Consider the following 144,179-nt stretch of genomic DNA (forward strand, 5'->3'; position numbering starts at 1 on the left):
CGACCACCACCCCACAGGCTACGTCCACCCTGACCCTCGAGAGCCCAGCTTAGGAGCAGACTCTTGAGGAGGGTCCTCCGACTTGCCCACTTCCCTCTGCATTGGGTGTACCAGAGTGAAGTGCCAAGCATCAAAATGGAAGGATTACGAAGTGCGATTATGTTATGCTTTCTGATGGCAACTCATCAGTCTGGAAATGTCTGAGCCCCTGCACACACTGCATTGCTCCAGGCTAGATATGGTCCTGATATTCTGTCAAGGGGGTTTCATGTGAAACACAAGAAGCTGCCTCTGGCACAATGCTATGCTTTATTGAAGAGAATGGCATTGATAGTTAAGGACAGCAATGAGCAATCACTGATAAAACCCTCCCCCTAGCTTCAATGGAAATGGAGAAATCAGAGGTAATAACAGGAGAGTGTACACAGACTCATGTTTGCTTTACCTTCTAGGGTTACCTGGTGAAAGATTCAGCAACTCAGCTGCTTTTAGCTGTTACTTGTGCTCTCAGAGAAATGTGCTGAATACTGACTCAGAAATACTGATAGACATTCTTTCCTGCCAGGCATTTTTTGGAGAATTGCAAAATTTTCAGCCTGTCTCTTAAACCTGATCACGTTGATGCTTGTCATGACCCTGATGAGATGCTTCAATTGTCCTTAAGAGGGAAAGATGATGGACACCATTATAAAAGCAAATGGAATTTGGGACCTGATCAAGAGTCATGGAAAGCAACAGGAGATTGTTCTGCTGCTTGTAAGCACTATGACAATCGATGGTGTCCCTCACCTGATTAACATTTGGAGCAACTCAATTACTAACATATTAATTGAGTTTGAAAATGCCTGAGGAAAAGCCAGCAGCTCTCAAGTAAGGGAGCAAGAAAACCTTGCAGGAGGCACAAGCCAAAGACAGCAAGAAGCAGAGAAAGTCACGGAAGGAGGGTTAACCCATCCAAATCTACAGAATGACGAAGCAGGTTCACTCTTGCCAGCATCTCCCTCAGGGCCTTGAACTCCTTTGTGAGTGATATTTCCGAGCACATTGTGGATGAGATTTCCTGCCTTAGCACACCGTCAGCTCTTGGGTGACCTAGACATCTCTGTGCCTCAGGGAGCTGGCCAAGCACAGCATGATAGCGGGGACAAAGGCAGTGACCAAGTACACCAGCTCCAAGTAAAACTCCATAAGTATACTGAAAAAGGCACATAGACAATAGTAAGCTAATCACAGCAGCTACCTCTGTGGAGAGCTTTTAAGACACTCATTGCTGTTGGAATTGCTGCTCAGAAGTAACCTTATAAGAACATAAGAACTAGGAGCAGGAGTAGGCAATTCAGCCCCTCGAGTCTGCCCCGCCATTCATTACGATCATGGCTGATCTAATTTCAGCCTCAACTCCAATTTCCCGCCCTCTTCCCCATAACCTTTCAACCCATTACTAATTAAAAATCTGTCTATCTCCTCCTTAAATTTATTCAGTGTCCCGGCATCCACTGCACTCTGAGGTAGTGAATTCCACAGATTCACGACCCTTTGAGAAAAGTAATTCTTATGTTAGCTGGCTGGATGGACCCATGCACCGATTGTCAATGACTGGGAGATGCTGCAATTGGTGCTTCTCAAAGAAAGCAAAATGGGAAATTGTTGTTTGTAATAATTTCTGGGGTAGAAAAGGCATCAAAACCTAACATACTCTTAGGGGGATGAGTCAATACCAAGTGTATCCAAGATCCTAGATCACATGTAAGACAATGACACAAACTCAATCCTTATCCCTCTCTCAGTTTATCTTTTTTGGAAATTGAACCCAATTAAGTGCCACGGCATTCTGTGTCCTTGGCAAGTTAATCAGATTTGGAAATGTGCATCAGACCCCTGTATTTGTGGAACACTCCTGTTCTACCTTGATCAGCTAGATGCTGCATCTCAGTAACGTGAGGAATGAGGTGATAAAGGATTGCAAATCATCATGGGGTTTGAGCGGTCCAGCGCATAAGCAAAATACTGTGGACGCTGGAAATCTGAGATAAGAGCAGAGCATCGAGTTGGAAATGCTCAGCAGGGCATGCGGCACTGTGGAGAGAGAAACAGGACAAACATCTCGGGGTCGATGGCTTTTCCTCAAAATCTCAGTCCTGACGCCAGGTTGTCATCCTGAAAGGTTAGCAGGTTAGGCTGCGCTGAGGTCTGTGTGTGTGCACCACAGGCAGTTTGTATTAGGCTGCAGCATCTTAGGGTAAGATACAACAACCTGTGCAATGAGTGTGGCTTTGTGAAGGTTTTTCAATTTGGACCATGTTGCCTATTTGCACTGATAGGAAAAGTCGTTATGGGAGAATGCTGAGTAAATTCAAGTAGAAGTAAATATGGTATGGGGCCATGCCAGCAGAGTTCAACAGATCCTTACATTCACTGCATACATTTCCATGGCAACTGTGTTGAACTTTAAAGTGTCATTCATCACAAAACATGTTAGAAAGAAAAGAAAAAACTTGCATTTATATAGCATCTTTCATAACCTCAGGACATCACACAACACTTTATAGACAATGAAGTACTTTAGTTACTCACTGTTGTAATACGGCAGCAGCTGTTTATTCACACGGCAACACAGCAAGCTCCCAGAAACAGTTACGTGATGATGACCAGAGAATCTGTTTCCGGTGACGTTGATTGAGGGATAGATATGGGCCAGGAGCACCGGGGATAATCACTTGCTTTTCTTTGAAATGGTGCTGTGGGATTTTTTTACATCAACCTGAGAGAGCCTCGGTCTAATGTCTCATCTGAAAGATGCCCCCTCTGACGGTGCACTATGCCCCCAGCACTGTGCTGGAGTGTCAGCCTTGAATTTCTTATGCCTGGAGTGGGACTATAATCCACAAGCTTCTGACCTAGAGGTGAAAGTGCTACCACTAATGCCACTGCTGATATTCTAAATCCTATTCTATCTGTGTTCTGTAGCATCTTAAAGATTCAAACAACACTTTCATAATGCAAAATCTAGACACTAATTCTTGTAAACTTTCAAATTAGTCATCTAAATGAATAAATGAGCAAGTTATGTAGAGAGATTAGAGAAACTGGGATTATTCTCCTTAGAGCAGACAAGGTTAAGAGGAAATTGAATAGAGATGTTCCAAATTAAGAGGAGTTTTGATGCAGTAAATTAAAGAGAAAGTGTTTCCAGTGACAGAGGAGTTGGTAACCTGGGGACACAGATTTAAGATAATTAGCAAAAGAACCAAGGAAGGATGTGGAGAATTTTTTACACAGTGAATTGTTGTGATCTGGAATGCACTGCCTGAAACGATGGTGAAAACCGAATCAATCGAATCGTTCTGAGGGGAATAGGTGTATGTATGTATGTATGTATGTGTACATACATGTTATATATATGTGTATCTATGTATATATAAAATTTGACAGCTCTTTTAAAGTGCTAGTACAGGCAGGGTGGGCCAAATGGGCTCCTTCTGTGCTGTATCATTCAATGATTCTATTCTATAAGTTAAACACAACAATTTATCACATGCTATTCATTGGCTTATAACATGAGTCCTACTTTAAATTTCAAGAGCTCACACCTGCAACAAATTTACATTTTATCGAAATGAAAGGTATCCTTGAAGAAAATAGCACTGAAAAATGGAGCCATATGTAAAAATGGCTCCCGATTCAACTGAATAAAGACACACTCAGGAGTTTTCCTGGGCTTGGAGGAGGCAGTGGGAGGCTGAAAAATCAGGAGGGAGGTTGGGAAATGGTGCACCCCTTGCTGTCCCGCTGCTGTGGCATTTTTCCAGTGATGAGTAAGGTGGAGGATGGCCCTCCCGTCCAGAGGTCAGTTGAGCCATTTAAGTGGCCAGTTAAGAGCCTCTTCCTGCTTCCACCAGCATTTTACCAGCACGGCAGAGCCCTCTGACACACGGGGAGAGCGGCTGGTGAACATTGGTGGGCTCTCTCCGAGTTCAGGGTGGGTGGGGTGGTCCCTCCTGATTGGGCACTCTGGCACATGGAGGGCCCCACTGGCAGCAATGGCCACTGCTGCCCAATCCCCCCCCAACCCACCTTCACCAGCTACCACCCCCCCCACCCCTTGCCCACCACCCCCACCTTGCCAGGGCCTACCTGACTGGCCCTGGTGATCCCCGACCCCACATACCTTCCTATGAGGGTGGCGTCATGCTGCTCCTCCAGGCTGCGAGCTGTCCCAGCAATGGCCACTGCTCCCAGTGCTCAGCTGGAACCGAAGAGCTGCTGGCTCTCTGATTTCCCTTGGAGGCGAGTTCTTGCCCCTTAAAAGTGATGAAAACTCTGCAGGCAGCTCATTAGCCGCCTTATAGGCGTAATATCCATTGGGACTCCCCAAGATGTCCAAGGCGAAATCCTGGCCAGCATGTGCAGAGAGAGAGAGTAAAGACAGGGAAATTGGGAAGAGAGAGAATAATGACAGGGGCAGAGTTGCATGGACAGGAGGAGATGGAAGTTATGATGAAGCAATGGTTGCTGGTGTGGAAGGTCTGGGGAGTGGGGGAGTGGGGGGGATGATAAAATCATTGGCATTGGGTCCCAAGAGAGCATGAATGTGGGCAGTATCAGTAGATAGAAGGAGAGAAAGTAGAGGACAACGTGTGTAGAGTGAGTAATTTGGAACTGCATCCCATAGAGGAAGAACAGCTGACTGTCTGCTTGAGAGATCTGGGGAAGGGCAGACACAAAGCCACATCGTTTAAAAAAAAAAAATTCTTTCATGGGATGCAAAGTCCAGTAGACCAGCATTTGTCGCCTACTCTTAACTCGCCTTGAACTCAATGGCTTACTCAGCCGTTTCAAAGGGCAGTTAGGAGTCAACCACATTACTGTGGGTCTGTAGTCACATGTAGGCCAGACTGGGTAAGGACAGTAGATTTCCTTTCCTAAGTGAGCCAAGTGGTTTTCGCAACAATCATTGATAGTTTTATAATCGCTCTTGTGGAAAAGTAGCTTTATAATTCCAGATTTGATTAACTCATTTTAAATTCCACGAGCTGTCATGGGATTTAAACTCATGTCCCCAGAGCATTAACCTAGACCTCTAGGTTACAAGTCTAGTGATATTACCACTTCACCACCATCACCCCATTACACTCTGTGATACAGTAGAGCAGGATAACCATCCATTATACCAGCACATCATTTCTCGAAATGCTTGTAATGTGGGGGATTTATTTTAAATAAAAAGGCAATAAATGTAAGCTTAATTTATGGAGCAAAAGCTTGTGGAAAGTTAAATGGCACCTCTCCAGAAGGAAAAGAGTAAAAAGCACAATTGTCTCATTTAGCTAAGAAGCAGAAAGGAAGCAAACTATTACAATGTTTAAATAAAGGTCATATTAAATGCTGGGTTTCCTGCACCTATGGTCATGTGTGCAAAATGCTACAAATGCTGAAATTAAAACAGAAAACTCTGAAAATACTCAGCAGGTCAGGCAGCAGGTGGAATTTAATGCCCTCCCCCCCCGAGGTGAGTTTGGAGGGGGAAAATTGTCACAGAGTACATAAAATTAGAGCAATGAGCACATGGCTCAAAGAATAGAGGCAGAAAAGGGCTCTGGTTCGTGGGGCACTGGCACCAGTACTGGGGAAAGTGGGGCTGTACTGTTGGGACTGTCTACACCTGAACCGTGATAGGACTGGTGTTCTAGCGAACTGCAAAACTAGTGAAATAGAGAGGGTTTGAAACAAAATAGTGGGGGCAAGGGATAAAATTTGGGAAAATGTGGTAAATCCAAGAGTAGAGAAAAGGCAAGAGAGAAAGGTATTAATGTGGGAAATGATAAACAGACCATGACAGGAAAGGACAGAGAGTACAGGGAGTATAAATCTCAGAGTAGATCAGTAGATAAGGCTAGAGGTTACAAAAATAATAAAAAGACAAAATTAAAGGCTCTGTATCTGAATGCACATAGCATTCAAAACAAAACAGATGAACCGATAGCGCAAATAGAAATAAATAAGTACCACCTGGTAGCCAATACAGAGACATAGCCCAAAAACAAAAATACCTGGGAAAACTCAGCAGGCCTGACAGCATCGGCGGAGAGGAGCACAGTTAACGTTTCGAGTCTGTATGACTCTTCATCAGAACCAGGTGTTTTTGTTTTTGTTCTAGATTTCCAGCATGTGCAGTATTTTGCTTTTTATCACAGAGACATAGCTGCGGGGTGACATAGATTGGGACCTGAATATTTGAAGGGTATGAGACATTTAGGAAGGACAGGGAGCTAGGAAATGGTGGCAGGGTGGCTCTGTTAATTAATGATGATCTTAGCACATTAGAGGGGGATGACTTAAGTTCAGAAAACCAGGATGTAGAACGGTTTGGGTAGAGATGAAAAATGATAAAGGCAAGAAGTCACTTGTGGGATTGGGGTACAGGCCCCCTAACAGTAACCATACAGTAGGATGGGGTATAAAGGAGGAAATAATGGGAGCTTGTCAGAAAGATACGGCGATAATCATGGGGGATTTTAACCTGTATATAGACTGGGAAAATCAGATGGGCAAAAGTAGCCTAGATGAGGAATTCATAGAATGTTTTCAGCATAGTTTCTTAGAACAGTACATTCTGACCAGAGAGCAGGCTGTACTGGACCTGATGTTGGATTAATGATGACCTCATAGTGAAGGCACCCCTAGGTAGTAGTGATCATAATATGATTGAATTTTACATTAAGATTGAGGGAGAGAAGAGTGGGTCCAATTTCAATAGCATTTCAAACTTAAATATGGTCAATTATGAGGACATGAAAGCACAACTAGGTAAAGCGCGCTGGCTAATTAGGCTAAGGGATAGATTAATAGAGATGCAGTGGCAGACATTTAAGGGGATATTTCAGAATACACAGAATAAATACATTCCAATGAGAAAGAAAAATTCCAAGGGAGGACCCACCATTCGTGGTTAACTAAAAAAATTAAAGATAGTATCAAATTTAAAGAAAAAGCATATAATTGTGCAAAGATTGGACAGAATATAAAAAACAGCAAAGAATGACCAAAAGATTGATAAGGAAGGAAAAATTAGAGTATGAGAGAAAGTTAGCTAGAAATATAAAGACAGATAGTAAGAGTTTCCATAGATATTTAAAAAAGAAAAGAGTTAACAAAGTGAGTGTTTGTCCTATTGAAAGCGAGTCTGGGGAATTAATAATGGAAAATAAGGGGATGGAAGATGGTCCTGGTATTTGCATCTGTCTTCACTATAAAGGATAGAAGTAACATCCCAGAATAGCTGTAAATCAGGGGCCTGAGTTATACCCTTGGCGGGCACACGTGATTGGTGGGCCTGGGACCGGTCAGGAAACAGTCCCCAGCCTGCGATTGGCCCCCCGACCATGATTTCATGTTAGCTGCCCAATGAAGACCCACCCAGCGTGAAATGCCTCTTCCCAATGGTCGGCAAGGGCCAGGCAGGGGTGGTGTCCTGTTGGGCGGTGTATCCAATGGCAACCTGGTGTGCGGTTTAAAAACAGCACAGGCAGCTCCTTGAAGGCTGCCAGGGGAAGAATCATATCTTCTGTGTGCTGAAGACTGAAGCTATGGCCTCAACTGCGGTTGGAGACACCAGGCATGAGGGCAGGTCGGGTGGGCACTTGGCCTCTGGTTTTCAGACGAGTGCCTCACGGTCCTCTGGAGGAGGTGGCTGCCAAGAGGGACACCCAGAGATAGAAGGAGGAGGCCCTGCGAGGTGTTCCTCAGGCGGGGTTGGCCAGTCTGTAATGGCGCTGCGGGTAGAGAGGGGACTAATCGATGCCCCTCTGTCCTTTCAGGAGAAAATGGGCCATAAAAACATTGAGAGGTCACAGGCAGGCAGAGCTCCTGAACCCCCTAATCCTTACAAGGTTTGAGCAGGACATCTCGGAGCTGGAGAGGTGCCACGCACCTTGTTCAGCCGGTCATGGAGATGCTGGTGTGTCAGACGAAGGTAAGAGTGCAGTGCACAGAGGTGAAGGTTTTGGATGGGGCAAACATTCTTCTGTAGTATCTTCATTGATGGGAGCCTCAAAACTGGATTCCCCATTGATCATTGAAAGATGATGGCACCATGATGCAGATCTCCATTGTCTCACCAGGGTGCCTGGCATGCAAGGTGACAGTGTGATGACTTAAACTAATGATATGTCATTGTTTTCCCTTAGATTCACTAACAGGCACTCAATCACAGGACCCCGAAGAGCCACCCCTGGTGCCAGAGGACCACCGGGCTTCAGCTGCACCTGCGTCGCACACTGCTGTCTGGACCAGGCACCAGCACAGATACCAGCGCCTTGGTGGGCATTAGATCTTCAGTTAGAATGTCGGAGCACAGTGGTGAGAGCACTTCACATTTACTTGTGGTGCAGGCAGAGGCAGAGATTGCCCAGGGCACTGGCAGCCGGAGGACTGCTGGAGACTAGTACGATGCTGAGTTGAAGGCAGATGATAGGTCTCTGGAGTTGTTCATTAGGTGGCAGATGCTGGGTGTCCAGCGGGTTGTGCGCGAGGATCTGGCAGAGATCCATGAAGGTATGCGTGCCATGGTCTCTGTTGTGGAGGAGTCCATATGGACCATAAGCACTGCATTGACCCTCATGGCCGAATGCACTGCCTCCTTCATTGAGAGAGTGGCGACTCTCATGGAGAGGCAGCTCCAGGGATAAAATCAGGGGCTCCTGGTGTCAAGAAGCTATAATAATGTCTAAAATGTTATTGGAAATTATTTTAAAATAGAGTTCTAGTGGTGTCTCTGTGTTAATTGGATTAAAGTCAGCTGGTCTAGAGGCTTTGATATATAGAAGAGAAGTAGGTTTGAAATGGTAATTAGGTAAACATAGGGAAGTTACAAGGTGAAGTGTAAAGGGGGCAATTTGCATTTTTAAATAAATCATTTAAAAGAATGGGTGAAATATTACACCTAGCCAGAAGGAGCCAAACAATGTGTTTACTTTTTCCAAAGCTACTAATAAAATTGTTGTTATGAAAGAGTTTTATTGTTAGAAGAGGTAAAGTTAAAAAGACAAAGTGATACAATGAAAATCTGCATTCAAAGAGGAAAATATGTATAAAGGAAGAGAAGGCTTTTGGTAAAAAGGAGAGGGATTCTAAGATCTAAAGCTTCCAGCCTGTAAGCCTCAAGTCACTGTCTGCAAGAACCCAGGGTTGAAAGAAACTCATTTTGAATTTGACTGTCCTGAGTGTGCTTTGCCAGAGGTCTGTTTAAATCTATATGTTTTCCTGTTGCCTTAATGGAAGTGCAACAAGGAGTCAGATGAATTAGGGGATTTTTTTAGAAGTTATTATTGTAATAATTTCTAGACACCATATATATGTGCTTTCAATTTTTTAATTGATGAATGTTTAATTTGGTTTTATAAAAACCTCTTGAGACTTGGCGGTCTTATTACTACTGAATTCAAAGACTGCATTTTGAAAAATACAAATTGCAAAATGGATTATGACAGTTGTTCCAAGTTTCCCTCTGGGATTTGGACAGCTCAGCATTTACCATTGGCTGTGTCATAATAACTGGGGGCTCTTTGCGGGATATATTTGAAATTCCTTGACTGTTTTGGAATTGGTGAATCTTAAGGTTATGAGCACGGGAAGCACTTTGAATTCAGGAGCTGGTGTGAGGTTTTTTTGATGCGGTGAGACTGCAAATATGGCTGTATCCATGGCTAAATCTTTTTTGGAAGTAGAACATATAACGCTGATTGGTTTACAGAAAGCATCCAAGAATAAGTTGACAGAGTTGGTGGTGCAGGGGTGAGGAAATCAGACACAGTTGACGTGATAGCACAGCACTTAAAATTGGAAGGAATACCTGAGAGACAGGATTCTCCAAGGGGTGGTTCATTGGAATGGGCTCAAATTCAGCTGCAAATGAAAACAATTGAATTGGAAGAAAAGGAAAGAGACAGGGCATTCCAAAGGGAACAGACAGAAAGGCCAGGAGAGAGAAAGGAAACAAGAAAGGGGATTAGAAATTGTGAAGATGGAAAAGGAGGAAAGAGAAAAAGAGAGAGAGGGAATTCCAACTGAAAATACTAGAAATTAAGAAAGAGACACCAGGAGGTGAGGAAGGACTTATCTCCAGATCAGAAACCAATGGGGAAATGTTTAAATTTGTACAAGCTCTTCCAATGTTTGAGGAAAAAGATGTTGAAGTATTCTTTATTTCATCTGAGAAGGTGGCTAAACAGATGAAATGGCCACAGGAGAACTGGACATTGCTGTTGCAATCCATGTTGGTGGGGAGCCTTTGCTGTCTGAAGAGGTATCAGTGAATTATGATGTGGTTAAAAAAAAGGGTATTTTGGGTGCCTATGAGTTGGTTCCTGAAGCATACAGGCATAAATTTAGGAATATGAGAAAACAGCCTGGGCAAACTTATATTGAGTTTGAGAGAGTAAAACAAAGTAATTTTGACAGGTGGGTACAGGCATTAAAAATAGAGACAACACATGCAGCTCTTAGAGAAGTAATTCTTTTGGAAGAATTCAAAGAGTCGATTCCTTCAGTCGTGAGAACTCATGTGGATGAACAGAGGGTTCAATCTGTAAGGCAAGTAGCAGAGATAGCTGATGATTATGAGCTAGTTTGCAGAGCTAAACCTTTCTTTCGCCACCCGTTGAAATCAGAAAAGGATAGACAACGAGAAGGTGAAAGGAAGGTGGGTAGTCAGGGGAGAGAAGGAGTAATTGGAAATTCCCAAGAAGTTATTTCTCAGAATAAAAAGAAAGGTGGTGAGAGTAGAAATGACATTCGAAAGTTGAATGTCATTGTGTGTCACTAAGTCAGTGTGCTGGAAATTTTAGGGAAAATCTGTTGGAATCATTGGGGTGCAGAAAAGTGCTGGAAGTAAAAGTACTGTGGGTTCTGAGGTCCAGGCACAGGAAAAACCAATAGTTTGCATACAGATACAACAAGGAGAATCAGTGATAGGCAAAGAAGTGGAAATGTGTTCATAATTTACCCAAGAGAATTCTGAGGAGCAGGTTGCAGAAATGTTTAAAGATTTTGTGTGTGAAGGGAAAGTCTTTCCATGTGTACAGGGTGGAGCAGGTAAAGATGCTAAAATTTTAAGAGACACAGGGGTGAGTCAATGCTTCATGTTGTGGGATAGTGATATTTGTTGTGCAGAGGGAGTATTGCAGGAGCAGGTGATAATAAGTGGGGTTCATGGAGATGCTAAACCTACCCCCTTGTGGAAGATAAATTTAAAGAGTAAATGGAAGACAGGTGAGGTGACAGTTGGAACGGTGGAAAAATTGCCCATTGCAGGGGTTCAATTTATTTTGGGTAATGATGTACCTGGGTCACAGATTTTGGCGATGCCTATGGTAGTTGAGAAGCCTGTAGAAGTGTTTTCAACAGAGGTGTTGCAAAAGGAGCATCCTGGATTGTTTCCAGATTGCGTGATAATGAGGTCACAGACACATAGGTTGAAATAAGAAAAACAAGAACAGGCAGTTCAAAGGCAGGAAGAAGGTATTGAAATATAATTAGCAGATATTGTGTTTGATAACATGGTTCATGAAGACACGGCAGAGGAAAAGGCAGGTGTTTAGCTCGAGGCAGTTAATTGAGTTACAGCAGAAGGATTTGCAATTAAAACAGTTATATCAGGCAGCTTACTGAAACAGAGGCAAAATGTATTCCAGAATGTTATTAATTTAAGGGTAACATTTTAATGAGAAAGTAGAGGCCAGATCATGTCTCAGCAAATGAAAACTGGAGGGAGGTACATTGGATTGTTATTCCATTTTTATTGGCCAGGATTGCATAGGGTGGTAGTCAATTTCTGTAGAACATGTCACACATGTGAGGTGATAGGGAAACCACAAGCAGTGATGAAGTCGCCATTCTTAATCCCAATACTAGCATCTGAAGAACCTTTTACTAGGGTCATGATTGATTGTGTAGGACCCCTCCCTAAGACTAAAAGTGGAAATCAGTACTTATTGACAATAATGGATGCGTCTACCAGGTTTTCTGAAGCGATACCTTTAAGAAACATTACAACTAAGAAGATTGTGGAAGAGTTAACAAATTTTTTTCCAAGATATGGTTTGCCTAAGGAAATACAATCAGATCAGGGGTCAAATTTCACGTCACAGCTGTTTAAGGAAGTAATGAACAGTTTGGGGATAAAACAGTTTAAGTCAACAGCTTATCATTCAGAGGCACAAGGGGCTTTGGAAAGATGGCGTCAAACTTTAAAAACTATGATGAGAGCATACTGTCAGGATTATGCACAGGATTGGGCTAGGGGAATTCCATTCTTTTTATTTCCTATGAGAGACATGGCATCTGATGAGGCAGCGATGACTGGGGAGATGCCAGCTGTGGCACTGGCCACTCCCTCCCAGGCGGGGCCAGCACAGGCTCCACTGGCCAGAGGACGACCACCAAGGTCATCAAGGCCAACAAGACAGCAGAGTCAGCAGCTGCCTCCAATGTGGGTGCCAGCGAGGGGAGGTGGGGGTGCTGGTGGAGGCACCAAGACGTAGCATTCGCAAACATAAGTTTAAGGTACCATGAGCACAAGAGGGACTGGTCACGGGTGATCTTCTGTTCAGTAATGTTTTGTTTATATGTTTACTGGTCTTGGAATGAACGCCAAAGATGGCAACGTTAATTTGTTTTGACTGTGATAATTACATCAATTCTGTTTTTGTCAGAATGGCCTGAGTATGCGTCACCTTTTTAATTTTTTGGTGCAGGGTACGCCAATAAGTAATGCTGGATGTGAGTGGCTCTAAACTTTACTGCACAGGCACTGAGAGGACTTTAGGTTCAAAGGGTCATTGCAGACATCCGGGATGGAGGTGAGAGCCCTGGCATGAGGTGGAAGCAGATCTTTGGCAGCCTAGCTGAAGGAGCGTTGGATCAAGGCATCCCTGGTGTCCCTGCCTCCCTGAAGGATACAGATGTCTGCCTCCACGCCCTCAGCGTTCTCCTCACCGTGTTCCTCTTCTGACTCACCACTGGATTCATCCTCTGTGGCCTGTGGAACTGCGTCAAGATCCTCTTCCTCCAGTGGGTCCCCCTTTGCCAGAGCCAGATTATGGAGAGCGCAGCATGCAACCACTAACAGTGACAGCCGCTCTGGGGGTTATTGTGGTGCTCCCCCAATAGTCTAGGCATCGGAAACGCACCTTCAGAAGACCTATGGTCCTCTCTATCACCACCCTTGTGGAGGCATGACTCCTATAGTAACGCTGCTCTGCCACTGTTCCTGGGTGGCGGAGAGACATCATAAGCCACCTTTTCAATGGATCACCCTTGTCACCGAGCGGCCATCCATCCAGTCGGGCTGGAACACTGAATAACTTTGGCGCCTGGGAGGGTCTCAGGATGTAAGGGTCGTGGGAGCTGCCAGTGCACCTTGCACAGACTTGCAGAATCTGCTTCCTGTGGTCACACACTATCTGGGCGTTCATCGAGTGGAATCCCTTCCTGTTGACTAAGACATCCGGCTGACCCGCTGGCACCTTGATGGCCACATGTGTGCAGTCGATTGCACCCCGGACACAGGGGAACCCAGCAATCGCTGCAAAGCCTCTGGCTCCCTCTGCCTGGCTGGCCTCGTCCGTATGGAAATGAATAAATGTCATTACCCAGCTGCACAGAGCTTCTGTCACCAGCTTAACGCAACTGTGGACAGCTGATTGGGACACTCCACACAGATACCCCACTGACCCCCGGAAAGAGCCAGAGGCATAGAAGTTAAGGGCCACTGTGACCTTCAGAGCCACTGGCATGGGGTGTCCACCCACACAGTTGGAGGTGATCTCAGGCCCAATCATCTCTCAAATGGAGGTCACGGTCTCTCTGGAGAGGCGGAGCCTCCTTTGGCATTGCACCTCAGACATATTGAGGTAGCTGCATTGCCGCCTTTAAACCCTGGCAGCAGGATAGTGGCGTCTTCTGTGGCCCCTTCCACCTTGGACTACCTGCTGGCCCTGCGCCCCTTGTGCCTGCACTTCTCCCCCCACAGGTCGCTCTCCTGGATGCTGCATCGGGACACAGCTGGCCTCCTGCCCCTCTCTTGCCCCTCAGAGGAGTTGCCTGCAGCGGAGACCACAATCCCCATTACCAGGGTTACAGAAAACTGTCTGATACCTGGAAGGGTCCACATGGTCAACATCATCCAGGGTCCTTGGAGACACCAATGAGTCCTGAAAGGAAGCCTAGAAATGCTAAGAATGAAGCTCAGAACAGAGATGAAGCTGTCAAGTTCAAATAAGCAACCAGCAGCAATCTATCTCCTAAACTCCTCACTCCTCACACTGCCAGTGCTGCTGACCCTTTTTATCCTGCCCTTGAATGAGGTTTTGCAAAATGGGCTGCCCACCTGCCCATTTTTCCTGTGCAACGAATGCAAAATCGCACGGGTAATGTCAAATTGGGATCAATTGTGTTTTTAATGGTCTTTTAATTGATGGCGAGCACAGCTCCAGCACTCCTGCACGCCCGCCGACCTGAAGGGTGCATGTGTGTGGGATGACGTCGGGAGCAGGCTCGAGGGGCCGAGTGGCCTACTCCTGCTCCTAATTCAAATGTTCAATGAGTGGGGAACCTGTAAAGCAAAACCCCATCAGGGTTGCTTGTGGGCTTTTTGGGGTGGGGGGGAGGGGCGGGGTGGTGTCCCATGTTCTCAGACACTCCTGATCAAGGGACCTGACATTGGGAAGGGAGGGGGTCGCTAAAAGCCAGCCCCCTGCCCTTGCTGCTGACAGCCCAGCACCTCCCCGCGACCCCCCCATCCCATCCTCAATCACCTGTGTCCTGGGTTTCTCGCTGATCCTGGGCCTCTGGTGGGTGCACATCCAGCAGCTCCCACCGCTCCCTTTGGCAAAGCCTGCAACGGACAGCTGCTCACAGCTGATTGGCCGGTAGCTCTCAGGGCCAGGGCTCCCCCTCTACACCACCCCCCCCCCCCACCCCCGCACCAATGTCCTTAATCTCAGAGAAGGCCCACCCCCATAGAAATATGCTATGTTCTAAAGAAGGGAAAGGAATAGTCCCTGAGGAAAGAGAACCATCAGCTCTGCACCCTAAAGGAAAAAGGGGCAGTTAAGAAATGGACCACTTTGAAGGATGTCGAGTATTCAATGGGGAGAGAGGAGTTAAATCCAACACTTCATATTAAGCCAAGAAATGTAGGAACATAGGACGTAGGAGCAGGAGTAGGCCATTCAGCCCTTCGAGCCTGCTAGTCCATTCAATAAGATCGTGGCTGATCTGGTTGTGTCTCAATTTCACTTTGCCGTATTCCATCCATAATCCTTGGCTCCCTTGTCTCTCCAAAAGCTATCTAACTCTGCCTTGAATAAATTCAATGACCCATCTTCCACTGCTTTCTGGGGAAACTAACCCCACAGACTAACTACCCCTTGAGAGAAAAGAAAAATTCTCCTCATCTCCGTCTTAAACAGTAGACCTCTTATTCTTAAACTGTGTCCCCTGGTTCTAGTCTCTCCCACAAGTGGAAACATCCCTCCCGGTATCTAACCTATCAAATCCCCTCAGGATCTTATATGTCTCTATAAGATCACCTCTCATTCTTCTAAACTCCAATGGATATAGGCCCAAATGTAGGACATAAAATGAATGAAATGTGAGTGAAAAGGAGATGCCGGGAAGAGTGTCCTTACCCAAGTTTGGCTCCATCTGCCAGGCTGGTTCATCAAGAGAAAATGAAATTTGAGATGTTCTCAGTGTGGCTGGATGTTGCAAATGGAGAGTAGGGTACCTGTGATCTTCAATGGCTCAAATGACCTTTTCCTATTTTTGATTTTTCTTATGAATATCTCACTAAATTACCGTGTCACTTTCAGGAAAGATGTTTATTTTAACTTCAGCCATGATGTATGAAAATTGCATTGTGCCATTTGTCCCCTTGAGGCTACCACACACACATATACCAGCAGAGGGAGTTGAGTAGGAAGAGAATGGTAGATAAAGGATCCATGTTTGACAGCTCGCGATGTTCTAATTCTCAATGTCTCTGTCTGAATATTATAACTGTTTCTGTCCCAAGAACTTCGCAATGCCTAGCTACCATCTTGCTGAACAAGTTCAAATGTATGTCGGTGGCATTTTTCAGCAGGTTCACAGAGCTTTTACCCAGTTCATGAACTGAGCAACACAATACACTTGTCTGGAACTGGATGTGAATGACCAGATCATATTGCTTATACAATATGGGCCCTACTAATATGGTTCTTCCTCATATTTCTTTCACAACAACAACTTGCATTTATACAGCCCCTTTAACATTGGAAAATACACCGAGGCGCTTCACAAGAACGTAATCAGGCAACAATTGATGCCACAACAAAGAGGGAGACGTTAGGAAGGCTGATTAAAGGAAGTTTGATTAAAGAGGTCGGCTTTAAGGAGGACAGAGTGGTGGAGAGGCAGAAAGGTTTAGGGAGTGGTTTTAAGTCTAGAAACGGCTGAGGACTAAACAGTGATTTTGTCACTGAGCTCCCAGCAGGGAAGCTTGCCTCTGCAGTGAAATCCGGATACATGAACATTCTGGTTACTTTGGGAAAATCCTGGGCAGCAGCATGGACTCCCCAATAGTGCTGGCAAGATTCACCATCGGGTGTGTAGGCTCAGATGGTTACCTCAGTGCTTTCATGTAACATTGCTCTGTCTGCTATTGTAACAGAGATGTTCACTTGTGTGTAATCATAAGATCATAAGAAATAGGAGTGGGAGGAGGCCAATTGGCCCATCGAGCCTGCTCCACCATTCAATAAGATCATGGCTGATCTGAATGTGACCTTAACTCCACTTCCTGCCTGCCCCCCCACAATCTTTGACTCCCTTGTCAATCAAAAATCTGTCAAACTCAGCCTTGAATGTATTCAGTGACCCAACTTCCACTGCTTTCTGAGGTAGAAAATTCCAAAGATTAATGACTAAGGAAAGAAATTCCTCCTCCTCATCTCAGTCTTAAAATTGGGGTCCACTTGTTTTTAAACTGTGCCCCCTAGTTCTAGATTCATCCACGAGGAGAAAGATCCTCTCAGCGTCTACCTCTCAGAATCTTATATATTTCAATAAGATTACGTCTCATTCTGCAAAACTCCAAAGATTAAAGGTCAAGCCTGCTCCACCTTTCATAAGACTACCCCTTCACCCCAAGACTGAACCTTCTCTGAGCTGTTTCCAATGCAAGCGTATCCCTTCTTAAGTAAGGGCACCAAAACACAGTACTCCAGGGGCAGATTTATCCGGTTGGTGAGCGGGGTTGGGGCCTGCTCGCCGAAGTGTAAAATGAGGCGGGGATACATCGGGCGTGCGTCCCGACATCACCCCGCGTCATTTAGATTTTCAGCTCGGCCTACTAAGGCCATTAAAAAGTGAATTAACCTGATGGATGGACCTGCCCGTCCAACCTTAAGGCTGGCGGGCAGGCCAGGAGCCCAGGCCGGGCCTTGGAAAAAGCATCAAACCTCATCCACAGGCAGGATGAGGTTTCATGAGGGTTTTAAAATTTTTATTAAATGTTTAAATAAAATCCGCCCCCTGCCCGCACTGTGAGCTCATAGCACTTCCTGGTGGACATCATGCTGGGCGGGCCTTAATTGGCCCACCCACGTAAAATGGAGGCGCGCCCCCCGACTCGGGGCACCAATCAGAAGCCCACCCACCGCACTTAAGAATGTTAATTCTTTAAATTTACACCATACCTTTTGGAAATCGAAATACACATCTACAGGTTCCCCTTTATCCCCCCGCTTGTTACATCCTCAAAGAACTCTAATAAGCATGCTAAGTGTTTGTGCACTTATATCACGACCATTTCAAAACTTCAAAGAAGGATGTTTAAAGGAGCTTTAAAGGAAATTGTTGCCCCTGGGGTCTCACCAATGCCCTGTACAATAGCAACAAGATTTCCCTACTTTTATACTCTACCCCCTGTGCAATAAAGGCCAACATTCCATTTGCTTTCCCAATTATTTACTGTAGCTGCATGCTAGCTTTTTTGTGATTCATGTATAAGGACACCCAGATCCCTCTGTCCTGTGGTATTCTGCAGTCTCTCTCCATTTTAATTCTGATTTTCTATACCTTCCTGCCAAAGTGGATGAGTTTGCATTTTCCCACATCATACTCTGTCTGCCAAATTTTTACCCACTCACTTAACCTACCTATATCCCTATGAGATCCCTATGTGTCCCCCTCACAACTTGCTTCCCAACCTATCTTTATATCATCAGCAAATTTGACTACAATAAAGCCGGCCCCTTAATCCAAGTCATTTCCCGACCTGAAAATGACCCAGTTATCCCGAATCTCTGTTTTTTCTATCTATACTAATCCTCTATCCATGCCAATATATCACCCCTAACACCATGAGCTCTTGTCTTGTGCAGTGACCTTTTATGTGACACCGTATCGAATGCCTTTTGGAAATCGAAATACACATCTACAGGTTCCCCTTTATCCCCCCCGCTTGTTACATCCTCAAAGAACTCTAATAAGCATGCTAAGTGTTTGTGCACTTATATCACGACCATTTCAAAACTTTAAAGCATTCTAGATTGCTTTATTTGTTTGTCTTTCCAATTTATTTGCTTCTCCATGTCTTTCATTGCCAAATATTCCATATCTGCGTAACGTCCATCCCAAAGGAACAGGATAATCCAGGAACACCTTTTAAAATGGTAGATATCACTGTGTTATATTGTGTTAAGACATCTTTGAGAGGCTGCAGAGGAGGTTTACCAGAATGGATCCAGTGGTGAGGGGTTTTGGCTATAAAGTTAGATTGGAGAAGTGGAGGTTGTTCTCCTTGGAGCAGAGAAGATGGGGGGCGGGTGGTGATCTGATAGCGCGTTAAGCCACTGCTGCTGGTATTCAATCAGGAGGGGCAGGGGGCTCGCTCGCCATGTGGGGGGGCGGGGGGGGGGGCACGAGATGCAGATCTATGCGGGTTGCTTGCGGCCTCCTGGGGGTGTGTGGCCTCCTGGGGGTGGGAGGCCCCCTCTTCAAATGTACTCCATTCCTGATCGAGGGGTGGGACACCTGGAAGGGGCATATAAGTCGTCTGTTCTTGGAATGGGGTACTTATCTAGTTTTGCTGCCTTATTTGCAGTCAATTTATAGTCTCCACAGATGCGTATGGTGTGGTCAGACATAGCCACTGGAAGTATGGGTGCGCCGCACTCTGAGAATTGGACAGGTTGGATGAAGCTCAGCTTTTCTAACTGGCACAGCTCTGCATCCACCTTTTCCTTCAATGTATAAACACAGGGCTGGCCTTAACAAAACCTGGTGTTGGCTGAGGATCAACATGTATTTTGGCATGCATACCTTTTAACTTCCCTTATTCATCCTGAGAACCCATATTGTATTTCCTTAGAGGTTCTGGGATTCCATCTGATTTTAGGTAAATATCTCAGGCCAGTCGAGTTTGATCTTCTGTAGCCAACCCTGACCTAAAAGACTGGGTCCCTCTCCTTTCACAGTTGAGCTGTCTGTTGCTTGTAAGAGAGCGGGACAGTGGCAATGCTCTTTACTTGAATAGATTCTCTGGTGTCAGTTCTTAATTTAGCGGTTGTCCGCTCCAAGTTTATTGGCTGTCTTCCTTCATTAAGGTACCTGAAAGTTTGCTCTCCTACCACCATAGTTGAGGCATCAGTGTCCACTTCCATTGTCAGTGGCTTCTCATTCACTCGTACTGTCACTGAAATAGGTTCAGTCTTCACTGCAGTCACATTGTATAAGGAGTAAATGTCAGGAGCAGCAGCTTCAGCCTTTGCTGTATCCGTCACTTCTATCATGTTTATTTGCTGTTTTGCAGGCTGCTTCAACTTTGTCCAGCATTGACTAACCACGTGACCCTTCTTATGACAATAATGACATTCTGCCTCTCTGAATTTACAGGTATCTGCTCCGTGGTCACCTCCACATCTACAGCAATTTTGTCTTGAAACCGATGATGAAGTGTTTCTGACAGGCTTCTTAATGTTTCTCACAGTGGCCATTGAATCACACTTTAATTCTGCAGGTCTGGTTTTCGCACCACGTTCAGAGGTGGATTCCTGCCCAATATGAAGTACGGAGCCATTATCCATGTGTTGCAAAGCCTGCGAGTCTCTCACAGCACTTTCCATGGTGAGGGAGATTTCTAGAGCATGGTTAAAATTGATATTAACCTCAGCAAGCAATCGGCACTGAATGGCGTCATCCTTGACTCCACATACCAGTCGATCCAGCAACATATTGTTTAAAATGTCTCCGAAGTCGCAGTATTCTGTTAACTGCTTGAGGTTCGCCACATAGGTTGTGATGGACTCTCCCGGAGCCTGAACTTTTGAATTAAATTTAAAGTGTTGCATTATCACAGACGGCTTCGGCTGGAAGTGTGTTTTCACTAGGTCCACTAACTCACTGTATGACTTGGAATCATGCTCGGGGCTGTCAGGTTGTGAATCAGGTTGTATGTTTTATTGCCAGGATATTTTAAGAGGATCGCTTTTCACTTTTCTGCAGCAGTGATTTCATTTTGCTGCAAAGTAAAATCTGAGATGCTCAACATACCGGCTCCAATCTTCAAAATTAGCATCATATTGGGTCAATTCTTCCAAACCGCGGCATGGCTGGTGAATAGTTTTTTAAAAAATGTGATTTACTCAGAGTAACAGGGCGGGGTGCAGAGCTGAAGTTGATTTTTCCCTCGTCGCCAAATGTGATGACTCGATGGAGCAGACTGGTTTCATCAAGAAACAGTTAAAACTTTATTACAGAGACATTTTCAGCGCTTGCACACTCGGCCAGATCTCTCATTGGATAAGGTCCGCCCCTCGGATTGCCCGCGCTAAGAGCTCACTGGTCGGAGCCCCCGTAGTACATCACATGACCCGTGATTGGCAGGAGGGAGTGGCTATATATCCAGTGACCACAACTGGTAACTTGGTGCGGTTCAGTGTTTTTACCAATTCCAAGGCAGCGTTCGTTCTATTCGAGCCAGATTCACTGCCTAATTTTACGCTTGTGCATTTGACAATTGTAAAATTCAGCTCAGCAGCAAACACACTTTATCAGCTGTTTATAAACTATTTATGAAGTGTGGCTGACCTGTGCATGTGTCACATTCACACATTTCCTGATTTGGCTTTCACACGCTCTCACACTGTAACTCAGGCAGTATGTATGCACACGCAATCATTTTCAGTTAAATGTTTTGAAATGTGTTTTGTGTGGTGGGAAGTTTCCTGAATCCTGCCAAAACGCTCTACATTGTTTTTGATGAAAAAATTCACAGGCCTGCAGTAATGCTGAAAGCGAATATTTAAGGGTTATGTTTGCAGTGTGTCAAGGAGAGTCCTGCGGGAATGTCAAGTTATACTGGTTGCATTTGCCTGGCTACAGTTGCCGGTCAATTTGCTGCTGCAGATTCCTTGAAAAGGGAGTTCTTACTTTTTCATCCTTGGTAGCTTTTTTTTAGTCCAGAATCCACCAGAGTTTTGATAGAGGAGATGATGAGGGCCTGTTTTGATTGGCAGGTGAGTCAATGAACCAGAGGAGACAGGTTTAAAGTCATTTCCCAAAGAACCAGGAACATGGTGAGGAGGAAGTATTTTAAACTGCCATTTGTTACGACTTGGAATGCACTGGGAAAGGGCTGGGGGTGGGGGTGGGGGATGTTGGGGGCAGGTTCAACTGGACAAAAATTTTAAAAAGGAGAGATTTGCAGGGGAGAGCAGGGGAGTGGGATTAATCAAATAGCTTTTCAAAGTGCAAACACAGAAACAATGCACCAAATGGCTCCCCCTCTGTAAAGATTGATTCCATGAACTGTCATCTGCATACTGTTTCTGGGGTTGGATACTAAGCCATCACATGCGTGGTTCCCTGCACACTCCATTCCTCTCTCTGGTGCTGCTTCCTCTCATGAGGGCCAAGCAGGGGAGAACAATGGAATTCATACCGGGGCAAAGAAGCCAATAGAGAAGATTGCCAAGCTTTGGGTTTCTTAAAGACAGTGCAGAGAAAGGTGACTCTGGCTGGGAAATATACACCATGAATAACATTTTTAAAGTATTTTTTAAACTAACCTTGTCAATAATTTAGAATGGTAATATATGCAATAAATATTCCTTATGTTTTGATACAATGGCTGGGATTTTACAGCCCTGCCGTGGTGTGTCTCCCTCTGGTGGATGCGCGAGCCATTTAAATCTCCATCCAGTTTGGCAGGACCGTAATATCCCGCCGGGCGGGAGGGCCATAAAATTCTGGCCAATGTGTTTCCACTTGTGAGGGTGTCCAAAACTAGAGATCATCGACTTAAGACAATTCACAATTGAATCCACCAGGGAATTCGGGAGAAACGTCTCGACCTTGTGAACTCACGGATTACTGTTTGTCAAAGAGGGGAGCTAACAAAATTACTAACTGCACACACGGTACCTGTGATGCGCTAATTCTGCCCGCGTGAAATAAGCATTGGAACTCAGGCAGGTTTGCATGTGTGGAATAAAGAGGCAACTGCAATAGGGAGTTTTACACAAAGTGTGGGAAGAGGGGGGAATTTGATACCGCAAGGAGTAGTTGAAGTGAATAGCGTTGATCATTTAAGGGGCGCCAGACAAGTGCGTAAAGGAGAAAGGGTTAGAAGGTTATACTGTGTCATGACCAGGTGAGGATGGGTGCAAGGGCTCCTCCCCTTTTTTATCCCCACTCCTCGACAGATTGTAACAGGATTTTTTTTTAAATTTATATCGATGGATGTGCCAATTCAGTGCATGTACTTAACCGTTTACATGCTCATTGCAAAGAACTCAGTCCGAAGGCTTGAGTTTAAAGGCAAAAGGGTTTTAGTTTTTATTGTGCTAAAAGCCCACCCAGGTAAAGATATAAAAATATTCATGATGGTAAGCACATGTCCTGACTGTCGCAACATTATAAGTTATGCAGTAGAGGAGGTTAAATTTTTGGCCAAGTTAAGATTCAACAATAAAAGCAAATAAATGGAGTGCAATGATTATGGATCCTTTGCTGTACTTTGTGGCTGAGGCAGTTCTTTAAATTTGGTAGTTTTTTTACCCCCTAGAAATGCTGCTTTGGAATTTGAAGTCTTCTTCAGAATTTCTCTGCATGTTGTCCTCAGGATGATATAAGCAGGCAGAGCTCACTTTAGCTGAAAGAAAGGGGGAAGCACACAGCTGTACTGCTGTCTTCAGGGGCAGGAATTTTACCTCCTCGGGAGGGTGAGGCGGGCAGGCCTGGGAGCGGCCATGAAACTGACCACCGCCCGCGATCGGGCCCCGACTGTGACGTCACACTGGCTGGCTCATTAACGGCCGGCCAGCATGAATCGCGCGCTGCAACGCTCAGCACTGCCCGGGGTGGGGGGCAAGGGGAGGGCGAGGGTGGAAGTTTGTACATGTGTGGGCTAGTGCGCGCTGACATCTCCCTGAAGGCACAGAGCTGCCTCAGCGAGCTGACGGTTTACAACAGTGTAAGTAAAGATTTAAAAAATTAGGTGAACATGCCCCCTGATGTGATCTGTCACATGAGCAAGGACACGTTATAAACAGGATTTAAGCATTTTTATTTTATTTTTCATTCCTGTTGGAAACCTCATCCCGCCCGTGGATGAGGTTTCATGAAAAACCTGAAGGCCGCTTGGCCTTTTCACCCGTCCACCCACCGAACAGCTGGACGGGCAGCACCAAATCCAATTTAATTCATTGATTAAGGGCCTTAATAGGCCTCTTAATTGTCAGCAGGCAGGCTGCCACCTCTCGCGTGCGCCCACCGAGTGAAATATCGCAAGAGTGCACGATGTCGTTGGGACGCTCGCCTGACACTATCGCGCACTATTTTACACTCATTCAGGTTGGGCATGCGCCCCCCAATGAGAGAAAAAATCTGCCCCAGATGTTTCTTTTCTAGACTGTGCCAAAAGCAACCAGAGCATTGGAACAAAAGACATTTCAAAATTCCAATCACTTGACCTCTCTCTCCATCATGATTTCAGTGTTCCACAGAAGGCAATTGATTAGCTCATGTTGGAAAGACCTTGGATATTGTGTTATGGTCCAGGTGATTAATTTTTTAATGTCCAAGCCATCATTTCTTCCCTGTGATAAGCTAGGAAAAACATATTGACGCCCCCAATGTAGCCATTGTCTCTGTAGACTTTCTGTCTCTGCCTGATGGAATGGAATGGGGCTTTTATGGTAATGAAAATGGTGACATCTATTTTAAGTTTCAGTCTATATTTGAAGTAATCCTTGACATCAGCAGTTGTGAAATTCCACAGGAGGTTTGCCTGGGCATGACCTAATTGTAGTCCACATTGGAAACTCCCAGGCTTGACCAACTTGCAGTTGCAGGTGTGTCAGATGACCTGTGGCAGCCATCTTAAGTCAATGTCTTTGTTTTAATAGTTGAAACTGTCTTTTAAAAATGTTCAATATGTGAGTCCTTCAGATGAAATTGAAATGTACTATTTAACATTAATATACCTCTGAAAGAGCTGATAGGTCTGAAGGGGGGTAGGAGAAGGCTCATGTGGCGCATAAACCCTAGCATAGATCTCTTGGGCTGAATAGCTGCACACATGATATAACTCAATGTAATTTTTCAGTAGCAGGATATCAAAGGCCCTGTGATTTAATTCTACATAAGCCACCTAGGCATAAGTTATGGAATAACAAATAAAAACAGAAAGTGCTGGAAAAACTCGGCAGGCCTGGCAGCATCTGTCGAGCGAGAAACAGAGTTAACACCTCTGGTCGAAGGTGACTGTTCGGAACCATTAGTGAATAACATCTGGATAGCAGTTAGTGGGCTGTTCCTCCATTTCAACATCTGATATGAGTATTTTAAAAATTATACTTCAACCACTGTGCGTGAAGATCTGTGTCTGAGTTCAGTGAAATCTCAGTGTTTTTACCACAATTAAAGGTGTATTTTCCTCCAGTCATGAGTTTTACTGAGGAAGTAGAGGTGAGTGTAAATTGATGTACTTGCTGCTTTCTGTTCATGTCTCCTTGACAGACCCATGATCTGAGTGAATTCTCAGAATATCATGAGCTTTGTGAGTTTTTGGCGTGGTTCCCAGTTTTGTCCAGGGGATGAGAAAAGGCTGAGAAGTTCAGGTTGGGAGAGAGGCAGCTCTTCCCCATGGTCCATGCCAGTCTCATTCTTGCCTCCAGCTTGTTGTGTTCATCAAGAGGGTCAGGTGACCTCAAGGCCATCTCCCGGAGTCTGGACTGGCAGTAGTGCCACAAGAGCACGAGAGGCCTAATGACCTCATGCGGGTGCTCAATGTCGGTGTATGCATCTCAATTCACACGACATCTCCTATCCACCACATCACCAACCTCTCAGACAGATCAATACACCGAGCGGCATTCCTCAGCACTTGAGACTCTTGCCTAACTTCCAGATCTCCACCTCTATCCTGCACACTCATCAATGCAGACAGTCTCAAATCCACCTCTCAAAGCCTCCACCTACCTCCAGCTATTCAACTATGGCATGCACATCAGCTAAACACAGTGCGACACAATCGCTGACATTCTGCACTCTCTCTCTAGCAGGACAAGGCGGCACACAATCAAAAGCATCAGGGCAGGACCCGCTTGGGACAATGACGCTTGCATCTGCTGAGCCCGACAGAGGAGATGGTTCACCACATTATGGGGCTACCTGCATTGGGGCCCAGAACATCCAAAGTCAAGCATGAGCCCCTTCCTGCTTTATGCCCCTTTGGGGCATGCAACACTCCCTCATCCCGCTATCTGGAATCATGGGAAAACTGTTGATGGTGTGCCAATGGACCTCTTGCTTTATAACCCAATCCTCTTCCCTCACCCCAACTTTCCCCTTTCAGACACCCAAGAACTGCCACCTGACTAGCCGCAGGAGCCCAAGGGAAAACAGGGAGATCAACAGCACAGCTTTGGTGAAGAGGTGATCTGAACCTCCTCAAGGGCAATTAGCAATGGGCAATAAACGCTGGCCTAGCCAGCAACACCCACATCCCGTAAATGAATTTTTAAAAATGACACCTGCAGCCACCTGCTCAGACACCGGCACTGCATATACCTTGGAGATTAGTATACAGAACCACAGAACCACAGAATCTTTACAGTGCAGAAGGAGGCCATTCAGTGCATTGAGTTTGCGCTGGTTCTCTGAAGGTGCATTCCACCTAGTCCCATTCCCCTGCCTTATCCCCATAACCTTGCACATAATTTATTTTTGGATAGCAATCCAATTCCATTCAGGATACCTCGATCAAACCTGCCTCCACCACCCTTACAGGAAGTTTGTTCCAGACTCCAACCACCCTCTGGGTGAAAAAATCTTCCCTCACATCACATTTGCTCCTTTTGCCAGTTATATTGAATCTTTGCCTCTAGTTCTTGATGCTCTCTTGAGTGGGAACAGTTTCTCACTATTTACCCTGTCTATACCCCTCAGGATCTTAAATGCCTCTATCAAGTCTCCTCTCAGCCTTCTTTTCTCCAAGGAAAACAGTCCCAACCTCTCCAATCTATTCTCATAGCTACAGTTCTTTATCTTTATCTAATCATTCTTGTGAAACTCCTCTGTGAAACTCTCTTCAATGTCTTCACATCCTTCCTCAATTATGGCGCCCAGAACTGGACCCAGTACTTCAAATGAGGCTTAACTAGTGCCTTTTACAAGTTCAACACGATCTCCTTACTCTTGTACTCAATGTCCCTACTAATAAAGCCTAAGACACTATATGCTTTATTAACTGCTCTCTCAACAGCCTGCCCTGCCATCTTCAATGATCTATGTACATATACACTGAGGTCCTGCTGTTCCTACACGTCCTTTAGCATCTCTCCCTTTGTTTTATACTGTCTCACCATATTCTTCCTGCCAAAATGGATCACCTCACACTTCTTTGCATTGAACTTCATCTGCCACTTGTCTGCCCAATCCACCAACATGTCTATGTCCTTTTGAAGTTCAAGACTATCCTCATCACAGTTGACAACATTTCCAATCTTTGTATCATCTGCAAATTTTGAAATCATGCCCTGAACACCACAGTCTAGGTCATTAATATATCAGGAACAGCAAGGGTTGGAACACTGACCCCTGGGGAACTCCACTACAAACCTTCCTCCAATCTGAAAAAAAGACTTTTATCACTACTCTCTGTTTCCTGTCAGTCAGCCAATTTCTTATACCTTTTATTCCATGATCTAGAATTTTGCTCACAAGTCTGTTGTGTGGCACTGTATCAAATGCCTTTTGAAAATCCATATACACCACATTAACAGCGTTTCCCTTATCAACCTCCTCTGATATCTCCTCAAGAAACTCCAGCAAGTTAGTTAAACATGATTTTCCCTTAATGAATCCAAGCTGGTTTTCCTTAATTATCCTGCACTTGTTTAAGGGTCTATTGATTTTATCCTGAGCTACAGTTTCCAGAGGTTTCTCTGCCACTGAGGTCAAACTGACAGCTTTATCTTTGCACCCCTTTTTGAACAAGGGTGTAACATTCGCAATTCTTCAGTCCTTTGGCACCTCCCCTGTGTATACAACGGGGGTCAGCAGTGTTGAGACATCTGGGCATGACTGGACTGCAGCCAGTCCAGGGGCTAAAGGATATTTGATATACCAGCTCTCTGGAGGGTGAGGTTGCAGATGGGTTCTGCTGCAAGGAGGACCTCAATAGAGCGGAATACAGGAGTGGCATCCTGCCACTGCCGAAGAGTATGGAGATGTCTGACTCCAAGTTGGCCAAGGACATGGCGCAGCATTTGCCCACTCTGCAGCCTTTGCTCCATTTCCCTGAGGCGTTGCAGATGCAGAGGCAGTGTCACTGCTGACCTCATGCCTCTTGCAGCCCTTGTGTGGGGAGCTCACCTACCCTGCTGTTGCAACACTCTCCGAAATGCACCAAAACACTTACAGAAACACTCCGAAGCGCTTCCAGATACTTTCCATTAAAAAAAGGTTCAACAAATTTTACTTACCAGCAATCAGAGTGCCTGATTTTTTTAAAAAACGCTATGCAAGACCCATCTTGCTGCTTCACAGTTACACCATAAGACCATAAGACCATAAGATGTAGGAGCAGAAATTAGGCCATTCGGCCCATTGAGTCTGCTCCGCCATTCAATCATGGCTGATAAGTTTCTCAACCCCATTCTCCTGCCTTCTGCCCGTAACCTTTGATCCCCTTACCAATCAAGAACCTATCTATCTCGGTCTTAAATACACTCAATGACCTGGCCTCCACAGCCTTCTGTGGCAATGAATTCCATAGATTCACCACTCTCTGGCTAAAGAAGTTTCTCCTCATCTCTGTTCTAAAAGGTCTTCCCTTTACTCTGAGGCTGTGCCCTCGGGTCCTAGTCTCTCATACTAATCGAAACATCTTCCCCACGTCCACTCTATCCAGGCCTTTCAGTATTCTGTAAGTTTCAATCAGATCCCCCCTCATCCTTCTAAACTCCATCGAGTATAGACCCAGAGACCTCAAACGTTCCTCATATGTTAAGCCTTTCATTCCCGGGATCATTCTCGTGAACCTCCTCTGGACCCTCTCCAGGGTCAGCACATCCTTCCTGAGATACGGAGCCCAAAATTGCTCACAATATTCTAAATGTGGTCTGACCAGAGCCTTATAAAGCCTGCAGCACATCCCTGCTTTTATATTCTAGTCCTCTCGAAATAAATGCCAACATTGCATTTGTCTTCCTAACTACCAACTCAACCTGCAAGTTAACCTTAAGAGAATCCTGGACTAGGACTCCCAAGTCCCTTTGCACTCCAGATTTCTGAATTCTCTCCCCATTTAGAAAATAGTCTATGCCTCTATTCTTCCTACCAAAGTGCATGACCTCACACTTCCACACGTTGTATTCCATTTGCCACTTCTTTGCCCATTCTCCTAACCTATCCAAATCCTTCTACAGCCTCCCCGCCTCCTCAATACTACCTGTCCCTCCACCTATCTTTGCAAACTTAGCCAGGATGCCCTCAGTTCCTTTAGCTAGATCATTAATGTATAAAGTGAAAAGTTGTGGTCCCAACACTGACCCCTGCGGAACTCCACAAGTCACCGGCCAACATCCTGAGAAGGACCCCCTTACCCCCACTCTCTGCCTCCTGCCAGACAGCCAATCTTCTATCCATGCTAGTACCTTGCCTCTAACACCATGGGCTCTTATCTTACTGAGCAGCCTCCTGTGCGGCACCTTGTCAAAGGCCTTCTGGAAGTCCAAGTAGATAACATCCATTGGCTCTCCTTTGTCTAACCTACTCGTTACCTCCTCAAAGAATTCTAACAGATTTGTCAGGCATGACCTCCCCTTGATGAAACCATGCTGACTTTGCCCTATTTTACCATGCACTTCCAAGTATTCTGAAATCCTTAATAATGGACTCTAAAATCTTACCAACGACCGAGGTCAGGCTAATTGGATTGTAATTTCTTTCTTTAAGAGCGGACAATGCAGATATTTCTGGGTCCTGCGTTGTCCAATTTTGGTGCGTGTGCCCATATCACGGCAGGACACCACCTGTCCCGTGCAGGTAGAGACCTGAGGCGCTCCAGGTGTTGATAGCTATGTAAATGAATTTCTCACCCTTAATATCTTCTGCACCCATACAGCAAATCGATGCCATTCAGTGCATCTCAACGATAAGGCAGGCAGCGTGATGCCAATCTCTGAAAGCTAATGGCAAAGTGACCCCATTCAGACAGCAACTTTTGGATATTTGTGTTTAACCCGTACATCCACCCCACACCTGAAGATCCTGTATGATTTTAGTAAAACTGTTAACCGATTGGGTTTATGAGTATGTGCAGTCAATAGGGCACTTTGCAATCTCAACAAATTAAGGCGAGTTTGAAGTATAGATTCAAAGTTTGTGAAATGATCATTCCAAAACTTGGTTATTATAATACCCATGTTCATGTGACTGACATGATCTAAAGAAAAGCAGATTATACTAATGTAGACACATACCCTGCAGAGTAGCACTCATGTTATTGCTGGTCTTAATCAGGTTGCTGGAACTCTTAGGTATAAAATAGGGAATAACATATGGATGGTTTCTTTTAGTTGCTGTATATAGTTACATCTCAAACAAGCGAAGGGAGAATAATTTTGGCCGATATTTTTGGTTGAATTCCCAAGCTGAAAACATAATCTGATTCCATTTTAAAAAACTGCTGCAGGTTGTGACTAATAAAAAGCAACACTTCCCCCACCACCCCCTCCCCCTTCAAGTATTCTGTATTGAAATGATGCATATTGCATTTTCATAATGTTCCCTCTATAACTTTTGTCGTGATGTGGAGGTGTAACTGGTTGTGATCGTTTCACTGAAGCTCCATATTGGAAGTAAGCTCGATTTGGCACTTACTGCTCGTATAGGATGTGGGTGGGATTTTGACCCTGACATGACCCTGGCTGAGGTTCCTGAGTTGGAGGTGGGGGCCTGTTTTTAGGCATTCGGGATGGCCCCGGCATGCTCACAAACAGGGGTCTGCCAGCGGCTCTGAGGGACACGCAGATGGTGCTGCGGTGTTGTTGCTGGGGCTCATGAACCCTGAAGACTGCAATAAAGCTGTTGGCTCAGGTTTCAGCTGAGACAGGGGTTCTCAGCAGGTAACTGTGATGGGGGTGTGTGGTGGAATAGAGGGAAAGGGGGGCCATTGTAAGGCCCTCTTCCTTCTCACCAGGGATACCTGGACCACCGAGCTGCCATCTTAGGTTTGACTAGCAAACTTCAAGTGGTGGAACCAGAGGCGGACTGAAGATGAATGGTCTGGGAACTTGGGGGTCACATCCCCAACCACCAACATCCCCACTGGCGTTTACACTCAGAGCGTGGACAAGGAGTGGCTAGAAGTGGTTGTGGCAGTGATCCAGGTGGGATTGGCGGTAGATCCCCTTTTCCTGCTTCTCCATCACTTGGAAGGTGACAGAGGAAAATCCAGTCCATTCACATTCTGAAATGTGTCAATCAATGGCAGCTATTCAACCTCAACTTGCCAACCTCCATCTGCACATTTCAAAAAGTAAAGGAAGGAGTAGTAAGTTAAAATGATTCAAGGAGGGTTCATGTGAGGATCTTTCATTGGTCCATATTTTATATAGGAACGTATGTGGCATTTTAATTGTGCCACTTGGCCACTAGGAGATTCAGAGGGATTTCTGTCTCCCTTAAGCCGCCAGCAATGCTTTCAGCTAATGCACTGTCATACTGAAAACAAACATGGGTATTCAAATGATAAAGCAGCTCCTCTGTTGTGGGCAGCCTTATTGCAACAACAGCTTGCATTTGTATAGAAAAACATCTGATGGTGCTTCATGAAAGTGCTATGAGAGAAATGGATGCCAAGCGAAAGAAGGAGATATTCGGAAGGGCTTGGTCAAAGAGGGGGACTTTGAAGAGGATGTTAAAGGAGATGAAGGTGGCGATGAGGTGAAGGGGTTTAGGGAGGCAATTTCAGAGTGGGGCCCAGGCAGCAGAAGACACCGTTGCCAAGAGTGGGGTTAAAGAGACGGGGCCCAGTTGGAGGGCGGTTCACGGGGTGGGCTATATGAGATAAGGAGGTTAAGGAAGAAATTGCACTTAATTTTAACACCATTTCACATCCTTAAGATGTCCTAAAGTCTTTACAGCCAATGACACACTGGGGTTAATTTCTGGAGGGGTAGAATTGAAAAGCAGAGAAATTATGTTAAATTTGTATAGAATCTTGGCTAGGCACACTTAAAATGTCATGCACAGTTCTGGTCTTCATATTATGAAAAGGATATTGAGGCACTAGAAGGGGTGCGGAGAAGATTTACAAGAATGGTACGAAAACTGAGAGGTTTTACCGACCAGGCAAGATAGGAACTGCTGTGGTTCTTTCCTCTAGAAGAGAGAAAGGCTGAGGTGTGATCTGATCATCGCCATTAAGACTATGAAAGCGTAGACATAGAGAAGATGTTTCCACTTGTGAAGGAGACCAAAATTAGGTACAACTAACCAATCCAATTGGGGTTTTAGAAGTAATTTTTTTAATCAGAGAAGGTTAGAATATGAAACCACATGGAATAGTTGAGGTGAATAGCACAGATGCATCAAAAGGCAAGCCAGAAAAACACATAAAGGAGAAAGGAATAGAAGGGGTTAGATGAAGAGGAGTGAAGCATAAACACCAGCATTGACCAGTTGGGTTGAATGGCCTGTTTCTGTCATCTACATTCTATATTTCTATGTTGCCCCATTTTACATTGTTTAGCTTTAATGTCAGTCAGTTAATTGGGTCTGTAATCTCTTTTAATGTCATGAGTTTTGTTTTAAAGTCACTTTGCGCTGGTCTTCGTAGGGGTGTGTGACCCGGTCGGCGCCATTTTGGAGCTGCTCCTCCTACTTCCTGACCCTCCTGGTCACAGCGGACCATTCCTCCCGCTGAACCCCCTGCTCCCCAACTCCCTCTTCTGAACGGGGCTGTGAGTGAAGGTCCTGGAGGTGAGAGGCGGGAAAGGCAGTTTCAGCTTACAGGGAGTTCAGCAAGTCGGAGTTGTTCCTCCTGTACAGAGCACCCGCTCACAGCGAGGGTTCAGGAGAGGGAAGCAGCAAGTGGGGGAGTTGGGAGCAGGAGATGTCAGCGAGATAAAGGATCGCCAAGAGAGAGGGCCATGGAGCGGGGGAAGCCTCGAGCCCGAAGGATCAGCGGCGAGAGGGAGGGCCAGGAGTGGGAGAGACTGTAAGCCCAGAGGGTCACAATGAGATGGTGGGCCAGGGAGTGGGAGAGGCCACGAGCCCGAAGGGTCAGTAGCGAGAGGGAGGGTCAGGGAGCAGGAGAGGCTGCGAGTCTCGAGGGTTACAGTGAGAGGGAGGGCAGAGGTCCCAAGCCGAATGGTCACAGCGGGAAGGCAGGTCAGGGAGCAGGATATGTGGCGAGCAGGAGATAAGTAGGAAGTTAGCACATTTCTTTTGTATAACATTTTAATTTTTGTTCTGATGAGAAAAGTCCTACAGAATCTAACTCCAGCTTTTACAATGGTTGTCAGGGGAAAATCTGATTCACTTAAGGTTGTTTCACTTAAAGTTGCACTTTTCAGGAACATAACTACAACTTTGTGAGGACTTACTATAAGGAATGCTTTGTACTCAGCAAGATCCCCCAATCAGCAATGAGACGAGTGACTAGATAGTTTGTGTTAATGGTGTTAAAAGTACTTTGCCAGGACAGGCATCGGGAGGAATGTGGCGACAATGGATCTAAACATGAGGATGTGAATTTTATGTTTGAGGAGTTCAGGGACCAGGGGGAAACACATGCAGTGAGAATAAATGTCATTGGTGTACTTGGTGTGAGATGTAGGTAGCAGCATTTTGGAAGTGCTGAAGTTGATGGACAGTGGAGGGTGGGAGAGTGGCTGAAAGAGTTTTGGATTAGCCAAATTTGTAGGTGAGAAGGGCATGGATGAAGATTTCAGTGGGAGATGGGATGAAGCAGAGACGGAGGCAGGTGATGCTAGTAGGTAACCTTAGGGGTGGAGAGAATATGGAGTAGGAAGCTCATTTCAAGTAGGATGCCGAGGTTCTGAGCAGCCTGGTTACGAATGCAACATTAGCTGTAACCTGTTACATTCGTTACTTAAACCACTTCCCTTTCTTTCCTGTTTCCCAATTGGAACTGTGGGGGAAAGCAATGCGTTTTAAAAATAGGGTTTTCATCGGCTGAAAATCAATGTTAACAACTAGGCTTGCAGTCAATCGTTAGTGTTGGGCTGTGAATGTTTCTTTGCTGCCATTGTTTAAAAAGTGCTGCTTAAATCTATATTTCTTAACTCTAGCATAATCACTTCAAATGTGTTGAATGCAACTCTCAGGTTAATCTTTGATGTGAAAATGATATTGAAGCAGAAGGGAATCAAAAACAGAAAGGCAGTTGGAAGGTGAAGGTCACATGATGACCCATCAGCGAAGAGAAGGAATAACAAATATCCTGATTTGCAAGAAGGGGCCATTCACATTCTAAAAGGGTAATCCATTTGTTGTACAGGAGCGGCTTTAATGCAGAGTTACAGTGATTCAAATAGGAGCACTTCAAGATGCTTTACTATATGTGGGGATTTGTTAAAAACAGATTGATACTAAATTGAACCCACAGTTCTATGTATGCAGGCAGGGCTAATTTGGCAGAGCAGTTGCCTGCTTAACTTACTTATAAAGCTGGTGGGAATCTGGTTGCATTTCTAAAGGTGTCAGGCTGTGGAGTTTCTGGGGCCAGCGTTAAATTCAACTGTGGCTGAAGTGTCACCATATCCAGTAAGTAATTGATGGCTTCTCCAAAGAGTCAGCAGCCAGTTGTTTGAAGATGTTGTAAATAGCACCATGTACTGGTCTTGCCAGAACCAGGATTTATAAATAGCCAATTGCCCGCTCATTCTACACCATCACAGTTCATCATTTCATCAACAGCATGGCAGCTCTGCATTTTGAGATAACAGAAGACATCAGAAGGGTGGAGGAGATCCAAGCATCAGTGGAACTGATGGAAAATGCAGCGTGAATATAAATGTGTCTTTGCAAGTTTGATTTAAGCGCTCCCACATCTTTATAATTATTACCAGCAGTGATCAGTAAAACTAAATTCCACTGTAATGTTATGGACCTGAGTTTGGCGTTCCCTCATTCCAACACAATGAACTTACATTGCCTGTATATCACACACTACATTCACACTGGTGTCATCCTACCAACATGGAAGGGATGAGTTGATGCGATTTATACGAGGCTGTGCTAAATGGGATTAGCATCATGGAGTAGCAGAATAAACGCTACATGCTGTTCCATTAATTTGTACACATCTCATATTGGGATGTAATTTACCGTAACTTGATGCCTATGAGTTTGTACAGTCTGAAGCACCAGTACAGATCTGCCTCCTGTCTAAATTATTATTTTTTAAATATATTAATTTTCTGAGCCAGCTGCCCCCAAAATTGGTTACTTTCCATCTCTTGTATAATAGATGTTGGCTGCCATTTTAGTACATCAGGGAATGCAGTTCTACATTCCAAATAACCATCTGAGGTTTTCATATTTCCAGTTTGGTTAAAGGATGCTTTTACCGCATTGCATTAATGTCGGTGGCATAGTCCAGAACTTTGTAAATGATGTTGCTCCTAATCGATTGGGATGTAATTGTTGTGTGATGTGATGTTTCAACATTAAAGACAGAGAGTGGGATTTTCCGGCCCCACCAGCCGCTGGACCGGGAATCCCCGTCCCAAAGTCAACGGACCTATTGCTGGTCCGTCAAATTTCCTGCCCAGCTCGCGGCAATTCTCGCGGTGGGTGGGACCGGAAAATCCCACCCCCTAGTTACAATTGCCCACAATGTGGTCTCTGTGAGGGCCATTCCTCATTGCCCACAGAGAGCTTCAGATATTGGAGCCACCCCATGCCTACCAGGCACTTCTGACCTCACATTTCCTGATATATCACTGGGAGCCGGCAATGCACCTACAGTACCTGAATGCATCGTTACCCAATAATTTGATTTGAACCTGGGCAGGGATTCAAGGATACGGAGGGCAAAGCGTGTGGTCATCTGTCCATCCCCACCCCATTACGTGAGGTGCAGGTGAGTAAAGCCCCTCCCTGCCCCCCGCCTCGTTGACTCCATCCCTAAGGAGGCAGGGATGACGTGGCAGCATTGCACAGGAAGTCAGATGGTCAGTGGCCGTAATGAGTAGCCAAGGAAAGGGTCCAAAGCAAGAGGCAGGGTGGGGCTACGGGATGATCAGGGGAGCAGCCCAGGGAAAAAGAGGACTAAGGTTTCCTTGTGAAACCAGACGGGACACATAAGCTCCTTCCTGCCTGCAAGGAACTGCATCAAAATTAAAACTTAGCTGGGCCTCTTCAGGCCCAATCAGTCCTTCCTACTATTGCTGGCAGCTCTGAGAATGTGCTGGCCATGGTCCACAGGCAGTTAAAATCTTGCGCACATCAGAATTACATCATCATACTGCAATTTAGCCTTTGTAATTAGGCCCCCATTTGACTGGGATGTTAGAGATGCTTGAAACCAAAAACAAAGTCACCAGTTGAAATGGTATGTGGCAAAATTTCTTCACATCGACACTACAGTTACAGCATAAATTCACCCTTTATCATGATATATTGTGTTAATTTTACACCCAAGAAATAGGAGAAACACAAACCAATATCTACCCCGCTGTGCCTTATAATGTACGATCTGTTTGAAAGTAGGGTGCCAGGATTATAATATTGACGTTTCAACTTTGCCTTGCCCTCCAATACATGAAGGTTTTCACCTTCCTTCTAGACCTTCTCAGTTGCCAGTCACTTAACCCTCTCCACCCTCACCTCCTTTCATAGCGATACTCTAATCCACCCAGTTCAAAGTAATGCCCCACCCTGTCCATCCCCACCGATTGTTTCTCCCTCTCCAATCATGTCAAAAGGATTGTTGGATACGCGGACTGACTGAGCTGTAACCCAATGTCTCGTTGCACTCTCAGTGTAATTATTTCCTTTCACATGTCATATTCAGAACTACCTTGGTGTCGTAAATATTTACCCAGGAGTTTGATCAGCTTTTACTAGTTTCCAAGGTTGGCTTATTGACTAATGAAGAACTAATGCAGCCATCAAAGGTAAGAGATGGAATTGTTTATTGGATTGTGAGAGACATGAAGAAACTAAGAGAACCAATTCTCCTCGATGTATTAGGACAGGGACGAGGTACTTCAAGTTGTTTTCTGTTTCCAGTGACGTCCACCCTGCTTTGATTTTGGAGCAGGCTGGGAGGAGGTAATCATGCTCCCATCTGATACAGGCCGCAGCCTGTCTACAACATGGAAAACAAGCTCCTGCGCCGCATCTAGGGCCATGATGTAATTTTGGTGTTCTGCTGGGTGGCGTGTGCTCTGCTCAGTGGAACCCACCATTGAGACCTGAGTTCTCAGTCCTGAAAACCTGGAAAAAGGTTGTGGCTCTGATATTGGTGAGCCTTGCAAAGAAAGGTTCCTTCTTTACTGCTCTTTCTTGCAAGCCCCTCCCTTGCACCTGACACTTTAACGTCCAACTGGCTCATGTCTATAGAGGAGCCACCAAATATCCCACTCCCACAGTGGGTGAGCTGTCTGCCAGTGTTTGTACAGTGCAAGAAGCTCACCAAAATGACTCTGAGGCTTGACCGTTGGTCAAGATGCAGCTTTAGCAATGTCCAATAGAATCAGGCACATGTAGATTTATTCTGATGTCTTTGAAAATATGTGTGAAGATTCATTGGTGCAGATATTTTTGGGTTAATGCAGAATGTTGAGGCACACCTCATTTGCATTAAGCTCCAATCTGACTTAAGCATTTACAGCCCTTGTAACCCATTTAACTAGAAAAAATACTGTCAGTATTTCAACTGCTAACAACTGTTACTAACTGACCCCAAAGATTAGCTGTGTAGTGTTAAATGTCACTTTAACATTATTGACCATAAGTTGAATGGCTTGGAAAACAACAGGAATATTAATTATCAAAAAATTCTAACATAAAATATAAATAAAGGTTTATTGTATTGATGATATAATTTAAATGCCTCACCAGGAAAAATGCTTGGCAGAACATTATGTAGTGATGAAGACAAATTACATGCACTGGATCTTATTCTTTATGAATAGTTTAACAGGACTGTAATAACACCCTCTTGTGGGCATCTGTGTATGTATGTATATATAGTCAAACTGGAATAAACCAGTTTTCAGGTGTGCAATTTGAACTCCAAGTGCTGCACACTGTCTCTTTTCTGTCCTGCAAAGATATCACAGTCTGGCAACAAGGTGGGATAGTGGATGTCCCTAGCTGAAGAAGGCTTCCACCAAACCAGTAGAGGAATTGTGAAGGTTTTTTTTCAGCTGAGAAGTAGTTTTAAAAATCCAGTCTTAGAGAGAAGGCTCTCTGTGCATGTGGGGTGGACTGATCTCCGAAGATAGCTGCATCAATATTTAATCCATTATTGTTAGGCGACTGGGAGAGTATAGTCGTGACCAAGAGTCTTTTGGTGGATACATTGAGCGGCTAGCGATATATTTCATTGCTAATAATATTCCCGATAATTTGGCTGTTAATCTGGCAGTGGGAGAAAGGAAAAGAGCAATATTTCTGACAGAAGCAGGCCCAAGACTGTATGAAATGCTCAAGAATTTGCACACCCTTGCTAAGCCAAATGACACACTGCTGTTGGACACTTTGTGTAAACTTGAGCAGCACGACAGTCCCAAGCCATTGCAGATTGCAGGAAGCTATAGTTTTGGAACAGGAATCAGATTCCCATTGCGGACATTGGAGACATTATCGTGGCTTTGAAAAAACCGTCCATCCATTGTAATTTTGGAGAATTTCGGAGGAGAGTATTGCGGGACAGGCTTGTGTGCAGTTTAAAAAATGAATGTATTCATAATAAGTTACTGACATCGCCAAAGTTAACTTTTGGCATAGTTTGCCAAACAGCATTGTCCATGGACATAGTGGAACATGACTCGAGAGAAGTCTGAGTTAACAGCTGCAAACTCATCAAGTCATTACAACTCATCTGTGTTGTTGAAGTAAATAAGCTACAGCAGAGTAAGCAGGAGGCCTTAATGGCAGCAGTTAGTAGTAGCAGGGATATTAAAAAGTCCTGTTACCAGTGCTCAAACCAACACTGGGCACAGAATTGTTCATTCCTGAAGACAAGAGTGCTACAGCTGCATGAAGAAGAGTCACTTTGCCAAGGCATGTTGAGAGATTGTAACGGAGAAACCACTGGCTGGAGGAAACAGCAGTCACTGCATACAGTTGTTGAGCAGCACCAGGCTGATGAGGGGTCAGCTGAAACCTATTTGACCCGAAGGATGAGGGTGTCCAGTGGAAATTCGCAGGGCATCTTAGTCCAACTGACATTGGATAGAGCTCCGGTAAACGTGGAGGTCACATGGGTACGTCAGTCAGCATGACTCCTAAATCGTCATATCATCAAAAGTTGAGTCAGCCTCATCTGGAGGAATCATACATCGAATTGCATAGTTATGGAGGAGGGAAAATCCCCATAATAGAAAGTGTGTCAGTTCCAGTCACGTACAATGTGCAAAATTGCCCATCATAGTAGTGAAGGATGAAAAACCAGCCTCGTTAGGAAGAAACTGGTCAACAGTACATAAATTGAATTGGAACGAGTTTTTCTCACACACAGTCAAAACTCACAACGCAAGACGACGTGTTGTTAAGTGCCCTCAGGTGTAGTGAAGCAGCAAACCGATTCGAGGATATAAAGCCAGTGCTCGGGTCCAGAGGAACGTAAGACCAGTTTATTGCAGGGCCTCTTCCTGTAAAAGAGATAGTAGAGCACAAACTAAAAAGACCTGAGAAGGAGAACATTATTTTTAAAGTAAAACAGAGTAATTGGACCACTCTCATAGTACTGCCAAAGTCAGTTGATTGTGTAAGAATATATGGAGTTTATAAGGTAACTGTAAATCAGGTACCAGAATATAAACCCCCGAGACTTTGCCAAACGTGAAGGATCTCTTCACATTGTTTTCAGCAGACTAGATTTTTTTCAAAGTTAGATCTGACAAATGCCTTTCTGTAACTTGAGTTAGATGATGAGTCTAAGTCATATTTGACTATTAACAACACACGTGGGTCTATTTCAGTTTCATAGGCTGCCATTTGGTGTTTCTCCAGCCCCTGGTATTCTCCAAAGGGTGATGAATGAAATTTTGCCAGGAATTGCGTGAGTAACGTGCTATTTAGATGACATATTTATTTCAGCTCCTAACAGGCAGACTCATGATGACAGCCTGAAAAAAGTGTTCCAATGTTTGGAAAAGCATGGAGTTCAGGCAAGAGTTCACAAATGTGAAATGTTTCAAAACTCTGTAAAGTATTTGGGTCACATGGGTCACACATGCTACATGACTGATTTCACAACCTTGCATTATCACAATGGGGTGCCTGTCAGTTCACAGTTTGATTGACAGCTCCAAGTGGTCATAAACTCTTTGAACTGGGACCATGGATACAAATGCTTGCTTTCATAAGGGATTAAAGGAAGTTAAATGTAGTGAATGTCTCTTTTTATCAATGACTTTTTTTTTAAAATAGTAAACTCATCAATAGACACCTATGAATTTTATTCAATCTCAGCTTGTGTCCGGAGGTCTGCTTATTGTGGATTCTGGGTGAGTTGATATGGTAGGTGTAAGGGCAAAGAGTGGTGGGTGGGTGATATGGGTTGGCATGACTTGGTGCTAAGTTTGCATAGGGGCTATAAAGGGCCATGGGGTGGGTAGAGGGGCATGAGTTGGCATACAGACTATAAAGGGCCATGGGGGATGATGAAGGGGCACAGAGTGGCATAGAGGCTATAAAGAGCCATGTAGGTGAGTGGAGGGACATAGGTTTGCATACAGAGTATGTGGGTTCATGTGGAGTGATTGGAGGGGCATACATTGGCATGCAGGGTATGGGGCCAAAGGAAGTGGGTGGAGGAGCATACATCGGCATGGAGGGTATGAGGGGCTATGGGGGCATGAGATAGCATGGGTTAGCATGGATGTAGGACGGGAAGTGTGTGTGTTTGGGTGGGGGGCGGGGTGTGAGGGGTTATGAGGGGCGAGCGCTGGAGGACTGTTTTCTTAGTTTTATTCATTTTTTGATATCTCCGCCAAAGTGCTGGAACACTGAGGCAGGCCTCCTGACCAACCCACCTCTGCACCCGCAGCCTCCAAACTCTTTCCGGTGACGCTCGCCATAACTCTCATTTTCACCTGTCCCCTCCCCATCGCCCCCCCGCCCCCAGCCATCAGCCCCCACACCCCCACCCCTCCCACCGGACTGAAAACCGCAACCTCCGGGGCAGTTTTTCCTCCGGTCAGGTTTATGGAGCCGGGAATTGTCCCCAACCTTGCGCACCCGACCCGGAAGCAAAAATTCAGGCCATATTCTCAGGCCCCAGCAGTTTGACCCTATACAGCATAACTCCAGTGCATCATCCCACTGAGTTCGGAAGTTGCACAGGGCACACGTAAAATCTACCTGTAAATGACTTACATGTTTCAAGATGGTGAACACCATTACCTGCGCAATATGATCACTTAAGATGCGAAGGCTGGGATGGAAGCTCTGCGACCGTGCAGGCATAGAACGCGGAGATGAAAAGATGAAAAATTGAGCCAGGAAGTTTAACACAAAGTGCAAGTCTGACTGGAATCAACATTGAGGCTATCAGTCTGAGACTGTGAGCTGCAGTGTGAATGTCGCATTAGTCAGCAATAAAACTGTCAGGCCAGGTACTTGTGGTTCTCATAGGAGTCCCACCAACCATGTCAGCTGTCAACACTTACTTAGGCATTACTGTAATACAGGTAGATAGTAATTAAACTAAACCACCCTATAAAACCGTTGACTGAATTCTCCTTGTCATCTTGCAAACGACATCTTGGCTTCTAAACCTTTTGCATTCTTGGATTATTAAATCCAAATTATATCATTTTTAATCATTAGATACTTTAAATACTTTGGCCATATTAATGCTTAGTCAATTGAGTTATAATAAAACGCAGAGTTTTTGAACTCCACCCCGCCCCCACCCTCCACAACCTCTTTTCTTAAAACTGATATATATTGGAAATTGAAACAAAGACAGGAAGGCTAATGAGAATTATAGAATCGTGGTATGGTCACAGCACAGAAGGAGGCCATTCGGCCCATTATGTCTCTGCTGGCTCTCTGCCCAGTCCCACTCCACACTTGTTCCCCAAAACCCAACAATTTTTTTGTTTCCGATTGTTATCCCATTCTCCTTTTGAAAGCCTCGCTTGAATCTGCCTCCACCACCCCCTCAGGCAATGTGGCCGGGACACTCGGGTCCTGCCATCGAAGGTGGGACAGAAAATCTGTGGAGGCAGCCAAAAGTCTGTTGCTTTTTAGTGGAAGTTATTGGTGTCTTATTGATGAGGTGAAGGGGGGTGGGGGGGGGATGAATTTACGTTGGGTCAGCATTTTCTCTTTTTATTTCAGCTTTCCAGCATCTGCAGCATTTTGCTTTTGTGTTGTATTGTATTAAAATTGGGCCTTTCAGAAATTGTGCATCTAGAAGACCTGTGTCCCTGTGACTTTCCTTGTAATTCAATTGATTATTCCAAAGAAAAACCTGGTTATTTCTTAAATTTCGTGTCTGTGTGTGGCTGTTTCACTTTGTTGGCTGGTAATGTTTGAGTATCCAGTAATTTAGCCATTACCAAGTGATATTGGGTTCCATTGATGGGGAATCTCTCTTTTCTAATCAGCGTGATTAAGGTTTTAGCTCCTGCGAAAAGCTAAACCAAAATATCACTAAACCCAAAACTGCACAAATATCTTCTCAGATTGACAAGACGTAGGTGAGAGGTGAAGACTCAGTGTGCAGGTTTCACTGAAAGAGTGGGCACTGGCTGTGTGCAGTCAATGCAATTCAAGCGTAGAGAAATCCAGTAAAGGGAAGCTGTGTTAACACCATCTTCAGGAGGTAGTTTTAAAGCATGTTAGCTTCACACCTGATGCAGTATACCCAGAACAGGTGGAAGGTGAACTCCGCCACGTTCCCCATTGCGGATTTGAAACAAATTTGCATTGCGACAACACCGATAATAAATCTTCAAAGATGTCATTTAAAGTGCTCTCCAGCTATGTCCCAGGTGTATTCGACTTGCTAACCAGCTGCATAAATTACAGTAGATGGGGTTGCCTCTTTTACTAAGCACAGTCACAAGTTCAATTTGTATCACCAAACCTTTAATTATTAAAGTTGCACACACTTGTTACTTCGTTCACAGAATCACAGAATTGTTACAGCACACAGGGAGACCACTCAGCCCATTGTGTCCACACTGTCTCTCTGAATAAACGATGCTACTAGTGCCTGCCTTCTCCCCGTAGCCCTGCACATTTTCTCTTTGCAGATAATAATCCAATTTCTTCTTGAATGCCCCAACCACACTCTCAGGCAGTGCATTCCAGATCTTAACCACTCAATGTGTGAAAAAATTTCTCCTCCTTTCTCCATTGCTTCTTTTGTCAAGTACCTTAAATCTGTGCCCTCTGGTTCTCAATCCTTCTGTCAATGGGAACAGCTTTACCCTATCTACTCTGTCCAGTTCCCTCATGATTTTGAATACCTCCATCAAATCTCCTCTCAGCCTTCTCTTCTCAAAGCAAAACTGTTTCAACTTCTTCAATCTATCTACGTTACTGAAGTTCCTTATCCTTGGAATCATTCTTGTGAATCATTTCTACACTCTCTCTAATGCCTTCATATCTTTTCTAAAGCACGGCACCCAGAACCGGACTCTATACTCCCATTGAGGCCAAACCAGTGTCTTATACAAGTTTAATATAACTTTCTTACCCTTGTTCTCTATGCCCCTATTTCTAAAGCCTAGGATACTGTATGCTTTATTCTCAACCTGTCCTGCAATCTTCAATGACTTATGCACATATACACTCAGGTCTGTCTACTCTTGCACCCCTTTAGAATTGTACCCTTTATTTTCTATTGTCTCTCCATGTACTTCCTATCCGAATGAATCTCTTCACACTTCTCTGCATTGAACTTCATCTGCCACTTGTCCGCCCATTCCACCTACTTGTCTAGGTCCTTTTAAAGTTCTACACCACCCTCCTCACAGTTCACAATGCTTCCAAGCTTCATATCTTCTGCAAATGTTGAAACTGTGCCTTGTACATCAAGGTCTAGGTCATTAATATATATCAGGAAGAGCGTTTCAAAATCATTTCAATGATGGTGAAAATATTAATTATTCACAACTCACAAGGAAAGGAAAAGTACAACAGAGATGTGAAATTAATTACCAGGAAACCACAAAACAAAGGAATAAAAAAAATAGTTAAAGAATCAATGAGGTTCTGGAGAAGGGAGGGGATGAGGGACATGATGGCGAGATAAGAAGATGGATTGAGAAATAACAGAGAGGAATGGACTTGTTCGGTCAAATCGTTTCTTTGTCAGTCTCAAAATGTGCTATGCTCTTATGAAACATGCTAGCCTTTTCACAGTGCTATTTTTGGAAATAGGTTTTATGGCACAGACTGAGAGTCACTTCTGTAAAACTCATTAGTTTCGCAGGGAGAAAATACGCAAATTATTCACAAATGGGCCACCTGCCGTGATCCTTGCTGGCAAGCACAACTTAAAAGCTCCCCAAAAACAGAGGATGGGCAGCCAGCAATTGAAGAACTATTGACAGTGAAAAATGTTGGACGCAAATATTTCTTGTGTGGCAGTGGGAGCTGAAAGGGACAATTTCAAACAGGCTTTAGCATCTGCGGCAGTAACCCGTGCCTAAACAAATCAACCTCGCACTGTCAAAACTCATACCATGATATTTTATCCAGTGGCACTGAGCAATTATGGGATCATAGAGCCATAATTCATTAACTGTCAAAGTGAACAGCTCTCTTGCAAGTTGTTTCTTTGGAGTTAAATTTGTCCTGACTTGCTTGTGCATCTGAACCGCTGGGGTGGAAACCAGTTCAGGAATAAAAGATTCATCAGTGGAAAATTGTAGAAGAACCAGAATGGTGTACATTCCAGGGGCTTTTGCCAAGTTTATGATTACATAGGTTGGGTGTTTTGAAACTTTTAAGAAATCTTTATAATATACATAAATATATAAATGGCAATGTTCCACGTTGAAGGACAACTGAGTGGAAAGGATCATTCTGTGGGAGTTTTCTTTCTCGAGCCACAAACTTTGTTTTCCCTGATGCAATGTTATTCCCCCACCATCGATTAGTATTACATGACAGTGTTTGCTTAAGACACAGTAAACACTGCAGCTATCTCTCTCTGGTGGAGCATTGGCATTTCAACTCTTCCCAACCTGTACCACGGGATTCGCTTTCCACTGCTTTACAAGTGAACTATTTCTGCTGTCAGGAAGGAGAAGGCACAATTTAAATTATAATGTGGCAGAAATCAATCGAATACCTGGGACTGAAATACAACCTAGACATCATTTTTTTTTTTTGTTCTGCTGTCTCCCTTGCCTCACTGAATTCCAATTAGCCGGAACCACTGCTTATAATATGAGATATGGCACAGTTAGCTACAATTTTTAATTCTGCACATTTACTGCATGAAATTCTGATGTGGTTGTCAGGGAAAGGTCAGGATGAGAATCTGGCTGCATGGTCTGGATTAGACATCTCCTTATGGGTCTGCGTTTTGTCTCGTTCTACCAGGGGGCTAGGATAATGTTTACCAGCTCTTTGCAGTCGATTGGTGAGTGAGGTTTCCCACACCCCTCCTACCCCTCCATATGCAATCCCACAAATCAGAGGGTCAATATAAGGTCTTTAGTTATCTGGGATAGGTTTGCCTCTGTGGTTGCTGGAGAGGGAAAATAACTACTTGTTAACCCCCTACAAACACACTAGAAGTACTGAGTAAAGGGAAGATTAAGGTGAACAGATGAAAGGGAAACAGGAAAGAGGACTAGAAAAGAGGAGAAGGACCCAAAGCCACTGGACCATCCCCACTGACCCTCTCAACAGATTCATGTTGCAGCTTTTATCCAGGCTTATAGGTTTCGCTGTAAGGTGATGCCTGAGTTACCTGGCCAATGATTGAATACCTTACACCTGGGGTTTGTCAGATGTTGACACAGGAGCAGCCAGATTCTGCTCGATTTATTTTCTTCCTTGACAACCGCAAAGTGCTCCACCTAGTGGTTGAGCCTAAAACAAATAAAAAAGATGACTCAACATAGGGAAGAAGGCAAGAGAACACGAGTGATTGACAGAGCAGGAGTTCAGATTTAAACCTGTAGACTGCAAACAATCCATTCAATAGCATGAACTACCAGGCCATATTCTAAACTCGGTAATGTGACCCTCTAAATATTTCTACACTTGAGTAGACCTGAAGTTGTAATATCCCCGGTGTTGGGTTCTATACGTGTAGTTAATTCGGATACTGGCACCGACAGTTTTGCAAAGCTCAGAGAGAGAGAAGCGGTTGTACCTTTGGATTTATCACTCCAGAGCGTAAAACAGAAACAGCCACTGTCGGCTGCACTGCTTTTCCTACATCTGAATCTAGAAAGCAAGCAAAAGCTGCCCCAACTGCTTCACACAAACTGACACAATCCCAATGAAACTGACAATCCAGAAATCTGAGCCTTGTGGATTTTAGTGTCAGCCCACGACATGTGGAAACAGGTTATTAGCCTGAAAGGGCAGCGGGACAGCCACTGATGTACCTCTCACAAAGTTCTTTCATTAATACTGGAAGCGGAAAAATATATACGCAAGCCTGAAAGGGATTACTGTGTTAAAGGGACATGATTTGTTGTCTAATGGGGCTCTGTGGACATGCTGCCTCCTTGGAAATATTTGGCAGGTTATTTAGTGCATTTCCCAGTATTCAGGGAATACATTGGAAATGAACATTGCATTTGTTAATTGAAAGAAAAGATAGTTATTGTTATATTTTAGGACCGTTTCCTCTCGGTAGAAGCAGATAATTTATTACCGGGAGGAAGTTCTTCGAGCCACCCATTTAACTAACTCTCCTGCCTTCTTGTGTGATATCACCGATCCACTGTACCACCACTGGCATTGTCTTCCACATTACCCAAAACTAGCAAGGCTAGCCAATCTTTGGTTTAATGATACCAGCAGAAAGAAACACTCTGAAACAAGTTGCAATTAAATTCAGTCCATTCATTTCTCTATTAGTATAATGTGGTTTTAAGTTGACTTGACTTGGTTGAAAGAATTGTGGGAACACCTCGGCCTGTTCCTAGGTGTAAGAAGTTTCTCCTGAAACTTATTGGATTTAATCGTGACTACCTTATATAAGTTTATTTTACTTATGTTTACTCCTAGGTTTGGACTGTCCCGTAACTGGAAACATCATCTGTACGTTTAACCTACTGAACCCCTTCATAATTTTAAAGATCTCTAGCAGGTCACTTCTCAGGCTTCACTAGAGAAAAGAGTGACATCCTGTTCAGTCTTTGCTGGGAGTTGTAACCCCTCAGTTCTTGCATCATGCCTGTAATTATTTTTTCCATTTTATCAGGGTGCTTCCATATCCTTCTTGCATGATGGAGATGAAAACTGTGCATGACACAGGTGTGATCTACCCAATTTTCTTTCTAAGTTTAACATGCCTTTGCTGCTTTTGAATCCTAGCACTCTGGTAATGCAAACAGGTTGAGTATCAAGCTGTAAATCCTTCCAACACACGCTGATGGCGGGGGTAAGAGTGGGAGAGATTTCTGATCGGCCATGTGATGGAAAGGCAGTTGGAGCCTCTGCCAATAGCTCCAGACTACAGCATGCATGTAAAAGTGTGTGTTGCCATAGCAACTCGGCCTCCCTGAATAAGCTGTAACACACCAGCACCAGTTTAGTAAATGTAGTAATTATGGTTTTATTAAGAGTGATGTACCTTTAAGAATAATACGTGTTAGAAAAGATCACATGATCTGTAGTAGCCAATAGGAGAGTAGCACGGGCTACCTCAGCGGTCAGTGTAGAGATAGAGTTGGAGTTGAAAGCACACGCGTAGTTGCAGCTGAGTATATTGTAAATAAACTTAATGTTTCCACTTAGAAAGTTGTCTGCAGATCAACTTGATCACTAATAGTACAACTCGGCCAGCTTACAACAGTCATGAACCCCAGAACTTTGTTTACACTGTTGATGGCTTTGTTGACCTGTGTTGCTTTTTTGAAGCTTTGTGAATCTGCACCCCTCGATCTCTTGCTGTGTTGGAAGTGCATCCCAGCAAGAATCAACTTCAAGAATGAAGGAGGACAAAGTTAAGGAAGGTGAAAATAGCATATCATCTGTTAAAACATCAAAATGACTTGTTATCTTTTTCCCAGAGTAGCTGATATATGTAAACAGAATTATAGAAAATGCTGGTGACAAATGAAATGTGTTGACAGTGTTACGATTGTAATGGCTGATAAACTCCATTTTCGAATGCTATTTGTGCACTTCAATTTTAAAAACAGTTAAACTCGTTTTCAACAGGTAAGTCACAAGGTGGCACCATGCAAGTAAATACATGAGAAGATAGCGACAAGAGCAGGCCATTTAGCCCCTTCAGCCTGTTTTACCATATGAGACCATGACTGAGTTGTATTCTCACTCCATCCACCTGTCTTGGACTCCATATCCTTCAGTAGATTTGGCTGGGCAAGATCTACCTAACTCAGGTTTAGAATGACTAATTGTGTGAGCACTCAATGTTTCGCGTGGGAGGGTGCCCCCATATACCTTCGGTCAACCTTTACGTGAAGAAGTGTTTCCTAAACAGGGAACAAATTCTTTTGCAACTGCAAATAATAGTCAGGTGTTTTGCGTGACAGTGAGCAGTTCCACAGGTGACAAAGTGACGAAAGTGAAGCCCGCAATATGAAGAGGAGTGCTCAGCTGGTGAGCGCGATGCCCAGTTTTCTAAGGAGCTGAGTGAACCCAGGCAGACTGCAGGTTCAATCACTGCTCTGTGCTGAATTAACCGATTCCCACCAGGGAGCAGTTGGACTGCTACAGTTGTTTTCAGAGAAGCAGCGCTACTAGGGTGAAAAATTGGCCAGAGTGTCCACTACTCTGCCAGTTAGTGATGGGCAGGATTTACGCAGGAATTACAGCATTTACTTAGCAACACAAAGGACAGAATTTTACATTTGGCGTGCGGAGGCGGGCCCGACACAGTCACATGAGGGGGCATGTTTCATTAAATTTTTAATGTTTTTAATAATGTCTTTAAAAAGTGCTTCAATCTCCCTGGGGCAGCGCCGAGCCTCAGGGAGGGTGAAGCGCTCTTCCACGTGCATGCGCAAAAGAATGCTGGACCCGACTCTCCCTCCTTCCCCTGGCCGCACAGGTAGCGCTCAGTGCTACCGCTCGCCATCCACGCTGGGCGGGCCTTCATTGGCCGGCCCGTGTGAAATCACGGTGCAGAGCTGATCACGGGTGGTGGGCGGCTCTGTGACCACCCGACGCATGGAAAATCCTGGCCAGAGTCTATTTAAAAAGAGTCTGAGTGAACTGCAGCAAACAGAACTCATGACTAAAACTGAAGCAACTTCTCCCGATAAAAGCAGGGTAATTTCTCCAGCGAAATGCAGTGAGTGGAGGATAGTAAAATAATACATGTTTTGGGAGGAATTTTATGGCCCTGTCTCAAGCGAGCTGTTCAAAAGTTCATCGGCTTTGGCGAGACTGGAAAACCCCACCAGTGGAAGGGGCTGTAAAATTCCCCCCATGTGTGTAAAATTAATCCTGGCGGGAATAATGGGCTGAATTTTCAATGGCCTGTGGAGGCAAATGTGGAGGTTTGTGGCAGTGGGGTGGTGGTGGTGGTGGTGGTGTGGGGGCCTGGAGGGGGATGGGCGGTGCAAAATGGGAGGGAAATGGGTAATCAATTAATTCCCTTGAGGCTGATTGGACGTTGGAGCCAGGGGGCTTCAACTGGGCCAGTGCTGCTCCAAAAATTGTCTCATACTCCAAGGCTGCCCATTACTATGGGGCCTTTCCACCTCATGTACATCAGGCCCAACTCTTCTGTTCATCTTCTTTAGCTTTTTTGTGGCCAGCAACTGGAAATAGAAGCACCCTTGAGCATCCCTTCGTTCTTCAACAGCGCCCACCTCTGATGGTGTGGCTGTTGATTTTTGACTGCTGGATACCCTCCAGACTTTGGGAGCCCACCCGCTGTCCTTAATTGGATGGGTCACCCAGAGGCAGCCACTTAATTGGCCACCTCCTCCAAAATCAACCCCACTCCCCCTCTCCCCACCTCCCCCCCGCCCCGAGTTCTGCCGCTAGCATTTGTGGGTTCTCGACGTGCATTTCACCTCAATGGCAGAGCCGGGTCCTGGGAACGAAAATCCCGCCCGTGGTGCCAATAAATTCAACCAGGGCCATTGTCATGGTGGCTGCAGCCGCTGCCATGCTTGTGGGTATGGGTGTCAGGTGAGGGCTCACCAGTGACGTTCCCCCATATTCAGATAAAGTCCCAACACTCACAGCCACGGCGAATACATGAAGAACCTCTGCTGTAGTACTGGGAGTACTAGTACTAGTACTGGGAGTACTAGTACTAGTACTGGGAGTACTAGTACTAGTACTGGGAGTACTAGTACTAGTACTGGGAGTACTAGTACTAGTACTGGGAGTACGGGGAGGAAGTTGGTGCTCATGTACGATTCAGGACAGGGGACAAAGGTAGACATTGGGGAGGGGAGGGGGGGGTGGGTGGGGGCAGGGGTAGGGGTGGGGGAGGAGGGGGGGATGCGGAGCGGTGGAGAAAATTAGTCAGAGTGAAAGAAGAACGAACCTGCAGATTAGATCAGTTTATTCTTGTGTCCCGGCCAAATATTTCCCGAATGCAAAGTGTGGTGAAGCCTGTAGACAATTAACACGAGTTGGTACAGGATGGGATAACTATCAAATACCTTTATGAGCTTTTTAAGGAGTTTTGACGATGTGGTGGGGTGAAGGAGAGGCAGGGGCAGGACCACACATCTCACCTGCAAATCACTCGCCACGTCTCTTGTCTTCATCTAAATTGCCCTCCATGGGAATGAGGTCAGAAGTTCACCAGCAGGCAGGCAAGGCAAGGCTTCTGGCAGCCTGGGCTAGTTAAAGCATTTACTGTACGCGTTTCTGAGTGAAATGACTGCAGTGTCTTCAGCCACTGCCTCTATTCCTGGCGTGTTTGTATTTTTCTTTTCCCTGACGCTGTTTCCAGCCAACGCCCCGCGAAAGTTCTGCAAGCCTGCTCGATCAGAGGCTTTTGAATTAATTGATCTGAAGTTAGCGGGGAGAAACGGACAGGATGAGTGCTCACATCAAGAAACCTCCTTGGCAAATAAACTCGTTTAGATGTACTAAAGTCAGTCCCCAGCCAATCGTGTTAAGTATGTAAGAAAATAGATGATTTCACCACCTACAGCTTGGGCATCTGAAAGGGGAAAGACGTGATCTCACTCTGTGTGCTAAAATCCTCTTTTATAAATGAGCTTGTCCTGCCACCATGCCTGGTAATAAATGATCTCACCAGACGTGCTCCTGTAATAAACTGGGCCAATAAGAGTGTGGGGGATAAAATAATGCCTGCAGTGAGCACCTCCACCCAGGAGTCCTGACTGCCGAAAACATAAATTGTAGCCCGCTAAATCTCTCTGGATGCGGCAGCCTTGCCCACACACCCCACCGTGATGAGCGTCTGCAGTAACGAGGCCTATCCAGCAGGACCCAGCCCTGCACTGTGGACTGATCTGTCTTTCCGCTGTTCGGGAAAAAAAGGTTTCCATCTGGACTCCTACTCTCCACGGCCCCTGCAGACTGACAACAGATGTCCACCATAAATTCTGCTGACCCTCGGAGACACTTTCAACATTCTCCAAGTCCATTTTTCTTGCAGCAGTCTGACCCATTCCACAGTGAGCTCCACTGGTCAACACCTGACATAACTCTGAGAGCTGTAATGTTGCAACTTAATAGGTCTTTTGTATGTCTCATAGCCTGAACCACGAGGAGACGAAGATGAATTAAATTCTAATTGGGAAAAGTAATGGCTTCAGTAGTCCCCTCACAACTCGTTCTAGTGTCCCCATGGGAGTACTATTAACGTAGTTACAATCCAACTCCTGTTGCATGTTCTGGATACTAAATGCTGACCTGTCATCATAAAATAATGTTCAGAAACTCTTCTGAACAATAGGACAGGGTATCTCGCAGTGCGGTCAAATGTGGCTAACTTGTTAAAGCTTCTCCTAGATGAATTAAATCTGGTTGATGAGTTCCAAAATTACTTCAAAACACAAGGGCTGTTTTAATTTGTTTTAGCGTACTTACTCAAAATGTGTAATGTTATTGAATCGAGGGTTTTTTTTTACAGTTGTAAATCTGCTTTGTGAAATTTAAGTGCAGTTTAGGAATGAACCAAAGGAGGAGAAATGTTATAATAAACTGTACATCGCATAATTGATGCAATAGCATTTGTGTCTTCATACTGAGTACAAATGTGTAACCAAGAGAAGTCAAACTGAGCTATTAACAGGTGGAACCAACACCACCACCATCCAAATGTGGCATTGGTCTCCTGGTTTTCATTTTCCCAGATTTTCATTTTGTCCAAGAATGGCAGTGAACTGCCAAACATTGTCTGAAAGCCGGTTATAATTGAAGCATTTGCAAGATGTCAGCAGAAAGGAAAACTTGTCTAAAGAGGGGATGTGAAAAGGACCTTATACAATACAAACTTTCATGGAGCTAAAAGTCCAACAGGGGTGGTGAGTGCTGTGGTGCCCTGCTAGTGCTTACCAAGTCAAGTTAAAATTAATGATGGGAATTGTTTTAACGTGCCCCAAGCGCACTACTGCATCATTGAAGAGGTACACAATAAAGCACATCGTGCCGGGCATGTACCTTTATGCCACCAACCATGTCTGCAGGCTGAGGCACACCTACAGGCTGATGGTCAAGAAGGAACCACCTCCGCCGACTCCAAGTCCCTCACTGCGCCAGCTGCTGCAAGAGAACCTTCAGCTAACCTCTACCATAGGGATGGCACTGCCAGTATCAGCAAGGTCACCAGCGCCTTCAGATTTGTGGCTTTCTTGCCTAATGTGGGGATTGTCTGCAGTAACTGCAAATAAAGCAAGTGCAAGGCCGTGCACCGATTAGCGAGGCAAGCCTTTCATCTTTGACCCTAATTTATTGCCCCAGCAGAATCTCACTGTACTGCTGAATTTCCCAGAGTAGAGCAGGCTATTAACGGTCTTCTGGCAGAAGATTCTTCATTCTCCCCTGTCACCATCACGTGTTCCTGCTCACACAGGTACTATGTGATTCACCCAGTGCAACTCCCTCCAGCTCACTAATCCTGGCACACTGTGCAGAACAATGTGGGGAGAACGCCAAGGCGCTGTGAAGTGTCATTCTTATTCTCCAGGTAGCATCCTCGATTATTCAACGGTCACCGAACCGTAGGCGATGCCATGATTTTGATACGGGGCAGGGTGAGGAAGAGGACCCCAATCCTACCTCAGCCATAATGGGGATTGAACCCCTTACTGTTGGTGTTATTTTGAGCCACCTAAGCTAACCGGCCCCTGCTTTTCTGGCTATGGGACTACAAAACCAGAAAAGGGACAACTCTTAAAAACTGCGACTCACCTTGAACCAAAGCTTATGTCACTAGACTCAGCTTTTGTGTATACCTGTGTGGTAGAGAGGGAAACAAAGTGTGTGTGAAGATACAAACTAAACAAAAGCAAGTAAGGAAGAGAACAAAGAGAGACATAAGAGCCCATGTTGGGATGGCACTTTCCATCATCCTCATTAATCCAATGTTGTACATAGTGACTAGTTAGGTACCATAGTGACCAGTACTTGGGCTAGTGCAGTTTTCAATGGTTATCAATGATCTGGAGGGAGGTTTGGTTACAGATTGTTTCCCAAATGGGTACAGCTGGTAAATCGTAGTGAACAAGTGGACCGTTGGTAGAAGTATCGGAACAGGCTTAGGGGTTGGACAAATAGTGGCCAATGCCAATTATCTGAGTGAATTGAAATGTCCAGAGAAGTGAAACAAACAGTAAGAATGCAAAATAAATGAGCTTAGCTGACAGGAAATGGCATGGGAGAAGAAAAAGGGCCGGAAATTTTTGCTCGGTGGACAGGCGTGTTCCCGACCCGCTCGAGCATGAAATGACCCATGTTGATGTCAGCCGAGGGTGGCGATGTCAACACGCAGTCGCGTGATAGTTCAGTCGGGTGGCGTGTGCCGGGTCCAGCAGCGCGCCCGCCGACAATTAAAAGGCCATTAAGTAATCAATTAAATTAAAATTTCCACTGCCTGTCTAACCTAACGGTTGGCGGGGCAGGCGACAAGGCCAAGCAGCCTTTGCAATTTTTTGGAAACCACATCAACGGGCGGGATGAGGTTTCCAAAAGCAAATAAAAATAAAATAAAAGTTTTGCAATTGAATTAATAACATGAACCTGCTCATGTGACAGAGTCGCATGAGGGAGAATGTTTTATTACATTTTTATTTCTAAAATTGTTTTATATATCCCTCCGTCTCCCTGTGGCAGCTCCGTGCCTCAGGGGGATTATGAAGGGCTCACTCGCGCATGCACAAAGTTCGCTCTTGGGCCACTTGCCCTCCTTCCCCCCCCCTCGGTACACACACAGCGCTTAGCGCTGCCGCTCGCGTTTCACACTGGGCGGGCCCTGATTGGCCCATGGGCGTGAAATCGCGGCGCAGTACCGATTGCGGGCGGCGGTCAGTTTCCTGACCACTCCCGCTGAGCCTGCCCGACAAGGGCAAAATGTTACCCATGGGGCTTTTCAGTGGAGAACGTCTAAAACTGTCAGCACAATATGCATCGGTGATTAAAATATAGTCAACCCTATAGCTTTGTGGACAGAGCAGAACTCCCAGGAAGTCCCTCATCTTAGTTCTTGTTTACAGTTCCGGGTGCCATTGTACTTTTAATCTGCCTCCAGGTTAAGTATGGTTTTTGGAAGTGTAACACACTGTGGGGGTCCTGTCCATGAAGGAAGCACAACTAACTTGATAGAATTAGCCACCTGAGCTATGACAAGAGACAAAGAAGTAGGAGCAGGAGTGCGTCATTTGGCCCAGAACTAGGCTGCTCACATTGGAAACATGGGGAGAAAGTATAGAGTGGGGTGGGGGCGTGGGGCATGGGGACGTGGGGGGGTGGGGGCGTGGGGGCGTGGGGCGTGTGCTGCTTGGCACCCAGAAGAAAAGTCAATGAAATAAAACGAGGGAAGTGGGAAGAAGTCCCGCCCTCGAGAGCTGCTGGCCAATCAGATTTGCCGGCAGCTGCAGCAGCCCCAGGATTCAGTAGGAGATGTTGCTGGGACAGCATGCAGACCACGGGATAACAACATGGATCCTGGAGGTAGGTAAGTCTGGGATTCTGGATGGGATAGAGTTAGGGAGACTAGGGGTGGTGGAGGGATGGGTTTTAGTGGCCAGGCAGCAAACAACAAAGGTGTGGGGAAGATCTTGCAGGAGGGGTGGAGGGAAATGCCCCCGCTACATACAGAGCGCCTCCAAAGGATGTACCCCCACTCCCTTCCTGCCTTTTAACCAGTTTTGTTAAAAAACTGGCCTGCCCACTCCCATTATGCTGACCGCATGATGACATGGGCAGTGTAATAGCTCTTAGACAGCACCTTCCATACCCATGTCCACCTAGAAAGGCAAGGGCAGCAGACACATGGGAACACCATCCCCTGGAAGTTCCCCACCAAGCCACACACCATCCTGACTTGGAACTATATCGCCGTTCCTTCACTGTCGCTGGGTCAAAATCCTGGAACTACCTCCCTAACAGCACTGTGGGTGTACCTACACCACATGGACTACAGCGGTTCAAGAAGGCAGCTCACCACCACCTTCTCAAGGGCAATTAGGGATGGTGTGGTAACCTGAGGTGCAATACACCTTTAAGAGAATGTGAGCAGTTTGACCACATGACAGTGTTACCCAATTGCTGCATAGTGCAGGCTATAATGTTTATCAGTAGTTTAGAATAGGGGCTGGTTGGAGAAGCACACATTGTGTTAGTGCTCTGTGACTTGTATTAATAAACAGTATGTGCTTCATCTTACATTGGTCTCTGTGTCTGCAGTATCTTGTTTACCAACTCACTCACCATTAGATAGGCGTGCAACCATGTTCACTGCGCAAAGCGACCCGACAGAAGGAACACATCAGGAGTGTGATGGAATACTCCCCATTTGACTGGATGAGTGCAGCTCCTACAACACCCAAGAAGCAGGACAAAGCAGCCCACTTGATTGGCACCACATCCACAAACATTCACTCATTCCACCACCGACACACAGTAGCAGCAGTGTGTACCATCTACAAGATGCACTGCAGGAATTCACCAAAGCTCATGAGGCAGCACTTTCCAAACCCATGACTACGACCATCTAGAAAGGCAAGGGCATCAGATAGATGGGAACACCACCACCTGGAAGTTCCCCTCCAAGTCACTCACCATCTTGACTTGGAAATATATCATTGTTCCTTCATTGTCGCTGGGTCAAATTCCTGGAGCTCCCTTCCTAACAGCACTGTGGGTGTACCTACACCACATGGACTGCAGTGGTTCAAGGAGGCAACTCACCACCACCTTCTCAAGGGCAACTAGGGATGGGCAATAAATGCTGGCCCAGCCAGCGAAGCTCACACCCCTTGAATGAATAAAAATAAACTGGCGATGAGGCAAAACACAATCAGTCAACAATACCAAAGGAAGCCACGGAAATTCAACTGAAGCCGTACCTTGCAAGGCAATTGCAAGTACAACCTTTATAATAGTCATCAAAGTTATCTGCCTCCAGTATGCCACAGTTTGGCCATATTGAACCATTTGATCAGACCACCGATAACTTGTCACATTATATTGAAAACCTCATGTTCTTTTTTATGGCCAACAACATATCGGGGAGGAAAAGAGGCGAGCGATCCTCTTATCGACATGTGGCAGTAAAACATACGGCCTAATTCATAGTCTAACGGCACCCAACGCCACAGATTAAAAGAGCTTTGATGAGTTGATAAATCTTGTGAAAAGCCACTTTCAGTCGAAACCCTCGGTAACAATGCAGCATTTTAAATTTAATTTGAGGTGTCGCACCCCTGAAGAGACAGCCACTTGCTATGTAGCAGCCTTAAAACAACTGACAGAGCACTGAGAGTTCAGGACGTCGATGAACGACATGTTAAGGGACCGATTAGTATGTGGGATTAACGAAGACGCCATTCAAAGAAGGTTGTTGTCAGAAACAAATTCAGACTTCAGCAAGGCGCTGGAGTTGGCGCTCGCAATGGAGACGCAGTCAGGGACTCAGGAGTAATCGTGGGAGCACAAAATGGTGCTGTCCTTCATGTCAGAAGGAAAGCACCTGTTAGAAATGGGGCAGAAGCACTGGGCTCCGCGGAAAGGCAGGAAACAGCCAACATTAACAGACCAGCAAAACACAATGATTTAACAGAGAAAACCCACAATAATAATGGCAGAAATCCAATCAGACAGCCTGCAAGGGAACGACAATTTAAAAGAATCGAGTGTTTCTACTGCCATCGCAATGGGCACATTATGCGACATTGTAAAGGCAGATTAAGACAGAACTTTAAGCAGAAAGGTAGAAATCATGAAATTCACCTAATAGAGGAACCAGAAAAAACAGAGTCAGATATTTACTCACTAAACTTAAAAATGGGTAAAACAGAGCCAATCTACGTGACAGTGGAAATCAACGGGACACCCACCCGAATGGAGGTGGATACAGGGGCATCCACGGGAGTTACAGGGGAACACTCATTCAAATATCTGAATGGAGGAGACCACTCATTAAACCTGGAAAATTCAGATGCTAAATTAAAGAAGTATACTGGTGAGGACATAGGAGTAAGAGGAATGTGCAAGACTCCTTCAGATCCCAGTTTGTACCACTAAAAAGGTACGAGGAACAACAGAAAGAATTCAGCATATCTCTGGCCGAGATGAAGAATAAATTAGCTGAGGAAACAAAACAATGCTTAATCCTCTAGGAAACAACTAACGAATGTAAAAAAGAAATACAAGAGCTGAAGAATCAGCTACGTGGAAGCCAAGAAGCTGAAAAATAGAGACCCCTGAGTTTTCAGATGAGCTGACAGATGAGGAAATGCTGGAAGAGTCAACCACCCAGTTCACTCAAACTGAGCCTAGTCTGGCCAATCGGGAAATTGTAAAGAAAGCCAAGATTAAAGTCAGCGCTGCCAAGAAGGAAACCCATTAAAAGTAGACACGTAGGAAGAAAAAGAGGAATTACTAACAAGGCCCCGGAATTTTTTTTTATACAACAGGAAGCTGATCATACCGTGTTGAATTTAGTCTTGCCTTCGTATTGTTGAACTTGGGGAGGGGCAGCAGGAGTGCATGTGATTGGGCCCGAAAGAGGGTGAAAGCATTCCCATTGGAGTTTACACCACATGCGGAAGGAACTCCACTTGGTTTGGAAGTGCCTGTGGAGAGAGTCGAAGAGACAAACTTGCAGGTTCCTACTAGAGAGCTAAGTGGACAGATGACCCCTGAGAGGGAGGCCTCGGATAAACCATCCAAAGTCATAGAATTACGACGGTCGACATGGTTGAAGAAGCCTCTAGAGAGATTTGTAAATAGTTTATTTATGTAAACAGTTGATATATTGTAAGGATTGTAAATTGTGCTTTTGAGTAAAGGGGGATGGATGTGGTAATCTGAGGTGCAATACACCTTTAAGAGAATGTGAGCAGTTTGGCCACGTGACAGTGTTACCCAACTGCTGCATAGAGCAGGCTACAATGTTAATCAGTAGTTTAGAATAGGCTCTGGTTGGAGAAGCACACATTGTGTTAGTGCCATGTGACTTGTGTTAATAAACAGTATGTGCTTCATCTTACACTGGTCTCTGTGTCTGCAGTATCTTGTTTACCAACTCACTCACCATTAGATAGGCGTGCAACCATGTTCACTGCACAAAGCGACCTGACAGAAGGAACATAACAGGTGGGCAATAAATGTTGGCCTAGCTATCGAGGCCCAGATCCCATGAATGAATATATGAAAAAAAATTCTGCTTAATTGGCTTCTTAACAAACCCAATTGTCCGTTCATTTTTATTAAAATAGCAGGTAGGTTGCCAACTTCTGCATCCACCTGCCTAACATTTCATGGAGAATGGGTTGGGGGTGGGTGGAAAGACCTTCAACACACTTTACATGTGGGCGGGGGTGCAAAATCCAGCCCATGACCTTATTGAGGTATTGGAAGATCTTTAAGAGAATAGGTAAGTTGGCTCCCAGAAAGATATTCGATATTAACATAAATTCTCAGACAAGGGAACATGAGGCAGGATTTTCTGGCTGGCGGGGGGCCAGAGCGGGAGTGGGCATGGATGGACGCAGATCCGATCACCGCCCGCGATCGGGTCCGCGCCGCCATTTTACGCAGACGGGACAATTAAGGCCCGCCCAGCGTGGATCGCGGCTCCCGAGGACAGCGGGAGTAGGCGGGCGGTGGCGGGACTGCAGTGACCACTGGGTCCAATGGTGACCCGGCCGCCTGTTTAAAAAGCTGCTGCAGCCTTTCCAAGGCTGTGAATCCCGGTCAGTGGAAGCTCAGATCGCAGGGGGCAGGGGGGCAGGAGGGGGGGGGGGGCAGGCCAGGCAGGAGGGGGGGGCGGGGGTGCAGGAGGGGGGGGCAGGGGGCAGGAGGGTGGGGCAGGGGGCAGGAGGGTGGGGCAGGGGGTTGCTGTGCCCCTTGTTTTTCTGATGATTGCCTTGCTGCCCTCGAGGAGGTGGCAGCACGGGGTGAGGTGCTGGTTCCCCAGGACGGGAGGAGGAGGCCCCCCCCACATGACCAAACCTGCCTGGGAGGAGGTGGTGGGGGTGGTGAGCTCCCGCGATGTGGTGCGATGCACCTGGATCCAGTGTCGCAAGCGTTTCAATGACCTGTTGCGCTCAGGAAGGATGAGGACCACGTTGGCATTGGTCACTTAACCCAGCAGGTCGGCTTTCCCCCCTGGTGACACACCCCCCCCCAAGTCTGAGTGTAGTGACTGCATTGGATCATTGAGGGGATGTGTCCTTCGCTGGGTGGGCAGATATTGCCCATGCCGAGGTCACCCTGAGAGGGTGGTGAAGAGATGGGTTCTGCACCCACAGCATGTGGTACACTGAGACCCACATGACTGTTTTGGGGGCAGCCTGGAGGAGCTGCCCCTGGGCACAGGGCTGGAACTCCAGGACATGTCAAAGTCAGGGTGATGAGATGCTGGGAGGGGAGCTTCAAGGTGGCGTTGGCACCGATCGATCTGCTGCCCTCTGCGCTCCATGTGCTTGTGCCTCCTGGCTATGGAAGGTTAGACTGTGTGGTGCCTAATGTGATGTAGGCAGCATTTGGCCAAGGGGAGGAGGGGGCGAAAGGCCGAGTATCTTTGTGTGAGTGTTGGGCAGCAGCGGGGTGAGGAGGCACTGGAGCCCTGCAATGTCCCACTCTGGTTGGGGTGGGCCGTGCGTGAAGAGAGTCCAGGTACAATTTGCACCAATCAATGCTCTTCTTTCCTTTCCAGGAGAAGAATGAACATAATGCCCCCGAGCGGGTGAGGACTGGCGGAGGGCCAGCCCAGGTGGCGATTCTCAGCCGCTTCGAGCAGGAGGCCCTAGATCTGGAGAGGCGCCATGTGCCCAGGTCCACTGGTGTCGGTGAGGCTGGGGTGCCACGGGCAGGTATGTTTGCCCAGCAGTGAGGTCACCATTGTTCTCCCAACAGCCATGGCAGTGCTGAATGTTCAGTGATTGAAGTTTGCAACATGGCTTGACCATTGCTTATGGAAGGATGAGCGCATAATGTTCCGGGGGACAGGGATACACATTGACATTGTCTCCACGGTAACTGATCCAATGTCCTTGTTCTTCCTTTCAGCATCAGCGGAGCAGGGCCGGGAGGAGGAGCAGCAGAGGCCCCTCTCACACCTGAGGGCCCTGAAGTCTCGGACTCACCAGCGTCACACCATCTCTGCCAGGCAGGCACCAGCTCAGATACTAGCACCTCGGTGGGAATTAGAACATCGGCTAGTGTCCCGGGCACAGCGGTGAGGGCACTACACAGTCGCTGGAGGAGTTGGCAGAGACAGAGAGTGCCCATGGCGCCAGCAGTCTGAGGACTGCAGGGGACCAGGCACATGCTCAGTCGGTGCCTGATGATGAGCCTCTGGAGTCGTCCGCGATGCAGCAGCTGCAGGAAATGCGGCCGGGTGTGCGGGAGCATCTGGGGGAGATACATGAGGCTATGCTTGGCTTGGTGTCCGTGGTGGAGGAGTCTACGATCGCAATGCAATGAGTCTCATGTCCAAGCGCCATGCGTCCTCCATGGAGAGAGTGGTGCCTTTCGTGGAGAGACTCCTCCAGGAGACCCATCAGGGCTTCCTGGGGATGTGCTCTGACCAGCAAGTACCTCACATCGGCATTGACCTCAGCTGGTCAGTGCCAGTGTGGGGGATGGTCTGGGTACCAACTTTCCCAGCTCGGTGCCCATCCATCCACGGTGAGCAAGGGAGTCTGAACTGACCTCACGTCAGTGCAGCAGCTGCCTGTCGTCTCTGCGGGCACCTCTCAGGGCGCTCTGGATGAGGGTGGCAGCTCCTCCGCCCCTCTGCCAGTGACCGTGGCATCCGGTGAGGCTGCGACGACTGGGGAGGTGCCAGCTGTGGAACTGGCAGCTCCCTCCCAGGCGGGGCCAGCACAGGCTCCACGGGCCAGAGGACGGCCGCCAACGTCATCGAGGCCAACAGGACAGCAGAGTCAGCAACTGTCTCAGATACCACTCCCAGCAAGGGGGCAGCACCAAGACATAGCACCCGGAAACGTAAACATAAGGCACTTTAGGCACAGCACGGGTTTCTCACTGGTGCTTTTGTGTTGGCTCAAGATGAGGTCTTTATGATTTGCTTTGAATTGGAACAACATTGTCATTTTGTTTGATAAAGTTGCTTTGTTTGTGATATTAAATTGAGACATGTGACCATGGCTGAGGGTGTCTTTTTCCTTCTGCATGTGGATGGTTTCCAAAACTGTAATGAGTGATTTGTTGGACATTCAGCTTTATTAACAAGGCCCTTAGTGACTGTTCCTAACCTGGCAGATTTTTCACTCAGGTATCAAGTATGGAGCCTACAGCCCAGGTTTGTCCTGGTGATCTATCTGTGCTGTGCTAGCTGAAGGTTTATTGGATTAAAGCCTCCCGGGTATCCCTGCCTCCCTGGAGAATGCCCAGGTCAGCATCTACCCCCTCAGCATTTCCCTGTGTGTGCTCATCCTCGGACTCACTGCTGGACTCATCGTGTGCAGTCGCAGACACTGCGTCGACATCTTCATCGTCCACTCGTCCCCCCTTTCCAGCGCAAGATTGTGAAGCAGCAACCACTATCACCAACACACGATCTGGGGGGTACTGGAGTGCGCCCCCTGAGCGGTCCAGGCATCGGAAGCGTATCTTGAGAAAACCGATGGTTCTCTCCACCACAGCCCTTGTGGTGCCGTGGCTCCTATTGTACCGCTGCTCAGCTTCTGTTCTTGGATGGCGGAGAGGCGTCATGAGCCACCTTCTGAGGGGATAGCCCTTGTCACCCAGCAGCCATCCATCCAGCCGGGCTGGAGCACTGAAGAGCCCTGGCAACTGGGAGTGTCTGAGGATGTAGGCATCGTGGGAGCTGCCTGGGTACCTTGCACAGACTTGTAGAATCAGCATCCTGTGATCACACACTATCTGCACGTTCATGGAGTGGAAGCCCTTCCTGTTGACGAAGGCACCGGGCTCACCTGCTGGCGCCTTGATGGCCACATGTGTACAGTCTATAGCATCCTGGACACGGGGTAAGCCAGCAATGGCTGCGAAGCCTCTGGCTCGCTGTGCCTGACTTGTCTGGTCCCAGAGGTAGTGGATGAAGATCAATGCCTGTCTGAACAGAGCGTCTGTAACCTGCTTGACACAAGTGTGGACTGATGATTGGGAGACACCGCAAAGATCACCCACCAAGCCCTGGAAGGAACCAGGAGCATAGAAGTTGAGGGCAGCTGTGACCTTTAGATCCGCTGGCATGGGGTGTCCACCCACACAGTTAGCGGAGATCTCAGGGCCAATCATCTGACAGATATCGTTGACTGTCTCTCTTGAGAGACGGAGCCTCCTTTAGCTCTGCACCTCAGACATATTGAGGTAGCTGCTTCACCGCCTGTAAACCCTGGCAGCAGGATAATGGCGTCTTCTGCGGCCCCTTCCACCTTGGTCTACCTCTTGGCCCTGTGCCCCTTGTGCCTGCGCCTCTCCTCCCAAAGGTGTCTCCCCTGGAGGCTGAGTGTGCGCTCCTGGCCTCCTCCCCCTTCTAGCCCTCCCTTCCTCCTCAGAGGAAGTGCCTCCAGTGGAGAGTTCAGCTCCCGTTCCTGGGCTTAGGGAAGGCTTCCTGAAACCTGTAGGTCCTAAGAAGATTCCTCACTGCAGAGAGCTGACCTGAAGGCTATGAGTCCAGACAAAGCAGCTGGGATGTGTTTTGAAGTATTGCAGATCACACTGATAAGTTTAAGTAACTTGGGGAAACAATATTTGACAGAGCACACTCGTGACCCCACTGAGCCCTCTTATCCCACCCGTGGGTGAGGTTTGTACAAATGTCTCCTACCCGCCTGCCCATTGCGCCCATGCGACAACCCAAAGATCGCACGGGCCCCAAAAAATCGGCGTCGATTGCTGCCTCAAGGGCCTTCAGTGGCCCCTTAATTAATGGCGGGCGCACATCGGAGAGCATCGCGCACCCTCCCAACGAAATATCACGATGGCGCGCGGTGACGTCGGGACACTCGCCTGACATCACCCATACATGCAGGGCCCGCTCCCGCACGCCAACGGGAAAACTCTGTCCATGGATTCACATTTCGACTTGGAAAAGTGAACAAAAAGTTTAGATATATCAAGGAGAGGCTGGTAAAAGGTGGAAAAGCACACAAACAGCTGATGGAAGGAAAGGCTGTGATCAGTTTTGAGATGGCAATGAATAAGATTTTAGTGTCAGTGGTAAGTTGAGGTAAGGGGTCTGCTAGCTTTGGGGTGGGCCTGATAGATTATTTCTGGACTTGCTTCATGATGTGTTTCAAAGAAAACTGAAGCCATAACCAGCAGAAGGGTTAAGTCAAATTACTTTAAGAAGATGCTGAAATGGTCGTGGCTGGGGAGGATGGAGGGAAGACAAATGGATCTACCTGGTTTTCTCCCCCACTTAATTCCAACCCAAATCCAAACTGTACAGCATGGATGAGTTATCTGCCCAAATTGTCTTCAGTGTGCCTGGGATAGTCCCTGGGCTTTGCAGGTAGTCCTCCCGCTATGCCTTCCTTAGGCCCAATGGAGCTCCCGCCAACTGAGAACGGGTGTAAGCTCTGCTGTCCATTATACAATGATCTAAAATACTGCGATTGATTATTTTTGAAGAAAAAACTGGCATTTGTATAGCACCTCTCACAACCATAGGATTCCCAACTTGTTTCACAGCCAGTGAAGTACTTTTGAAGTGTAGTTGCTGTTGTAACATAGGAAACGTGGCAGTTAACTTGCACAAAGTGAGCTCACACAAACAGCAATGCGATAATGACCAGACAACCTGTTTTTGTGATGTTAACTGAAGGATAGATATTGGTCAGGACACCGAGGATAACTTCCCTGCTCTTCTTCAAAATAGCGCATTGGAATGTCCACCTATGAAGGCAGATAGCGCCCCAGTTTAACAATCATCTGAAAGACAGCACCCCCTACAATGCACCCCTCCCTCAGTACTGCACTGCAGAATCAGCCTTAATTTCTGTGCCCACAGTTTGAGACATTCTTCTGACTCAGATGAGCACTACCAACTAAGCCACGGCTAAGATATTTAATGAAGATCTACTCTGGTATTCATTTGGGTGAAGAAAGAAGAAAACTTGACTCAAGTCTTTATCCCCATAAGGGCTACTTGTCCCCATCTTGCAAAGGCATAATAGGTTACTCTGATTTTCTGTAAAATGCTGAGGTGATCGTTTTTGAAATGTCCTTAAAGGTGTGGAACCACCTTAAAAATATGATAATGACCCCGCACCCATGATTTGGTGATAGGGATGTACAATACTGGTCATGGGTCTCATGGGATATTGGGCTCAAAATGTCCAGCGATATGTCATGGATGAACATGGACCCCTGGAGTTTGGGTTATTGGGGGGTTTTAAGGAATTAAGGAGGAATCTCCCAAAGGTTTTCCTGCAATTGGGAATAGGCTTTAGTTTCTGGTCAAGTGATGTGCAGTTTAATGGACTGAGTGAGTCTGGGCCTGATGCCCATTTTCGACTTTCTTTTCACACATTTGTTAATGAAGATGTCCAGGTGGCCCTCTCCAAAGGAGTGAAAGGCCTACCAATTTCTGGTTCATCTTCCCATTTGAGTTTGTTCCCTTGGATTATAAGCCACCTCCTGCAAGCAGAGATGTTGGCCTGGATTTTAACTCCCAACGTGTGTTGATAAACCTGGCTTGGGTCAGTTACAATAGAACGGAGAGACTTACCCAGTCCTTTCCTACCCTGACCTGACTGGACGCAACTTTGAAATACAGGTGACAAGGGCACTTGCCACAAGCCGGGAGGGGTCTGCTTTAAATGTGCAGGATGGGCTCCGATGATTTCTTTGAGACTCGGCCTACAATTTTGGCATGAGACTTGAGCAGAGGGGGAGAAGTGATGCTCCCTCGTCAGGCCAAATTTGCCAGGAGCCGGATTGGGGGCTTGAAGAGGCCCCAGCAAAACAAGTTCCGTAACATATTTTTGAGTCTCCTTAAGGAGATCACGGGTCCCCCTTTGTCCCAGGCCCCCCCCTGGCCCTGATCCATATTCTTCTCCTGAAGGTGGGGCGTTTCTCACTTGGGCCCACAGCGGCATCTTCTTGCTGGATTTGGTCATCAGCTTGAGCCTGAATAAAGGAAAGGAGGCCCATGGGGTGGGGTCAAAGCCTCTCCCGATTTCGGCGTGTAAGTTTGTCCCTTGCCATGGGTGCCCAGCCACCCCCACCCCCTCCAACGCGTGCACCAACCCCGGGAATTGACATTAAGGCTGTAATCTTCAAATTTTGTAAATTGCAAAAGCACAGCCTGCAGCTAATCCTGAATGCCAATAAATGACCGTGCATCACCAGGGTAATGAACACAAGTGTTGCTGACGGCCTGGATTTTCTGACATACATGTCACGCTGTTGTCTTCCAAGGAGGTTATCCATGGGTGCTCGAGAACCAATGCTCCTCACACCCATCTCAGCCCCACTAATGAATTCACCAAACGTTTGGTGCGATTTGGATAAGAAATCCCGCCGCCATATTTGCTTTTTCTTCACCAAGTTCTGAAGAGTCATACAGACTCTAAACATTAACTCTGTTCCTCTCCCCACAGACGCTCCCAGGCCAGCTGAGTTTTTCCAGCATGTCCTGTTTTTATTTTGCTTTTTCTTCCTTTGGCTTTGGCCTGTCACTCCTCCCCGTCTTGCAACCTTAGGAAAGAGCAGCAAATAAATATCAATTACTTGCAGCCTTCAGGAAAGCTGAAATATGTTTTGTTCCCATATGTGACCTCTTACTGGTAAGTGGCCGCAACTCTTTAGTTGTGAATTCCTGCCTAAGCTCCCTCTGCCTCTGCTTTCATTGTGTCAGCATCACAGACTGATATCCATGGGCAAAATACTTCGCCCATCGGGCGGGCATGCGCCCAATGTGAATGAGCGTAAAATGATGCACGATGATGCCGGGCGAGAGTCCCGACGTCATCGCACACTCGCACAATATTTCGCGAGGCGAGTGCACACGGGAGTTGGCAGTGCGTCGGCCAACAATTAAGCAGCCTATTCAGGCCATTAAAGTCATAATGGAAAGAAACTTTTCGCTGCCCGGCCAACCTTCCGGCTGGCGGTCAGGCGAATCGGCCGGCCGGTCTTTGGTATTTTGGCGAAACCTCATCCACGGGCGGGATGATTTAAAAAAAATAAATTTTCAAACTAATCTCTAACATGTCCCTGCTCATCTGACAGAGTCACACGAGGGAACATGTTATTCACATTTTTAAATTCTTTATTTTTTATTTTCAAAATTCTTCAGCTCCCTGAGGCAGCTCTGTGCCCCAGCGCGCTGTTACTGCGCACACTCCCATGCTCGCTCTCCTCCACCCTCCACCCTCCACTCCAACAGCACTGAGCGCTGCAGTGTGCAATTCACACTGGCTGGCGTTTAATTGGCCAGTCAGCGAGAAATCGCGGACAGGGCCCGATCGTGGGCAGTGTTCCTTTTCACGGCCTCTCCCTTGCCCCCACTGAACCCGCCCGACGACTGGAAAACCCTATTTCCTTTGGCAGCTTGTTCCATTATGGGATTGCCCTTGGGAAGAAAGATTGTTGATACACTGGGCTGCATTTTATGTGCCCCCGCTGGGCGTGTTACTGGTGGGGGGCTCTTTGCGGCACAGGAGGGGGCGGCCCACCTAAGATGGAAGCCCCCCTTTTTTCCTAACCCCGTCCCCGCAGCCTTAAGCCAACCAACCCCCTTCCCACCCCATTGGCCCCGCCTCTCTCCTTGACCCATTGAAACCCTCCCTGCCCAAGACCCCAAACTTAGCGGCTTCAGGGATCCACGGGCCTTCTTACCCCCACTTCTTGAAGTCCTGGCAGTGGCCATAATGTGCTCTTGGTGCTGCCAGGACTGATAGAGCTGCTGGCCAATCTGATTGGCGGGCAGCTCCAGAGGGCTGGGCCTCCTGCCCAGTGAATGGCGGGAAGTCCCACTTGGCCTTTGTTAACGCCCAGTGCGTTAGAGCTGCGATGTGGGTGGACGTGGGGCAGGCCTGCTCCAGGCCTACTTTGCTTCTGGTGGGGGGTGTGAGCTGTCCATTCCCCCCCGCCCCACCACCCCCTCCCCCCCCCACCCCCCCACCGCATTAATCACCCCACTGCCTTGGGAACAAATGTTCTTTGGAGTTTGTGTGGGTGGCGACCTCATGTTTTGTCCCTGCCAGAGGGCACCAGGTAACTTTCTGCCAATTGCCACCGGTCCATCCTATATTTTATAGAACACGGTCAGTTAATCTTTCTCACTCCTTTGCTGTAGTGATTCCCATTCCAGGTCTTTGATCGAGGGTGTCCAAATCAGCCAAGGAGCTTGTCTTTCACAGGTACCGAGAACTTGTCTCTATTTTCTGATATTTGTGGGCGCAAAGATCCCTGGAAAACTTTTCCGTAGATGCCTGAAGTTGCAGGCATTCCAACCAGGAACAGCAATGCTCACAGTGAGCACAAAAAAACCCACGCGGAACAGAGAGTTAAAAGCTTCAATTGTAATAAAAATCGGGAGTTATGGAATGTGCTACCAACTCACGATAATCCCTTGACACTTTCATTGAAGGTTAAGATCTACCCCATTTTATTTTTGCTTGAGGATGCACTGATTGCCCCTTCTTCCTTTGTTAAGTGGAAAATGCTTCCACACAGTCACTTTTTCTAACCTGTATTTTGTTCCGAGTAGATGTGTTTTCCTTTGAGATTTGAGAGCACTGGCGATACATGGACTCATTTTACAAAATATGGAGGAGAATCTTCGGCCTGCTCAACGAGGAGTAAAATGATGTCGGGCGTGCGTCCTGACCTCACCACGCATCATTCAGATTTTCAGTTCGGCAGCTGCGTGCCCACCGAACTGTCCAAGGCCTATTAAGGCCAATTAACCATCAATTAAAACAATAAACTGAGCTGCCCGTCTAACCTTAAGGTTGGCGGGTGGGGGGGGCAGGCGAAGAGCCCAGGCGGCCTTTGCATTTTTCATGGAACCTCATCCACGGGCGGGGTGAGGTTTCATGAAGGCTTTTAGAGGTTTGAAAAATTTTGAAATAAAATTCATAGACATGTCCCAGCTCATGTGACAGTTTCACATGAGGGGACGTGTCCTGAAAATATTTTTTCCCTTTATTAAATTTTTTTAAACTTAAGCTAATCTCCCTGAGGCACGCGTGAAAGAGCACAGACCCCGACTCAGGTAACCACCCCCCCCGCCCACACAGGGAGTGCTCAGCGCTTCCGGGCACACGTCATGCTGGCCGGGCCTTAATTGGCCCACCCACATAAAATAGTGGTGCCCAGCCGATCGCGGGCAGTGATCAGCTGCACGCCCGCCCGCTCCCGCACAACTCCCGCCCCCGATGGGGAGAAAATCCTTCCCAGGATATTTTCAATAGAAAGCCGTGATCAGTTTTTCCTGGGCTAGTTTTGACCTCCCATGGAGGGAGGTGCGGGGTCGAAGGGGAATTACCCAGTTTTCCACCCACCCCCCCCACCCCAGGAAATTTGCCTGAGCATTTACTTGTTTTTATGTCTCTCCCCAGAGATCGCATGGAGTGCATACACTAGAATAGACAAGGTACCGCAATTGTGTGGGACAGGCTGGATGAACCAGAGGCTATTTTCCTGTCTGTCATTTTTTTGCGTAAATTTATGTTTTGATCCTTATAACAAATTGTCACATTTATGTTTACGATGGTATTTTCTGACCCAATCAGATGGTTCCTCAAAGAAGAAATTGTGTGATTATGACAGGTGTCAGGTAGAAACTACACTTGAGAACCAAGCTGAATATAAAAGATTCGGAGGGGAGGTGAAGAAGTAAATAAGAGAAGCAAAGAGGGAGTATGAAAAGAGACTGGCAACTAACATAAAAGGGAATCCCAAAGTCTTCTATAGGCATATAAATACTGCAAGGGTGGTAAAAGGAAAAGTAGGGTTGATGAAGGATCAAAAGGGATTTACACTTGGAGGCAGGGGGCATAACTGGGGTATTAAATGAATACTTTGTATCTGCCTTTACCAAGGAAGAAGATGCTACCCAGGCTATAGTAAAAGAGGAGGTGATTTAGACACCAGATGAATCTAAAGTTGAAAAAGGAGAGGTATTGGATAAGTTATCTGTACTTAAAGTTGATAAGGCGCTGGGACAAGATGAGATGCATCCAAGGATACTGCAAGAAATGAGAGTGGAAATTGTGGAGACGCTGGCCATAATTTTTCAGTCTTTATACACACGGTGGGATGCCAAAGGACTGTGGAATTGCAAATGTTGTTCAAGGGTTCAATGATAAGCCCAGCAATTACAGGCCAGTCAGTTTAACTTTGGTGGTAAAGAAACTTCTAGAAACAATAATTAGGGACAAAGTGAATTGTCTTATGGACAAATGCAGGTTAATTAAGGAAAATGAGTATGGATTTCTTAAGGGAAAATCATGTTTAACTACCTTGCTGGAGTTTTTTGAAGAAGTAACAGAGAGGGTTGATGAGGGCAATGCTGTTGATGTGGTGTACAAAGACTTACAAAAGGTGTTTGATACAGTGCCGCACAACAGACTTGTAAGCAAATGTATAGCTCTTGGAATAAAAGGGACAGTAGCAACATGGATACGGAATTGGCTGAGTGACAGGAAACAGAGGGTAGTGGTTAATGGATGTTTATCAGGCTGGAGGAAGATTTGATGTGGAGTTCCCCGGGGTCAGTGTTAGGTCACTTGCTTTTCCTGATATATGTTAATGACATAGAACTTGGTGCACAGGGCACAATTTCAAAGCTGGTGGATGATACAAAGCTCAGGAGCATTGTGATCTGTGAGGAGGATAGTGTAGAACTTCAAAAGGACATAGAGTTTCCTTTCCTCGGACTGCTGTTCTCATCGCATCCTGAGATCCACACTCAGTGCCATGCGCTGCCATATGAACACACTTGACCTCTCCCTCCAGCAGCACCGACCCTATTTCAAAGCTGCCTGTGCCCCCAGTTTCATTTTATTCTTCGTCTCATCCGACGTCTCAACAAGAAACTTTGTCTCTTTCTTTCAGGTGCAAAGGAACGCAAACTCCAACAACTCATCGACACCAACGCCCATCCAGGACCCTCCACCCCTGCCTGTCCCTCTGTCCCCACCCCGTCTTCCAATCCCAGCCCCGGCCGTGTATTCACTATATCCCCTGACCTTCCCCTCTCCGACGCTGAACGTTCAGTGCTCAGCAAAAGACTCAGTTTCATACCCTTACTCCCTCATCTCAATGAATTTCGGGCTCGGCACGATGCTGAACTCTTCTTCCGCCGCCTTCGTCTCCGTGCTCACTTCTTTGGGCAGGAGTCCTCTCCCCGTTCAACGGATCCTTTTACCCACCTCCAATATTCTCCCTCCACCTGGACCCCTCCCTCTGGATTCTTACCTTCTCTTGATCATTTCATTGAGAACTGTCGGCATGACATTAGTCGTCTCAATTTCTCTGCTCCTCTCACCCATTCTAACCTGTCTCTTTCTGAACTTACTGCACTCCGTTCTCTCAGGTCCAACCCCAACATTGTCATCAAACCCGCTGACAAGGGTGGTGCTGTTGTTGTCTGGTGCACTGACCTCTACCTCGCAGAGGCTGAGCGTCAACTCACAGACACTTCCTCCTACCTCCCCCTGGACCATGACCCCACCACTGAACATCAAGCCATTGTTTCCAGGACTGTTACTGACCTCATCTCCTCTGGAGATCTTCCTTCCACAGCTTCCAACCTGATAGTCTCCCAACCTCGGACAGCCCGGTTCTACCTCCTACCCAAAATTCACAAACAGGACTGTCCCGGCAGACCGATCGTGTCAGCCTGTTCCTGCCCCACGGAACTCATTTCTTGCTATCTTGACTCCATTCTCTGTCCCCTTGTCCAGTCCCTTCCAACCTGCATTCGCGATTCCTCTGACACCCTACATTATATCAACAGTTTCCAGGTCTCTGGCCCCAACTGCCTCCTCTTCACCATGGACATCCAATCCCTCTACACCTCCATCCCCCACCGGGATGGTCTGAGGGCTCTCCACTTCTTCCTCGAACAGAGGCCCGAACAATCCCCATCCACCACCACTCTCCTCCGTCTGGCTGAACTTGTTCTCTCACTGAACAATTTCCCCTCAAACTCCTTTCACTTCCTCCAAATAAAAGGTGTGGCTATGGGTACCCGCATGGGCCCCAGTTATGCCTGTCTCTTTATGGGGTATGTGGAACATTCCTTGTTCCAGTCCTACTCCGGCCCCCTCCCACAACTCTTTCTCCGGTACATCGATGATTACTTCGGTGCTGCTTCACGCTCTCATCTGGACCTGGAAAAATTTATTAATTTTGCTTCCAATTTCCACCCCTCCATCATTTTCACATGGTCCATCTCTGACACTTCCCTTTCCTTCCTTGACCTCTCTGTCTCAATTTCTGGTGATAGATTGTCCACCAATATCCATTACAAGCCTACCGACTCCCACAGCTACCTCGACTACAGATCCTCACATCCCGCTTCCTGTAAGGACTCCATCCCATTCTCTCAGTTCCTTCGCCTCCGTCGCATCTGTTCTGATGATGCCACTTTCAAAAACAGTTCCTCTGACATGACCTCCCTGTCGCTTGCCATTTCAACACTCCACCCTGCTCTCATGCCCACATGTCCGTCCTTGACCTGCTGCAATGTTCCAGTGAAGCTCAACGCAAACTGGAGGAACAGCACCTCATCTTCCGACTAGGCACTTTACAGCCCTCCGGACTGAATATTGAGTTCAACAACTTCAGATCATGAACTCTCTCCTCCATCCCCACCCGCTTTCCGATCCCCCTTTTTCTAATAATTTATATAGATTTTTCTTTTCCCACCTATTTCCATTATTTTTAAATGTATTTCCATCCATTGTTTTATCTCCACCTTTTAGCCTATTTCTATCCCTTCACCCCACCCCCACTAGGGCTATCTGTACCTTGCTTGTCCTGCTTTCTACCCTTAATTAGCACATTCCTTAGATAATATCACCACCTTCAACACCTCTTTGACCTTATGTCTGTGACATCTTTTGGTTATCTCCACCTATCACTGGCCCTCTATCCAGCTCTACCTGTCCCACCCCCCCTTAAACCAGCTTATATTTCACCTCTCTTCTATTTTTCCTTAGTTCTGTTGAAGAGTCATGCAGACTCGAAACGTTAACTGTGTTCCTCTCCGCAGACGCTGTCAGACCTGCTGAGTTTTTCCTGGTATTTTTATTTTTGTTTTTATTTTAGGGTTTCCTTTGCTTTATTAATAGGGACATAGGCCGGAGTTTTCTCATCGGTGAGTGTCCTGACATCACCGTGCACCATCGCGATATTTAGGTGGGTGGGTGCACAATGTTCTCCAATCCACGCCTGTCATTAATTAATCGCCCACTTAAGACCCTTGAGGCAGCAACTGCCTGTTATTTCTCGGGGTCCGTGCGATCTTCAGGATGTCGCACGGGTACAATGGGCAGGCGGGTAGGCCACATTTGTATAAACCTCATCCATGGGCGGGATAAGAAGGGGGAGTGGGGTCACGAGTGGTATTTGTCAGACATTTAATTGTGAAAGTTACTGACACTTGCCTGCGTGAGCAGAAATACTTCAAAACTCTTCACAGCTGCTTGGACAGGGGTAACAGCCTTCAGGGCAGGACTCCAGAGTAAGGATCATTTCTGGGGCCTGCAGGTTTCAGGAAGCCTTCCCTTAGCCTGGAAGCTCTTCTGAGGGGGAAGGGAGGGCCAGAACGGGGAGGAGGCCAGGAGTCCACATTCAGCCTCCAGGGGAGCCACCTTTGGGAGGACAGGAGCAGGCACAAGGGGCACAGGGCCAAGAGGTAGTCAAAGGGGGAAGGGGCCGCAGAAGACGCCACTATCCTGCTGTCAGGGTTTACAGGCGGCGGAGCAGCTACCTCAATATGTCTGAGGTGCAGTGCCGAAGGAGGCTCCGTCTCTCAAGGGAGACAGTCAAATATATCTGTCAGATGATTGGGGCTGAGATCTCCGCTAACTGTGCGGGTGGACACCCCATGCCAGTGGCTCTGAAGGTCACAGCTTCTCTCAACTTGTATATCTCCGGCTGTTTCCAGGGCTCGGTGGGTGATATTTGCAGAGTCTCGCAATCAGCTGTCCACACTTGTGTCAAGCAGGTTACAGACGCTCTGCTCAGGCGTGCATTGATCTTCATCCACTTCCGCTGGGACCAGGCCAGCAATTGCTGGTTTCCCCCGCGTCCAGGATGCTATAGACTGTACACATGTGGCCATCAAGGCGCCAGCAGGTGAGCCCGGTGCCTTAGCCAACAGGAAGGGCTTCCACTCCATGAACGTGCAGATAGTGTGTGACCACAGGATGCTGATTCTACAAGTCTGTGCAAGGTACCCAGGCAGCTCCCGCAACACCTACATCCTCAGACACTCCCAGGTGCCGGGGCTCTTCAGTGCTCCAGCCCGGCTGGATGGATGGCTGATGGGTGACAAGGGCTATCCCCTCAGAAGGTGGCTCATGACGCCTCTCCACCATCCAATAACAGAAGCTGAGCAGCGGTACAATAGGATCCACGGCTCCACAAGGGCTGTGGTGGAGGGAGGTTGGGGGGGTGGTGGTGGGCTGGAGGCTTTAGGGGAAAGGCTGACGGCTGCATTAAGTGACCTCTGCCAACATGGTACTCACCCTTCCCAAGTGCAGGAGGTCATTGAATCACTTGCGGCATTGGACCCACGTGTGTCACACCACATCCTGGGAGCTGATTATCTTGGCCACCTCCTCCCAGGCACATTTGTTCAGGTGGGGGGGGCCTCCGCCTCCCGTCCCTCGGAATCAGGACCTCTCGCCGCACTACCACCTCCTCCAGGAGGGCACTAGGCACTCACCCGAAAACCGAGGGGCACACTGCCCTGCTGCCCTAGCCTCCGGACTGGCCTGTCCCACTGCCCTACCCTCCGGCCTGGCCTGTCCCACTGCCCTATCCTCCGGCCTGGCCTGTCCCACTGCCCTACCCTCCAGCCTGGCCTGTCCCACTGCCCTACCCTCCGGCCTGGCCTGTCCCCCTGCCCTACCCTCCAGCCTGGCCTGACCCACTGGCCTACCCTCCGGCTTGGCCTGTCCCACTGCCCTACCCTCCGGCCTGTTTGCTCACCAGGAGCCCTCTGGTGAGCCCTTCTACTTGCCATTGTGAGCGGCCTTTCTAAGGCTGCCAGTGCTTCATTTAAACAGGCAGCCGGGTCACCATTGGACCCAGTGGTCATTGCACTCCCGCTACCAGCCCACCCACTCCCACTCTCCTCAGGAGTCGCACATTACGCTGGGCGGGTCTTAATTGTCTCCCCCCCTCGTAAAATGGTGGCGCGGACCCGAATGGGGGGTCCGGCAATCGGATCCGTGCCCACCTGAGCCCACCCCCAGCTGGCCCACCCGACACGGTGAAAATCCTCCCCATAGAGCACCTGAGCAAGGAGGTTATGTGTAATTTGTATAAGACACTAGTTCGGCCTCAGCTGGTGTATTGCATCCAGTTCTGGATACCGCACTTCATGAAGGATGTGAAGGCACTGGTGAGAATGCTGAAAAGATTCAGGAGAATGGTTCCAGGGCTGAGGAACTTCAGCTATGAAGTTAGATTGGAGAATTTAGCGCTGTTTTCCTAAGAGAAAAGAAGGCTGAGAGGAGATTTGATAGAGGTATTCAAAATCATGAGGGGTCTGGACAGGGTAGATAGGGAGAAACTGTTCCCACTCATGAAAGGATCGAGAATGAGGGGGGAACAGACTTGAAGTAATTAGTAAAAGATGAAATAGTGATATGAGGAAAATCTTTTTCACGCAGCAAGTGGCTGGGGTTTGGAATGGTCTGCCTGTGGTCTGCCTGTGGTGGAGGCAGGTTCAACTGAAGCTTTCAAAAGACTGTTATCTGAAAAGGAAGAATGTGTAGGTTTACGGGGAGAAGGGGGGAGAATGGAACTAGGTGAGTCGCTCATTCGCAGAGCGGGTGCTGACACGATGGGCCAAACGATTCTGTCATTCTGTGACTTTGTTTGCAATGTTTATTCATGTTCATTTTACTTTTGTTGTATTAGAATACTGTGTTAGATTTGTTACATGTTACCCCTCCATTTTCAGTCTATATAAAAGGCAGAGAGAGGACAAATGGAGCGTAACTAAGGAATAGATTTAAAATTAAAATAGAGAAATGCACGTGAAAAATAAAAGTCTGAAAAATGCCAGACTAGAAATTTGTAGACAAGTTTATTTCAAAGGGATGGATTGAGCACTCTTAAAAAAATATCAAATAGTACTATTCCTCGGTTCAAACCCTAAAAAATATTGATCAGAAAATCTAACAGAATTTGTAACTCACGACCATGTTGCAAAAAGCCACATAATCAGTGCATTATTTTTAAAACTATTCAAGCCATTTCTTTTTGTTTTTAAAACTACAGTTTAATAATGTTAGACATTGCAGATTAGGAAAGAATGCAAACTACTGTGGTTTCAGCTCTGGAAATGCAATTGATAACCCGCCAAAATAATTTATTTTTTCCTTTTATAAGTATTAATAGCTTTATTGTAAAACATTTCGGGATTATCTCCAAAGTTTAAATTCCACAGATATCCATCATTTCAGAATCCAGATTAATGCAAAGCTTGATGCAAAGGTAAATATTTAACCCGGAACTTTTGTTTTTTGTTAAAACTTAGTGCATCAGTGAATTGGGATTTATTTTATAATGCCGACCAGGACAGGAATTGATAGAGCAAATCTTGTATGTTCTGCGAGGACATATCAGCAAATAGTGACATCAAATAGGATATCTGTTTGAAGCTTTTCACTTAAAAGCAATAAACGCAGGACATTTCAGGATTTGGCCCATTATGTAGGCTACCCAAGAGCAGAAAATTCTCTTAACTAAGTTATTGCTTCAATTTTACCACAATGAGCAAGGGTTCAGGCCTTGTAGTTCCATGCCCTTGGGCAGCCGACTTGCTTGCCAAATTAACAGGGAAAAGTAGTTTGTCAAACCCATTAGTAGGCCTTCAGTACCTGTTGGCATAATTTACTGGTACGGTGTTTGCTTTGGATTGGTCATTTAACCAACTGTTTGTAATTGTAGCTCTTCTGGGACAACTTAGCATGCAAGTGCAAGTATTTTTCTTGAAACCTGCCTCCATTTATTACCCGCATCCACTTTTTTTCTGGATTTACATTCTTTTCTCTTCTTGGCTATAGACACAGTTTATAACCAAACATTATGTTCATTTATGTCAGACTGCGTTCCTCTATAACTACACTTCCCTCCACCCGCTTTCTTTATTAAGGCTTTATTGGGTCTGCCCAGGTCAATGCCAAATTTGTCCACTTAACAGTTAAACATGACTATAAAGAATAACTGGAGTTAAGTCAACTAGTAAAAGAATAACCCAGTTCCTTTCCCCCTCAATTATATGTGATCAGTTTCTAATGTATTATATTGCAAACATCCTGTTTTATATTGTATTAAACCTATAATGCACATTAGTAAAATCACCCCATTGCTTCAAACTACCTGTTTGCTTCAACAAAGGGATAATGCACCTAAGAAATTCATTCTGATATTGGGTTGCACATGAAGTACCCACCACTCTTTCAGATGACGGACTATGTGACCTGTATTCCTAAAATCTTCTGCTTTTATTTCAGATTTTTGCATTTATTTTTCTATTTATCTGCTGTCTCCCATTGAGCCCATTGGGCTGTACACTGAAATTCAGATATAACTCAAGGGCTTTTTTTTCTCTCTAAAGAGACCTTTTGTTTGCTGAGCTTTTAAGTCGTATGTTGGTATTTAATATTGCTATTGCTGTAACAAACTGGGTATGATCACTATAAGAAGTTAACCATTCTGTCTGAATACTGCACTAATAATAGTTCTAGCAAAACAAGATCTAGCGTTTTAAGCCAAAGAGACAGGCTTTGAATGCCAAGAGCCAAATCCCTGTGGTGAAACAGGACCCCTTCCCTTTCCCTAGCTCAAAGGCAGCAATTTACAACATATACAACTTCAAAAAAGTGCCTTATCTCTACAGGCATCACACATAAATTATCCCACAAGAAATGACAGTTAAATGTTCAGTGTAATTAGGGTAATAATTACTAAGTTTGTATTCAGCGTGCTTAACAGCTGAATCTATTTTATCAGTAGTACTTTGACAGTTGCATGATGTGAAATGTTCCCTATTTAGCAGGCTAACTTCAGATTTACTGGATGCATTTGCATGCATTGCTTATTTTTCCTGAGCTTGACAAACAATTATGAAGTACCCAGCGATGCATATTGTATTGAGGAAAAGCATGAAGTGAATCTGTGATTCTCTGAAGGAACTGCTACCCCTTTTGTTGCAGTTTGCACATTTGCTTTTTAATTTCAGCCTGGATCATACAGCCCAAAGCAAAATATTGCGATCATCAATTCAGATCCATCACAATTAGATACCAATTTATTAAAGTTGCCCACTCAAACTGGAGCAGGCTTTTAGCTATTGAACTTATTAAATTGACTCTCTCGTGACTATTAACTGGTGCTTGCACACTATTTGTCCTGTGTTTGGAAAAGGCAGTTCATGTGTATAAATGTATCCAGATATATGATTGTGCAAATAAAGAGAAAGAAAAAGATTTGTATTTATATGTGCTTTGACACCCCATGAAGTAGTTTTGAAGTGTGGTGTTGTAACATTGGAAATAATCATCATTTTTATATTTAGAATTAAACAAATGATCAATGACCTCAAAACTTTTCAGCATTTGGGCATCTCAGCAGAAATTGCATTCTCTCTGTTATAGTAGAAAGGAGAAATAGGACTATGATTAAGGCTTTGACCTAGTAAGATGGTGGGTATGGATCTAGTGAAAATAGCATAAAGCTAATGATGTCTGAATGACCAGCCAGAAAGCATGTTTCCATATCCAGACCCTGAAGATGACATTATAAACTTGTAGTGACTATAGCTTTAAGGAATGTAGTGACTGTAGCTTTAAGACTGTTGTACAGTATCATGTGACAGTGTGAACGAATCAGCTCTAAGTGTGGGGAACCTTAGAGTGGGAGCTCTTCCAGTTGTGGAGCTTGATGGAAGCATGTAACTGCTGCTGCAGCCTGTAAATAAAGTTCAATGTTTCTAATGAGAAGTCTATCTGGAAAATCAAGTCTATAACAAAATTACAAGGAAACCACTTTAACTGTTAGTCAAAATGGAAATTTGATTTCCGATTTCACATCTGAAAGATGATTTGTACGGGTATTGACAAGTCTTTGGTGATTCACTTTTAAAAGTGATTTACGGAAGACACTGAAGCAATGAAACTCCTATAATTGGATTGTGGAACAGTTGGCAATGGACACTCCTATACAGCAGAACAACTAGGCTCCTTTACTGGAATGGAGCACTCTCAAATATCAATCATATTATACCAAGAAAATGACAAGGTTTCATTTTAACACATTTTTGATATGAAAAGGTCTCCTGCATTTTTAAACCTGTGGTATGAAGGATATAGAATCATTTTGTACTTGCACCTTATGGCTACTGCTAACAGTAACTGCTCACCTATCCTGCCCTTGGATGTGATGGCTGCCATCTCTCAGGAAGGAAAGTTAGAAAAACTGAAACTGCACATAAAATATGATTGAGAGATAAGATTTTACAATTTAAGCAATCATTGGCTTTTGTCCTTTGTGTGTGCACCAATCTGTACATTATGACAGAATTCACATCCCAGAAGGAAGGAAAAACCAGTTCAGACCAGCACTCTTATTTCCCAGTTTGTACTGGTGTTCCATTTTAAGGTACACAAGACCAGTTCAGACCAGTATTCTTATTTCCCAGTTTTCAATGCTTTTTTTTCCTTCTGGGGTGTTATTTATTAATGATTCCTTGTCATAAGCTTCCTCCCCATTCTTTTAATTCCTAACCAAATGCTCTTCCATGACTTAAGTAAGGATGGATGATGATCTTTCCATTTTTGATCAAACAATTTGAGGGAAATGTGCAAAATGGAGGATGAGTGCTCTCTGGCGAGCATAATATTAGTCAACCTTGATGTTTTTCTGCAGTAAGAACTGGCACAAAACTTTAATTGAGGGTTTCTTGTGTTGTTTGCCACAGAACAATGCATAGAAGTTTAATCAGGAGCTCCTTTGAAGTTCATAAAAGATGCATTAGGTAGTACCAACAATGGGTTTCTCTACCTCATTCAGTAACTTGGATGAATGCTGAAAATTCTATAGTACAATTTGATGATAAATGGGAAAGTTTAGTGTCTTGACTGACATTCCCCCCTCACCCCGTGCCCTGTCAGTCAGTTCTCTGAATGTTCATTTCATGGCCATTTCATGGATTTTTATGTCTACAAAATGGCTGTCACATTTGAGTAGATATGAATTCCAGAACTTCTTGAGATATTCTTCCATAGTTTTTTGTTCTAATTTCTCACAATATTTTCACTTACCTGGGACCCTGTTAAACTTGCTGAGGATGGATTCATTTTTTAGCCAAACTGGAAAGCAGCGACAATCTTGGCTCAGTGTCAGCACTCTCGTCCCTGAATCAGAGATTCCGAGGACAAGACCTGCTCCAGAGGCCTGACTATGTAACCTGGGCTGACGCCTCAGTGCAGTGCTAAGCGAGAATGCACTATTAACAATGCTGGCTTACGAGTGAGATGTTGAAATGATGTCCCGTCTGTCCTTGCAAATAGAAGATCCCATGGCACTAAATTAAATAGAATTGGGGTGTTCTCATTGGTGCCTTAGCTGGTCAACATTTGTCCCTCAACCAATATCTCTGAGATCTGGTCATTATCTCATTGCAGTTCCTGGAGTTGTTTGCCCACATTACAACAGCGCCTACATGTCAGAAATTTGGTTGTAAGTTTGGGAGGCCTGTAATTATGAAAGCGGCGAAATAAATCCAAATTCATTCTCACTTTACACCAACCTGGTAGGTCAAAGAAAACTCCAGAAAGTTGCTGAGGGGTCAAAGAATATTCCAAGGCTACGACAGCTGATTTGATTCAACCGAATTCACCTATTTGCTTGAATGATATTCTCTCAAATTTCTCCTAAATCCTAAAAGACTTGGCAGGAGCTGGGCTCTGATTAGGTAAGATACTTCTTTAGTAAGTACTCCATCAAAATAATTCCTACCATTTACCTTGGAAGTCCCAACAACTCTGTGTTTGGTAAATGCTCTGAGCTCATGAATAGAACTGTTGCTTCTTATGATGGATGGGGAATTAACAGTAGCACTGCTGCTGGAGTTGGCGCTTTGACAAACAGGCAGAGAGCAGGCAGAGTCATGCAGAGTGGCAAACTCCCCTTGTTCCCGCAGGAGAGCCATTTCAGTGTCCTCTAGAGAGCTACAAGATCTATTTGTGGAGCGTGCATCACTGGCAGGATATAATTTAGTTGGTGGTGGGGGGGGTGTGGTTGCCATGAAAGCCTTCCGTTGCTCTGTTAACCCGCGGCAAAAAACTTCAGCCGTGTCTAAAATCCTAGGATAAAAAAAATGAATCTCTCCTACTTCAGAAACATATGCAGGAAAGCACAGTCCTATCCAGAAACTTCTGAAGCATATGAATATTCATTGACTGATGCATCTTATTATGAACTGTTACTTTCAAAGTGCTGTGTCAGCTATGGGCTGAGTTGGTAGCAGGTACCTCGAGTCAGCAGGTTGTGGGTTTAAGTCCCACTTCAGTGACTGGGGCACATAAACTAGGCTGACACTTCAGTACAGCACTGAAGGAGAGATGGGACATTGATTGAGGCCCTTTCTGCACCCCCAGCGGAATGTAAAAGATTCCATGGCACTATTCAAAGAGCGTGGGCGTCCTACCTTGTGTCTTGGTCATCATTTAACCCCCAACTGGTACCACGATAAAATAAACAGATTATCTAGTCATTTTCACATTGCTGTTTGTGGGAGTTTGCTGTGTAAAAACTGGCTGCCCTGTTTCTTACATTACAACAGTGATTAAAATGCTTAACTATCTGTAAAGCACTTTGGGACTTCTGAGATTGTGAAACTCACTATAGAAATGCAAGTTTTTTTTTACGCAATATAGAAAATACCCTTTCTCGTGGTAGCGTTTTTTCTCAAATCCTATTCGACATCACTTTTGATTTAAGTAATCATCTTATCAGGCATTAGTAAAGTTTTGGATAGTACATTCCTGTAGCTTGGACTCAAGAGGGGTTAGCAGACATGGTATGATTATTAAGTTAAATGTTTATAAGGAAGGTGTTCAAGGAACTTTGTTCATTGCTTAGATGAATGTAAAGTCTCCTGAGGTTGTGAATTTTACAGTAATAAATTAGTTGAGATGTGCAGTTTGTGGGTCTTCAAAAGTATAAGTATTTAATATAGATTTGGTGGGCATAGATACTGATATTTTAATTAGGAATTCTGTAGAGGAAGCCACTAATTATTAATGAATGCTGCGCACCTCAACTATATACTGAAATTTCAGCAATACTGGAAACGCAATACATTTCTGATTTTGCTTTTTCCAAAAAAATGTCACCATTTTGAATTTCATAGCACTGCATAACAAACTCTGGTAGTTGGCACTTTTAGGGACTTCATCAGGAATCATATGGGAATTATTCTAATGCTGACCAAATGCTATGGACTACAATTAGAGTGCTTCAGTCACATTTTCACAGCTAGTTCATTCAACCTGGCAGATGTTCTAATGTCGTACACAATGTAATGCTTTGCATTAGCCGGCAATTATGTTCTCTTTGTTACAATGGAAATAGGACTGTGGTTGAGGCTTTGAACCAGTAAGGTAGTGGGTAGGAATCTGGTAGAAATAGCAAAAACCTGACGATAAAAATGCTGGAAAGTTGGTGGAACTTTCCTGTGAGTGACATAAAAATGATGCACCTTAAATGTCATATTGATGCAAGTAAAAGTCAGAGCTGGATAAGGAATAAAGGTAAAAATGGTCAGGGGACCATTATAAAACAAATGTTTAAAAAGACTGTTAGAAATAAAAGAGAAGAATAAATAGCAGAAACAGTAGCAGCAGTGTGTACAATCTACTAGATGCACTGCAGGAACTCACCTAGGCTCCTTAAACAGCACCTTCCAAATCCACAACCACTGCCATCTAGAAGGACAACGGCAGCAGGCACATGGGAACACCACCACCTGGAAGTTCCCCTCCAAACCATTCACTATCCTGACTTGGAAATATATTGCCGTTCCTTCACTGTCGCTGGGTCAAAATCCTGGAACACCCTCCCTAACAGCACTGTGGGTGTACCTACACCACATGGACTGCAAGAAGGCAGCTCACCACCATCTTCTCAGGGACAATTAGGGATGGGAAATAAATGCTGGCCTAGCCAGCGATGCTCACATCGCACAAACAAATAAAATGAAATAAAATTGCTATGCAGTAACGTGCACAGTGTCTGAACTAAAAAAAAGGGAACTGAAGGCAATAATTCTTACTTGAGGAACAAGGTATAGTAGAGACAACTGAGGCATAAGAACAGATTGACAATTAAATATTGCAGGTTCTCACAAATTTCGAAAAGATAGGGAAATAAGAAGCAGAGATGGGATAGCTGTATTAATTAGAGATGATACAATGGAAGTAGAGATAAGAGACATAACTGACAGTAAGATATGAACATAATCCATATGGAGATAATAGATCAGAAGGGATCGGTGATAATGTTAGGTTAATTGTGTTAAGAATAAACAGGTGGAGGGTATTCATTTATTAAGTATCTTGAGAACATATAAAAAGGGACTGCTGGGATACTGGAGTGTTGGTAGGTATGAGGCAGAGATACATAATGCTGCATTCTGTGAATAAACCTACTATCAAGAGAAGGACCTGTGCCTACTTTCATACTTCACCGTCTGGCTTGGATCCATTCAACAATTGGTCCTGCTAATTGGGGTACTAAATAGATCTTCTAATAGTGAAAGGGAGGTGGAGGAAGAAATATGAAATATGTAGACAAATCTATGAAATGAATAAAAGACAGAATATATTCAACATAAGATTCTTGGTTTTTAAGTAAGTGCACCCTTCTGACGCTTGTTTCTCCTATTTTGCCATTTTATTTATGTATTGGATTGAAGCAAGTCGTGTGATATTAAGAAGCAAGTGGCACCATCAGTAGCCTTTTCAAAATCCCTGACAGATAAATATAATTTCCTTCAGCACAGTGTTGTTAATCTCTTTCTCCAGTGACTTTTCTTTGAAATAGTTTTTTATCAATGAAGTGCCACTGAGAAATTGGGCCACAGGAGTGACAGAGTGACTGAGTGACAGAGTGACAGAGTGACTTAGTGACGGAGTGACGGAGTGGTGGAACTCCATTCATTTCAATGTGGCCATTAACCCAGGATGCTTCAGAGCTGGTTTCAATAATGGGCTGAGATTTGCTCAGAATAATGTTGTGTGAATGACGATCAGTGAAATAATAAGAGATCAGCCACTCCATGATCAGTTTCATAACAGAAAGTCGTCTAGTGCTTAACTTTCTTCTGAGTTTCGTGAAGTTGAAGCATTGACCCATTAAACTCACCATTGCAAGCTTTATCCAGTAATTAACCGAGCAAGTGTATTGATAATTGTTAATGACAACCAATCAATCTCTCTTGACCAAAAGGTAGACAATTATAAGTGTGGAGTCTCATTCTTTCAGGTAGTAAATTGTTGGAGATTTTAAAATTCTCAAATGATAAATTTTTGACCTAATTTTCTCACTTTTCCTGTCTTTATTCTGTCTTATCCTGACCTTTCTTTCCCTCTCTTTATATCTTTTTCTGTGCCGGATTTGACATTGAATTCAAGCACTCTAATGCACCCTCCTTCTCAGTCCTTCCTGTAGTCCCTTTTCAATCCTTTAAAGCTCCTTGGTTAAGAAGATAGGCTATTGATCTCATCGGTCACTGAGGTCCTGGATGCCATGTTGCTCTTGCTTGCTGTTATCAGCTCGCATTTCCAGCAAGATATAGGGCAAAAAACTTTTAAGATGAAGGGTGCAAAAACAGGTCTAACTAATGGAGCATGCCGCGAGGTGGCTCGGACCAAAAGGTGCTCGCTATCATCAATATTACCACTTTACTCAACAGAAACCCGAGCATAGCAGCATGTCAACTAAATAATGGACAATCTACAACTCTTAGCTAAAAGAAAAGGCTGTGGAATGAGACTGTGGGACATTGAATGCATTTCTCCGAAATCCATTCCCTTCCATTTTAGCAGAAGCATTAACCTATTCTAGATAAACCAAAGAGTACTACTTCTAGTGAAGCAACAGAAAGAAGGGGTTTCAAATAAATGTGTTAAACCATGGTGCCGCAATATCCTACAGCAGAAACTTTGAGGTTTATAAGTTGACACTTAAACTTCCAAATATTAATCAATTGGCTGGTGGGACTAAAGGACAGCATTTACCTGGAGGAAATATGTGTTAACTATCACTGTTAGACTAGGCAAAAAGAAACCGGTAAGACACAGACAGTATGTCGCAAATAAAAGGTCTTACTTAAGAGAGTTTACTCAAGAGATGTGGCGCCGTGTAACTCATAAAACTCTAGGAAGTTTAATAAGTACCAGCTAGTAAAAGCAGAACATGGAATCATCAGGATACATCCAAGACTTTGAGTAACAGAATATTTATTGAGTAAATTGATCCACATTAAAAGAAGAGGCTATAGATATTTCCAATAACGTTTAATAACCAGCTGGTAACAAGCAAATAAGTGAGGAACAAGTAATGACCACACACCCCAGGAGAAGTAACACGATCTTCGAAATGGGCATTTTATAGTGTTCGGCAAGTGATTAAATGGAATAGAGGGATTCACACTGAAATTACAGGCAATCATGTGAACACATCTTTTATTAATATGATGAATGAAGCAGCTGAAGTCTCTGTTCAAAACCTTTAGCACCAAGGCTTGATGCAATGGAGGCATTCAAAAACAGATTGAGCCGGATAGAAAAGAATTAGAATGAAGTAAATGAAATAATTGTTTTTGTTTTGTCATGGAGATGCCGCCATCTTTCATTTTCTCAAAGAGCTGAAGGTAAGTCAGCTGCCACTAGGGTGAGATACTGGCAGTTTCTGGTATTGAGACAGTCATACTTTGGCAAGGTCATTGCAGTCAAAACAAGAGAGGAACAATTAAGAGAAAATTGAGGGGAAATGAAATAGAAATTAAATTGTATCCTCAGAAGCAGAAATTATGATGAACTTTTATAAAACACTGGTTTGGAGTCAACTGGAGTAATGTGTTCGATTCTGAGCACCACACATTAAGAAGGATGCGAAGGCTTTAGCGAGGGCGAGGAAAAATCCACAAGAATGGCTCCAGGGACAAGGGACTTCCATGGTAGATTGGGGAAGCTGGGCTGTTCTCCTCAGAGAAGAAAAGGTTGAGTGGAGATTTGATGGAAGCGTTCAAAATCATGAGGGAGCTACACAGAGTAGATAGAGAGAAACTGTTCCCATTGGCAGAAGGGTTGAGAACTGGAAAACACTGACTTAAGATGATTGGCAGAAGAGCCAAAAGTGACATGACAAAAATCTGCTTTAAGCAGCAAGTGGCAAAGATGTGGGATGCCTTGGTGGAGGGAGTTTGAATCATGGCTTTCAAAAAGGAATTGGATTAGAAAAATGCAGGACTATATGGGAAAGAGCAGGATGGTGGGACTAGTTAAATTGCTCTTGCAGTGAGCTGGCACTGAATTGATGGGTTGAATGGCCTTGTTCTGTGCTGTAACCATTCTATGATGCTATTCTGTAGATTCCAGTGGGCTGTCCCAATCTCCTGCTGTAACGTTTGGCAAAATAATGGCCTATAGTTATAGTCTGTCAGTTGTGGTTCAATTGGTAGCGCCCTCATCTCTCAGTCAGGAGGTTGTAAGTTCAAGTCTCGCTCCAGAGCCTTGAGCACAAAATTCTGGGCAGACACTCCAGTGGTGACTGTTGGAGGTAATTTCTTTCACATGAGATGTGAAATAGAGACCCTCCCTGCCCCCTCAGCTTGACATTAAAGATCCCAATGCACTATTTTGAAGAAGATTAGTGGAATTATCCCGTGTCCTGGCCAATGGTTATCCCTTAATCAACATGACTAAAAACAACAGATTATCTGGTCATTATCACATTGCAGCTTGCGTGAACTTATTGCATGTAAATTGCTGCATTTCCTACATTTCAACATTGACTACACGTCAATAGTCCTTAATTGATTGTAAAGTGCTTTGGGATATTTTGAGGTTGTGAAAGTTGCTATATAAATGCAGACCTTTCTTATTCTTCGGCATTTGCCATAATAATGGCGGTAAAGCTATCAGCTTTCGTGCCACTATACCCCTGAAGCTGACAGGAGCTTCTTCAAAATCTGCACATGCACAGTTAAACGTAGGAAGGCTGACGTTTTTACCAGTAATTCTAGGCTTCCACATGTTTTATGTCCCAGCAGACTGCAATCAATTAGAAATCACTGAACTGATGAGAGCTTCAGCTTTTACACAATTGATCTTGATTTAAAAACGTCTGGAAAAGTCACATCTTGTTGAATGAGGTGGAACTGGGGTTTTAGCAATATACAAAGTTCATAATTACAACTAAACAGCCTCTCTGGCCCTGAAATGCTAATTTTATATGGAGTGTCAAATTGTTTGATTGTAGTAAAATTCCACATATTTTTAAAACAATTTTTTAAAGGTTTGTTTAAGATATTGAGCTTCAATCATAATCCCATAAGTATGTCTTCATCTTTATTTTGCTGTCTGTATAAAGATACTGAAGGGCAAAAGATGATTAATGCTTTTAACATCCTGCTTGTTGCCTGTGAGAAAATCTGATTGGCTGCTTACCCTGTTGCTAGGCATTAGATTCAGGTTAAGGTCAGAAAAGGTGAAATCCACACCAGTGGGTTGGTAAATCTTTATGGTTAGGTCTTTTAGTTCAGCGTTGTGAATCATTACTTCATTGCTGACTGAAAAATCTCTTGCCTTTGGCTTTTTGCACTAGTCCCCTAGGATTTCTGATAAACTGATGACAAAAAGTCGAGAGGGCATCTCTAATGTTCTTCCCCCACTCCATGATGCTGCTGTATTCTAAGGCTGTGTTTACACCACAGATATAGGTCTGAGACACATTGGCTGAGTTGGATAGCATCTTCAACCCTCTCTGCTTCCTCCTAATTCTTCCCTTATGCACATCCTCAAGTTCCTTTGCTCCATCATTGGTGACCATACTTTCAGCTGCCTATGCCCTAAGCTCTGGAATTTCCTCCCTTAGTCTCTCCACTTCTCTCCTGCTTTAAGTTTACTCCTGAAAACCTCCCTCTTAGTCCAAGCCTATGGTCACTTGTCCTAACATTTTTTTTTCTGTGGTTCATTGTCAAATTTTATTTGATAACGTTCTTGGCCTTGGGACTATATTTAACTATATTAAAGTGCAATACAAATGCAAATTGTTGTTGTACTGTCCAGCTCCTGGTTGAATTCTCACAGCTGGGAGAGCATCTGTCTGTCCTATTGGTACATGTGCACAGAGCACCGTTCCAACCAGCTAGAAACATCTTAACACCATGTAAATGGGTTTCTGTTCAAGTGGCAGTGGTGGAGTGGGAGTAACTGTGCTCCCTGTACAGAGTTGGTCCCCAGAATGTTCTGAGAGGATGGCCAAGCGTATCCGCTTCTCAAAGTATTCGAAATGAAACTGTGTGCTTTCTTTAATCCAGGTTTGCAATTTCTTTCCTGTTCAGCTCCAGTTCAGTGCTGAGGGAATGCTGCTCTGCCGGAGGTGTTGTCCTTTGAATGAGACAATGCGGCCATGTCTGCACTCGAAGGTGGATGTAAAAGGCCCCATGGCACTATTTCAAAGAAGAGCAGGGGAGATATCCCCGGTGTCCTGACCAATATTTATCTCTCAATCAACATCAGTAAAAACAGATTACCTGATCATTATCACATTACTGTTTGTGGGAGTTTGCTGTGCGCACATTAATGGCTACATTCCTTACCTTGTTCATCCTTCAAGATGAGGATGACCATGTTTATTATCTGGGTGTTTGATAGGGTTCCGGGGGCTAAGTAGGCGACTACAAAGGCTGATCCCAGAAGGTTCTGCTGCAAATTGGACAGGATGCCGCAGACGGTTGAGTTTTGGACGAGTTGCTGGCTCAGGATTTCCTCTGCTTGTGTTTTCTCTCTGCCTCTGATAAGCGCTTGCTTCTGAAGGAAGCCACAGCGTTTTTTTATTTGGTTGCACAAGGTGCAGTGATCCTGGACGAGCTTCTCCCAGGACTCGAAATCGATATCAAAACTCCTAAGTGAAGCCTTCAGAGCCTCAGGTAGCATTTCCTTTGATCGTCATCAGCACGGACCCCAGACTCAAACTCTCCATAGAAGATTCACTGTGGTAAGTGAGTGCCGGGCATTCCGGCTCATGATCAGCCCAACTCAGTTGTGCCTGTCTCGATATGGTATGGGTGCTTGGCAGGCCTGCTCGGGTGAGCACCTCAGTGTCTGGTATTTTGTTCTGCCACCTGATCTTCAGAAGCTTCCGAAGGCAAGTGAAAAGTGAATGTGGTTGAGCTTCTTGGCATGGCAGTGGTACACAGTCTGAGTCTCGCATGTGTACAGCTGAGTGGGCAGGACTATTGCCCTATAGACTTTCCGACTGGTAGGTAGACTTACTCCTCTTCATCCCCAGACTGATGTTCATAGTCTGCCAAGGGCCACACTTGCTTCGGCAATTCCTGCATGTGTCTCATCCTCAGAAGAGGCAGCCTGAGAGAATGTGTTGCCGAGATAAGTGAACTTATTCACTGCTGACAGGTTCTGGTCATGGACTGAAACCTTGGGCTCAAGATAGGGCCATCCTGGAGCAGGCTGGTACATTACTTCAGTTTTCTTCACACTGATTGTAAGGCTGAAGTTGTTGCATGCATTGGAGAACAAGTCCATGTTACATTGCATGTCCAGCTCCGACCCAGCAGCTGGTGCACAGTGATTGGCAAACAGGAAATGGCGACAAAATCAGAGAAGACTCCAGGCATTTCCTATATTAGAGCATTGCCTACATTTCAGAAAGTACTTCATTGGCTGTAACCTGTTTTGAGACATCCAGTGGTCGTGAAAGGTGTCATATAAATGTGAGTCTTTCTATTTTCTTTCACGTACTGTCAAACTCAAAGCTTCCTCTGATAGAGTTCACTGCAGTCTGGTCAGCAACCAACGTCAGAGTTCCGACGAAAGTTAATTAGTCTGAAAGATTGGCGGTGATTTTAACCCCCAAGAATGGGTGACTAAGGGTTAGGTGAGAAGTTAAAATTTTAAATTTTAAATCCCCAACCCATTCTGCCTCAAACCCTCCAGCTCTGGGTTTAATGGAGGTGGGATGCAGAGCGGGTGATCAATCTTCTCTCAAAGAGACAGGTCACTCAGTAAAGGCTTTTAAAGAAACTGTGTGCCTCTATTGTAACAAGAATTTTATTGCTAATCTATTATTTCATACATATATTCATGCATAGGGCCCTGTCTTCTGCAGGCAAAAGGAACATATCCAGGCATTGTGCCTTTTTTGATTTGAACATAAGAGTGGGGACAATTGCTCCCTGGTGCATTCTCCATGACAACACCTCAACCAATCAGAGTCGACTTGCCAACTAATCACCACCCTTTTCTCATGCAGCATAAATTGTTGCTTCCTTTGAAATTTGGCATTCTAGCATCTGTCCTGATGAGTGGAAGATGAAAAGCTCCGTGTCTCTTTTTTTCAGCAAAAGTCCATTTTTGCTCAGTTTTCCAGGCCTCTGCAAACCCTGCAAATAAAAGGAGGCGAGATGTCTTGGATCCACAAAGTAAGTGCCTTTAAAGCACTCCTTTTGGGTGAGAAGGAGAATAAGTGTTCAAACAAACGTACCTGCTTTTGGTTCCACAATCGCTGACTCCCTCTCTCGGGCACAGTTATCTCAACCCCGCCTGCATTCTCTCCCCCTTCCCATAATACTGCTCCCCTGACCATGATCTGCTTACAATGGCCGCCAAACCTTAGACCATAATCTGTCCCCACCTCAGCTAAGGCTTTCCAACCTGACAACGTATTAACCAGGCTGGCTGGCGGGCAGGGAATCTGCAGACACAGTGGGAAAAAAAATGTCTCAAAGTTTATATCCGGAGGACATCAGGTTTTCCCATGCCTCCGGGTTTCCTGTGCTGAACCTTGCCACCACCCTCCTCTGAATGTACCTCGCCATCAATGTTGGGACCATTAATACAAGAACAAAAGCAATAGGAGCAGGAGTAGACTATATGGCCCATCGAGCCTGCTCTGCCATTCAATATGATCATGGCTGATCTTTGGCCTCAACTCCATTTTCCCATCCACTCCACAAACCCCTTGATTCCCCAAGAATCTGTCTATCCCAGCCTTAAATGTATTGAGCAATGGAGAATTCACAACCCTCTGGGGTAGAGAATCCCAAAGATTCCACAGCCCTTTGAGTAAAGTAATTTCTCCTCATCCCAGTCCTAAATGATCGGCCCCTTATCCTGAGGATGTTCCCCTATGTTTTAGATTCTCCGACCAGCGGAAACAATTTCTCAGCGCCCACCCTGTCAAACCCTCCTAAATATTTTCCTCTCTCCCTGTCAGATGCTACATGACATGCTGAGGGAGTTTGATTATTCCGTTCTTTCAGGTTTCTGGCATCTGTAGTATTTTGCTTTTGTTCCCGAGTTGTATTTTCCCTTTTACGTTGTTATCAAAATGTTCTCCAGTGGGAAAAATGACAATATTACTGCACTCCAAAGGTACCTGGTGTTGTTCACTGCAGGTGTATTTGTGCTGCGTTACTGACTTTACACAATTTACTTTTGATTTCTATTAGCTGCAATCAATGGTCCTAATATTCGCTGGCTTAGCAAAATATTTTTACAATAATATTTTACTTTGTGGATCCAAGACATCTCACCTCCTTTTATTTGCAGGGTTTGCAGAGGCCTGGAAAACTGAGCAAAAATGGAGTTTTGCTGAAAAAAAGGGACACAAAGCTTTTCATCTTCCACTCATCAGGACAGATGCTAGAATGCCAAATTTCAAAGGGAGCAACAATTTATACTGCATGAGAAAAGGGTGGTGATTAGTTGGCAAGTCGACTCGGTTGAGGTGTTGTCATGGAGAATGCACCAGGGAGCAATTGTCCCCACTCTTATGTTCAATTCAAAAAAGGCACAATGCCTGGATATGTTCCTTTTGCCTGCAGAAGACAGAGGATCTCCTGACAAGGTAGAATTCATTTAATTACAGCAAACACCACTTTCCCTGTTTTAATATACCTTTAAAGGATTGCAGCATGGTATCACTAGAAAGGAAGCGTGTCATGCAATCCAGTTTAGTTTCACTTTTGTTTTTGGGCAGAGCGCACACACACACACACACACACACACACACACAGCTCTGCAGCTCTGATGTTTTCAGGCTTTATACCTTTGTATAAATGTTCCCACGTGCCTAGTCTTAATAAATGAACCCACAGTGTCTTTACCCAATCCCTTATAAGTGATTTATATTATTATAAAAAACATGACAGGCTACTTACCCAACAGTATAGGAAGAGTGGGGATGAAATCTATCTAGGTTGATCATGTAAAATGAGCAATAGTGAATCCACAGCTATTTTACACCCCTCCAATTTATTTATAACCAGCGGAGTCAATGAAAAAGATAGTTAGGCAGGCTCCAAAACAGACAGACGATTTGCTATTCCTCGTTTTGCAGCCCTGCCCAAGCCAAGTTTTACCTTGTGTTCCTGCCAGTCTTTCAATGGTATCACACTCCATGATTGTTAGGAGACATTCTGTTACTGAGATTGCTTTTTGTAAAAAGAAACAGCTGGTGAGACACAAACTCACTCACTGACATGTCCTGCAGTGACAACTGTAGTGGTTCCTTTCACAACAAAACTTCTATTGTTATGCAATTGTCCATAAAACAGTCACCAATAAACTGAGGTGTGAAATACCTTTTTGCTCCTGAGCTTGGCGTAAGGTTTGAAAATACCGTCTGCAATTTAGATTAAATCCAAGCGACTAATTACCTCAAATTATACTCATCATGATCATAGAATTTAAATGTTTCCAAATAACAGAAAAGCAATTGCAAATACAGACCACCCACTATGCTGACTTGATTGCATGCGCCAGTGAGGCTAGGCTGAAGAAATAAGCGGCTTTCTCAGGCCGTAGAATGTTAGATAGGATGAACCATGGCATGAAAACCGTCAGTCGATCAGCATCTGTATCATTGTGAGATAACAGACACCTTCATCCATTAAATTTCGATGCAAGAAAAACAATTAATGTGAGTGGGCATAAGAATTAAGGGGATGGAAACTAGTTACAGTGACCACCTAGCTATAAAATAAGCTACAGTTAAGTACTTGTATTGTTAAAGTTAGTAAATTATTTAATCATTGGGGATTTGCAAGATGATAAGTGAGATAAAAACAGATATGATATGTGGAGGATCAGTAATTTTAAAGAAAATGTGACTGATTACACAGTTAGACATGGGAAGGATGTATCCTCTTGTGGGGGAGTCTAGAACTAGGGGGGTCACTGTTTAAAAATAAGGGGTTGTCCATTTAAGACAGAGATGAGGAGAATTCTTTTCTCTCACAGGGTGGTGAGTCTTTGGAACTCTCTTCCTCAAAAGGCTGTGGAGGCAGAGTCTTTGAGTATTTTTAGGGTAGAAGTAGATAGATTCTTGATAAGCAATGGGGTAAAAGGTTATTGGGGATAGGCGGGAATGTAGGTTACAATCCTATCAGCCATGGTCTTATTAAATGGCGGAGCGGGCTTGAGGGGTCAAGTGGCCTACTCCTGCTCCCTATATTCGTACAATTAGTGACACCACTGTGAAGATCCTGGATTGCTCTTTTGGCTCAGTTGGCAACATGGTCAACTTTGATTTATTAGTCTGCAGGCTCAAATTCCACACCAGCATTTGAAAGCAGCATTGATGCTGATGCTTCATTGCCATGGGTTAATGTCTCATTTGAAAAACAGCACCTCCAACAGAGCAGCACACACTTAGTACTACACTGAAGTGACAGCCTAGATTACACCTGGAGTGGGACTTGAACTCATAACATTCTGACTCAGAGGGGAGAACACTCCCACTGAGCCACAACCAGTAATTATTACCAGCAGTGCTAATGACAACCCATGGCAGACTGTCAATATGCTGTAACTCCGCCAGTCCCACACATTCCACATTCCTACCAGCCCCCGATAACCTTTAACCCCCTTGCTTATGGAGAATCAATCTACCTCTGCCTTGAAAATATTGAAAGACTCTGCTTCCACAACTTTTGAGGAAGAGAGTTTCAAAGACTCGTGACCCTCTGAGAGAAAATATTCTCCTCATCTCTGTCTTAAATGGGCGACCCCTTATTTTTAAAGTGGCCCCTACTTCTAGATTCTCCCACAAGAGGAAACATCCTTCCCATGTCTAATTGTATAATCAGTCACATTTTCTTTAAAATTACTGATCCTCTATATATCATATCTGTTTTTTTCTCACTTATCCTTATACAAATTCCCAATGATTAAATAATTTACTAACTTTAGCAATCTATTGCTTGGAAACACTAATTGTCCAGAAAAGTTTTGCACAGACCAAGTAACTGGCCGCATCATTTTAATACAGTACTTTGGAAGCAGAAACATGGAAGTACAGTTTTTGAATAAGCGAAACAATTTTTATTGCCGCTTTATGTTTTACCGCTGTTTTATTCTCAGGCGGTTTTTTTTATTTTAATTCATTCAAGGGATGTGGGCGTCGCTGGCTAGGCCAACATTTATTGCCCATCCCTAATTGCCCTTGAGAAGGTGTTGGTGAGCGGCCAAATATTTATATCTATGGTGTTTTCCGGTTCACACACTTGTGGTTATGCTTCTAACATCATTCTATGATCCAAAAAAATTCTGAAATCAGGAATTACTTGGTCCCAAGCATTCTGGGCTGGAGGTAACAATTTTACTTTGTTTCCATTGTGAGGGTGTAAAACCTGGGCACATCTGTGTTTCCTTTATGTGTGACTACAAGTCTAATTGCACATTATACATGTATGGCCAGATTTAGCATTGCCAGTGAGCCTGCACTCTAACCTCAGGTATTTTGATGCCAATTCTAGGTGACTAGGGTGTTTTTTGTCATCCGGATCCTTTGGTTGGGGTGTTATTCCTGTTTCCCCTCCGTCTGTTCTAGGAGTAACAGGTGTCATAACAAAATGAGGATCTGACCTCTCCACGCCTTTTTAGCACAGATTGTGAGTTTTTATTTCTTTTCCAGTAAAAAAAAGTTATTCCTTATAAAAATTCCCAGACTTTTGCCTGCACCATTCTGCACTGCCAGAAATTTCCCCACCATCAATTTTCTCACAGAATCTTGCCCAATGTTATTTCTCTCCCTCATAATGCGTAAGAAGACATTTTATTCCCCTCCCAGCTAGCAGGAGGAGGAACGTTTGAGATGAGTTCACATCACAATGATAATAAACGGACCATTGTGGTGGCAGGGGGGAGATTATGATTACCATGACCTGCACTTAGGGCAGATGTGAAGTTTAACCCTTCTGGAGATTGTAGCAAGCCGGAGACTGAACTGGCACATGGTGATATAAAGGAAAGGGAATATAGGAAAGAAATCAGAAAAGTTGAAAGAATTTTATAGACAACTTGCGAAAAACAACAAAATTGGTTACTTAAATCACAATTAAGCAAACCAAGGGCTAATTGAAATATATTGATGAATGCCAGAAAACTTGGCAGAGTTTAATGGCAGCTCATAAAAAGCAAGAATAAGTGCAGATCCCCATTCGTTGCTTAAATTACTGAGATTTAATTAGTCGGTTTAATTAACATCTCCAGAGCATGAAGTGATTACTGTGCTCCTTAAGAACTGAGTGACGCCTTCTCAAAGAGTGAGAGTATTCATGAATTCAGATCAATTTGTTTTGAAGGTAATGATATTATTGTCTCACCGACATCGCCCGAAAACACAGGGTTTCTACACGCACCCTGATGTCACCCAGGTCTACTTCACCATCAGCTCTCTCGACCCCTCTACTGTCTCCTAGTTGTCAGATAATTCTCCCAAGTGTTCAGACATTCATCAATATATTTCTGTGAGCCTTTGATTTACTTAATTGTGATTTAAGTAACCAATTTTGCTGCTTTTCGCAAATTGTTTATGCAATTCTTTCAACTTTTCTGATTTCTTTCCTACATTCCCCTTCCTTTATATCACCATGTGCCAGTTCAGTCTCTGGCTGCTTATCTGACACTCAGTGTTGGATGAGCAAAGATTTCCTCCGATTAAATTTTTGGGAAGACTGAAGCCAATTGCCTTCGATGCCCACCACAACTCTGCTCTCTCGCCATTGGTTTCATCACTCTCCCTAGCAACTGTCTGAGGCTGAACCAGATTGGTCACAACCATGGTGTCATATTTGACTCTGAGGTGAGCTTTTGGCCACATGACCTCACCATCACTAAGACCGCCTATTTCTACCTCTGTACCATCACTTGTCTCTGCCCATGCCTCAACTCTTCTGCTCCTGAAACCCTCATGTTCATCTTTGTTACCTCCAGACTTGACTATTCCAACACACTCCTGCCTGGCCTCCACATTCCACCCTCTGTAACCTTGAAGCCATCCAAAACTCAACTGCTCGAGTCCTAATTCACACCAAACGTCATTCATCCATCACCCACTGTGTTTGCTGACCTATGCAGAGCGGCCGACCTTGCTGGGAGTGGGCACGGAGCTGTGGCAGGCAGTCGGGAGCTGAGGAATGCCTGCAAATAAAGACCAGGGATTGCAAAGGGGTGCCCTGAGGTTGTGAATGGTTTTGTACAAATGTACATATAAATATTTTTTCTCAGTTATACTTTAGGAAAGTGCCAACAGATGTTTACTGAGTTTAATTGCTTAGGGAAAACTTACCAATGCAAAGATATGTCTTCAGCACTTAGCATTTTCGCAGGTGGCTTATCCATAGCTGCCGCATATCTTTGTATGCATTTTATCTGTCCATATTTGATTTGAACACTGCTCTTCAGAGCCCCTATACATGAAGGCTGCCAGCAAAGCCATGCGGTAACACTTAATAGATAAGGGTTGGGATTCATTGTGTGACAAATCGCTGTTTCCGCCAAACCAAAGCTAATGCTCTTAGTTGTGTTGCTCTGATTAAAATAATTTTGGATGAAGGTCCTACAGCCTGTTTGATTTTACTTTTGCAGAATACTCTGTTCACTTCCCATTACAACTGGCCGTTTTTTAACAAATGTCCAGTGTCCTGGCTGTAACTACTCTTCTTGACAACTCTCACCAGCATTTGACCATCATCGGTAAATAAACAGTGTCCTAAATCTGCTTCTCTTATCTCCTGAGTCTGTGCCCTCTTTCTCTGCTGCCTTGGTGTAACTGAATTGGAGTATATTGGGGACCTCCATGAGGTATTCTGAGATGCACCTGTTTGATGCTGAAGGCCTCTATCTTATCAAGTCATTTCTCATGGGCACTGGAGATCAACTTCATTACTCTCCACTTCACTAACCAATATGTAGATCTTAAAATTCTTCTACGTTTTTTTTCCAGATGCCTCCATTGCCTCACCCCCTAGTCTTCGACAGCACTCCTCCAATTCTGGTCCCTTACGTATCTGCAGTTTTCATTGCTGTGCCTTCAGCTGCCTATGCCCCAAACTATGGAATTTCTTCCCAAAACCTCTTCCGCACTGTATCCCCCTCTCCTCCTTCAAGCTGCTCCTTCCACAGGCACACTGTCAGCAGGACATACTATTCACTATGGGATGTGGAGGTCGCTGGCAAGGCCAAGAAAAACTGCTTCATCTTAATCAAGGCCTGAATCTTCCAAGGAGTGGCAGTCACCATCAGATTGCCACTCGGCTCCTACCTTTCTGTGCCAAGCCAGAGCTCCACATTTCTGGCTTGGACTTTCTATCCCAGCTTCTCCAGAAATGGAGTGTAGCTGAGATGGAACCGCTTGAACCCCTAAATGCCCTGGCCCCTCCCTCTTTCTGTAGTCTCTTCTAGCCCCACACTCCTCCGAGGCATCTGAGCTCCTCAAATTTTGGCCTCTTGAGCATCCCCGATTTTAATCACTCCGTTTTGGCGGCCATGTCTTGAGCAGCCTAGGCCCTAAGCTCTGCAATACTGCCTCCATAAACCTTTCCCCCTCTCCGTCTTGCTTTTCTCCTTTAAGACGCCTCTTAAAGTCTATCTCTTTGACCAAGCTTTGGTTATCTGCCCTAACATGTGGCTCAGTGTTATATTTTATATTACTCTGTGAAGCGACTCGGGGTGCTTTATTTTGTCAAAGGCGCTATTTAAATACAAGTTGTTGTTGTTGTTACCTTGTGTTTTAGGCAATAATGAATGGGAAAGCCTGGCTGTACCCATGGTTTAGTTATGTCAAAATAATCGCTAACCTGGTGAAATCACTGATATTAGCAAAGATGTTCATTAATTATTGCTATCAGACCATTATTGGGAATGTTGCGCTGATCAAAGTGAAGGATGTCAATGCTGCAGAATATAACCCATTTTCCTTGTGGGGTCTCCTGGCCTGGATATTCCTCAGCTGGCCATGGCCTGCTCTGGAAACTCCAGGCTTTGTTGTCTGACACACGGGAACAGCAGTGGTTGAAAAACCCACGTTAAACATGCTTTATTGTGATAGTCCTTTGGGGGCATGCCAGGTGGACACGCCATTTGCCGCAGCTCATGCCTGCAGCATGTCTGGTGTGAAAACTGGCCATTTGAATTGGGTATCCAGGAATGCTAGGCAGGGCAAGCATGTAGATCAAGGGAAGGACATTGTCATTTAAAAATAAGTGTATTTAAACCATTTCTTAATCATCTTCAGTAACTTTTTGATTCCCTTTCTCCCAGCAACCTACAAACCTTTATGCCAATTGTAGGTAATTATTTTATTCCCTAGACATATGAAGAAAGAAGCTTGAATCATAGAATACCACAGCTCAGAAAGAGACCATTCGGTCCACTGTGCTTGTGCTGGCTCTTTGAAAGAGCTGCTCAACGCTTCCCACTTCCCTGCCCTTTGCCCTGCAAAGTTTTCCCCTTCAAGCATATATCCAATTCCCCTTTGCAAGTTATTATTGAATCTGCTCTCACTGTCCTTGAAGGCAGTATAGTCCATGTCATAACAACACACTGCTCCGGACAATGTATCAATCATCTTGCCTGGAAGGAGCCAGAAGCACCAATGTTGAGAAAGCCCTGGCTGCCTTTGACAGTGCTAAGCGTAATAAGGTTATCTGCAGGTTTTCTTGACACAGTGAGCCTTGCCTCTATTATCACTGGTGACCTGTGCCTAGACTTGGAGATATAGTTGGTGGGTTACTGAATGTTGCCGGTCCACCTCTGGTGACCTCTGACATCCTTCGGTCCCCATGCTAATATACGCTGTGGAGACTTGTACACAAACTACAACAGGCACTGGCCAAGTACCATGGGTGGTGCATTCGCAAAATCCTCCAAATCCAGTGGCAAGAAAGGCTGTCTAACAGCAGCCTCTCCAAAGCCAAAGTGACCAACATCGAGGCACTAATCACTCAGGACCAGCTCCGCTGGGAAGTACAAGCCTGACACCGGACTCCCAACGCAACTGTTCCACTTGGAACTCGGTCCTGGCAGCACTCCCAGGAGGTTAGCGGAAACACTTTAGGTCTGTGCTCAAAGCATCCCTGAAGATGTCAAACATCTCTGTCTACTCATGTGAGATGCTGGCTTGTGGCCAACCAAAATGGAGGAGGTTTATATGGAAAGACAGCAAACACATCAAAAGACTTCATCGGGAATGTGCAGAGGTGAATTCAAGGCATCAGAGGGGGTGCACAAACCTTCAAATACCCCATCTACCCAACCCTTCCAGCACAACCTGCCCTACATGTGGCAGATCTACAGATCGCGCATTGGACTTATCAGCCATCTCAAAACCCATTGAAGTGGAGGGGAAGCAAGTCGCCCTCGATCCCAAGGGACTGCCTAAGGAACCTTGGATCTCACACCTCATCCTTTTCCAGTAAATTCCGTGACAGGGGAACACTGGGGCCAATTTCTGTGGCAGCAAAACGAAAAGAACAGTAAGTTTTTAAGACGGGCCCTGAAGAAGAGTCATACGGACTCGAAACGTTAACTCTGCCTTTCTCTCCACAGATGCTGTCAGACCTGCTGAGTTTTTCCGGAATTTTCTGTTTTTGTTTGAGTAAGTTTTTAAGAGAGTGGTTCCCAACGTGCTAGCCTTATACCTCCAATTGATATGGACAATATTAGCATGCTGAATGTGCGGTGTGTGAAAGCTGAAATCTGGCATTACTAAAGAAGGCCTTGCATGTTTCCAACAGGCAGCCTGGACCAGGCATTGATGCAAAGCGCTGCATGGGTAGAAACTGATTGATTTGGGTAATTTGCTATTTTCTGCTCCCATGCCTCAAATGCACAATTCCAACAAGTGTAAGGATTTACATTGAAATTAATTTCCAGTGTTGTATAACCATTGGTATTATTAGATCAGGGAGAATGACTAGGACCACCAACTTTCACTAAGTATTTTTTTTACAAAAATACTTTCCGTCTTTATAAAAAACCCTTTCTTTGAAGTGATGATGAGCAGAATTGATGCCTCTCTCCACAGGCATGATGTTCCACCTTATTCAATTCTAGATAATCAGGCAGTGAAGGATAGAACTGGGCCTAATCCTTATGGCATTATAAGCTTTTATTCACAGAAACACAAATAACAAGCATTACACTTCCAAAGCCAACAACCACAGTTTCAGCATGCTCCTATTTATAAGAGCAAATGTGAATCCCCACTTATACTGACCGCCTGAATAGATTTAAATAATCAATTAACCGGAACTTCCAGTTGCCCCACCTGACCTCCCTCCTGGAATTTCCCGGAGTGTCACCAGCATTGATTTCTCACATCGGGCAACTTGCCTGTGGAGGGGGTGACAGATATCAACAGTTCTTCCGGAGATGTAGGCGAAGCCTGAGGCCCAATTTCAGGACAAGTTCAGGGCTTCCTTTTCAGATGTGGGCGCAGACCAATTTATACACCAATGTTCTCACTAGCCATACTGAAATGTGGTATACTGTGGCAGCCAATCACTGTCCTGCTGTGGACCTTCTCCTGACCCCACTGCACCTCATCTAAACAATGGGCTCGCCCTTGTTCCCACCTCTGGGGTCTATCGAAAGGATAACTTTCTACTCTCTTTCTGCCAATTGTGAGAAAGATCTTCAGCAGTAGCCTGTTAATTCCTAGTGGAATTAGGTCACAGTACATAAATCATAATTCAGTGATAATTAGCAATCTTACAGAAGGAAGGTTGGTGTGGGTTTTGCAATTTGGTAGTTTGCACTGACCTTAAGGAAGGTAACTTGGGTTGACCTGATTTTTCACCAGATACAATTGTTGTACCACATTCCAGGGTAGGAGTTAGTGTTTGGCGATCGTACAGCACAAGCATTAGCCAAACGGCACACCGTATCCACACTGTGCCCAATCTGTTTTCGATGGAATTCAGGCATGGTGTTAAACAGGCTGCTGATTTGTTAATGCCAAAGACCAGTTTTATGTCTTGCTGTGGATTTTTATACTTTACTAAATGTAGCAATGTTACTAACATTGGGTGGGAATTTCCGCCATTGTCACTGATATCTAATGGTGGGATCTCAGTGTATCAGCAGCTTTACTATATTGAGAGCCTGTGGAATTTGGACAAATGTAATCCTTTAAAGGGAAGTACTTTCATCCCTCGTGGGATGTGGACATCGCTAGCATCACTAATTACCCTTGAACTGAGTGTCTTACTAGGTCATTTCAGAATCAGCCACATTGCTGTGGATTTGGGGTCATGTGGAGGACGGGACAGGCAAGGATGGCAGATTTCCTCCCTTCTAGGAGGGAAATTACTATTACTGAAACTAGCTTTCAATTCCAGATTTATTAATTGAATTGAAGTTCCATCAGCTGTCACGTTGGGGTTTGAACCCATGAGCAGAAGATTGCGCTCGTTGGACAGGCGTAAGCCCAACCCGAACAAACGTAAAATGACGTGCGATGTTGTTGGGCTAGCGTCCCAACGTCATCGCGCACTCGTGCGATATTTCAGTCGGCGGACGCATACAGGAGTCGGCAACGCGCCCGCTGACAATTGAGGGGCCTATAAAGGCCTTTAATCAATTAATTGACTCGAATTTTTCGCTGCCAATCCAACTGTTCGATTGGTGGGCGGGCGAAAAGGCCAAGCAGCCTTTGCACTTTTGGCGAAACCTCATTCACAGGCAGGATGAGGTTTCAACCAGTGATTTAAAAAAAAAATTTAACTCTTTTAACACTCATATTTAACATATCCCTGTTCATGGCCAGAAACGTACCTGTGCCGGGTGGGCTGGGCGCAGAGCTGATCGCTGCCCGTGATTGGCTGCACGCCGCCATTTTATGTGGGCAGGCCAATGAAGGCCTACCCAGCATGACGCATGGTCAGTCGCGCTCAGTGCTACCTGTGCGGGTGGGGGGAGGAGGGAGAGTTGGGGCCTGCGTGCGAAAGAGCACAGAAATCTCCCTGAGGCTCGGAGCTGCCTCAGGGAGATTAAGTACATAATAAAAGTTTATAAATAATGAAGTTAAAAATTATTTAGACATCTCCCCTCATGTGAAGATGTCACATGAGCTGGGACATGTTTATGAATTGTGCAAAAGTTAATTAATAATTTTACAAAACATTCAGGAAGCCTCATCCCGCCCCTGGATGAGGTTTCCTGAAAAATGCGAAGGCCGCTTGGGCTCTTCGCCTGCCCTCCAACTAAGTTACTTCTCCATTGGCCTTAATAGGCCTTTGACAGTTCGGCGGGCGCACACCGGAGGCGGCTGCGCACCCGCCGAACAAAATATCTGAATGACGCGCGATGACGTCAGGATGCACATCATCTCGTGCCATTTTGCGCATTGGTGTGTCGGGCCCACACCCTGCACGCTGACTGCAATATTCAGGCCCATGTGACAAAGTCACAAGAGGGGACATGTTTTCATTATTTTTAAGATCTTTATTTTTAGTGATAAAAACCTTCAGCTCCCCGAGGCAGCTCTCTGCCTCAGGGAGCTTTTACTATGCGCGCTCGTGTGCATGCGCGAACTTCAGCGCTGGCGCCCCTCCCGCCCTCACCCCGGGCAGCGCTGCAGTGCATGTTTCACGCTGGCTGGCCGTTAATTGGCTGGCCAGCATGAAATGGCGGCCGGGGGCCAATCGCGGTCGGCGGTCTGTTTCCCAACCACTCCCGCTCGCCCCACTGAGCCCGCCCAGAAACTCTGGCCCATGTCCCCATGGGTCTCTGGACTACTGCTCCAGTGAAATTACCACACTATCACTGGCTTCCCATAACCATGGTTATATTTATATTCATCAAAATATTTCAGTGAAATGTCTAACACAAGACAGATTGCCATCTAAATTAGAATACCAGAGGCTAAAGGCATGGCAAAATTCTAATATTAATAGCGGAAGTATAGACACAGAACTAGTCTGAGCTGTACCTCCATATTTAGCTGCCTGTCTTTTGATGAGGAAGGATTTGAATGCAGAAATAATGCAAAGATTTTTAATTGAGGAAGTATTGATTAAAATGTATATGACATTGCCCACTCACTAATTTATATTTTACTTATCAGAAAATATTACTGGTTAAATTATTACTGAACTAGGGTAGGGAACATGCCTCAGAAAATGAGGGTGAGGTGTTAGAATTCTCCCACTTGATTGTGTTCCCTGTGAGAGAGATTTTCTCACTGAATGTGGAATCATGAAATTATCTTGTGATGTTTTCAATCTTTTTTACATATCTACGAACATGTGAATTAGGAGCAGGAGTAGGCCATTCGGCCCCTTGAACTTGCTCTGCCATTCACTAAGATCATGGCTGATCTGATTGTAACCTCAACCCCACATTCCCACATCCCCCAATAACCTTTCACTCCCCTTGCTTATCAAGAATCTCTCTAGCTCTGCCTTAAAAATATCCAAAGACTCTGCTTCCACCAACTTTTGAGAAAGAGAATTCCAAAGACGCACCACCCCCTGAGAGAAAAAAAATTCACCTCATCTCTGCCCTGAGTGAGTGATCCCTTATTTTTAAAGGGAACCCCTAGTTCTAGATTCTCCCACAAGGGGAAACATCCTTTCCACATCCACCCTGTTAAGGCCCTTCAGGATCTTATAGGTTTCAATCAAGTTGCCTCTTACTCTTCTAAACTCCAGCAGATACAAGCCTAACCTGTCTAACCTTCCCTCATAAGATAACCTGCCCATTCCAGGTGTTAGTCCAGAAAACCTTCTCTGAACTACTTCCAACACATTTACATCCTTCCTTAAATAAGGAGACCAACACTGTACACAGTACTCCAGATGTGGTCTCACCAACACCCTGTATAACTGAAGCATAACCTCTCTAGTTTTGTATTCAATTCCCTCGCATAGTCACCAATCAATATCAAGATAACAAAAGTGCCTCCTTTTAAAAGGGGTTCAAACAATAAATTCCAAATTTTATTAAAGCCAATGGAAATTATCCAATCAGAACATTATTCCCTGTGTTGATGACGTACTCAAGCCCCCAAGGTGCTTACTGATTGTGGATAGTGTAAATTATACCAATGAATGGCACGTGCTCCTGTTTCAGGCACTCCCTGGAAAGGATGTAGCCACAGAAGAGGGGAAGGCAACTGATTGCACAACCCATCGACTGTGCTGTGCCTGGAGCTGCTAATGACTATCCTGTACATGCCCAGGAGCAGACCTACTATAGTGATTGTAGGTACGACCTTTCTTACTGCCTTTAGGGATCACATAATTGTACTGACGAATGAGCCCTAAGTGTGGGTAGTCTAAGCGGAGGAGCTTTTCTAGTCGCAGACCTGGTTTAAGCATGCAGCTTCTAAACGAGCTCTGTAATAAAGTTATCTGTTTCAAGTAGGAAACCTATCCGGTACATCAAGTTTATTACACCTATGAGGAGGGCTGTGCTACCTCTATACAGCTGAATCTTATGGCTGAACCATTGGTTTGAGCATCGTCAATTATACCGTTCTGAACTTCAGGACAATGCTCCCTCTTCCTCACTCAGCGAGTCAACTTTGACCTTGTGGCTCATGTGATGCTTCATGCTGTTGAGGTGAAAGGTAGAACTCCTCCATTCACATGGTAACCCATTGTAATATCCTGCAAATAACACAATCTTCTCTTTGCTCTTTTTGAATAACCTCCAGAGCCACATTAGATTCTATTTTGCTGGGGCCTACCATTTTTTAACTTACTCCTCAGAGTGATAAGGGTAGAAATCTGATAGCCAAGTTTTTTGGGCATTCAATTGGCTTTCAATATACCAATATAACACAAACACAGAAAATGCTGGAAGAACTCAGCAGGTCTGGCAGCATCTGTGGGGAGAGAGACAGAGTTAACGGTTTAAGTCCGTATGACTCTTCTTCAGCTCTGAAGGGTCATACGGACTCGAAACGCTAACCTTGTTTCTCTCTCCACAGATGCTGCTAGACTTGCTGAGTCCTTCCAGCATTTTCTGATTGCATTTCAGATTTCCAGCATCCGTGGTATTTTGCTTTTATTTCAATATACCAATGTTGCGTTGGGACTTTCCACTCTCTGAAAATGGTTACAGAATGGGCTGGCTGCCTGGCATGAACACTAGGCTGATTATGATCTGCAAATAGGGTCCTGTGCTTGTGTTGGGACTCTGACAATATCACTAGAAGAGATTATCTGATCATTATCACTTTGCTGTTTGTGGGAGCTTGCTGTATACATATTGACTGCCCTGCTTCTTAAAGAACAACAGTGACTACACTTCAAAGTCACTTAGATCTGAAACACTTTGGAACATCCTGCAGTTGTGAAAGATGCGTTATAAATGCAAAACCTTTCTTTCTTTGGGGGAAATTGGTGCCCGGGAGCATTGGATTCAATCATTCTTAAGTATGCCCAGCAAAACATGGTTCAGGAAGCAGACTGCAGCAGCAGACTTTAATAGGGTCCCAGCTCCATCAAGGTAAGTCTCTGGATTGTCATTTTCGGCTGCTGGGGATTTTTGGAGCCGGAGCTTGATTCTTTTGGCTGGATTTGGGAGGTTTTGATAGTGTTGGCGGCAGCTGCACTGTTTGACTTGACTCGCTGCAGTAGTACTGGAATCTATGAGGGCATTGCTGAGATTAGCACTCAGGCTGCCTCACCAGGTGGAATAGCAGCAGTGGCAAGCATGGCAGCACATACCCGCAGACCCCAAAGAAGGAGGGGAAAAGGGACAAAGGGCACAGGAGGCCTTGTACAGCCTAGGGGGTCTGATGGGACAGGATGTGATCCCCGAACAGGACTGAGGGACCATCCTTCAGGAAGTCAGCAGTTATTGATTGAGGTCATCTGTTGTAGCAGAATTGGAGCCAGAATTCAGAAAACACACTAATGGTAATGATGTCTCTCAGCTTCTAGGCCCCTTAACTGTAACAAGAAGCCTCAGCTTGCTGTCCACTCGAATGTTATGCGACAGAAGCTCCATTTACAATGAGACAGCAATACGTCACCTTCCATGTAGAGGCTGCTGAATGGGAAGGTATAGTTCTCTAGATTTCCCTTGGTGCAAAGTCTCATTCACTGGAGTGTTTCCCTGAGTTCTCCTCTTCAAGGACACCAGGAGGCGTTCCAACCGAATGTGCAGCTGGTGTGTGACCGCAGGCAGTGGATATTGTAGGCCTGTGCCCCCGGTTTCCTGACAGTCCTCCTAATCTGTTCAGGCTGTGCCAGTTTCTCAATCCCCCACTGTCTCCCGCCCTGGAGACAGTTGCAACCTCAACTCCACATTCCCACCTACCTCTGTCCTTGGCTCCTGATCCCTGTCAGGAAGCTGGACACAGACAGAGTGCTGCTGTATGGAGAACCATGTCACACAAGAATAAACTCTCACCCCTCTGGCCATGATGCTCATTGTGCTGATAGCTGGTTGGCTGGATCTGATTTATGCTGGACCCTGGGGTATACCCTCAATGTGAAGAAGCACCCAGGGTTGCTAGGCGTGCTGTTTGAAGAATTTGACATGGAAAAGACACCAATCAAATAGCCGCAGTGTTCTTGTAGGTGGCATGTCAGATTATTCTTGTGTAAGAAACTTTGGCTGCTCAGTCTTGTGCCAAGATTTCTTGGCTTTGTAATTTTTGAATTATTTTCTGAAAAATTTGGACCACGCATTATGTTAAGAGAATCCTGCTGCTTTTTTTGGTAGAAAGAGAATGGGAGCAACTGAGGGATTCCTGTTCATGAGGTTTTCCCAGAGCAGTTCTGTGCCCTGGTTATCCTTCTTACCACATGTACATGCAGATTTTTAAAAGACTCTTTCATGGGATGTGGGCGTCACTGGCTAGGCCAGCATTTATTCCCCATCCCTAATTGCCCTTGAGAAGCTGGTGGTGAGCTAGGAAGGGACTTCCAGGATTTTGACCCAGTGACAGTGAGTGAAGGAACAGAGATATATCTCCAAGTGAAGGAACAGAGATATATCTCCAAGTGAAGGAGCGGCGATATATCTCCAAGTGAAGGAGCGGCGATATATCTCCAAGCCAGGATGGCGTGTGGCTTGGAGGGCAACTTGCAGGGGCTGGTGTTCCCATGCCTCTGGCTGCCCTTGTCCTTCTAGGTGGTAGAGGCCCAGGGCTTGGAAGGTGCTGTCGAAGGAGCCTTGATGAGTTGTTGCAGTGCCCCGTGCAGATTGTACACACTGCTGCCACTGTGTGTCGATGCCGGAGGGAATGAATGTTTAAGATGATGGACGTACTTACATTGATTTGTCAGAGCAACCACTGTAGATAGAGCTCTGACTCTCTGCCACCTGCATGTTCCCCCTTTAGGACCATTTACAGGAATACTCTTCCCGGTTGCACATACAAACAATTTGCCCAGCTGCCTGCCACTGCTCGGCCACCCCAGCTGCCTTGGCACCCGATTACCAATGCCACTTCTCTAATTCAAGCTGCCAATCTCCTTCCTGAGCACGCGCACCCTCCCTCATGCTCACAGCCATCCTCCCCCCTAGTCTGCCCCACTTCCCTGATGTGCCATTGCTGGCATCGCAGTAGCACAATCTTCTAAATCTCTTCTCCAGCGACTGGCATTGAGAGACCCAATAAGGTATCTGCTGCCCGCCGGGTCGACGATAATGAGACCTGAAGCTCAGTATTAACCTGCACCTCAGGCTTGTCAATGAAGGCAAAGGGGATTATTCCCTGCACCCCATGCTGGATGAGGCTGTACTTGAATATCCAGATCAATCACCATATTACTGCTGCCCTAAAACGCACAAAGCACTGCAAAATCTACAAAGCTAGGCAATGCTGGCTACTTTCATGATAGATTTGGGAGGAACATGAATGAAGAAGTCTGCTCTTTTTTTTTGTTTTGACTTCCAGCTATTGAATGGAAATAATTTTGGCTAATTTTGTGCGATCAAAATGCTGATAACTATTGTTTGCTCGCCATGAGGGATTCTGCCCAAATGAGTTTTGTTAAAAGCCGTGATCAAGGGCTATGAGTGATAGTCACACATGAGTCTTTGTTACATTGCAAGTGAGGCTAGTTAGGTTAAACCACAAGAAAATGAAGTCATATATAGTACCCCGAGAACCAGAATAATGAATATTGCAGCGTTTGAAGCTTATTTTATTCAAGATGTTATTTTTTCTCTTTGCAGGGACTTAATTCAAAGTACATTGTGTGTTTGCCATTTACAAAATACCTTTTGAGTCAGTTGTGTGATTTCAGATAACAGTATATTTTTGCTTTGATTCCATTCACAACCATAAACAGAGAATAAGAGTATTGCACTAATCAAGGTCTCTTCATCAAACATGTAAAAACTTTCACAGCTTTATATATATATATATATATTTGAAAGGAATTCCTAACTACATACCTCAAGAAATCCTGAAAGGGTCTATCACTGGCTGCATGATACAATTTATGTGTTCAAATCCTCTTCACATTTACACAGTTCTGGGTCGGAGAGTGAACTGTAGAACTGGAATTCGCAGGAAACCTATACATGATATAAAGATGTTTGGAGAGGTGGTAGGTGCTGATGGATGGCCAGTTTCAATGTGATAGGGCTGTTAGGTTTAGGATGGGTGGGTTGGAGATTAGGGGAAGGAGGAAGATTGGCTGGTGGCATCTCAGACACCTGAGCAAATTTTTTAAATTTGGAGAAAGAGATCTCTAAATTGGTGTTGGACCACAACAAGCAAGGACAAGAGACAGGGATTTGAGGAGATGGAGGGCGGAAGCAGAGATGTTCAATGATTTCAAAAGGATATTGGATGAGTACTTGAAGGAAATAAACTTGCAGGGCTACAGGGGGAGAGTGGGGAAATGGAACTGGCTTTCGACAGTCGGTTTAGGCTCGATGGGCTGAATGGCCTCCTTCTGTGCCATATTGACTCTATGGCCGGGATTTTCTAGCCCTGCCTGCGCCGCTGGGATCTTCCAGTCTCGCCGAAAATTAATGGACTTTCGGCTGGCTTGCTGCATCTCCCGCGGCCAGTCCAGACACAACAGGGCCTGAAAACCCCGGCCTATGATTCCATGGCTACTCTAAACTAAGATGTCATACTTTTAAAGTGCATTAGATTCAGGGATAGACTGCATAAATTATTTTATTTGTCATTTTGTATTTTAACCTTTTCCATTTCTACGACAGCTTCCTGCACACCAGGCATTTCCCATTAAAGTTGATTTACACAAGGAACGTTTTCAGGACAACTCGTAACTCCTTCCTTTCTATGGCAAACCATCTCCTCAAATCCCTGCCTCATGTCCTTGCTTGTTGACCTCTGACACCAATTGTGAGAGGTTTAGAGATTTCTTTCTCCAATTTACAAAGAATTTGCTCAGGTGTCTGAGGTCCACCAGCCGATCTTCCTCCTTCCCCTAACCTTCAACCTACTCATTCTAAACCTGACACCCCTATCACATTGAGACTGCTCATCCATCAGCACCTACCACCACTCCAAACTTAATGCTTTTTATGTATAGGTTTCCTGTTCCTTAAACCTCATACGTACATACAAATTAGGAGGAAGAGTAGGTCATTTGGCCCGTCAAGCCTGCTTCACCATTCAATAAGATCTTGGCTGGTCTGATTGTTTCCTCAACTCCACATTCCACCTACCCCCAATAGCCTTTGACCCCCTTGTCAGTCAAGAATCTATCTACTTCTACCTAAAAATATTCAATGACCCTGGCTCCACTGCTCTCTGGGGAAGAGAGTTCCAAGAATTCACAAACCTCTTAGAGAAAAATAATTCCTTCCATCTCTGTCTTAAATGGGAGACCCTTTATTTTTAGTCCCCTAGTTCTAGTCTCTCCCACAAGGGGAAACAACCTTTCAGTATCCACCCAAATCCCCTAGGGATTTTATGTGTTTCAATAAGATCACCTCTCAACGGATAGAGGCCCTGCCTGTCCAACCTTTCCTCATAAGATAACACCTCCACCCCAGGTATCAGTCGAGTGAACCTTCTCTGAACTGCTTCGAAGGCACTTGTATCTTTTCTTAAATAAGGAGACAAAAACTGTACACAGTACTTCAGATGTAGGTTCACCAACATCCTGTACAAATGTGGTAAAACATTCCCACCTTTATATTCCATTCTCTTTGCAATAAATGACAATATTCCATTTGGCTTCTTAATCACTTGCTGTACTTACATACTAACTTTACCTGATCATGTGTTAGGACACCCAGATCCCTCTGTACCTCAGGGTTCTGCAATCTCTCTCCATTTAAACAATTTGCTGCTTTTCTATTCTTCTTGCCAAAGTGGACAAGTTCACATTTTCCCACATTAAACTCCATCTGCAAAATTCTTGCCCAATTACTTTACCTACCTATGTCTCTTTGCAGGTTCCTTATGTCCTCTTCACAACTTACTTTCTTACCTATCTTTGTGTCATCAACAAATTTAGCAACCATATATTCAGTCCTTTAATTCAAGTCATTGATATAAATTGTAAATAGTTGAGGCCCCAGCTGTGATCCCTATGGTACTTCACTTGTCACATCTGCCAACCCATAAAAGACCCATTTATCCTTACTCTCTGCTTCCTGTTCACTAACCAATCCTCTATCCATGCCACGCTACTCCCCCTACACTATGAGCTCTTATTTTGCATAGTAACCTTTAATGTGGCACCTTGTCAAGTGCCTTTTGAAAATCTAAGTATAGCACATCCACAGGCTCCCCTTTATTCATGTTGCTTGTTACTTCCTCAAAGAACTCCAATAAATTAGTCAAACATGATTTCCCTTTCACAAAACCGTGTTGACTCAGCCTGATTGTATTGAGATTTTCTAAGTGCCCCGCTATAACCTCCTTAATCATAGATTCCAACAATTTCCCTATGACAGATGTTAAGCTAACTGGCCTGTAGTTTCCTGCATTCTGTCTCCTTCCTTTCTTGAATAGAAGAGTCACATTCGCTATTTTCCAATCCGATGGAACTTTCCCAGAATCTAGGGGAATTTTGGAAAATTAAAACCAATGCACTTCTGATTTCAGCAGCCACTTCTTTTAAGATTCGAGCATGAAGTCCATCAGGGCCTGGGAACTTGTCAGCTTTTAGTTCTAATAATTTTCTCAATTTCCCTGGTGATTGTAATTGTTTTAAGTTCCTCCCTCCCTTTCACCTCCTGAATCATAATTATTTCTGGGATGTTAGTTAAATCCTCTACAGTGAAGACAGATGCAAAATACCTGTTCAATTTATCCGCTATTTCCTTATTTTCCATTATTAATTCCCCATTCTCACTCTCTAGAGGACCAACACTGACTTTACTTACTATTTTCCTTTTTAAATACCTATAGATACTCTTACTATTTGTTCTTGTATTTCTCATTAGCTTTCTCTCGTACTTTAATTTCTCCCTCCTTACTAATCTTGTAGTCATTCTTTGCTGCTCTTTATATTCTGTCCAATCTTCTGATTTGCCACTCACCTTTGTGGAATTTTACGCTTTTTCTTTTAATTTGATATTATCTTTAACTTTCTTAGCCATGGATGGTGTGTCCTTCCCTTGGAATTTTTCTTTCTTATTGGAATGTATCTTTTCTGAGCATTCTGAAATATCTCCTTAGGTGTCTGCTACTGCATCTCTCCTGACTATTCTGTCACCTAATTTCCCAGTTCGCTTTAGCCAGCTCTGGCTTCATGCCCTCATAATTGCCCCTGTTTAAGTTTAACACACCAGTCTTAGATCCACTCTTCTCTCCATCAAATTGAATGTAAAATTCAATCATATTATGATCACTGCTACCTTGGGGCATCTTCAAAATGAGGTAATTAATTAATCCTGTCTCATTGCACATTACCAGCTCTAGTATAACCTCTTCCCCATCAAACTCATAATCACTCAGCTACCTGTCCCGGCCCTGATGTTGACCAATATTATTAATTACCCACCGCCTCCCCTCCAACCTCCAACCCCTGTCCAGACACTGTTCATCTTTCTTTTCAGACCTTCTCATTGACAACCCCATTCATAAAGAGCATCCTTTAGCTGCCACTTCCCTTCAACTATCTACCCAATGTCTAACCTTTCCCTCTTATTCAAGTTCCTTGAGTGCACCATCAAACTCCATTCCACCTTGCTGCATGCTGACCCCTCCCACAAAATGAGCTTCAAATCTCATATCCCATGCATTAAAAATACTACTCATTCCCACCTCTGCAACATGGCCCACCTCTGATCTTACCATGAGCTTCACTCAAGTTAAACAGTTACCTACGTCTTTATCATCTTTTAGACTTCACTTCACCAGCACCCTTTTTGCTGGTGTTCCAAAATTTACCCTTCAAATCATCCAAAATTCCATTGCCTGAATGTTGCCCCACATTGAGCCCACTAACCATCACCCTATCCTTCCTGGCCTATATGGTCTCGCTCTCCCCAAATGGATTGAATTTAAAATCTCATCTTCATTTACAAATCCAGTCATCACTTTGCCTCACTCTGCCTTTTGCAACCTTCTCCGGCCTTTCATCTGCTCTCACATCTTCCAATCCCCCAATTCTGGCTTTTCTGTGATAAAAGCAAAATACTGCGGATGCTGGAAATCTGAAACAAAAACAGAAAATGTTAGAAAAATTCAGCAGGTCTGACAGCATCTGTGGAGAGAAAGACAGAATTAACATTTTGAGTCCATATGACTTCTTCAGAGCTAAAGAGAAGTAAAAATGCGATGAAATTTACACTGTTTATTGGGGGGGGGTGGAGCAGATGAAGCTGGATAGAAGGTCAGCGATAGGCGGAGGCAAAGGAGATAAATAAGTGCCTCCACCTGTCATTGGCTTTCTATCCAGCTTCACATGCTCCACCCGCTTAACCAGTAGAAATGTCATCACATTTTTACTTCTCTTTAGCTCTGAAGAAGAGTCATGCAGACTCAAAACGTTAACCCTGTCTTTCTCTGCACAGATGCTGTTAGGCCTGGTGAGTTTTTCCAGTATTTTCTGTTTTTGTTTCCGGCTTTCCTGTGCCTCACTCCCTCCTTCTGTTCCAGCAATGGCGAGATTGCCTTCATCTCCTTCAGCTCTTCATTTTGGAACTCTCTCCCCAAACCCTGATGGCCCCATCCTACCGCTGCACCATATTTCAAACCCTTCTTCAAACACATCTCATTGACCAAACTTTTAGTCAGTTCCATAAATCCTGTCTCATACATTTAGGGCCTATTTCTTTTCTCTCTTGTGAAGGGTTTTTGGGATATTTTTCTATGTTAATGATACTGGATGGATGCAAGTTATTGTATTATTTCATTTTGTTGTTATTTTTACTTTGTTATTTAGACATATTAACAACACAGAAAATAATTTCTTTAATTGCAGTTCAGTAAAGTGTTAGAAGAATTATGCCTATATGAGTTGACATTGCAAAATTGGAGTTATTCTAATGTTTTGCAAATTCTTCCTGTCAATTAAGGTCCACTGCTTGTTTTGGTAATGTTGCATAATGTGCCTACAAGCCATTGTAATGTAAAGGTGCTCGGCAGAGCAAGGGGTAATGTGGAACTGGAGAATAGCACCAACCACAGTATGATGTACAGAGTTACATGGCAAGAGATGGAGAGAACAGTCTGGAGAGAACACTCTGGAACCAGCCTGGTAGCAGCACCATTCATGACCATACCTTGGATCTGTAAATATTTAACGGTTAACAATAAATGGTTCATGTTTAAATATGCAAGTCTTAAGTTCATATCATTGAGACACCGCAGCGCACTATAATGCAACATGGTTGGCAGCGGTGGGAGCTCCTAAAAGACATTAGCACTATCAGCATAGTACAACATGGTTGACAGTGGTGGTAGCTTCTTCAAGATATCACATCAGAGATAGTACCATAATCTGACATGGTGATCCGCGGTGATATGAAATGTGGCAACTAAACACACGAACCTAGGACAGCATCCTGAGGTATGAAACACTAAAAGCAACTGAAGCCTAACTAGACAGATGTGCACCTAAGAAGAAAACTTGAAGAAAAAGTTCAAGAAACTTTGCCACAGACTTTGAAGTTGAAGAATCCACCAGAGTGAATGGAAGTCCAACTGTAAGACCCCTGAGTGATGCAAAACAAAAAACTCCTTAGGTCATAAGATGGGTGAACAATACTACAAAAAAATTGCAAGACCCCTGAGTGACACAGTGTAAAAAGGGAAAAAAAAAGATTGGTCAGATCACAAAAAAAGACGGGTGAGCAAAAATACAAAAATTGCAAGACCCTGAGTGACGCAGTGTGAAGAATACTGGAGTTCATGAGGCGGAGAGCAAAAATTACAAAAAGAAACTATACTTGCGTTGTATAATAGGTGGCAGTCCCATAGGCTCAGTATATTAGAGAAGCTGGAACACAGCTTCAAGCTAAAAAAAAGTTATAAAAGAAACCTGCAAAAAGAAAAGGTTCGCAGAATTAATAGTTTAAGAAGAGTCTGCAGAGTTTAAAAAGAGAGACCTGCAGAGTTTAAGAGAAAAGTGCTGTAACTTTAAATTTGGAAAAAAAAAGTGATCAGATCATGAGCCTGCTGGGTTTCTTGGAGTGCGGGTGTTTACTGGGAAGGAGAAGAAATCTGCAGAGTTAAAGGTGGCAATCACTGCAGTGGTTTTCTTTAAAAAAGAAAGAAATGTTTTAAAAGTTTAGAAAGCTTTTTGTAAAGACAAGGCAGGTAAATCAAAAACAAGAAACTAACATGCTGCAGACGGCCCCCGAAGTTCAAAATAAACAGGACCTGCAGAGACAAAAAGACAAAAAGAGAATAAATCGCTGCTGTGGTTTTTTTTTCAGAAATAAGGGACTTTTTTTTAAAAAGCAGCCACGATCACTGGAGTGCCCGCCAAAAAGCACAAACGTGCAGGAAACTCACAACAAAAAAAGCCGACAGCTGCTGACAGCCCGAGTGATAAAAACGGTTGCCTCACTGACAGCTCTTAAAGCGGTAATGACATTTAAAGCAGTAACTACAAGAAAAGAAAACAGTCATGGACGGAAAATTGGAAGAGACCTCAGAGAGAGACCAACTCCGCCAAGGGCAACAGAAGACCCCAGAGGGATGGCAACAAAACACCCCAGAGGGAGGGCAGCAAAAGATCCCAGAAAGAGGATGACAGAAAACCCCAGAGAGGGGGAGCCAAAAGACCCCAAAGCTAGGGACACAGATGGCAGTACGGAGAGAGCAGATGGCTGCGAATGAAGAAAAGCTATCTGTGGTAACTCAAAAGAAGCAAAAACATGTAAAAAGTAAATGAAGCTGTTCTACAGAAAAATGTTTGCATCAGAGCTGAACCGGAAGATTTAATGCACAAGATTCAAGCTGAGTGCATACCTCTGAAAATGCAGTGAACCAAGCTGTTTAATATCTGAATAAACAAATTTCAGAGATGCCATAAAGGTGCCTGGAGTAAATAACCACCCTCAATTTTACAGTTAGCAAATCACAACAGTAATTGGGAAAACTCAACCAGATGTGCAGCCAGGCAAAACAGCAGGCAGAAAAGGCACACAAAGAAGTTGCGATCCTGGAAGACTCATTGAAGGATCAGTAGGTAGCCATGGAAAAACGTGAGGAACTAAAAAGGACATTGAATATTACTTCAGAAAAAGCTGCGCTGGAATTATCAGTAGCAATGAAATGATGCACTGAAGCCCAGAGTGCGTTGGCAAGAGGTCAACAAGAAAATGAATAGTTGAAAATACAATTGATTAACCTTCAAGATCAAATGCAAAAGAAATGCATAACCATTCAGCAACATGAAGAAATGAAGACTGTCTTAAACAGCAGAATGGCAACACAGCAGAAGAAACGCAACGAGACTCTTGAATTACAGGAAAACTCAACTGCTGGAATTTTCCGCTTTCATTGGTAGCAGGTGTCATGGCGAGCACGAGGGAACAATATGGCGGAAAGGCCACAAATCAGTTTTACGCCGTCGTGAAAGCAGTTTGTGATTGTCCGATGCACCTATCACTGGTGGGCTGTGCTTCCCACTGCCACATGTCAGGAACCTAGTTGCAACGCTTCAGCATTTCATTACAAGCCCTGCTTGCCGGAATCATCGCCCCACGTTTGATCACCTGTGATTGCACGCAGGCGTGTTTCACAACTGTACATAAGCGACATGCACCTGGGGAGCTGCACTTCACTCGGGACTTTGAGGTTTGTTTGCCGACCTTGCTTTGGGCAGCAGTCGCAGTCATCAGCGCCAGGCTTCACAGGCAGCACCACATCACTTTTACGGGGGGCTCATGGGCAAGTCTCTACCTACCAGACCAGCTGTAAGGCGGGGTGGCTTTTTAGCAGTTGCAAGGCTAGGGCTTGCTTGGGGAAGGGGGAGAAGTGGCCTCAGGCAAGGGAAGAGGCTGCAGGGCGAGGGCTGCACTGGGGAAGGAGGGTATCCCTGGGTGTGTGTGGGGGCACATGTTGATCTGTGCAAGTGGCCTCAAGATGGCGAGGGCTGAGGAGGCAGTCTCCAGAGGAGATGAGGCCAGATGGAGATGTGAGGGTGTGTGTGAGAGAGTGAGCGGTGATGTCCCTTGAGCTGGCAGTGAGTGAGATGCCAGTGAATGTGTGATGGGCTTGTGAGTGTGTGAGTTTAGGGTGATGAGACGGTTGCCTTAACCTGGCGGCATGGATGAGATCATTCACCCTCTATCTGCATTGGATGGCTAACCTCTTCTGTGCAGCATTGGCACTGACCACCACTGCCACCGCCTCCCAAGTCGGAGTGGTGAGTTCGCTGGACCTCCTGCTGCTAGAGTGGGGGTGGAGGACATAAGGGCAGGGCCTCCGAAAGGCATTGCAGTGACGGGTCACTCAGCTCTTGGCTTCAGGGCCATGTCTTCACCGGAGCGGCCCTGGGCTACAAGCATTGAGATCTGTGGATGGGGCTGCAGTTTAGATTTGCCACCTGGAGTGAGGAAACGGTGAGGTAACAGCATGGCAGGCGATTCAGAGGCCGCCCACCAGTGAGATGGTGGGTTTCCTATGGCTGCGTAATTAATGAGGCGGCAATGAGACGGTGTGGCGTGAAAACCCGCCATTGCAGTCAGCAGGTAAAATGTCTTTTTTCATGCCCGCAACCACACTTAGTGCAATTTGGGGACAATTCAAAACAAGTGAGGTTTGTAAAGAAAAGAAAAATCTGTTGAAAGATCTTCACATGTTATAAAAGTCCCTCAGGACAAAGTTTATTCTTCTGCAAAAATTACAAAGAGAAGAAAGTGAATTGAACTGAATTCCGCTGAACAAACTGAAGAAGCTGTTGGCAGAAAAGACTCAGCAACATTCAGTATTCAAGGGCAACGTTGAAAGTGACAAGAAACAGACTGAAGAGCTGAGGAAGCAGTTGAATGGAAAAGAGGAGACATTGAAAAGAAAAGCTGTGGAACTTTCCAGACTGCGAGTGGGTAATGAAGCCATGTGTAGCACAGTTACAGAACTGAAACAAGCTAAGACTTCACCGGAGACAGACCTGACCAGCAGTGAAAGCAAAATGAAGGACAAGGGCAAAGTTGCAGACGGAGGCAACAAAGACAGAAATGGGATTGGGAACGGTAAATCCGACATTGAAGCGCAAGGAACTAGAAGGAGAAAAGAGTTGAGCTGAATGGAAAGATTCAAAAGCTTGCAAAAGGATTTGAAAATAAAACAGACAACAAATGTTTGGCTGAAATTGTGAAACAAATGGAAATGAAGGTTCCATTTGCAAAACGTATAGGTCCAGCAAGAACCTGGGAAAAAGAAAGCTCGAGCCCACTCTGGGAATGTTCCCTTCAGAAGGAACAGGATAAACACACTTTGTCCAGAAAAAGGTAGACGGGTTGTTAATAAAGAGAAACGCAACTCAAAGGAGTGTAAGAAGTGAATTCAAAGGAATTAGCCAAGTACCAGAAACACAGAGTACTACTACCATTCCTCCAAACGTGACAGACCAAGATATTGAAGAACTATCAAGTCTCAAGACCGATTGAATTTATAAAGTTAGAGAATTGAGGTGAAGGAGCAGGGATAGCAAGTATAAGTGTATTGTAGTACTCCATAGGAAGAGAGAAAAGTTTTCTTTGGTGAAGAAAGGGGGATGTTGTATGATGTGCCTGCATGCCATTGTAATGCAAAGGTGCTCGACAGAACAAGGGTTATTGTGGGACTGGAGAATAGCACCACCCACGGTATGATGTATAGAGTCACATGGCAATAGACTGAGAAAACAGTCTAGAGAAATTAAAAGCAAAATACTGCTGGGTGCTGGAAATCTGAAATGAAAACAGAAAATGCTGGAAAAACTCAGCGGGTCTGACAACATCTGTGGAGAGAGAAAAAAGCAAAGTTAACGAACGTTTCGAGTCTGTTTGACCCTTCTTCAGAGCTGAAGAGAAGTGGAAAATGATGAAATTTATACTGTTTAAGGGGGTGGGGCAGGTGGAGCTGGATAGAAGGCCAGCGATAGGTGGGGGCAAAGGAGAGATTGACAAAGATGTCATGAACAAGAGGATAAAGGGATTGTTAATGGTAGTGGTTAGTGCTAAAAAAAGGTGCTAAGAAGCAAAATGTGATTATAGCAGAACAAGGATAGCATTGTGTGAAAGAACAACTTGGAACAGATGGCCCTGTAGGGGATGGGGTGGGTGGGGGGAAAAGGATAGAAAATGGGATAAAAAGGAGATATAGCTATGGATAAATGAATAAAAATAAAACAAGTGGGTAAAAAATAAAAATGAATGTAGAAGAAAGGGGATAAAAAAAGGGGGTGGGGATAGAGGAGAGGGTTCATTGTCTGAAGTTGTTGAACTCAATGTTAAGTCTGGAAGTCTGTAAAGTGCCTAATCGGAAGATAAGGTGCTATTCCTCCAGTTTGCGTTGAGCTTCACTGGAACAATGCAGCAAGCCAAGGACGGACATGTGGGCATGAGAGCAGGGTGGGGTGTCGAAATGGCAAGCGACAGGGAGGTCTGGGTCATGCTTGCGGACAGACCGCAGGTGTTCCGCAAAGCGATCACCCAGTTTACGTTTGATCTCCCCGATGTAGAGGAAACCGCATTGGGAGCAGCGAATGCTGTGGGCCAAATTGAAGGAGGTACATGTGAAGAGCTGCTTCACCTGAAAGGTGTGTTTGGGCCCTTGGATGGTGAGGAGGGAGGAGGTAAAGGGGCAGGTATTGCATCTTCTGTGATTGCATGGGAAGGTGCTGTGGGAGGGGGATGAGGTGTTGGGGGTGATGGAGCAGTGGACCAGCGTGTCCCGGAGGGAACGATCCCTACGGAATGCTGACAGGAGTGTGAAGGGAAGATGTGTTTGGTGGTGGCATCATGCTGGAGTTGGCGGAAATGGCGGAGGATGATCCTTTGAATGCAGAGGCTGGTGGGGTGAAAAGTGAGGATAAGGGGGGCCCTATCATGGTTCTGGGAGGGAGAGGAAGGTGTGAGGGTAGAGGCGCGGGAGATGGGTCGGACACGACTGAGGGCCCTGTCAGCCACAGTTGGGTGGAAACCTTGGTTAAGGAAGAAAGAAGATATGTCAGAAGCACTGTTTTGAAAGTGGCATCATCGGAACAGATGTGACGGAGGCGAAGGAACTGAGAGAATGGGATGGAGTCCTTACAGGAAGTGGGGTGTGAGGAGCTGTAGTCGAGGTAGCTGTGGGAGTCGGTAGGCTTGTAATGGATATTGGTGGACAGTCTATCACCAGAAATGGAGACAGAAAGATCAAGGAAGGGAAGGGAAGTGTAGGAGATGGACCAAGTGAAGGTGATAGAGGGACAAAAATTGGAAGCAAAACTGATGAATTTTTCTAGGTCAAGACGAGAGCATGAAGCCGCACTGAAACAGTCATCAATGTACTGAAAAAAGAGTTGTGGAAGGGGGCCTGAGTAAGTCTGGAACAAGGAATGTTCCATATACCCCATAAAGAGACAGGCATAACTGGGGCCCATGCAGGTACCCATAGCCACACCTTTTATTTGGAGGAAGTGAGAGGAGTTTAAGAAGAAATTGTTCAGTGAGAGAACAAGTTCAGCCAGACGGAGGAGAGTAGTGGTGGATGGGGATTGTTCAGGCCTCTGTTCATGGAAGAAGCTAAGGGCCCTCAGACCAGGGTGGGATAGAGGTGTAGAGGTATTGGACGTCCATGGTGAAGAGGAGATGGTTAGGGCCAGGGAACTGGAAATAGTTGATGTGATGTAGGGCGTCAGAGGAATCGCAGATGTAGGTGGGAAGAGACTGGACAAGGGGAGAGAGAGCGGAGTAAAGATCGAAGAAATGAGTTCCGTGGGGCAGGAACAGGCTGACACGATCGGTCTGCTGGGACAGTCTTGTTTGTGAATTTTGGGAAGGAGGTAGAAGCGGGCTGTCTGGGAATGGGAGACTATGAGGTTGGGAGTTGTGGAGGGAAGATCTCCAGAGGAGATGAGGTCAGTGACAGTCCTTGAAACAATGGCTTGATGTTTGGTGGTGGGGTCATGGTCCAGGGGGAGGTAGGAAGAGGTGTCTGAGAGTAGGTGCTCAGCCTCTGTGAGGTAGAGGCCAGCACGCCAGAGAGCAACAGCACCACCCTTGTCAGCAGGTTTGATAACAAAGTCAGGGTTAGACCTAAGGGAACAGAGTGAGGCGAGTTCAGAAGGAGGCAGGTTAGAGTGGGTGAGAGGGGCAGAGAATTTGAGACGGTCGATGTCACATTGACAGTTCTCAATGAAAAGATCGAGAGCAGGTAAGAGGCCAGAGGGAGGGGTCCAGGTGGAGGGAGAATACTGGAGGTGGGTGAAAGGACCCGCTGAACAGGGGGAGGACTCTTGCTCAAAGAAGTGAGCACGGAGACGAAGGCAGCGGAAGAAGAGTTCAGCATCGTGCCGAGCCCGAAATTCATTGAGACAAGGGCGTAAGGGTATGAACCTGAGTCCATTGCTGAGCACTGAACGTTCAGCATCAGAGAGGGAAAGGTCAGGGGGTATGGTGAATACATGGCCGGGGCTGGGATTAGAAGACGGGATAGGATCAGAGGGCGGGAAGGGGTGGAGGGTCCTGGATGGGCGTTGGTATCAATAAGTTGTTGGAGCTTGTGTTCCTTGGCATCTGAAAGGAAGAGGAAATGTTTCTTGTTAAGGCGAAGTCTAAGGCTAAGTCTAGAGAGAATACTCTGGAAGCAGTCTACATGGAGGTAACCACGCCATGCATGATCATACCTTAGATCTGTAAATAGTTAAAGGTTAACACTGAGCGATTCATGTTTAAATATGCAAGTCTCAAGATCTCATCGGTGAGATACCACAGTGCATGATAATCTAACAGGTAACTTGATAACTGATATCAATATCTTCATTCATTTATATAACACTTTTAAACATCCTAAGGTGCTTCATTGGAGTGTAATCAACCAACAATTAACATTGAGCCAAAGAAGGAGACATTACCCAAAGTTTAAGAGATTAATTTGAAGGAGCGGGTTAAAGGAGGAGAGAGAGCTGGAGAAATGGAGAGGTTTGGAGAGCAAATTCAAGAAATTAGCACCTGGGCTGCAGAAGACACAATGCTAATGATGGGGTGAAGGGGAAAGGGGGTTACACAAGAGGCCAGAGTTGGAGGAATGCAGAACTCCCGGAGGACTGCAGGGCCAGTGGAGGTTACAGAGGCAGGGGGAGGGGGTTGGTGGCTTCTGAGATATGAAGGGATTTGAACACAAGGATGAGAATTTTAAAATCAAGGCATTGCTGGTCTGTGAGCATGTAGGTGATGGGTGAATGGGACTTGTTGTGAGTTTGAATATGGAGCCTTGGATGAGTTTAGACTTATGGGAGATGGGAGGCTGGCGAGGAGAGCACTGGAATAGTGAAGTCTAAAGAGAACAACAGCATGGATAAAGGTTGAGCCTAATTCTGTATGGTAGTCATGACAATTAGATGATTCTACTTTAGCTCCAGAATTTGCACATTCTCTCCTTCTTGAGAAAATAATGGCCAGAATTTTCGGGTCGGCGAGTGGGGGTGGGGCCCGCTCGCTGACATGTAAAATGACGCATGGTGACATTGGGTGTGTGTCCCGATGTTACCGCGTGTCATTCAGATTTTCAGTTCAGTGGGCATGCACCCGAGTCGGCTCTGCACGCCCACCGAACTGTCAGAGGCCTATTAAGGCCATTTAAATATCAATTAAAACAATTAACGGAGCTGCCTGTCCAACCTTAAGGTTATCAGGCCAGTGAAGAGCCCAGGCGGCCTTCGCATTTATCATGGAATCTCATCCACGGGCGGGATGAGGTTTCATGAAGGTTTTTAAAGTTTTATAAAATTTTTTAATAACATTTGTTGACATGTCCCGGTTCATGTGACACTTTCACATGAGGGGACATGTCTTCAATTTTTTTTTTCTTCTTTATTAAAAATTTCAGAATTTAAACTAATCTCCCTGAGGTAGCTCTGTGCCTCAGGGAGAGTTCAGCGCTCTTTTGCGTGCAGGCCCTGACTCAGGCAACCCACACCCCCCCAACCGCCCGCATGGGCAGCGCTCAGCACTTCCGGGCGCGCGTCACACTGGGTGGGTGTTAGTTGGCCCGTCCACGTAAAATGGCGGCGCTCAGCCGATCGCGGGTGGCAATCAGCTGCCCGCCCGCCCGCTCCCACCCAACCCCCCACCCCCGACGGGGAGAAAATTCTCCCCAATGAAAAGTTAAGCTTATATGTTACGTTTCAATGAACCCTGACTGTCATCATGCCTTTTATTTGTGCAGTGACCCATGCATTGAGAAAGATATATCTTCACAATTATTTCCAGCATCGCCCTGTGTATCTTTGTGATGCATGATGACTCATGGGGCTGCAAGCTCAGCAGAAAGCTACCGAACCTGATAACAATCACAGTTTGAAATTGTGAACAAATACCAGAAAAATGTTCACTTCGAATGCATGTTGTGCACTCAGATATCCTAATTGGCTGGAAGAGAAGTTCGACTGCCTCTTTCGCTCAATGTAACGGGGAGCATTTTAAGTCATCACCTATCCCTGCCCTGTCTCCTGTCTGGAAGCTGGCACAACACTGGCTCTACACCCAGTTTGGTTTTGTTCTCCATCAAATTTAGCAAATAATATTAGACAAGGTGTAAAACTGACATTCCTGGTTGAGGAATTAAGTTAAAATTACCCCCACACTCTCAAGTGATCATAATAAACAATTGAAGCAAATCTGAAAACCAATGTGAGTGGCAAGTCACCCTGCTTAGAAAGCAGTCACTTAAACTCATTTATTTCTTTGCTACCTCTAGACTTGACTAACCTTACACACTCCTCCAAAGTGCCTTGGGATGGTTTATCACATTAAAGGTGCTATATAAACACAAGTTGTTGTTGTTGAATTCCACAAGTTTGTGACAGTGCCTTTTTTACTCTTGGGTTTTTGACATGACTGAGGAATAGCTTAGAAAATGAGGAGTTGTTCTGCTAATTGAAGCAATGTTAATGAGGTTCTTCTGTTCATCCACTAGGGGATTGTTCAGGCTGCTGGCTCTGTGAATGAAAAATGAGTGTTTTTTTAAGTGAATTACAAATACAGGCATTTGGATGTAGGGGTTTGGAAAGGAACATCTCTCTCTCTTTGAAAGGAAACATTGAGGTTATGCCTTCTTAGATATTTTTTCATAGGAGTGTTCCTTACCAAGATCAGGTAAGAATCATTTTGCCTACTACATTCAGATTTTATCATACATTCAAATGGGTTTTTGGCTGTGAAATGTGTCAATGAAAGTTAAAGACCACATATATAGAATTATATACAAAGTAGACTCGAACTTTAAATGTTCTTAAGCGCTAATATTTAATTGTAATTATGCTTATTCATTATTAATATTTCCATCACACTTTAATATGTGGTGAAATTATTATATTCTACTTCACCTATTTAATCTCCTAAGCATAAATCCCCAAAAGTTAGAAAGCAAAGTTTGTGCATTCAACCATCTCCACATTTGGGTTGCCAACAGTGATTCAATGTATTCCTGGAGGTTTCATCACATGACTTGCTCCCATGCTTCCTCCATTAGTTGGCCAATGCATCCATCCTTGTGATGCACTGTCTTTCTATGCCAATTGGAAAGCAAAAAGAACTCATTACCGAATTGAGTGATGCTTGAATGTCAACCAAACAGTCTTATTTTCCCCATTTTCAACATTTTTATACCTGGTAAAGAGAAATGTTCAAAGAAAGTGACAAAAAAAACCAATCTTTTTTAACGCCCCAATGATTTTTCTCCAGCGTTGCACAGAGCTGTGTCCTGGAGATTGACCTGGAGGGTTGGCAACCCTACTCCACATCTTCTTTGATGAACCATAGCTTGGTTTCCTCCACAGATAAAATCTTCCTCTCCATAGACATGGGGAGCTTTGCCTCACTGTGCCACCAATCAACCCGACCCAACAGGAGGTTGCAGTGCTCCCATGACTTGCTATTCTGTGGGGTTTTTTAAGGGCAACTACAATGATTCATTCACTAATTCTCATTTGCATTCTGATGGCCCATCTTGCAATTGTTTTGTCTCCTCCTGGCCGGATGAAAGACAAGGAACAAACTATGTGAAAGATCACCAGGAGAAACCCTCAACTACATTTCCTTGGAACAATATGCTTGAGTGCCAACAATTTTTGCCACCAACTCTGTTAGGAAGAGCTTCCATTTTAAGCATTTGCGCCATAATGCTATTCTTTATTTATCCTTGGGATATGGCTGTCACTAGCAAGGCTGGCATTTATTGTCTATCTCTAATTTCCCTTTAATGTTGTGGCAAGTCACCATCTTGAATCACTGCAGTTGTGTGGTATAGGTACACCCACAGTGCGAGATGGTAGGAATTCCAGGATTTTAACCCAGTGGTGTTGAAGGAGTGTCGATGCATGTCCAAGTCAGAGTGGTGTGGGTCTTGGAGGGGAACGTGGAGGCGATGATATTCCCACGTATCTGTTGCCCATGCCCCTGTGGGCGGTGGAGGTTGCAATTTTGGGAGGTGCTGTCAAAGAAACCTTGACAAGTTAGTGCAGTGCATCTTCTAGATAGTACACACTGCATGGTTTGCCACATCTGCATAGAGTGAGCACCTCACGTGTCTTCGGAAAGCTGGGAGTTCAAAATGGTAACCAGTGGGAGCACAACGCGCTTTATCACTCTGCATGCTCTGTTCTTGTCCGCTACCAGTGTTACACATCAGGAGTTAAATATTTGGATAGAATGTACAGGCACAACCGTGTGGATCTGCTAACCGTCTGATCTCAGACAACGCTCAATACCAAGTGCATTTTTAAATAAGTAATGCTGAACGAAATGTGACTCAAGTCAAGCTTTGTAAAATATAAATTAAATATCACTCAGTATGAGTCTCAAGCATTGTCACCCCATTTGTTAATTGATCTTCTGATCTTTCAATTATAGTGAGATTTCTCTCACACTTTTTCTGTTTATTTCTTGCTGAACGTTCTCAGTGTATTTATGTCTTGTTATTCTTTCTAGTGAGCTCTGAATTTATTCCTGGCCCTCACCTATTTTTCAACCTTGAATATTTAAGTCCGTCAACTCAATTGAAATGTGTGCCGAATGCTTCTGATCTCCTATCTTTTCCTTTGTTGCATCCTATTTACCATGCTTTATTTGCTTTGCTTATTTTGCCCTTCCTGGCTGCTTATTATCTTCAGTATTATTCCTATCCATTCCTTATCTCTTTCCTCGCACTTGTCCTTTCCTCTTTTCTTGAAGTCACCTCTTCAATTTCTTTCATCTTCTTCCTAAACTGTACTTTGAATAGCAGTTGATGGACAATTTCAATATGCGACACAGCAGTTGGGAAAATTGAATCTGTAGCTGAATGTGTGCTTGTGAACCCTATTCTGTCAGACACACAACTTCCTCCAGGTCCTGAAATGTCCTGTGTTTCACACAGGGGTGAGGTTCCCACATGCCACTGATTTTGGAGACACGTTTACATTTAACTTGGAACAGACATCCCAACTTGGAAATATATCGCCGTTCCTTCACTGTCGCTGGGTCAAAATCCTGGAACTCCCTCCCTGACAGCACTGTGGGTGTACCTACACCACATGGACTGCAGCGGTTCAAGAAGGCAGCTCACCACCACCTTCTCAAGGGCAGCTAGGGAGGGCAATAAATGTTGGCCCAGCCAGCGATGCCCACATCCCATGAATGAATAAAAGAAAGTAGAGTGAGCCATGGTGCTGAATGATGTTTGCTTTTGTGGCTTGAACACAACTAAAATAATGTTTAAACCACAGCAAGTGCTGTCCTTTCTCCTCATTCATTTTGGGTCACATAGAATTGTTACTTTTTACAGCACAGAGGCCATTCAGCCCTTAGTACGCCTGTGCAGGCTTTTAGAAAGAGTTACTCATTTCTTGCTATCGACTCCTTCCATCTGATTCCTGACCCTCATTATACCTTTTCTCAAGTATTTACCCATTTTCTTACCACACGTGGTATATAATTAAAGGAGAAATAATTTAGGATACCTGCCACTTTAAGAAAATATGTCAGAAGTTTGGAAAACATAGAGAAAGGACATTTGGCCATTGAGTTCACCCATTCTCCACAGAAGGTACGATCTGTTCTGTTAAGGAAAGCACTGCAAAAATTCCTTCTCCAGGCGCAAAGTTTGCTTAATTCTTCCTGATTTTCAAATGTAATGAAACAAAGCCCAGGAACATTGATCTGTCCTTCGGCACCAATAGCACCAGGCCAATGGCCTGGATGACATGGATTGTGTAGGTGAGGAGCTCAGAGTTCGAGCAGGAAATCTGGGTTTCCTTGCATGCTGTTGAGTTTTAACTGCACAGTGTGCGTTTCTTGGACCTGACAGGTTCCCCACCCAGAAGTCACGTTGATTGACAAGCAATTGCCTTCCAGTCAGACAGGGAGAACTCTGGAGCAAGCAGCAGAGCCAGGTAGGCCTGATTCAAGGCCTCTGGGGTGAGGGAGAGTCTAATCCAATGCTGGACAGGGAGCTCTGTTCCCTGAGTCCTGGGGAGTCTCCGATCCGCAGTGGGGGATGGGTGGCCCAATCCCAGTGGGCCTCGATGGGGGTCCAATCTTGAAAGGGGGCCAGTCTCTGGTCCTGGGGGGGCCTTTGTGAGGGGGGAGGGTCTGATGGAGCTTGTGGGGCTGGAGCATTTTCCCCTCTAATTATTCTTTGTCACGTGCAGCCAAGGGCAATGGGGGATGGGCAACAAATGCCGGCCTTGCCAGTGACACCCACACCCCAGGGGGAAAAAACTATATTAACATGTCTCTTTGTTGCTTTGCTCAACCCTTTGAGATAGCTGCGTGGCTGTGCTTGAGCAGATGCTAAAGGAAACACTGGTTGGGCATGGGCTGTTTGTTTCACTGTGTGGAGTATTGAGATCACTGGACAACCACATGGCCATCCAGCTTAGAGGGAACATTGGGCCAGGTGAGGGCACTCCTCCTCCTCCTGGCCCACCAGCAGTACCTGTGAGGGTACTTAAACTTCAGCCCAATGCTGTCCTCTCTGCCCCCCCAGCGGCTGGGTTTCCCCAGGCCTGGGATACTCAGGAGGCCACTGTCAAACCTGCCAAGCTGGCTAATCAGAGGTTTCCAGCCCTCATTAACATGTTTAATTTGCCAGCCCGCCTCCTGGGAGCGGATCTGTTGCCCACCACCTGTCCCACCCTCACAAAACCCAAAAGTGGGTGTTGGAGACGGGATTCAAATTTTAACGTTTCCACCCCCCCACCAATCCCAACCATGCGCTGGAACATCCCCCACTCTGTGCGCTGTGACGTATTCGATTACTGCACATTGTGTTCAATTGTTCAGTGTTTGATTGTGTGTGTCTGCTCACTGTTGACTGCTCACTGTGTGTGATTAGTTAAGCCTAGGTCTGGTGACTGAGAGAAAGAAACCAAACTGAAGCGAGAAGCTGGAAGTACGAAACCCCGAGGGTGCGATACTTTCGAACATGTCACAATTAACATGATTGTGATGCCTCAATGTGTCTGATCCAGGGGTTTTAATTATTAGAAACAGGTTTGAAAAGATTTTATTTGTATAGACACAGTGTTCCTTGGAACAAGGTAGCTGAGTGATTTAGTTGGTGTGTGAAAAAATTACGAGGCCTAGATAGAGTGAATAGAAGTGACCTATTTTTATGAGAGGTGTCAAAGCGCCTTTAAAGTAATTGACAGAAGGATTAGAGAGGAGATAAGAAAACATTTCTTCATCCAGAAGGTGGTGGGGTCTTCACTACCTGAAAGGGTACTGGAAGCAGAAACTGTTTTCACTCAGACGTCTACATTAAGAGTTGTGACTTGCAGGGCTATAGACCCAGGGTCAGATTTTCATGGTCCCAATTGGGACCGAAATGGAGGTGGGTCTAGGAGAAAGTGGCAGCTTGGTCCAAAATTGGGGAGTCCTGGTGCTGTCTACTTTCACCGGCACAGGAAAAGGCGCAGGTTGTAAACTCCGGCCACCTATTGTTTAATAAAAGCAAAATACTGTGGAGATCTGAAATAAAAACAGCGAGTGCTGGAGAAACTCTGCAGGTCCATAGAGAGAGAAACAGAGTTAGCGTTTTGAGTCCAATGTGACTTTTTTTTGGAACTGAAGGGAGGTAGAAATGTGATGGATTTTATGAGAATAGGGGATGGGTGTCAGGTGTAACAATAAGATAGGTAAGGGATAGTTTAGAGCGTGGGGGAGATTAAATACCAGAGATGTCATGGAACAAAAGGCAAAGGGCATGGTCATGGTAGTAGTAAAGAAACAAAGCATTGGCCCAGAATAGGTGTTAATAGCAGAATAAAGGCCAGCTTGGTCTGAAATAAAAACACGGAAACAAGGTACAAAATGGTATTTAGTGGAAAAAACTTCAAATTGGAGGACAGAGTTGATTATCTGAAGTTGTTGAACTTAATGTTGTGTCCAGAAGGTTGTAAAGTGCCTAATCGGAAGGTGAGGTGCTGATCCTCTAGCCTATGTTATGCTTCACTGGAATATTGCAGCAGGTTGAGGACAGAAATGTAAGAATGTAAGAGAAAGGTGGTGAATTGAAATGGAAAGTGACTGGAATGTTGTGGACTGAGTGGAGGCATTCCACAAAGCAGTCACTGAGTGGAGGTGTTCCACAAAGCAGTCACCCAGGCCGTTGTTTAAAGTTGCTGGCACTGTTTTAAAGATGACCAGTTCAGATCGCCCAGGATTTTCACAGGGGTAGCCACTATCGGAAAGACCGCCTGACTTACGTCTGATGAGCGACGTCGTGATTTATAACCTGGAGGCGGGAAGAGGGTTTCCTGCTTTACAGTTGTTATAAAGACATGTTGTATATTGAAAATGACTTTATTTATTTACTGGGCTGAAACCGCTGATTGAGTTTTAAAAGACTGAACAACAGCTTTTCAGTGACTTAAACAGCAGCTTCTAAGATGGCCGAACATTTGCATGACTGTACTTTACAAATTCCAAAGCCATTAAAACGAAGTCAGGCTGCCTAGACAAACCCATTAAAAACAATCACCCTGGAGGAATGTGATCTCCTGACCCATTCACAAAACATCCAGACAACCTGTGAATTCCACTAGCTATGGAACAAGTCATTGGACAGAATCACTATGGACAATGGATCCTGGCTGAGAAAAGAAATTGTTTAGCCATAATATAAACCATGGACCTGGAATTAACTTGCTATGACCATGTTTGGATAACTGGTCAGTTGGTAAGCCAGCGACCACTCTTTTGTATTTCTAAGAAACTGCTTTTCTCCAGGCCACCAAACAGGAGAGACACGAAAGAAGAAGGTCCCAAAGTGGACTCTCTCTCTCTTTCGCTCTCTTTCCACTCAGCCTGTAATCTGGAGCCCTGTTTGATCATCCACATGCCACAGCAGGTCTTTTAAGAATCAATCCAGCAGATGCTGCCTCCAGGAGAAAATATGAATCATCCATCAACATTTTTAAATCACCTCAAAACCGAATCCACAGGGAACATCAAACCCAACCTGGAACAATCCAAGTTATCAATCTACAAGATTCGTATAGATAGATAGGTTCTTGATTGGTAAGGGGATCAAAGGTTACGGGGAGAAGGCGGGAGAATGGGGTTGAGAAACTTATCAGCCATGATTGAATGGCGGAGCAGACTCGATGGGCCGAATGGCCTAATTTTTGCTCCTATGTCTTATGGTCTTATGGTATACCACTGACTCTTATTGGATTTACAAACTGCTTAAACTATCCTCCCACTTTGTAACTTATGTGTGTGTGGGTGTGCGCGTGTGTGCGCGTGTGCGTGTGGGTGTGTGTGCGCATGTGCGTGTGTGTGCGTGTGTGTGTGCGTGTGGGGGTGTGTGTGTGTGTGTGTGCGCGCACGTGCGCAAACACATGTCTGTTTGAGGCTGGAGCATTTTTATTGCTTTTATTTAGACCAGGTGTTAAGTACAATAAACATAATTCTCTTTACTTTTAAAAGGAAGCCAGTCTGTATGTGTCTTTTACAGGCACAGCACATAAACAGTTAAACACCCACTGAATTGGCCAATCCTATCCTTTAAAAAACAATGTTGCAGGCAAATGAGGAGTGGGAAAGAGGGGAACCATTCGACCCCTCTTCACCTGATCGTAACACATTTAATGAAGAAATGCTGCAATCTGAGAAGTATCGGTGTCTCCCACAGTCAGAGCTGGTAGGGCTTTGGATGGGAGAATGTTTTCTTCCAATGGCTAATGTTTTGTTTTATCTTGACAGATCTATGGGCATTTGAAGGGATTGCAATGCTTTATTACAGGGTGAACCATGAACACTCTGGCGAGTGTATGGGGGAGGGCTGTGGGTGAGGGTGGGTATGGGAAGGTGAAGGGGGTCAGGGAATGGGGATGGTTGTGTGGGATGAATGGTGGGGGGGTTGGTGAAAGGGTTGGGATATAGCCATAAAACTGACCTTCGTTGCTTTCTTTATTGTTTCGAGCCACCGATGTTCTCATCCACAAAGGCAGGCCTCGAATCTTGCCACATCTGCATTGGATGGTCTCTGTCTCTGGGCCCATTTCTGCCGTGGGCCTGCCTCCAGAGATGGTGGACCAGTCTCCAGCCCATGCCCGTCTCCCTGACACAAAAATAGGGCAGGCGGGCACTGCCAGGGTGGGGACGGGATCACAGGATGGAGAAAATTCCTGACTTCCAATATCTGTCTCAACCACAAAAACCCGAGCCCCAGTGCAGGAAGCTGGGCAGCTCTTCATCAACCTGCATCAACATGATGGACCAAACAGCCTCCTCCTGGGCCACAGATTTTCTATGATTTCTACTATTACATCTGCTTCATATTACAACATCTGTTTTAATAGGGATGAGAATAGAAGGTTCCTGGAGAATCAGCAGCATGTTATACACTGTGCCAATTTTTATTGTTTGACTTGGAAAATATTGTCAAGATTTTTAATTTCACACAACAACTTACATTTATATCGCGCCTTTAATGTAATAAAACTTCCCAACGTGCTTCACAGGAGTGTTGTAAAACCAAGTATGACACTGAGCCATCTAAGGAGAATTGAAGGAATGTCTTAATTGAGGAAAGCAAGGTAGAGATGTTGTTGGGAGGGAATTCCAGAGTTTAGGGTTTAGGCAACTAAGGGTTAAAATTGGTGATGGATGGGAGGCCAGAATTAGAGTGGCGCAGTTCAGAGGGTTGTGAGGCTGGTGGAGATAGGGAAGGGCGAGGCCGTGGAGGGATTTGGAAACAAGGATGAGAATTTTAAAATCAAGACTTTGCTTGACCGGTAGACAGCGTAGGTCAGCGAGTACAGGGGTGATAGGGGAATGGGACTTGCTGTGAGTTAAGACACGGGCTGCAGAGTTTTGGATGACCTCAAGTTTACAGAAGGTAGAATGTGGGAGACCAGCCAAGAATGCATTAGAATAGTCAAGCCTAGAGGTAATGAAGGTACGGATGAGGGTTTCAGCAGTGGATAGGATGAGGCAGGAATAAAAGCAGCAGTGATACTCGGAACTGAGTCTCCATAAAGAGTTTGAACTATCATTTTGTGAACTTTAGTTAAAAGATTGGACAGGCTGAAAAATCTTGAGCCCATTTTGCACTGCTGGCAGAGACCAGTTTCACCCCCAGTATGTTTGCATCGCCAGTGTAGGGTCTACCTGGAGGACTTTACGATAAGTATTCATCCCTTATGTTCTGTGCCCTTGCTGAGAAATGATGGGAAGGATAAGTAACACCAAGCATAGGTGTGGACTGATATAAATCGTGACAGGAGATGAGCGTCAGCTGGTTTTGAAGATATTCAGAAAGCTGCGATAACAATGCCATGTAACCACAAAAAGATAGTACAACATGTGGGTTCAGAATGTAGTTAACCAAACGATATAAGGGGTGAGAAAACATGCTACCAGCATAAAACATTTGCAAGGGGAACTATTGAGAGATGGCCCTCAGCTGTAGTATCTAGGGTACCATAAATTACTGGCTGATCAGGCAGATAAAACACTGTCAAAACAGTAAAGTTAAAAAAAAAGCAAAGGTGGTCTCCTAACATTTTTTGTCACGTACAATTAGATTAGCATCTGGATTTGGTTGAATTCAAGGTAAAATAAGTTCAGATGTCTTGAATATTACTGTGTACAAACAATGTGTTGCCATTGTGCAGCTAGAAATTTATTTTATAAGGTGTTAGAGGGAAGGCAGGTGGTCTGATGTGTACTGGAGAAATGGGTGAACGGATTTTGTCCTTGATCAAGAACAATACACTCTGAAGCGGATTTTGCTGTAACAATAGTGGCGAGTCTAAGTGTGTACCGTTGTTTTAGAGCCACCTCAGGGAGCTGAAGAATTTAAGACCATCAAATTTTCAAAATGCAGAAAAAAATGTCCACACATTGGACTCACTCACCTCCAATTATAGATTAGAAAAGTTCTGCCCAAACATTTTAACTTTTTAAAAATTAAGATTGAAAACCGCATCCCGCCCTGGGATGGAGTTTCTTCAATAATCCAAAGGCCACCAGGCCGATTTGCCCGCACGCCAACCATAATGTTGGATTGGCAGTGAAAAATCCAGGTTAATTAATACATTCATGGCCTTAACAGGCCTCTTAATTGTCGGTGGGCACGCTGCCAACTCTTGCGCACACTCACCTGACATCATCACGTGCTATTTTACACTCGGGTGTGGGGCGCACATCTGCACACCAAGCGAAAAATCCTGCCCCAGAAGTTCCTGTCAGGGATAAACCATTCCTTCACACGGTATTTTGTTTTGATCTTCACCTATAAGATTGGGCACTGAAATGACCATGGTGGAGTGAGGCTGCTGTACTTGCCCACAAAGTGCTGTAGCTCAAAAAGATAATGTGCGCTTTTAATGGTATGATATGTGATAATTAATAATTACTTCTGAATAACTTCTCTGGCCATGAAAAATTAATTTTACAAGTGTGGAATGACATTCCCTTAGAAGAAAATTAATATTGCAGATTTAAAAAGGTTTTTTTTACTTTTTATCTCTCTCCCTTAATCCCGTATGTGTTTATTTTGCTCTCATTTAAATCTAATTTACATTTTCTGCTTTGTACTTCCTGGTTTAGACTTGAGGATTCTTCAGCCTGATTGGTTAAAGAGCCTCACTGTTACTTGGCCTCCTCCCACAGGCCAGCAAGGCCCTGTAAATGGTGCAATGCTGGATCAAATATCCCATGGCAGGAAATCTCAGCTCTAAACCCCATCAAATCCTTCTGGGAGCTGTCAGCGAGGTGAATGGTGAGTGTTGTTCCTTCACTGCTGACTGCACACTCTGGGCCAATATAAATGCTGGGATTGTAGCACAATGATCCACATGGACATCAATCTACCCTTCTGTTTCACAGGCAACCAAGTCCTCTTTTCTTGTTCCTAAAATTCCCTATGTAAACCATTATTGATTGTAACAATGAGGTCCAACCCTTCACCTTCAAAGCATCTTTTAAGAGAGTCTCTTTGGGATGTGAAACATCATCTACAAAATCAAAATACTGTGGATACTGGAAATCAGAAATAGAAACAGAAAATGCTGAAAATACTCAGCAGGTCAGAGGCTGGGAATTCTGAGGTGAGTAACTCACCTCCTGACTCCTCAAAGCCTTTACACCATCCACAAGGCACAAGTCAGGAGCGTGATGGAATACTCTCCACTTGCCTGGGTGAGTGCAGCTCCCACAACACTCAAGAAGCTTGACACCGTCCAGGACAAAGCAGCCCACTTCATTGGCACCCCATCCATAAACATTCATTCTCTTGACCACTGACGCACAGTAGCAGCAGTGTGTGTACCATCTACAAGATGCACTGCAGGAACTCACCAAGCCTCCTTGAACAGCACCTTCCAAACCCACGACCAACACCATCTAGAAGGACAAGGGCAGTGGACACATTGGAACACCACCACCTGGAAGTTCTCCTCCAAGTCACTCACCATCCTGACTTGGAAATATATCGCTGTTCCTTCACTATCGCTGGGTCAAAATCCTGGAACTCCTTCCCTAACAGCACTGTGGGTGTACCCACACCACATGGACTGCAGCGGTTCAAGAGGGCAGCTCACCACCACCTTCTCAAGGGCAATTAGGGATGGGCAATAAATGCTGGCCCAGCCAGCGACACCAACATCCCGTGAATGAATAAAAAAAAGTCACGCAGTGTCTTTGGAGAAAGAGACATTTCAGGTTGATGACCTTTTGTCACCTAGAAAGTTAGAGATGTAACTGATTTTAAACAACCATAGAGGCAAGGAAAACAGGAGGGCTGGGGCCAGGGGAGGAAAGAACAAGCCTAAGAGAAGAAAGAAAGACTTGCATTTATACAGCACTTTTCATGACAAACGCCTTCCAGCCCATGAAATATTTTTGAAACGTAGTCACTGTTGTAAAATGAAATGCAGCAGCCAATTTGCACACAGCAAACTCCCACAAAGATCAATGTGACCATGGCCAGATTACCTGTTTTGCTGATGTTGACTGAGGGTTAAAAATTGTCCAGAAGGCTGGGATAACTCCCCTGCTCTTCTTCGAACAAGTGCCACATAAACCTTGTACATCCACCCAAGCAGACGGGGTTAATGTCACATCCGGGAAAACGCCATGCCCAGCAGTGCCGCCGCAGTGGAGGGTCAGCCTCGCTTTGTTGTGCTCGAGTCCCGGAGTGGGATTTGAACTCAGAACTTATGACTCAGGGGCAGGTGAACCATGGCTGACAGCAGTGATTAACTGATGAAAGGGGTGATGGTGCAAGGTGAAAAGAGGTGGTAATGAGACAAGAAAGGAAACAAATGATGGGTCTGGAGGAACTATAAATGGCAGCTGGCAGAATCATTTCCAGAGGCTGCTGCTTGACAGAATGTGGACGGTGAGTATAAAGCGAAATTGTCAGCGTTGCTGTTGAGTCAGTCAGCGACAAGCCAGCACTGAGAAATCTTCAAATCTGAGATGCGCAAAACAAATTCTATTCCTCTGACAAAAAGACTGTGCAGAAAAGTATGGAGCGCTGCGTACTGGCAGAGAAAACCAAATTCAAACTTAAAAGGGAGGCGTATACTAAATTCCGGACTAACAACCCTAATGATTACCAAAATAGTAGTAGCAGGGGTGATAAAAGGGATATTAGGAGGGCTGACACTTCTACTGGCGTTTGAAAATCATGCTGCAGAACTTGTGTGGAATTGAGCGTAAAGGAGACAGATGCTACAGTACTGTACAGTACTGTGAGCTGCAGCATATTGCAGGCCCATTAGCCATAGATAGGGTTTTGTAATGCAAAGGTGGTTTTGCTGCATTTTCTGGAGTTTACTGTTGCGTCTGTCAGTTTGACTTTAGAAACAGGGCCCACTGGCGCTTCTCACTAATCAGAATTTCCACTCGGTTTTTCTAAACTTAGCTACTCAGCAATTACTTTATTTAAACAAGCTTAAATGCTTCCTTTGAAATGTTGATGGTCTCTCTGAAAAGTTAAGTAGTGCGGTAATTGTCAGGCCAGAAAATTATTTTATCACCCTGTGCTTCCTCTTCATCTGATGTAATTATACTTTTAAAGAGTTTACCATGAAGGATCATTTTGTGAAAAACATTGTTTCCAATTACCAAGTTTCGAGCCTACAATTTATAACAGCATCACCTATTTATTTATCTCTTTAGAGAGTGGACAAGGGTCTGCCATGATTCTGTAACTCGCCATTAGAGGGAATGCAATTGTGGCCTGGGCAACACACCTTCTCATTTTCTTTCCCTTTCAATTGGCAGGGGTTTAACCTGTGCTTCACATCAGCTCCCGTGGGGCCAACAGCAGGCTAGGAACAAACTGGACAGTGGCTGCTGGAAATGATTCTCCTATCAGCCATTTGTAGCTCCTCCAGGCCCATCTTTTGTTTCCTTTTTTTAAATTTATTTGTTCATGGGACGTGGGCATTGCTGGCGAGGCCAGCATTTATTGCCCATCCCTAATTGTCCTTGTTCAGAGGGCATTTAAGAGTCAACCACAGTGCTGCAGGCCTGGAGTTACATGTAGGCCAGACCAGGTGAGGACAGCAGATTTCCTTCCCTAAAGGGCATTCGTTGAACCAGATGGGTTTATATGACAATCAACAATGGCTTCATGGTTTAATGCCAGGTTTCTATATTGAATTCCAATTCCACCATCTGCTGTGGTGGAGTTCGAACCCAGGTCCCCAGAGCATTCCCCTGGGTCTGTGGATTACCAGTCTAGTGACAATACCACTTCGCCACCACCTCCCCATTTCTTGCCTCATTACCACCTCTTTTCGGCTGACACCATCACCCCTTTAGTTAGTTAATCACTGCTGTTAACCATCGCTCAGAGTTCACACTTGCCCCTGCGTCATAAGGTTCCAAGTTCAAGTCCCACTCCAGGACTCAAGCACACACAAAAAAAACAAGGCTAACTCTCCAGTGTTGCACTGCTGGACTTGTCTTTCGGTTGTAACATTAAATCCCACCTGTCTGTTTGGGTGGATGTACAAGATCCAAATGGCACTTATTTGAGGAAGAGCCTGGGAGTTATCCCAGTTTCCCGGCCATTTTTTAACCCTCAGTCAACATCTGGAAATCAGATTATCTGGACATTAGCAAATTGCTGTTTGTGGTGTTACAACCACATGAGGAGGGGGTGAAATGACTCCCCTGTCCTCCCACTCCAGGTTTTTTTTGTGAATTTACGGAAGATGTGGTTTGGCAATTCTGTATTTACAGGACAAAAATAAAAATACCTGGAAAAACTCAGCAGGTCTGACAGCATCGATGGAGAGGAACACAGTTAACGTTTCGAGTCCAAATGACTCTTCAACAGAACTAAAGAAAAATAGAAAAGAGGTGAAATATAAGCTGGTTAAAGAGGGGGGGAGGGGGTGGGGGAGACAAGTAGAGCTGGATAGAGGGCCAGTGATAAGTGGAGATAGCCGAAAGATGTCATAGACAAAAGGACAAAGAGGTGTTGAAGGTGGTGATATTATATAAGGAATGTGCTAATAGGTGACATTAAGGGTAGAAAGCAGGATGAGCAAGGTACAGATAGCCCTAGTGGGGGTGGGGTGTGGGGAAGGGATCGAAATAGGCTAAAATGTAGAGATAAAACAATGGATGGAAATACATTTAAAAATAATAGAAATAGGTGGGAAAAGAAAAATCTATATAAATTATTGGAAAAAAGGGGGATCGGAAAGCGGGTGGGGATGGAGGAGAGAGTTCATGATCTAAAATTGTTGAACTCAATATTCAGTCCGGAAGGCTGTAAAGTGCCTAGTCGGAAGATGAGGTGCTGTTCCTCCAGTTTGCGTTGAGCTTCACTGGAACAATGCAGCAGGCCAAGGACGGACATATGGGCATGAGAGCAGGGTGGAGTGTTAAAATGGCAAGCGACAGGGAGGTCTGGGTCATGCTTGCGGACAGACCGAAGGTGTTCCGCAAAGCGGTCACCCAATCTGCGTTTGGTCTCTCCAATGTAGAGGAAACCGCATTGGGAGCAACGAATGCAGTAGACTAAATTGAGGGAATTGTAAGTGAAATGCTGCTTCACTTGAAAGGAGTTTTTGGGCCCTTGGACGGTGAGGAAAGGGGAAGTAAAGGGGCAGGTGTTGCACCTTCTGTGGATGCATGGGAAGGTGCCGTGGGAGGGGCTTGAGGTGTCGGGGGTGATGGAGGAGTGGACCAGGGTAGTCCTGGAGGGAATGATCCCTGCGGAATGCCGCCAGAGGGAGTGAAGGGAAGATGTGTTTGGTGGTGGCATCATGCTGGAGTTGGCGGAAATGGTGGAGGATGATCCTTTGAATGCGGAGGCTGGTGGGGTGATAAGCGAGGACAAGGGGGACCCTATTATGGTTCTGGGAGGGAGAGGAAGGTGTGAGGGCGGATGCGCGGGAGATGGGCTGGACACGGTTGAGGGCCCTGTCAACTACTGTGAGTGGGAAACCTCGGTTAAGGAAGAAGGAGGACATGTCAGAGGAACTGTTTTTGAAAGTGGCATCATCAGAACAGATGCGACGGAGGCGAAGAAACTGAGAGAATGGGATGGAGTCCTTACAGGAAGCCGGGTGTGAGGAGCTGTAGTCGAGGTAGCTGTGGGAGTCGGTGGGCTTGTAATGAATATTGGTGGACAGTCTATCACCAGAAATTGAGACAGAGAGGTCAAGGAAGGGAAGGGAAGTGTCGGAGATGGACCATGTGAAAATGATGGAGGGGTGGAAATTGGAAGCAAAATTAATAAATTTTTCCAGGTCCCGACGAGTCAGACAGGTTTTTTTAGGTTAAAGAAAGAACAAGATAAGCTCATTGAAACAATCTCCCAAATTAAAAAAAAACTAGATAAATCACACACACATTCACCTGGGCCCACACACACATCAGTACAGATGGCAGAGTAAGAGAATCGGCTTATAGGGTAGGCTTGTGAAAATTAAAACAGAGTATATGGTTAGCTGTTCCTTGGCTGGTCCCCATGCAATGACTCCACATTGCAGCTGTTTTGTTGGGTTGTCTTCCTGGTTGCATGGGACAGATTTCCACATTTTTCTCCTAACAGGTCTCGGTTTGCAGTAGATTTCTCTTCTCAGGTCACTACTTTGCAAACCAGGCAGCATTTGCATGAGAGAGAGAGAGAGAGACAGACAGACAGGGAACACAGCTTCAACAGCATGTGTTCAGTACAGCATTGTCTTTTGTTCTCTCTCCCCTGCTTGGTAAATACCTCGTAGGCTGTATATTCCAGAGAAATTCTATTAGTTCATCTCTCCTGCCGTTATTGGGCAGAACGTTACACCCGCGGGCGGGCGCTTCATGGTACTAACGCCTTTCAATGATCAATGGGGGCTCCAGTTTTGAGGCTCCCATCAATGAAGAGACTACACAAGAATGTTTGCACCATCCAAAACCCTCACCTCTGTACACTGTACTCTTCTTACCTTTGCCTGGCACCCCAGCTTCTCCACAACTGGCTGAACGAGGTGCATGGTGCCTCTCCAGTTCCAAGATGTCCTGCTCAAATCTGGTCAATATTAGGAGGTTTGGGGGGGCCTCTGTCTGTCTGTGACCTCTCAATGTTTTTATGGCTCATTTTCTCCTGAGAGGACAGAGGATCATTGATTAGTCCCCTCTCTACCCGCAGCCCCACTGCAGCCTGGCCAACCCCGCCTGAGGAGCACCTCGCAGTCATGGCCCTCGAGCCGCAAGGCACTCAGTCCAGGCAGCCAGGGCTCACCCCCTTGGCCAGCTCCAGTGTCATTGACAGTTGGCACTCAGACTCTAACATCCCTGAGCTCCATGGAGAAGACAGCCAGACCTTAATACATCTCCACACTGATCCATGCCAACATAGTACTCACCCTTCAACAGCAAGTTGTTGAACCTTTTGCGGCACTGGACCCAACGTCATGGCTGCTGACCTCGACTGCCACCTCCTCCCAAGTTCGTTTTGTTAGGTACGGTGGCCTCTTCCTTCCATCTCTGGGGATGGGGGTGTCCCTCCTGGCAGCCACCTCCTCCAGGAGGACCGCGAGGTACTCATCCAAAGACCGAGGGGCTGAGTGCCCACCCGACCTGCCCTCATGCCTGGTGTTTCCAGCCGCTGTTGAGACCATAGCTTCGGTCTCCAGAATGCAGAAGAAATGTTCTTTCCTGACAAGGCTTCAAGGAGCTGCCTGTGTGGTTTTGAAACCCGGTGTACGACAGGGTAAAATTCAGGCCAGTGTTTCCGAACAGGTATTTGCATTTTGATGTCTCATCTCAGAAATGTTTGAAAAGCCTCAGGATGGTGTGAAGCCAACAGCAGATGGGGTCGCTCATGTTCCCCAGAGGGCTGAGTCTCTTCTTTATCATCCCAACTGCTGAAATGCAGAATAGTGTGTATTGTAACAGCCTAGGCAGTTTCATCCCCGTCTATAGAGGTGTCCAGTTTTTTAAAAAATCCAGCCAGAAAAAGAAAAATGAGAAATTGTATCTTTGAAAAGCACAACCTTAAGAAAGTGGGAGTTTGCTGTGTGGAAACTGGTTGCTTCATTTCCTACATTTCCTGCCATAACAGTGACTACACTTCAAAAATATTTCATTGGCTGCAATGTGTTTTGGCACAGCTGGCATCAATATTGCCAAACAAACGCAGGTCTTCCGACCTTTTCTTTCTCCACCTGAATTTTCTGTGCCCGCTGGTCTCGGGCATCATGGGAAGAGTGAGTGTACAGCATGGCGGGAAGGCCAAAAATCGCTTTCACACCATCGTGAAACACATTTGCAACTGTCCACTCCGCCCGTCAATGGCGGGCTGTGTTTCCCACTGCCGGACTTTGGGAACTTGACTGTAATGTATCTGCAGATCAGTATAAACCCAGCTCGCCGGAATCCATCCCACCTCATCAAACTTACCGCCCGCATCAGTGAGAAAACACGCCTGTGCAGGACAGGCCTTGACAAGTGCCCCATGCAAAAGTCGGGACTTACCCGCCAGGGCCTTGCTCACATCGCGGACATCGGAGGAGCAGAAGATGCTGGAGCCCAACAGCAACGGGACCCTGGAGGAACGTCCATCACATGCTGGGTGGATTCTCATGGACTTGGCTCCACCATGAAGCAGCTCACGGAAGGTGGACAGTCACCTTTGAGGGTCTGCTTCGGGGCATCAGTGTCTTGGCCATGGTCTGTGATAGATGATCATCGAGGGGGTGAAGAGGAATGTCCAGCTGTGAGTGGGAGAGGAAGATGTACCGGGGAGGGTGGGAGAGGAAGGTCTAGGTTTCACTGGGAGAGGAAGGTGTGTCGGGTGGGTGGTGAGGTTGGGAGTGGGGGAATGAAGATATCAGGATGGTGTAAGGTTGGGATGCGGAGAGTGAGTACGGGGTAACGGGGGAAGAATATGGCCGCTGGGGGAGTACGTCTAAGTGGGGAGGAAGCTGTAAAGAAAGGAGTTCAGAGGGGCGGAAGGAGGCTGGGGTGAGGAAGGAGTCCCGAGGGGAGGAAGGAGTGAGGCTGGAGGAAGGAGTCAGGAAGGGGGAAGGAGTAAGTGCAGGGAAGGAGTCTGTGGGCTGGGCAAGGAGTCCAGGGTAAGGAAGGAGTTCCAAGGGGGAAAGGAGTTCCAAGTAGTGAGACGTGGGTGGGGGGATATCCTGGTGAATGTTCAAGGGAAGAGTCTGTGGAGGTGATAAATGCCTCTTGGGAGAAAACTGAGGGTGGGTGTGGTCTGAGGGAATGGTGAGAATGAGAGAGGGCAGAGTGAGGCAGGAGGGTGGGAGGGTGAGGGTGAGACGGTGTCAGTAGAAGGATCGGCGAGTGTGGTTGGTAGGTGCTCGGAGGCTGGGAGTGGGGAGGAGGAGGTTGGGGAGGTTAACGTGGATGGGAGTGGGATTTTCAGGAGGGAAGGGAATGTGCACGTTCACCTGGACATCCCTGAAAGAAAAGGGCAGTGGCTGTTGTAGTGACGATGGGGAGGCGGAAGGTGAAGCTGGGTGGTGGGGGGGTGAGGGGGGTGGGGGAGTGATGGGGTAAAGGACAGGGGATCTGAAGAAGAATGTCAAACACACCAAGGTGAAAGGAGACTCTTGGTGGGCGAGATCAGGTGCTGCATGGGAGTGTGATCTGTGGGTGGGCGGAGATGCAGCTCAGCTCAGATAGACAACTGAAAGCGAACCCCACACACACACGGACACACAGACACAGACACACAAACACAGACACACACACACACACACACAGACACACACACACGCACACACACAGACACACACAGACACAGACACACACAGACACAGACACACAGACTCACACACACACAGACACACAAACACAGACACACACACACACACACACAGACACACACACACGCACACACACAGACACACACACACAGACACAGACACACACAGACACAGACACACAGACACACACACACACAGACACACACACACAGACAGACACACACACACAGACACACACAGACACACAGACGCAGACACACACACAAACACAGACACGCACACACACACACAGACACACACAGACACACAGACACAGACACACACAGACACACAGACGCAGACACACACACAAACACAGACACGCACACACACACACAGACACACACAGACACACAGACACAGACACACACACACACACAGACACACACACACAGACACACACACACACACAGACACACAGACACACAGACATAGACACACAGACACAGACACACACACACAGACACACACACAGACACACACACATAGACACACACACACACAGACACACACACACACACAGACACACACACACAGACACACACAGACACACAAACACAGACACACACAGACACAGACAGACACAGACATACAGACACAGACACACACAGGCACACAGACACACAGACACACAGACAAAGACACAGACACAGACACACACAGACATAGACACACAGATACAGACACACAGACACAGACACACAGAGACACACAGAGACACAGACACACACACAGACACAGACAGACACACACACACACAGAGACACAGAGACTCAGACACAGACACAGACACACAGACACAGACACACACACACACACACGCACAGACACATACACACAGACACACATACACACAGACACACAGACACACACACACAGACACACACACACACAGACACACACACACAGACACACACACACACACAGACACACACACACAGACACACACACACACACACACAGACACACACACACAGACACACATACACACAGACACACACACACACAGACACACACACACACACAGACACACACACACACACAGACACACACACACACACAGACACACACCCACCCAGAAGCACCCATGGGCCGGCTGTGTGCAGCTGAACTGCTAGTGGTGAGGGGGAGGGGGATGTAGGGGGAGGGCTCAATTATTCATTGAAATTGAACATATTTTTACATTATAAAGTGACAAAATCTGTTCACCCGTGCATCCAATTGTGATCAGAAATTCTTAAGGTTTCCGGGTGCTGCCCTGACATCCGCAGCAGGGGTGGAGACAGCCTGTGCAATGGTTGGTCCTGTTGCCTCTGATGACTTTGGTATGCAACTTCTGGAGAGTTGAGGCCTTTGGGGCCCTCGCTTGCTTTGGTTGTCCTCCTGTGGTCCAGCTGCTCCCTCTGCAGTGACAGAGGACGAGGTTGAGGGGGGGTCACAGGCAAAGGGGACTCGGAGGGAGAGGACAACCTCTGAGATTCCTGAGTGGATGAGCCAGGGGTGTCCAGCTGCTGATCCTCCTCCCTTCAGGTGCCCGAGGGCCCCGGCCTGACTCCTTGAGGGGAAGGAGCACCTGGAG

The sequence above is a fragment of the Cetorhinus maximus genome, chromosome 14 (assembly GCF_964194155.1).
Source record: "Cetorhinus maximus chromosome 14, sCetMax3.hap1.1, whole genome shotgun sequence".
In the NCBI taxonomy this organism is placed as follows: domain Eukaryota; kingdom Metazoa; phylum Chordata; class Chondrichthyes; order Lamniformes; family Cetorhinidae; genus Cetorhinus; species Cetorhinus maximus.